General features: G+C 42.8%; 1 protein-coding gene across 1 annotated transcript; it reads right to left on the bottom strand.

Annotated features, from left to right (window-relative positions):
• Positions 1-35810: 35810 nt before the first annotated feature.
• Positions 35811-84672, bottom strand: LOC145343135 (membrane protein FAM174A-like). Its single transcript, XM_080189071.1, has 3 exons — positions 84311-84672; positions 69239-69373; positions 35811-36863 (listed from the first exon to the last, which is right to left on the bottom strand). Exons 1-3 carry the CDS (start codon positions 84610-84612, stop codon positions 36860-36862), a joined length of 441 nt encoding a protein of 146 aa, XP_080045197.1. The 5' UTR covers positions 84613-84672; the 3' UTR covers positions 35811-36859.
• Between the last annotated feature and the right edge of the window lie 59507 nt (positions 84673-144179).

Genomic DNA, 144179 nt, shown 5'->3' on the forward strand with positions numbered 1-144179 from the left:
ACTAAAGGGCACAGCCTCAAGATAAGTGGGGGCCAGTTTAGAACAGAGTTGAGGAGGAACTTCTTCACTCAAAGGGTGGTGAATCTCTGGAATTCTCTGCCCGTTGAAGTGGTGGAGGCTACTTCGCTAAATATATTTAAGACACGGGTAGACAGGTTTTTGACAGACAAGGGAATTAAGGGTTATGGGGAAAAAGCGGGAAAGTGGAACTGAGCCACTTCAGATCAGCCATGATCTTATTAAATGGCGGGGCAGGCTCGAGGGGCTAGATGGCCTACTCCTGCTCCTATTTCTTATGTTCTTATTGTTGCTCTACTTCAACTTTCCTCTTCTGACTGCTCTCCGTATCTCTTGAGACACTGAGAGACCACAAATTTGTCTATTTCAACCTTGTATATATTCAATTGTAGAGCTTCCTGAACCCTGTAAGTGGACAATTCCAAAGATGCATAATCTTCTGAGTGACAAAATTTCTCCTTGTTTGAGTCTTATAATGATTGATTACTTTTTCTGAGACTGTGCTGGATTAAGATTGGAGGGTAGCAAATGTAACCCCACTACTTAATAAAGGATGGAGGGAGGAAACAGAAGGAATTACAGAGCAGTTAGCCTGTTTGACAAAGTACCTCATAAGAGGTTATTGCAGAAGGTCAGGGGACTTGGAGTTGGGGGTAGGGTGTTAGCGTGGATAGAGGATTGGTTGTCAAATAGGAGGCAGAGAGTGGGGGTCAACGGGTGCTATTCGGATTGGCAGATGGTGACTAGTGGAGTGCCCCAGGGGTCGGTGCTGGGGCCTCAGCTATTTACCATTTATATAGATGATCTGGAGGAGGGAACCGAGTGTAGGGTGTCGAAATTTGCGGATGACACCAAGATTGGGGGAATGGCAAATTGTGCGGAGGGTGTGGAGAGTCTGCAGAAGGATCTAGATAGGCTGGGCGAATGGGCCAGGAAATGGCAAATGGAATTTAATGTTGGCAAATGTGAGGTGGTCCACTTTGGTAGGAAGAATGGTAGGAAGGACTATTACTTACGTGGCAAAAAACTGCAGCAGGCGACGGTGCAGAGGGACCTCGGGGTCCTTGTGCATGAGTCGCAAAAACCCAGCTTGCAGGTGCAGCAGGTGGTCAGGAAGGCAAATGGGATTCTGGCCTTCATAGCGAAGGGGATTGAATATAAAAGTAGGGAGGTCTTGCTGCAGCTGTATAGGGCATTGGTGAGGCCGCAGCTGGAGTACTGTGTGCAGTTTTGGGCGCCGCACCTGCGCAAAGATATTTTGGCCTTGGAGGGAGTGCAGAGGAGGTTTACTAGGCTGATACCGGAGTTGAGGGGGTTGAGCTATGAGGAGAGGCTGAATAAACTAGGCTTGTACTCGTTGGAGTTTAGAAGAATGAGGGGAGATCTCATTGAGACGTATAAGATGATGAATGGGATGGATAGGATAGAGGTGGAGAGACTCTTCCCGCTCAAAAAAGACATTAGGACTAGGGGGCACAGCCTCAAGATAAAGGGGGGCGTTTTAGAACGGAGTTGAGGAGGAACTTCTTCACTCAAAGGATGGTGAATCTCTGGAATTCTCTGCCCGTTGAAGTGGTGGAGGCTGCCTCGCTAAATATTTTTAAGAAGCGGGTTGATGGGTTTTTGATAAGAGAGGGGATTAAGGGTTATGGGGAGAGGGCGGGAAAGTGGAACTGAGCCACGACAGATCAGCCATGATCTTATTGAATGGCGGGGCAGGCTCGAAGGGCCAGATGGCCTACTTCTGCTCCTATTTCTTATGTTCTTATGTTCTTAATGTCTGTAGGACAATGCTGAAGTCTATTATAAAGCATGTGATAACAGGACATTTAGGAAATGTCAATGGGATTACACAAATTCAACATGGATTTATAAAAGGGAATCATATTTGACAAATTGGCTGGGGTTTTTTTCAGGACCTACCTAATAGAATAGATAAGGGAAAAAGAGTAGATGTGGTGCATTTAAATTTTTAGACACCTTTTAATAAAATGCCACATAAGAGGTTGGTGTGCAAAATTAAAGTGAATGGGATTGGAGGTAATATATAGGCATCAATTGAGAATTGGTTAGCAGACAGGAAACAGAGAGTAGGAATAAATAGATCTTTTTCAGAGTGGCGAGTATATATTAGACACTGAAAGAAAACATGCAGGTGTATTAAAAAGTTGGGAAGGCAAATTGTACATTGGCCTTCATTACAAGAGAATTTGAGTACAGGAGCAAAGGGTCCTTTTGCAGCTGCTCAGAGCCTTGGTGAGACCACACCTGGAGAATTGTGTGCAGTTTTGGTTTTACATAAGAACATAAGAAATAGGAGCAGGAGTAGGCCATCTAGCCCTTCGAGCCTGTCCCGCCATTCAATAAGATCATGGCTGATCTGTCGTGGCTCAGTTCCACATTCCCGCCCTCTCCCCATAACCCTTAATCCCCTCTCTTATCAAAAACCCATCAACCCGCGTCTTAAAAATGTTTAACGAGGTAGCCTCCACCACTTCAACGGGCAGAGAATTCCAGAGATTCACCACCCTTTGAGTGAAGAAGTTCTTCCTCAACTCTGTTCTAAACCGCCCTCCCTTTATCTTGAGGCTGTGCCCCCTAGTCCTACTATCCTTTCTGAGCGGGAAGAGCCTCTCCACCTCTACCCTATCCATCCCATTCATCATCTTATATGTCTCAATGAGATCTTCCCTCATTCTTCTAAACTCTAACGAGTACAAGCCTAGTTTATTCAGCCTCTCCTCATAGCTCAACCCCCTCAACTCCGGCATCAGCCTAGTAAACCTCCTCTGCACTCCCTCCAAGGCCAAAATATCCTTGCGTAAGTATGGCGCCCAAAACTGCACACAGTACTCCAGCTGCGGCCTCACCAATGCCCTATACAGCCGCAGCAAGACCTCCCTACTTTTATATTCAATCCCCCTCGCTATGAAGGCCAGCATTCCATTCTCTTACCTAAGAAAAGATGTCCTTGTCACAGGGGGAGTGCAGTGAAGGTACACCTGACTGATTGCTAGGGTAACAGGATTGTTGTATGAGGAGCGATTCAGTCGACGCAGTCTGTATTCACTGAAGTTTAGAAGAATGAAAAAGGAGTTGCATTAAAATATATAAAATTCTGATATGGCTGGACAGCCTGAGTGTAGGAATAATGGCCATGATTCTCCCACTGCTACCTGCAACTTTTCTGTCGAGTCGCGGTTTAAAGCCTCTGGCCTTAAACAGGGATTTACGCATGCACTGGGAATGCGTGCATATTTCCAGAGCCGGAGAACAGTCCCCGTCAGACCACGCTGAAAACCAGCAGGAAGGCAGGTAAGTAATCTAAATCTTTTCTGCGTGTATTTTAAATATGTTTATTAGTTAATTATTGGGGCCTTTTCAGGTCCCGATTGAATCTCCCACCCCACCAGGAATACTTCATTCTGGCGGGGTTCAGGCTAGCTCTCTATGTTTGGGAAACTAGAAGGAGACCCTGCTGGAATGAAGGGGGGCATTCAGGGCTTCCCAGAGGGTCAGACGGCGGAGGGGTGGTGGTCCCTGGGCATGTGCACCCTGGCAGTGCCAGACTGTTCCCCCAACACTGCCCAAGGGGCAAAGTGCCCATGTTGAGGGGGCACCTTGGCACTACCCATCGGGTATGGGGCAGTGCCAAGGGGACAGGACCTATTGTGGGTGGGGCCTGGCATGATCAGTGGAGGTGGGGGAGGTCCTGCTACCACTCTGCCTTGGGGTCAGTCTGGGATGAAGGGAGGGTGGCGATTGGGTTGGGCTGTTGCGTGGGGGGGGGGTTGGTCTGCCACAGGTAGGACCCCTCCTCGGGAGGGGTCTGACCCCAGGGGGTGGGTGTCAGTGGAAGGGGGTCTGCGGGGGTGGGGCCTGGACATCGGGGCCCTGAGGCGTTAATTGCCTAATAGGCAAAGCATTCTTTCCTCACATTTATGCCAAAATAGAAAAATTTTGGGGGTCTAATTTGGCTTTATAATGTACCTTGGGGTTCTGGTCTGGCACCCTCATACTTATTAAAGTTTCATTAATAGGTTCCAGCATTTTCCCAAAGGTCCTAGAAGTTTGTTAAATTTTAGTTTCTGTTAAGTTCTCCAACAGTTTTTCTCTCTGATATTAATTGCATAAGTTTCCTCACTATTAATAGCCCCATAGTTTCCATCTTGTGTCCTTTACAGTAAAAAACACACAAAGTGTATTTGTTCAATGTCTGTCATTTCCTAATTTCCTATGATAATTGCTGCTGTCTCTCCTCTAATAAACACATGTTTACCTTAGCTATCTGCAGCTTCATATATACTTGCATAAGTTTTCACAGACTATTTTTGTATTCCTTTCATATTTCACTTTGTCCCTATTTACTATATTTTTGGTTGCCCTTTGCTGGAACTGGATTTTCAAAGCAGTGTCAGGGACCTGACATTTAGATGAATTCCAAAACCTGAATCCATGCCTGAACTGCATCACTGTCCTAATGCTATTTTCCAATGTAAATAGGCTGAGTGGGCATGGGGTGCATTCAGCCCAGTAAGAGGCACTGAGCTCCTCCAGGAGGTGGGTGCTGTCTGTCTGGCACTATGTTGGGGTCTGCTGCTGCCTTGCCAAGGAGAGCAGGCAGCTCATCAAAGGGACAGGACAGTAAAGAGAGAACAGAATGGGCATGGACACAAAGTTGAGTGACAGTGTTCAATCCAGCACTGCATGATTCCTCAAATTTCACAAGAAAATTCAGATGGAAACATCTGGTTTCTTTTATACCACAGTGACCCCAAAAACTGTGCTCTGTCCAGAAAAAAAAATTCCATTTTGTTCTGGACAGACTCCTTAACAGGCTCTTTAAGGAGTTTAAAAGACTGTTAATTGGCAGAGAGTGAGTTTCTCATACCGTCCCCACTAGACCCATTGAGAATTATAACCTCTTCTGGAGGCAACAGGATCCAATGCCCCCTTCCAGCAACTTAATTTTCAAATTGTGCTCAGACCAATCATGGCCCCGCCAGCAATTGAAAATCTAACCCCTGATTTCTAAAACTTAGACACACTGATATTATTTGCCGCATATTAAGCATTAGTTTTTCATTGAATACTATACTTAACTTCCCTAGTAAGTCACAGGTGGCTGTTTCTTGCTGTGTTTTTGTTTTTAATGGAATGTATTTTTGTCATAGATTTTGAATAATTTGCTGTTAATCTTTTGCACTGTGCCACCATTCTTTTTAGTTTTTTTTCTCTTATCGGGCCTTCCCTTGGTTCAAGTGTGATGACACTTCTGCTTCAGGCAGAAGCCTACATGTTCTTTTGGGAATGTCCCTTAAATTCCAAAGTGAAACTGGGGAGCATTGTGAAAAGCATGTAATTGGTCTTCCAAACAAGCATTTCAGTGCTGACAAATGCCCATGTGCCCTGAGATTGCTGTAGGGATGAAAGTTAAAAAGCAATGACAACTGACTGGGAGATCGAATTACAGCAGGTCTCAGAACCTACCATTCAGAACAAATCCCTGTGAAGAAGGAGGGAAAAATGCTTAGAATAGAGCAGGGACTTGTATTACTGTATGTATTTGGGAAGATACAACAACAAAGAGAACAACAAAGAACAACCCAGCACGGGAAACAGGCCCTTCGGCCCAACGAGCCCGCGCCGCCGCATCCTCCTACACCTACCCTGCCCTGTGTGTATGTGAGTGGAACCCCTACTTAGCCAGATTCAGGGGAGAATAGTGTCAATTTGGTAAACCAATCAGCCTAAGAGCACATCTTTGGGGTGTGGGAGGAAACCGGAGCGCCCGGAGGAAACCCACGCAACCACAGGGAGAATGCGCAAACTCCCACAGACACAGGCCCAAATCCATGTATCTGCACAGCCTGCAGTGCTAGTCACCGAGCTGTTGCGGCGCCCGTCTACTGGTCCAGGATTAAGCACACACACCAACACGAAGTACTAGGCTACTCCCGGAACCTCCAAGAGCAGCCCATGCACGACCCACCGTGTGCATGCCCCTCGTTTGACAACAAAGTGGACCGGAATAAAAAGACAAAACGTTAGCATGTAATTCTACATTTCCGGTGTCGTCCCGAGGCTCTGACCCTATTTAATACCCCCTACTATAACCCTCCATCCTTGCTTCGCTCATGTGTCTATCTAAGTAAACCTTAAACAAGTCCAACGTTCCTGCCTCCACCACCCTACTCGGTAGCGTGTTCCATACCCCCATGACCCTCTGCGTGAAGAACCTTCCTCTCACATCGAAATTATACTTCTCCCCCCTCACCCTTAAATCATGACCTCTCGTAATTGTACCCAGTCTAGGGAGCAGTCTCTCACTATTGACTCTATCTATTCCCTTCAGTATTTTATATACCTCTATCATGTCTCCCCTTAATCTCCATCTTTCCAAGGAGAAGAGTCCCAGTTTCTCCAACCTTTCCTCGTAACTCAGTCCTTCCATGCCAGGCAACATCTTGGTAAACCTCGTCTGCACTCTCTCCAGAGTCTCCACGTCCTTCCGGTAGTAAGGTGACCAGAACTGGACGCAGTACTCCAAATGCGGTCTAACCAACGTTCTGTACAACTGAAGCATTAGACGGCAGCTCCTATACTCTATACCCCTTCCTATAAAGGCTAGCATTCCATAAGCTTTCCTCACAACCTTCTCTACTTGTGTTGCCACCTTCAGAGACTTGTGAACCTGCACTCCCAGGTCCCTCTGTATTTCTATACTCCTAATCGGTCCACCTTTTTCACGTAGCTCCTCTCTGCATTATTCCTTCCAAAATGCATCACCTCGCATTTGTCAGGATTAAATTCCATCTGCCATCTATCTGCCCAATATACCAACCTATCTATATCCTGCTGTGTCACCTGACGTTCCACCTCAGTATCCGCCAACCCTGCCATCTTGGTGTCATCCGCAAACTTGCTGATCACACCACGTACGCTCTCTTCCAAGTCGTTTATATATACTACAAAGAGGAGAGGTCCCAGTACTGAGCCCTGCGGCACACCACTGGTGACTGGCCTCTAGCCCAAAAAGGTCCCCTCGACAACTACTCTCTGTCTCCTATTGCCCAGCCAGTTTTCAATCCACCTAGCTACCTGTCCTTGTATCCCATGTGCCTTAACCTTTTCTACCAGCCTACCATGAGGGACTTTGTCAAACGCCTTACTAAAATCCATATAGATGACATCAACGGCTCTCCCATCGTCAACCGTTTTTGTCACTTCCTCAAAGAACTCTACCAGATTCGTAAGGCAAGACCTCCCCCTAACAAAGCCATGTTGCGTATCCCTAATCAGATCGCAACGCTCCAAATGCTCATACATCCTACCCCTAAGAATTTTTTCCAATAATTTTCCTACCACCGATGTCATACTCACTGGTCTATAATTACCAGGGTTATTCCTACTACCTTTTTTAAACAGCGGTACAACATTAGCTACCCTCCTGTCTTCTGGGACCTCACCTGTGTCCAAAGAAGAGACAAAGATTTGCGCCAGAGGCCCAGCAATTTCATCTTTCACCTCCCTAAGCAGCCTGGGATAAATACCATCAGGCCCAGGAGCTTTATCCGTTTTTATGCTACCTAAAAACCTTAGCACTTCCTCCCTCGTAATGGACATTTCCTGCCACTGATCTACAGCTCCCTCCAAGACACTACACGACACCGAACCCCTCTCCTTCGTGAATACCGACGCAAAGTATTCATTCAGGATCTCCCCCATTCCCTCAGACTCGATACATAGCTCCCCTCCTTTGTCCCTAAGAGGACCAATTTTCCCTCTAACCACTCTCTTGCTCCTAATATAAGAGTAAAATGCTTTTGGATTTTCCTTAATCCTATCAGCCAAAGCCATTTCATGCCCTCTTTTCGCCCTTCTAACTCCCCTTTTTAGCTCCCTCCTACTCTCTCTATATTCCTCCAGCGCACTCTCCACACCCAGTTGTTTTGACCTAACATACGCCTCCCTCTTCCTCCTGACCAAGTCTTTGATACCTCCTGTAATCCACGGCTCTCTAATCCTACCTTTCCCATCCTTCCGCTTAACCGGCACATGCCTTTCCTGCAACATTTTCAGTTTGCCCTTAAAAGCGTCCCATTTGCCAACCGTGGACTTGCCAGCTAACAGTCCCTCCCAATCAGTGTCCTTCAGCTCCCTCCTAATCCGGCTATAGCTCGCCTTCCCCCAGTTCAGCACCCTCCCCTTCGGACAGCACTCATCCCTTTCCATTTTTATCCTAAAGTAGACGGACTTGTGGTCACTGTTAGCCACATGTTCGCCTACCTCTACCTCAACCACCTGCCCCGGCTCATTTCCCAACACTAAATCCAGTATAGCCCCCTCCCTAGTCGGGCTAGTTACGTACTGCTCTAGGGACCCTGCCAACACACATTTTACAAACTCCTCTCCCTCCATACCCTCAGCTCTAGGCCCCTTCCAATCCACTCCAGGAAGATTAAAGTCACCCACTACAACCACCTTATTCTTTCTGCACCTATCCAAAATGCCTCTGCAAATACCTTCCTCCACTGACCTCGGGCTGTTGGGTGGCCTATAGTATACCCCTAGCATCGTAATCTCTCCCTTTCTATTCCTCAACTCCACCCACAGCGACTCAATCCCTATCTCTTCCATATCGCCCTCTCTCTGCACTGCTGTGATGTTTTCCTTTACTAACAGTGCCACCCCTCCACCTCTCTTCAACCGTCCTCTGTCACACCTAAAACACCTGTACCCAGGAACATTCAGCTGCCAGTCCTGCCCTTCACGTAACCACGTCTCCGTTACAGCCACCACATCTAACTTCCTCACAAACATCAAGGCCCTAAGCTCATCCGTTTTTCCTGTCACACTCCTCGCATTGAAACAGACACAGTTCAACCCACCAGTGTCCCTCGGAACCTCCTTCTCCCTGATAATTTTCCTTTCACCCAACTCACTCCCGGCCCCAGTGTCTACTGAGCTATCAGTCACATCCCCACCCCACCCCTCCCTATTAGTTTAAACCACTCCAAAACACACCAGCTAACCTCCCTGCTAAGACACTTGTCCCTCTCCCATTTAAATTTTCCCCACCTCTCCTATATAGGTGCCCTTCTCTCATAAATACCTCCCAGTGGTCTACAAAAGTAAAGCCCTCTACCTTGCACCAATCCCTCAGCCACGCATTCAGCTGCGTGATCTCGTCATTCCTAGCCCTGCTGGTACTAGGCAGCAACCCAGAGAATGCCACTCTGGAGGTCCTGCTCTTCAGTTTGGACCCCAACTCCCTAAATTGCCTACGTACATCTACCCTATTCCTCCTTCCTACGTCCCTCTCCCCTACGTGTATTATTACCTCTGCCTGGGTCCCCTCCCCTTTCAAAATTCCCTCTACCCTTTCTGTTACGTCCTGTACCCCTGCTCTAGGGAGGCAGACCACCATCCTGGAGTCACGCCTCTGCCCACAGAACCTCCTGTCAATGCCTTGGACCCTCCCATCCCCTACCACTATCACCTTGCCAGCCCCCTTCTGCCCCTCTAAGTCATTCTGGCCCTCCTGCCTATCCTTTTGTGCCCCTGTCGATGAATCTTGGGGGGCCACTGGGGAGGCCGGGGGACCATGACTACTCTTCTTCTTCCTCTTTTTCCGCCTAACAGTCGTCCACCCCTCCTGCTCTTCAGCCCCTGGGACCTCTTCTTGGTCATGGTTCCTAGCCATTATCTCCTCGTTTTCCCTGACCAGAAACGCATCATCTAAACGCCCCTCGAGTTGCCTGACCCGGGCCCTCAAGCGCTGCAACTCTAAACATTTAACACAGATGTGGACCTTCAGGAGACGTGATGCCTCCAAGAACTCCCACATGTGGCACCTAACACAGCTTATGTTCCTCCCCATAGCCCCTGCCATGTCCCAACCTCCCTTGGGTTTGTATGTGTCAAAAGTTGAAAACAGCAACTCACCTTCTCTAAACCTGCTCTCGCCTAAGCCCAGCGAGCCAAAGCCCTTATAACTCTCACTCAGCTCCCACTCACTCCGCTGCCCGCTCCCGACACTGCCCGCTGTATGCCGCTACCTTCTTTTTATACCCCCTGCTCCCCTTTCCCGACAATCCCTTCGCCTAACTTCTGGTACAGAAGTAAAATACACTCACACAAACCCCGCGAACTGGAAGTGCAGTCAGAAAGTGATTCAGAATAAATCCAGTACTCACCAAAGCCACAGCCACCAGGTACACTGCTCCGGAGAACAATGAAATATATGTTGAAATAAATGTTGGCGCATGGACAACGGATAGCCTTTAAATAGCTCCTACATACTTTACAGCAATTATACATTCCTGCGAGTCACACAAACCCAAAAGAAAAAGTCAATCAACTTTGGCTAACAAAGAAAGTTAAGGATTGTATAATCTTATAAGGAAAAATCTATAAATTTGCCAGACGTAGTTAGTAAAGTTGAGGATTGGACGCAAATAGAATAGCAAAGGTTGAGGGTCAAGAATAAAGAAAGGGAGAGTGGAATATAAATGTCAACTAGCAAAAAACACACAAATGGGCTATAAAAGCTCCTACAGTGTAATAAAACATTTGGCTAAGACAAATATGGGTCCATTACTGACAGAGTCAGGAGAGTTTATAATGGGGACTAGAGAAATGGAGGAAAAGCTAAATCATTACTTTTTATCTGTCTTCATTGAGGGAGATACAATAAATCTCCCAGAGTTAGAAATCTGAGGGATGATGGAGAATGAGGAATTGATGGAAATTAGTATAAGTGAGGAGGTTGTATTGGAGCAATTAATGGAACTGAAGGTTGAAAAGTATCCTGGGACCTGATATTCTACATCTGAGTGTTGAAAGTGATGATTATGGAGATAGTGGATGCTTTGATGATTCCAAAATTCCATACATTCTGGAATGGCTATTACAGATTGGAAGATAGCAAATGTCACCCCTTATTTATGAATGATGTTGCGATGCTGGCATTGGACTGGGGTCGGCACAGTAAGAAATCTCACAACACCAGATTATTTGGAATCACGAGATTTCGGAACGCTTCTCCTTCATCAGGTGAATGATACCAAAGCAATCCCTGCTCATATGCAGATAGACCATCGCTAAATGCCTACTAGCAAAATCCTGAGGTTGCCATTCACCAAAGATTGAACTCTGCCATATCAATACCATGGCTACAAAAGTTGGTCAGAGACTGGGAATTCTGCAGACAATAACTCACTTCTTAATTCCTCAAAGCCTATCCACCACCTATGAGGCACAACTCAAGAATGTGATGGAGTACTCACCACTGCCCCGGAGTGCAGCTTCAATAAAACTCAAGAAGCTTGATGCCATTCAGGACAAAGCAGCCCAATTGATTTGCATCATGCACCATCTTAAACATTCACTCCCTCCACCACCGATGCACAGTGGCAGCGTAGAATCATAGAACCTTGGAATCCCTACAGTACAGAAGGAGACCATTTGGTCCATTCAGTCTGCACTGACCACCATCCCACCTAGGTCCTAGTCCCATAATCCCACTTATTAACCCTCCTAGTCCCCCTGACACTAAGGGGCAATTTACTTTGGCCAATCAACCTAACCCACGCATCTTTGGACTGTGGGAGGAAACCGGGGCTCTCAGAGGAAACACAGGCAGACACAGAGGGCATGTGCAAACTCCACATAGACAGCCATCTGAGGCCGGAATTGAACCCAGGTCCCTGGTGCTGTGAGGCAGCAGTGCTAATCACTGTGTCACCATGCCTCCCTAGAGTGTGTACTATTTACAGGATGCACTACCGTAACTCGCCAAGGCTCCTTCGACAGTACGTTCTAAACCCACAATCTTTGCTACCCAGAAAGGCAAGAGCTGCAAATAACTGGAGACACCACCACCTTCAAATTCCCCTCCAAGTCACTCACCATCCTGACTTGGAAATATATCTTGAAATTATATCACCTTCCTTTCACTGTAGCTGGGTCAAAATCCTGAAAATCTCTTCCTAACGGCACTGGGGGTGTTCCTACAACTGATGGACTGCAGTATTTCAAGAAAGTGACTCACTATCTTCTCAAAGACAAGGGCAATAAATGCTAACATAGCCAGTAACGTCCACATCCAATGAACAAGTAAAAGAAATAACTCGAGGGTGGAATGGTGCAAACCAGCACGCTAATAAATGCTAACATAGCCAGTAACGTTCACATCCTATGAACAAGTAAAAGAAATAACTCGAGGGTGGAGTGGTGCTGACAAACCAGCATGCAGACAAATGGCCTGAAATTATCCACCCACCTCTGTTCTCATACCCATATTGAGGCCAAAATTCTGCCCCATGTCTCTGAAATAGTGATCAGGTCTCAACCAATTATCTCTATTTGTGCCACTCATTTATATATCATATGAATGCTTTGTGAATTCAAGATAACAAGGAAGGCTGGACACAAACAATAATAATTGTTACTTTTGAGAAACTGGGCACTTGTTTGCAGCACCACTAACATCATCGCTAAAAATGATTCCACAAAAGTAAGATTAACTTTGAACTAATTTCTCACTCCATCCTTTCCAACTTGCCTCTGCTTGATCCCTAATTATCTCCAGACATCTTCTTTTAAAGTCATTCACACCTGCACTGTTTCAGTTCACCTTATTTTCTTTTCACATTTGTTTTTCTGTTGGCCGTTCCAATATAAAATGATATTGGAGTAATATGCTGTGTTTAATGTATGTTAGCCATTTTGGAATTGGAATTAAGAGTTTTGCTGCTAGTTTTTTTTTACGTTGCCGTACAGTAACCCACAATAAATATCAGCCTGCTTAACTGGATCAGAATTTGCATGGGGACCTAAGGACGTTGCATATTGTTGCGACCTACCTATTGTCTTTTGCCCTTTTTAACTCATTTACGGGATGTGGGCATTGCTGGATAGGTCAGCATTTTATTGGCTATCCCTCACTGACATTGAGAAAGTGGTAGTGAGCTGCTTTCTTGAATTGCTGCAGTGCAAGTGGCTCATCTTCTCATAACTGGCTCCAGTTGTTTTATTTAAAGATAATTTGGTACAGGGTGAATTTTTGTTGCAGGCTTTTCAAAAACTCTGCTTGGAGGGCATGACGTTTATAGAATTCCTGCTGTGTTATTTGCAGATCAGTGTGAACTCTGTAGTGACATATTCCTACTCATTGTACAAAGTTGGACTGTGCATGGCAGACTATAAAATGGATTTAAATGCTGAATTTCAAACCTGAACTCAGGATAAATGATGACCGCGGCACAATTAATCACTGAATACGGGTAACATATTGGTGCAATATTATCAATTTACCAATGGACCAATGCTTTGGTAGTTGAATACTTTTAAAGATACAGATACCCAAAGCCCATTTCAAGTTCTATTGAAAATCCCACCCAGGCTCCATCCCCACATATTTTACCCGCTAATCCCTCTAAACCAAGCATTCCAGGACACTAAGGGACTATTTTAGCATGGCCAATCAACCTAACCCACACACCTTTGGACTGTGGGAGGAAACCGGAGCACCCGGAGGAAACCCACGCAGACACAAGGAGAATGTGCAAACTCCACACAGAGAGTGACCCGAGCTCAGAATCAAGCCCAGGTTCCTGGAGCTGTGAAGCAGCAGTGCTAACCACTGTGCTACTGTGCCACCCATTATTATAAATGATTATTATAAATGAATGAGTGGACAAACAACAAAGTAACAGAAATAATCAATAATTCAACAGAAAATGTTCACATTTGTAAATTCAGAAGGATGCTTTGCTTTCCTCTGAAAGTATACTCTGGATTGTTGTACTTTTTCTAATTTAAAAGGCTAAAGATATAAATGTGTCAATTGTTACCAAACCATACATTAAGATTTAAGATTGGAAGTTAATCCAAGTTCAATATCTGTATTGAAGAGCCAGAAATTTAGCAACATCTTAAATAATCATTTTCTGATCAATACCTATGCAAAATTATATTGTAAAAGTAGTTAAAAGTTACAGTGAAGGTTTCCAGTCCAACAGACAGCTTGATGCCTGGCAGCTATTAAGGAAATTGCAAAGAAAGATCACTGCATTCAGTTAACTATTTATAACAGAGAGCTCTTTATTTTTAAGTTACCTTCATGCTGGTGTACAAGCGTTGTGTAGATTAAGTTATCACAAATTCAAAGTAATGTGAGCTTCAAGGGCAAAAAGTAAAATGAATGTTGATGTTTGCAAAGACAAAATAAATTAGTACAGAAAAGGTTGCTTTTGTATATTGATGTGAGACAGAGCTCCCTATTTGCGTTTCAAAAGATATAGGAAATCTTCTATACTTACACAAAAGTGTTAAGTTAACAAAAAACAAACATTTCAAGACTTCAAAACTCATGTTGAATTCATCTCACGGGGATATATTTGGATCTTGAGTAACTGAGTAAGGAACCTGTGCGTGTAATTTTTTTATTCAATGTGACATATTGTGGAAATGAGTGAATATCACACAGCAAGCATAACAATGTTATGAGGTTAAATTTATTTAGTTCAATGCTGAGATTTTCATTTATGTATATATACTATTAATATCTTCCTTGGGCCCAAGTTGAAGTCTTGGTATTGTTGGCAGAGGAGCCCAAAGGGATTTCATATAAAGGTATAGGTTCTATTAAAGCAAGCAGTTAACAGGAGTTTTAATTACATGATGCAATTAACTCTCAATTGGTTTACTACCATATCTAGTACCTGCTTCACATCTTCAAACTATTTTTTAGCAAATTATTACGGAAACTACACAATCATTGTAACTACTGGTTATACATGAGAATAATGTCACTCTGGTTTCATATTGTTAATAATTTAGTTTTACTCATTAATGCTTAAATGTGTATTGAAACTGTAAACAATAGCCATCTGATAGTACAAAACTTTAGTATTGCTGAAAGAAGAGCCATGTTAGTTTTTTGTCTTGCACTGATCAGGACACTTCATAAGAATACCAGCATAAGGGGAAAGTAACAATTTATACTGTATAAGAAGAGGGTGCTGATTTTGGCAAGTGGATGCTGATTGGTAGAGACATTGCCATGAAAATACTATATCTAAAGCTGCATTTAAAAATGTCCTCATATGTTTTAATGAGTTCTGTCCTGCACTCAAATTCACCTTTGAAATGGAGCAGTCAAACTAACTCCCCTTCCTTAATGTACTAGTTGAGAAATCTGCCAGGGAGTTCTCCATTATAGTCTACCACAGGCCTACCTTCACTGGTCAACATACACAGTTCCACATGCTGTAAGATTGGTCTTACTGGCAATGTTGTAAATAAGGCCTTAGCCATTGCTGACCATGCAAGCTTGATGCTGAAACTGGGTGCATCAAAGGCATCCTGCAGGATACTGGCAAACTTATCAGGTTATTTAGCACTGTATATTGTGCAAATTCATGGATGGGCCTAACGCGATCACTTTTGGCTCTGAAAAGTGCCCAGTCTATCTCAGATATTTTATCCATGAAGGGCATGGTATCTCAAAAATTTGAACAAGAGGTGAAGCTAGCTATTTCATGCTGTTATAATGCAGTAGCAACATGATTGGTATTTGCCACTAACAGGATGCTGCCGTCAAACCAAAAAGTCGTTCTGCCTATCACACAAATGAGTAATGTGATACATGAATTTCAATGCCAGTACAGTGCTAGGTATGAAATTTAGGCTGCAAAATTCCAAGAAAAAGTCTAAAAGAATCCCATAAAGAATCAATAGTTTTCTCTCCTGATCACTGGGCCCCACCAACTCAGTTCCTTCACCAAAATATCACATGAACAACCAAAACAACAGCACATGAAGCACAAATTATTGGACCCAGTTGCTCAGCAAACTTGAGAGTTTCTGGGCAGCCATGGAAAGGCAAGAACTTTTTTCCCTACTCTTTACAAGGCAAGTGTCATGAAGAGAGCGATCCCTTGGCTGGAACTTGGAACAGAGACTCCCTATCCAGGGAATTTCCAATTCGATGCCTTGATGGGACACAACAAAAACAACATCAGCTTGCAGTTAACATGGCATGATGCCCTGAGGTGCTTAACAAGGGCACTATCAAGAAGAACACTTTTGACACTGAAACATGAATGGAGGTATCAAGACAAGTGACCAAAGGTTTAATCAGAAAGATAGATTTTAATAGAAACATTGAAACATAGAAAAATTACAGCACCAACAGACCCTTCAGCCCACAAGTTGTGCCGAACGTGTCCCTACCTACTAGGCTTATCTATATTCCTCTATCTTACTAAGTTCCATGTACTTATCCAAAAGTCTCTTAAAAAACCCTATCAAATCCGCCTCCACCACCACTGCTGACAGCTGATTCCACGCACCCACCATCCTCTGAGTGAAAAACTTACCCCTGACATCTCCTCTGTACCTACTCCCCAGCACCTTAAACCTGTGTCCCCTTGTAGCAACCATTTCAGCCCTGGGAAAAAGCCCCTGAGAATCTACTCGATCTATACCTCTCAACATCTTATACACCTCTATCAGCTCACCTCTCATCCTTCATCTCTCCAAGGAGAAAAGACTAAGCTCTGTCAGCCTATCCTCATAAGGCATACCACCCAATCCAGGCAACATCCTTGTAAATCTCCTCTGCACCCTTTCTATGGCTTCCACATCCTTTCTGTAAGGATCTCAGGTCCTTTCTGAGTACTCCAAGTGGAGTATACAGCTGCAGCATTATCTCCTGACTCCTAAACTCAATTCCTTGATTGATGAATGCCAGTACACCATACGTGCTATGTTAACTGCAAGCTGATGTTGGTTTTGTTGTGCCCCATCAAGGCATTGAAATGGATAGGGAGCCTCTGTTCCAAGCTCCAGCCAAGGGATTGCTCTCTTCATGTCATTTGCTTTGTAAAGACTAGGGAAAGATTTTGTCAACATTGTCCTCATAGTGGGAAGGAAATTCTTGGTGTCTATTTTTCCCAAAGGAATCAATATGACGACAATACAGGAAATCTCACACTCAGGTTAATTGTTTAGTAGACTTGAGTAATTCCAACCTAAATGTCACTGAACCGGGAACTCAGAAGCGCTCCCTTCTGTTTCTGTAAATTCTTATTATTCAAACTGTTCTATTAGTGAAATTACACTTGCAGCACTGGGCTGACACATCAGTCATTTAATTTAGGATTATTATAGCCATCAGACAAAGGAGATAGATCTTGATGGATACAAAATCAATTCTAAGAGATTAGATGGTCATAATATGATTTTACCCTGGCTCTGTGGTTTCCATAAAATCATCCAACTTCACCCCATCCCAGCCCATATGGTGTTGAAGTCCTCATTCATCACTGTGTTATTGTTACATTCACATAATTCAATAAAATTCTGCTGCTCTCCCTCACTCTTGTCTGACAGCAGATTTTCCCCTTGCATAGCCTGAAGGTAAAATGATGACAAACCCTTAGCCTGAAGGGTATAATATGCAACTGCTTACAAATTTGTCTTTCTCCTTGGTGTTTCTTTGCATCCAGAAACACCATCAATTGGATTCAAATATAGATCATTTTTTAACAGTATGTAGCACATACTGAAAGAAAAATGTTGGAATACATTATAAACAAAAGCCCATTCAGTGAAACAGAAGGTGTGACAAGAGGAACTACAACCAGAAAAAGAACCCCATCAGCCTGATGGTCTACTTCCTGGAATTTTGAAGGAGGCTGCTGCAGATATAATGGATACATTGGTTTTGACCATTCTTTAGATTTTCAAATGGTCCAAGTGAATTGGAAGGTAACACTTGTCATAATGTAACCAATGATAACATTGGATCTCTTATAATGTAACCAATGGGAACACGCTGTGAAGGTCAGCTGACCAGCTGACCCAGTAGACAATGTAACCAATGGCAAAATGATGTGGTGGTCAGCTGTATAAATAAAAAGCAAATGGGAATTATGGGAAACTTGTATGGACCAGGGTGTGGCTCCAAATGTTGGAGTAATAAAGTTTCTTTATTAAATCCTTTTCTTTGACTTACTTTCTGAAGTTAGTTCTTTTATTGCTTGCAACTGGAGTATCCTTCCTGTTGGATGAACAGCACTGCCCAATGGACACTGCCTGGCCATACCCCTGACTACCTGAAGGGCTTCATTAGCTTCCAATTCCCCCAACATGACCATAGTGCCAGGTCTGCACTAATGGAGTCCAGAAGTGATTGTTGCCATTGTGGCACCATGCCCAAAGGCTGGAAGGTTTTGTGCGCTGGATTTTGAATGGGCCTTTCTGGGAACAAAACGATTCACACCATTGGAGAGATGCCAGGAACATAACAAGCCATTTGGCACTGAGTGCCAATCGGATTTTTAGCATGCTAGTTTCCTGGTTTGCTGGGTGCAGAGAGATGGTAAAATCGTGCCCATACTTACTCTTTAACAACTATTTCATTACATTCTTCTGTTAATTCCATTAAAAACTATTTTCATATAACAATGTGGGTTTGAAGTATCTATAATAAGTTTCACCTGAAGTTAATTTGGATTTTGTTATGTATTTTAAGCAGTGTTGTTTATCCCAATTGTAAGTGCCCCCTGGTGCAAAGTGGATCCTTAGAAACCTCTTGTGTAGTGAGTTTGGTATAGGGTGAGATTAGTTCTGTACTTACAGAGGGTAATATGCAACTTGGCTGTTGCAAATGCTTTAGGAAAGTGTCATCCTTCAGGTGACATTTACAAGCTGATGTGAGCTATCTCTCTCATAGGTATTCCAGAACGCAGTACAGATTATAAACTTGAGATCACATGTCCGCTGTTGCTTATGGACATTGAAGGTTTAAAATGAAGAACACGACCTTCCCTCCATCTCTCCTTGCCTCCATCCCTCAATCATTTCCCTTCCTTCTGTCCCTTCCTCCCCTCCTTCCCCTCCATACCTCCCTGTTTGCAAAAAGAGAACAGAACCAGTATACTCTACCAGCAAAATGTTTTATTGACTATTGTGTTGATGTAAAAAAAATTCCAAAAAAGTTTGAAACAAAATGTCATACTGCAATTGTGAAAGTTAAGCATTAAGTTAAATGTCAGCATGGTATCAAAGTTTTGTATTTATAACACTATCTTGGTTAATAAATAGTTTACATAAAATGTTAGTGAAATTCTCCATGGGCGCAGTCAACGCCTTTCGCACTCATTGGGCACCGCAGGGAATGGGGTGCATTATTGACTTGAATAATCACATTTTAATTTGATGTGTCTTAAGATTCCTTTGTACTTTTGTTTTTGTTTGGGCTGTTCCCCTTCCTTTTGGGGAGCTGCCCCTTCTACTTTGTCCTAATTTAATTTGAGTTTGTTTATTTGGTTTGACCTTTAAAAGAGGATCAGCTCACCAGATTCTCTATCTCATTCCTGTATCCTATCTCATCATTGTTTGAAATCCGACCCACTATGGTGGTGTCATCAGCAAACTTGAAAATTGAATTGGAGGAAAATTTGGCCACACTGTTAAAAGTGTATAAGGAGTATAGTAGGGGGCTGAGAACATGGCCTTGTGGGGCACCATTATTGAGAATAGCCATGGAGGAGGTGTTGTCGCCTATCTATATTGATTGCGGTCTGTAAGTTAGGAATCCAGGTACAGAGAGAGGAGCCAAGCCCCAGGCCACGGAGTTTGGAGATAAGATTTGTGGGAATAATGGTGTTATAGTCAATATATAGGAGCCTGATATAGGTGTCTTAGTTATCTAGGTGTTCCAGGGAGATGGCGTCTGCTGTGGATCTGTTGCGGCAATAGGTGAATGGTATTGGATCTAGGCAATTTGGGAGGCCAGCATTGATTTGTGCCAAGACTAACCTTGGACAAGATAGGACAGATATTGTTTACAGGGTGGGAGGGAACTAGGAGAAGTGGATGGAAAGGGTGGATGCCAATGAAGTAGGAGGTAAAAGATAGGAATGGAAAGTAATTAACAGGGGGAGAGCCAGCAGAAACTGAGAGATTGGTGATCCTAGGTACCAATATGAACTGGGTGGTAGATAAAGACGGCCAGAGAAAGAAATGAAGAATACCATCTTAAATGAAAGAGAGTGGATGTAAATTAGGTTCAAGGGGGAAAAGAATGGCAGATTTAACTGTCAAGGGAGTAGGAAAAATGTGTCTCTCTGAAAGGGTGAAGAGCTGGATGAGGGATATCAGGAGATATCTAGCAGCACAGTGGGCCAGGAGACACCAATGAAGGCTCTGTAGTGGGCTTCCCCACTGAGTGGGCCACGGTCTCCATATATCTCTGGCCATTGGATTTCCAGCATCATCAGTTCCTCACCAGGAATCAGCACGGAGCTGTATAAATTATGTTAATGGGGATTTCTATGTCATGGGACTGACGTCTCTGGGCCCAGTAGCGTCTCTCACCTCCGTCAGGAGTATTTCACTCCAGCGGGTTTACTATAGCTCCCACAAGCAGGGAGCTTGCGGCCCGACCCCGTTGGAGTGAAGGGGAGTGGGCCATGGAGTTCTCCCAGGAGGTTTGGGGTAAGTGGGTTTGCTCCTTGGGCACTGTCAGCTTGATAGCGCCAGCCTGGCCCGTTAGCACTGCCCAAGGGACAAAGTGTCAATGCCCAGGGGACAACTTGGCACTGCCCACTGGGCACCGAGGAGCTGAGGCTAGTTATGACATGTCTGGGAGGCCAATGATCGGGTGGTGGTGGGGGTTGCATGGCCAGCGATGTGGGGTCGCAGGGCCGGCCAGTGACTGGAAGGCCACCAGTGCGGGCTACTGCACATGCGTCGATCCATCATAATGGAGATTGGCACACATACAGTAGCACTATGCTGCCGGCCTCTCCAGCGGGAATAGACCTCACCCATTGCATTTAAAGGGATTTACACTAGTACACTCTGCAGTACACAGTGCGTGGGAGATTAATTTTATATATCCCATTGAAAATACCAGTGGGCATTACTCCAGTTTTTTATGCGATTTTGCCCTTAGTTTTTTTTAGGAGAATCCCACCCATGGTATTTATGAACTGGATCTAGAGATTGTAGAGTGTTTTTGGAAACTTGTAGAGTTGTAGATGGTTGGACATCAGAGAATGATTATTGAGTGTGATATTCTAGTTGGTCTACTGGAAACACAAATGTCATCTTTTAAAAATCACTAATCTATCAATTTGTGATGTACCAATTGACCAAAAGTAAGTAGAATGCATCACCTTGCAAGGGAAGGTGGAAGATGGGCTTTGAAGGCCTGGCAAGGAAAAGTAAAGAGGAGGCATCATTGTGTGATGGGGGGAGAGGGGTTGCAGTTGCCCCAAAAGGTACACATGGCATCTTTCCAAAGGATGCCCTTGCTTTTTACCTTTTAAACATTTTGCTCAATAAAACAGGCCGCCCAGTCCCATGCACCTGTCATGCTATGGTGTGAACAGCATATTGTTCATTCGATTGACTTAGAAATAAGTTTAATTGCACTTTAAATATTTATTTCAAAATGTCAGGTAGGCTGCCGATTTTGGTACCTTCCCTTTTCTACTATGGAGGCAGCTTCAGGGTAGGTGGCAACAAGGGGTTTACCAATCTTGTATTTTACATACCCCTCACCTCCCAAAAAATACGCTAGCTTCTCTGTTTCCTGCTAGTTAGCCAATTCTCTATCGATGCAAATATATCACTCCACGAGCAATTAAGTTGTGCATGTGGCAACTTATCAAATGCCTCTTTGTAAATCTAAATGCACTACATCTTCTGGACTTCTCTGCCCTGCTTGTTATAGCCTTAAAGAACTCTAATAAATTTATCAAACGTGATTTTCCTCTCATAAAGCCATGTTGATTTTGATTGTACTGTGAGTTACTAAATATACATATGAACATAGGAGTCAAGAATAGCAGTAAGTCACTTACTTGGCTCCTTGAGTCTGCTTTGCTATTTGACAAGATCACAGCTGATCTGATTGTGGCCATTCCCTATATCCTTTGATTCTCTTGTTAATCAAGATTTTTTGCGAGAAACATCCGACTTCTTTTCATTCCAATCTGTAGGTCCATTGATATCCAGGATTCTCTGAACTTTTTGGTCCCAAGCTGTACCTTCATGAGAACATATTGGCCCTGTACTCTTGCTATTTCCTTTTTGAATGACTCCCACTGCTCAGATGTAGATTTGCCTATAAACAGTTGCTCCCTCTCCACTTTGGCCAGATCTTCTCTTATCCTATAAAAATCAGCCTTCTCCAAATTCAGGACTTTTATTTCCAGCCCATCTTTGTCCTTTTCCATAATTTCATTCAATTTCAGTTATGGTTACTGTCACCAAAATGCTCTCCCTGACACTTCTATCAGCTGGCTTCATTCCCTAAAATTAGGGCAAGTACTGCCCTCTCTTACGGAGGACTTTCCACTTGCTGGTATGATGACGCTGAATCTGGAAGCTCTGACTGTGGTTGCTCCCGCAACCACTACTGTGGAGTTCTGGGATCCAGGATTGCTTGCAGCTTCCATCCCAAATTCCAGAAGCAACCCTAGGCATTATTCAGGTGAGTCCAACTTCTGCATGTTGTTCCAGACTGGTGTATTTTCCCACTGGAGTGCAGAGGATCAGGCATGGGTGGAATATTCAGGTTGGGTATTCCATTAGCTGGATGCAAATAAGTTTAATGCCAACCTTCAGCAGCTTTCCTGATTGTCCATGGCGGGCATCAACGCTGGATCCCACATGAAATTCACACCGGCATCAAACCAATTTTTGGACTCCTATTGAATTCTTCTCCCTCCCCCCACAGCCACCGCCTAGGACCCGCCATGACGGCCCAAAATACTGGACTGAACAATGCCTTTCACCAGACCTCACTGGCTAGCCCATTGTTCAATATGGGGAGTTCAGCATATTAAATTCCTAGCGAAGTCTGTCACCAATAGAATATCATCTGTTGAAAGGAAGATGCAGAATACCTGCAGAATTTATTGGATCAGGTGCTGTCTCCTCCAAAGCAACTGATATCTATGTGACAACAGGCAGAGGAAACCTCACTGATAGTTGTAAGACTCCTCAACAATTTTCAAGTATGCTAGGTTCCTTTTCTTGTCTATGGAAATGCAGTCGCTTCTGGAGCGCGAAGCCTGTATCTGGCTTGAACAGAATTCTATTCATTGCTCTCAAAAGGGGCAACTCCATGTGAGTTAGTAATTCCTGGTTTTGTTCTCCTAGATGTTTGTCATTCTCCTCCAGCTCTCCTACAGCAGTTTTTAAGCATTCAGCATGAGTAGTGCCTATGCCTACCATCCTACCATTTGCTAGTAATTACTATGCCCTCCCACCTAACTTGTTCATTAAGACATTCCATCTGCTCAGCACAGACCACCAGCTTTCCAACCCTTCATGCGGATGGATGCTTCCAACAGCCTTTTGGAACACACACTAATTTGGTATAATGCCCTCTCCAGGCTGAGGCTGCTCTGATAAAGGGCACCTGGCTTGGCAGTCATTGCCACTAGCTCAGATGAACCATTTTGATAATGATAAACAGATGTTGGAATACAGAAAGATGATTTAGAGTTATTTTTGTGTTATTGAACATCCTTGTGGATGCTCACAATCTTTTGACCCTGCTTAGTTTCCTTAAGAGTTTTCTGGCTTCACAATGCACAGCACCACAATATACCTTTGCACCAGCCATTAATTGCATGGAAATGTTTGCAAATAGCAAATTAAAGTTATCCAGCTTTTGCATAACAGGTCTAACCTTCTCTTTAGAGTTGCTTTAGCTGGATGCTGTTTAATGGCTTAGCAGCTATCAGGGTTAAAAATAGTTTGACATTTCAGCCTTGGAGGCAAGGAAATTATTGACCATATCATTGCCAGTCAGTCCATCTTGCTAATAACTAACCCCAGGGTTTGTCATTGGCAATAGAAGGTGAAAATGCATAGTGTAATTACACTCATTAATACAGTGGAATCTCAAATGTGAGCATGTTTGTTCCATTGACTATGGCTACATGGATTGACAATCTAGTTATTCATTCAGCACAAATTGGTCTGATTTTTGTCATATTATGACCACAGTTGTCAACACTGGGCAAATCTCACATGTGAGATTGTTTGCTGTTAGTCACCTACATTCCCAAAATATCACCAAACAGTAAAAATGTAAGTGCAACTGAAGGTAGCGGCATCCATCATGCAGAACACAGAAGATGGATTTGAACTGATCCCATTGCTTTGTCTGGTCTGAGTCACTACTTTATTTCAATTATTGTTAGTGACCAGGCTCTCATGGAGATTATGGGAAGAATACCTGGGCAATAGTAGGCTAGGAGCAGCATTCTGTCAAGCACTTGATTACTCATAGACAGATTTCATCCTTACTGAATTTATAACAATGAAAGCAAGCATTTAAAATATGGCTCTCAGCTGCATCTTGGGAAAGGTTGAATAGGCGCTAAGCATAATGCAGCATAAACACAGGAGCTCATACACTATATATCTTTGCTTTTTTGTTCCTCTCCCCTTAGTCTTTCTGGTTGTGAAATTTGTGACTACTTTTCTTTCAGCTCTAATAAAAGTCATACCCAGTCATTTAATGAAATAGTTTCACTCGTGCTCTGGATGCTGGAATTGTCCATGATATTTTCTGTCTTTTTTTCATTTCAATTCCAATCATGCATACAGCAAATTGATAAATGATCACATTGTGATGAATGTGATATTAATTTGTTGAACACATTCAGTTTTCTGTTCGTCCATGATTAAAGGGTGTTCAATTCTTAACTTGCTCAAGCAGAAAATGGGTTCTGTCTTTTCTTACTTAATCTAATGCTAACACTGAAATGTACAGGAGTTCTAAATAGAGTGAACCGATCATACATCAAAGTATACACGACTCTTGGCTTTATAACAGAGGAATAGAGCACAAAAGCAAGGAAGTTATGATAATTGAACCTTTGTGAAACCTTGGTTAGATCTCAGCTGGAGTATTATGGCCAATTCTGGACACTACACTTTAGGAATGATATAAGGCCTTCAAAAGGGAGCAGAAGTAAGTCACCAGAAAGGTGCCAGGGATGAAAGATATATGAAAGAGATATTAGAGAAGCTGGGGTTGTGCTCCTGAGAGCAGAGGGTTAAGCAGAGATTGGATAGTAGAAAGGTTCAAAATCACAAAGGCCTTTGTTCGAGTACATAGGAAGGCAAACTGAGGCAAAATAAGGAAAAATAATGTTGTGCACTAAATTAATATGATCTAGAGTGCACTGCCTGAAAGCAGATTTAAAAATAATTTTCCAAAAATTGGATAAATACCTGAACTGGAAAAAATTGTGGGGCTATGGATGACAGAAACTCTCAGTGATGTAGTGGAAGCTGAGACAGATGTCATGATATCTGTGTTTGCTGCTATAAAACCCAGCTTGGTGCTATGCAAGCTCAGGCTGCTGCCATCAGGGATAGCAACACTCAAATGTACATACAAGCTCTTGCAATAGTCCAGCAATCTGTCATTCATCAGATGACTAAGGTTGCTAAGTTATCATCCTTGTCTCGGGATGATGGCATTTGTGCTTTCGCCACTGTCGCTCCACCCGAGCCCTTGTAGTTGCCTGTCAGCCTGCCAGCCCAGACTGCTACCCATGCCAAGGGACTGCAACCCAAAGCTGGGCCAAAGGGCTGTAGTCCAAATCTGGACCTAGGTGGTGCAGTCCAAAGTGAGGCACGGTGGTACAGTCCAAATCTGGGCCTAGATGGTGCAGTCCAAAGCTAGGCAAGGTTGTGCAGTCTAAAGCTGTGTCAAGGGACTGCAGTCCAAACCTGAGCCAAGGTGGGGCAGTCCAAAGCTGGGTCAAGGTTGCACTGTCTAAAGCTGGGCCAAAGGTAATCCTGCAATGCTACTTGTGTCTCCTTGATTGAATGCTTGTAACCAACCGTGCTGTAGCCAGAAGGTGAAGAACTCAGTTTTCTATTATTGGAATTTTATTGGTGTATTAGTTATGGAATTTGTTTTTAGTGGTATCTTTAACTTCAGGATTTTAACCAAGAAAATGTTGCAGTTGTATCAGATGGATTGAACAATGAGGAATTGTGGAGTTAAAAGTAATGCGGGGATGTGATTTCAGGGGAACTGGAAAATATGGGGTCTTCCACTTAAGACGGATGTGAGGAAGAATTTCTTCTGTGAGTCACTAATCTTTGGAATTCTCTTCCATAGAGAGCAATGGAGGCTGGATCATTTAATATATTCAAAGCTGAGCTAGAAAAATTTGAACCTATGAGAGAGTCAAGGATAATGGACAGCAGGCTGGAAAGCAAGTTAAGGTCACAATTAGATCAGCCATGATTTTATTGAATGGTAGCACAGATTTGATGGACTGAACAGCCTACTTCTATCTTTCATGATTATGAAAGCTGAAGGCATTTAAGAAGTTATTTTTGGCTGAGATCATCTATGTTAAGTCTCTGCTCCTCCTTTTCTGAAGAAACAGAGTAGTCAATTTTCCTCAGATGTTGGCTTGCCTGTTTCAGCAGTTATAGTTACAGAAGCACTTGGCTTCCACCTAGAGATAGACTCTCAATGAAAGGCACCATGAGCACCAGAAGGCTGCCCTGAAAGCATAATTACTTTAATTCCAGTGAAATCACTGAGGCCATTTAGGGACTGAAGCAGTGGTTGTGAGTGCTACTATTCCCCTCTTTCAGCAGAAATAGTAAGAGGCCTCTAACATCGGGTTAAAGTCGAAAAGATTTATGTGGTGGCATGAGCTTTCGGGGCACTGCTCCTTCATCAGGTGAGTGAAGGAGTGGTGCTCTGAAAGCTCATGCTACTGAATAACCCTGTTGGACTTTAACCAGCCTAGCCCAGTCCAATGCTGGCAACTCCACATCATGTTCAGCAGGCATCTCAGTGATAAGGAAAATCCAAGCTTGAGTGTCTCTACTAATAAATAAATCATTTGCATCAATTTTTAATACTTAGCACTAAGAAGAAATGCCTGAACAGCGACAAGATACTTTACCCAGAGAACTTATTGGGCAAATAATCTCAAGTGTTCAACTGATATTTTTACAGTCGTTTTAATTTCCAAGAAATTACAACAATTTGTTTTGTTGTTGGGATAATATTGAGATGCGAGTATCAGTATTACTTTGTTTGAGTTTTACTGCTGACAGATACTCAGTTTTATTAAGTTGGATACGATGTTTTGGTTGAATGATGAATGTGACAATTTAAGATTATTTAATTCCAGGAAAATGCACAGAAGCCCTGTAATGAATATGTTTTTGCAGTATTACTTTTCTTCAGGATGACATTTGCAATTGATAAACAACAATTGTTCAACTGTGAGACTTTTAAGTCCAACACTAACATTTCCCATGATGGAATGAAAGGTCATGGGGGTAGGCAGAAATGTGGAGTTGAGGTTACAATCAGATCGACCATAATCTTATTGAATGGCGGAGCAAGCTCGAGGGACCGAGTTGCTTACTCCTGCTCGTAGTTTGTACATATGAGGTGAGAATGCATGCCTATGACATCAAGATAGCATTTGACAGAGTAAGTCATCAAGGAGCCCTAGCAATAGTGGAGTTAATGGGATTGAAGGGGAAAACTCTCCACTGGTTGGAGTCATATTTAGCACAAAGGAAGATGGTTGTGACTGTTGGGGGTCAATGATTTCAGTTCCAGGGCATCACTGCAGGAGTTCTTCAGAGTGATGTCCTAGGCCCAACCATCTTCAGCTGCTGCATCAACAACCTTCTCCTCGTCACATGGTTGTGGGAATGTTTGCTGATTGCACCATTTTGGCACCATTCATGATTCCTCAGATACCGAATCAGTTCATATCCAAATGCAGCAAGACTTGGACAATATCCAGGCTTGGCCTGACAAGTGACATGTAACATTTGCGCTACACAGTGCCAGGCAATGACCATTTTCAACAAGAGAGAATCTAACCGTTTCCTTATGACATTTAATGGCACTATCAACATACTGGGAGTTACCATTGACCAGAAACTGAATTGGGCCAGCAATGTAAGTGGTTAACTAAGCAGGTCAAAGGTGAGTGATAAAGTGGCAGCGCTCCGAAAGCTTGTGGCTTGTGCTACCAAATAAACCTGTTGGACTTTAACCTGGTGTTGTGAGACTTCTTATTGTGTTTATTGCAGTCCAACGCTGGCATCTCCCCATCTGGGACTCAAGGCTCCATAGAGAGAACCTTCCAAATCCCCTGCCTCTTCCATGTAGGACAAGTGCAGTAGATACATGGGAACACCACAATGTGGAGGTTCTCCTCCAAGGCACTCAGCAGCCTGTCTTGGAAATATATTGCTGTTCCTTCACTGTTGCAGGGTCAAAAATCCTGGAACTCCCTCCCTAACAGCACTCTGGGTGTACCTACACCACAGAGACTGTAGCTGTTCAGGAAGGTAGCTCACCACCATTTTCTCAACGGCAATTAGGGATGGGTAGTAAGTGCTGGCCTAGCCAGCAACACCACATCCCTTGAATGATTTAAAATAAAACTCTGCATTGGAAGTTCACCATCTAGTGATTACAGATTGAGTACTAGCAGTACTTGTAAATGGTAGGGACCCATTGTCACAGACAGAATTTATTTGCTCCTTTACTGCTCATGTTTTGGTCTGGAAAGGTATGAAAAACCTTCTCTTATCTTTGGAATGTGTATTCCAATTGCATAATTCACCAGCAAGTTTTCATGCGTTTTAAAAAAGATAATTTATTCTCATGCGTTTACCTCAAATTCACAAAATGTCACACACAAACATTCCACTGGATATGAATAAAGATAGTGCACATTTTTACAGATGTCAGCTGATTCAACTGTGATTTAGGATTTCCAGTCTCCCACATGGCAAGCCTCTTTTCCCTGAATAGTTTGAATGTTGAAGTGAGGGTCTTGTAAAGTGAAGGGTTTTCAGAAGATAGTGGGGTTTCTTGTAGTTGAAACAAAAAGGGAAAATGCTGGAAAATCTCAGCATCTGTGAGAGAAAAGAGCTGATGTTTCGACTCCAGATGACCCTGAAATATCAGCTCTTTTCTCTCCCTACAGATGTGCCAGACCTGCTGAGATTTTCCAGCATTTTCCCTTTTGGTTTCAGATTCCAGCATTCGCAGTAATTTGCTTTTATTCTTGTAGTTCAATATCTAGGACGTTGGTTCTCAGGTGAACTTTAAAACTGGTATAGGTTATGTAGTTTGACTGCTGATGACAAGCTTCTGGTTTCAGAGTCTGGTTCTCAGACTGACTGATGATTGATGGTTTTTAAAAGGCAAAGATGACACTGTCTTTTCTGGCACTTTGGTGTTTTGCTGCAGACTACCATGGTCTATCCGCGTCTTTAGATAAAAAGATGGAAGTAGGCATGTTAGCAATATTCCAGGGATACCTTGATAGATGCATGAACGACAGGCTTAATGGACTGAAATGCCTGTTCCTGTGCTGTATTGTTCTTTTTTCATTATATCAAGGAAATTTCAATCACATGACCTATAATGCTAATTACCCAAAGTTATCATGCACAATAGGAAATAGCTGGTGGTCTTTCAAACTTTATTTGTGGATAACTGGTCTTGTCAGCTTTCTTTTACTACATTGAGAACCTGGAGACAGAGTCCTGGACCAGAACTTTACCACCTTGCCTGGCAGGGAATCGGAGTGTGTGAGGGTATAACAACGGAAATCTCCACTGGCCTCGGATGGGAATTTCCTGTCTCAACCGAGCGAGGCTGTAAAATCCTGCCCCTAGAGTCCAGTGGCTCTGCTTTGGGCAATATTCAAATACTGGCAGGTGGTGAATTCCATAGATAAAATTTGTCCTCTATCCATTCCAGGCAGAGCTCCCCCCTCCCCCCACCCCCATCCATGGTTATTCAATTTGGAACCTTCCAGAAGCTGGATGGTCATGCTGAATTATAAAAGATCATGTGACCCTTTGGCAGTCATCTTAATGGTTCAGCACTGCATATCTCAAATGAATAAAAGATAGTTCTGGAAGTTTCCACGAGTTTATAAGACCCTTGTCAGACCCCACTCGGAGTACTGTGTGCAGTTCTGGTCGCCTCTCTACAGGATGTGGAAGCTCTTGAGAGGGTGCAGAGGAGATTTACAAGGATGTTGCCTGGATTGGGAGGCTTGCCTTATGAAGATAGGTTGAGGGAGCAAGGTCTCTTCTCCCTGGAGAGACGAAGGTTGAGAGGCGACCTGATAGAGGTTTATAAAATGTTGAGAGGAATGGATAGGGTGGATTCTTGGAGGCTATTTTCCAGCGCTGAAATGGTCGCTACGAAAGGACACAGGTTTAAGGTGCTGGGGAGCAAATACAGAGGAGATGTTAGGGTTAAGTTTTTCACTCAGGGTGGTGAGTGAATGGAATTGGCTGCTGTCGGTGGTGGTAGTAGAGGCAAACTCGCTGGGGTCTTCTAAAAGACTTCTGGATGAGTACATGGGATTTAATGAGATTGGGAGTTACAGATAGTTCTATGGCCTGGTAGGTAGGGATATGATCGGTGCAACTTGTGGGCCGAAGGGCCTGTTTGTGCTGTAGTGTTCTATGTTCTATGAGTTCAGTTCTTCTGTAAAGTTATGAATTCAGTTGTAAAACACCCATGTTTAAATTATAGTTCATTTTGACTCAAGGTTAAGATATTGTCTGAAGTTATTTTTCTTTTCAAAAATATAGATCTCCTTCGAAGTATCATAAACTTTTGTATTTTTTGAATTACTGAAAAATTCCAATTGTAATTAGCCTGATAAAATCATTTAATTCACAACTTCATAATTAAGGACATCACAATGTTCAAGATGTAAACATCTCCAGCATTTACTGTTTTTATAAAAGTTCAAATACTAAAATCAGTGGTTGTTTTTCTTCCGTACCTATGGGAGTTTTGGCTTTAAGCTACAATTACTATAATTATTTTCCAATTATGATAATTGGTATAATTGTTGCTCATCAACACTTACAATTATGCAAACATTACATTCATGTTTCAATAAGCTTAAGCCACTTTTTCATCCATGTTGTACTTAAATGTTAAGTACTAAATTCTATCACAATTATAATTTAGTTTAACTTTAACCTTTACCGCATGAATAGGTTTAATGACATATTAAAGCTTGAATACGATGATTAATGCTGTGCAGTTGAAAATCTCGACACTTTAGACTTGGACGAGCTTGAACAATAAATTTCTGAAAGAAGTGGTTTACATTTTCAAATCATATTTACTTGAAATATTTATTCTTCCTACTTAAAAATGGTTATGATCTTTTTCATTCAAAAATCTAGTCACATTGGACTAGTTCTGAATCAAAGAATAATTTCTGGAAATACTGCATCCCAACAGGTGTAAGATGGTTAAACTAAGTTGGGTCAAGTTTCCATTTGTAATATTTGAACATGTTGGGCAGCGTCGGCCTAACTAGCGTATGGCATCTGGAAATTTAAAATATAGGTGAGTTAGGCTCAAAATGACTTGCACTCATATATTTTGCAATAGTTTACATAGGTTCAAGATTCAGTTTGCTCAAAATAGCTCCCCCTTGCTCTAGAAAAGTGTCCACACCACGGGCCAAAATTGAGAGATTTCATTGATTGCATAGTTTTGGGCAAAGCTTTTCAAATTGCACTAATTTTCTTAGGCATATAGGCACTATAGTAGGTAAGATTTTAATCTTAAAAATATTTATTTCATTAAAAAACTGACTGGCATACACACCAATGAAATTATTAAATGGTTTAGGATAGCTTTCATTTCACACCAGCTTACACTCAGAGAGAGGACTGACATGCTTAATAAAAATCTCTTTTGTGAATAACTCAGTGTTCGTGTGAATTAATAAAATGGCACCAGGTTACCACTCTTCATTATATCAATGAGTATTTTTTAAATTATAAGAATGCTTTTACATTCGATTACCCTGTGTTCTTGCACTAATTGATGGAAGTTTTTCCATTTGTGATACAGCAAATTAATGTTAGTAGAAACTTGAATTGTATCCTAACCAGTGCGATTTCAACCACATTTGAAGGCAAACTCTACCGCAATATTTTAGTTCCTATTATATATTTAGTTCCTATTATATAGTCTTTACAGTCTTTTTTCCCACCAAACTGTCTATATAAATTTAATTTACACACCAAAAAATTTGAGATGCAAAATTTTAGAACCTTGAATTGTGAAGTAAAGGCAAAAGTATGTATTAGTCCAAAAGTGTAGTAGTCTTGCTACATATTGGCATTTTCTCTTTTCACAACACAATGATAACCCATAATCATTGCAATTTAATTATTTCAATGACAGTTTTTTTTCCCCAGTAGTCAACTACAGATCATCATTTTATAAACAAGCAGTGAATGAAAAGTCACAATCATTCCTGCAATCGTTAACAGTTGATGCATCATCCTCTAAATCAGAGTACACTTGATTTTTAACAGAAATAAAAGGATATTAATTCAGCATTTGTACACAAGTCCACAAATGTTCATATATATTTGATTTATTAAAGTGTTCAATTTAGTACATTTCTCAAATGCTAGGTACAGCATTAAACATTTACAGAAACAATGTTTTGTAGATGGCACAGAGCAAAATTTAAAGATCCTTTTAATGCTGAGAAAGAAATTCTTTAACAAGACCAAATGTACAACACTCCATTGATATTAAAATTATTGTAAATGTTGCCCATCAGGTTAGTAAAACAGAATTGAAGCAACATTAACCTACTGCTAATATTTTCATTAATTTTTAATTATAGCTAGAAAAATATGTCCAGTTATGCTAATTAAGAAAATAAACCCTCTGACTTGAATAATAAGGAGACAAAGATGAACCTTCGGCTATTTTTAGCTGACACAAAAAAAGTATGAATCTAATAGATATGTTGTAATTTTTATCAAGTCCTGTCTTTATGTTCATTTAGAATAAGCTCATGTTATAAGTTGAATGAATTAGTGAAATCATATCATGGTGCTCATTTTGTGATTTAGCGTAGACCCTTTCTTGGTATATTTCCCAAATGTTCTGCTGCCAAGACAATATGTTGGGAAGAAGAGGTGCACTGACTTACATTTGTATAGCACCTTTTAGCACCTCAATCAATTACGTACATTTTGAAGTGTAGTTATTAATGTAATATAGGAAATGCAGCAGTCAATTTGCAAACAGCAAGCTCCAAACACGTTTTTAGTGAAGTTGATTGAGGAATAAATATTGGCCAGGACATGAAATATTTAGGACTTCAGCTAGCTGGGTATCTTCATGACACACTAATGAAGTCTTCCACACAGATGAAGATAAGGTTATCAGCCTTGTATAGATGGGCTTTATTTTTCAATGGGCTAGAATCAATTTCCTACCACTTAAGTTTATTAAATACGTGCATGGATCTTTCGGACAATTCTAATACCTATATAAATAAAGTATCTAGAAAAGAGAAGACATGCTAAGTAAGTGAAATCTGAGGATAGTTACTGATTAGGCTTGCTCCTTGTGATGCATGAAGCTTGTCTGAAATCCAAGATCAAAAAAGTTGCCTAAACAGACCAAGAAAAAGTAAAGATTACTTCATTATAGTGGTGCAATGGAATGGGATGAACAGAAGTTTAACCTCTCCACATCATTGTTGGTAGGAGGGAAAAGCCAGATGATGAGCCATCCCCAAGTCAGTCCTACCTCTTAGCTCAGAATGATTTTAGTGAAGCAATGGGATCAGAGCATGGTTCTTTTCATCTAAATTTATGCCCTTAGCCTGGGAGATGGATTCTTGGTTTTCACAAAAGAAGTCAATTAAGGTTACTCAGTTAGTCAAAAGAAAGCCTTGTGCTGACTTCTAATGAGGGTGCAGGGGTAAAGTGATTTGGAGGTACATAGGCATAGATATTTGAAAGTGTCAGTGTTGATTGAGGAACTGGTTAGTAAGATATGCAGGATCCTGTGCTTTATAAATGGGTGCATGAAGTGCAAAAGTAAATAAGTTACGGTGCTTTATAAAACACAGGATTGGGCTCAAGTGGGGCATTGTGTCCAATTCTGGGCACCATACGTTATGCGGGAGGAGAGGCAGTGCAGAAGGAATTTATGAGAATGTTGCCTGGAATGGGGGATTTTGATTACATGGATGGATTGGAGAAGGTGAGTCTGTTCTTCTCAGAGAGGAGAGAATTGAAAGGAGATATGACAGAGGTGTCCCAAGATCATGGCAGTCTGGATGGGGTGGATGGAGAGAAACTGTTCTGGCAATGCAGATGACGGTGCCTAGCTCAACTAAAAATGATGACTAGCACGTAGAAGTTTTGTATCACGATTGGCTAAAGCCATCAAAACAAAATTGATTTGTATCGGATTGCTGCATTAAATAGAAGTATAATTATTCTAAATGATTAAGAAATGTTCTCGGGTTGAGATGCAGCCAGCATAGTCTTTTAGAATGTATTTCTAATGAGAATCAGATCCCGTGAATGGTTCTCCTTTTGCTCGTTCTCATTTAGTTAGGAAATCCAAATTCCAGAAAGCTAATTTTTGAAAAATGGTCCAACTCAAGCACAGATAAATGTTGAGATTTTAATGAGGCTACGATGATGGAAGAGCAATTGGTAAGTATCCTGGCAGCCACAGCAATCCCAAGGTAAGTAGCAGTAATTGCTATTTTTAATTTTGGACTTGGAATCAGATTTTTTATGTAATTGGCACATTAGCAACATGAATAGGTAATAAAAAGTTATTATGTTGGGGATTAACACTGGAGTGTGGTTCTGCAGGTAAATTAGTTGGCTGAACACAATGTCCATTAAACAACCCGGAATTTTTCTAAATTCCTACTTAAAGTGCAGATCAGGTATGAGATGGTGAATTCCTAGTGAAACAAAGCTTTTAAAAATGGAAACCTGGTTATTTCCCATCTGGAGGAATTTGTTCTATTAAAAGTGATGATCACTTTATTCAATAGCAGTAACCTTGGATCAGGACTTCATGCTTAACTGGAAGAACTCCACTGAGCTCTTGGGAGGTTTGGATGGTACTTTAAATATATAGTTTAAATACCACAATTAAATACTGCCACAATCTAACGATTGAGGAAAATAACAATTGGTGGCTTTGAACTGGAACTTTAACCAGCAAGACTGAGGTTCAGGGTGAAGAAAAGAATAGTCTGCACTGGGAGGCCCTTTAATAGATCTACTGTTTGTACATGTTACTGTAGTAGTAAGTTGTTACAAACTCTAGACCTAGATTTAAACTACTGATTTGAAGATCTCAGCACCAGTGGAATGAGGGTGCTTTGGAAAATGCACTGAATCTGAACTTATACCAAGTGATTAGAGAGGTTTTTGTTTTTAACAAATTGCCTTTCCACGTTTATTGCACGTCGATGAAATAGACTTCACATGTAGCTATATTATTTTTCCAATAAGATAAGGAATTCAAATTGGTCTTGAAGCTAGAAATATGCTTTTTAATAGATTGAGCATTTAAACGGAGGTGAAGAGAAATTTCTTCATCCAGAGGGTGGTGAATGCATGGAATTCACTACGACAGAATGTATTTGAGGCCAAAACATTGTCTGATTTCAAGAAGAAATCAGACATAGCTCTTGGGACTAAAGGGATAAAGGGGTATTGGGGAGGGGAGGAGTGATCAGAACATTGAATTCAATGATCAGCCACGATCAAAATGAATGGTGGAGCAGGCTCAAAGATCAAATGGCCTACTCCTGCTTCTACGTAAAGTGAAGAATTGAACAAAGTCAAATAAAGTCTTAAACACAACTTAACATGGACGTAAGACATGGAATGTAGAGGATACAAAACAAAGGGTGTGGTTTTTATTTACAAAAGAGTTAAAGCCATTTATACATTAGCATTCTATTAAGAAACAATAGTCGTAACAGACGTTACTTTGAAACATACTTTGAAATAGTGCTACTACTCAAAAATTATTGTAATTTAACTTATAAAGACAACTATCATTTGCCCAAAAAAACTCCATAAAAGCAAAGTTTATTTTAATGGAAATTTAATTGAAAAGCATTGATCAACAATAAGCAAACATTCTTTCACAGTTCTGATCCCTATGCTCCTTTGCAAACAAAAGGAAACAAAAAAAAAATCAAACAAGTCATCACAGGAATCTCTTCAGGTAGTTAGTTTATAAACACTTACCTATTTGTGCACATCAGTGCATGTTCTGTACAAAATGACAGAATTTTGAAGTTTTATATAATGCACCGACATGCACACTGCAGTATTTTGATTAAACAGGCTGTAAAATCTAGTGTTAGTGCTACAAGCTACAGTAATTTTTTTTTTGTTCTGAGAACGTTGAAGTCTCACTACCCAAGGGTCCCACATTAATCGCTGGCTTTTTGGAAAAAAAATCCTGTGTACTGAACCATTTATATTCTAGGACTTTGATTCTAGTTTTAAAAAGGGGCCAACATTTGACTCAAAAAATACAGATCTCTGCTATTTTTTCAGCAGGAATTCTAGCTCCCATACTGTTTCAGTCCAAACTCAGATTAATGTTCAAATGTACAAAAAAACTGGGAAAATTCCATTTTGCTTTTTCAACCTTAAAAAGACTATATCATTATCAGTTTTGACAAAGAAATAAAAAATATACATTCTCCATTTTCATTTACACTTATTATAGAAACAAATAGTTACCTTATTAAAATAGTGCATTTTTCAATAAGATAGAGCAACAAAACAACTGTACAGTAACTTACAGTACAACTGTACACAACACATATATTTAGAGTTCATTCTGATACAACACGATGCAGGTAGTTTCTTAATATTGCTCTATAGTTTTCTTGCAGGATACGCTCTTCCAGATTGACTGCATTTACCTGTAAACAAAACAAAAATACAAAGTTTTTTTTAACCTTCTAACTGCAAATGTATAAAGCACTTTGTTACCTAAATAATATGTTTGTATAGGATAACACTAGTTGTTAATGAAGAAATACTTGACTCTTATACTGGGCACTAAAAGTAGAAAAGTGCTCCATTCTCTGGCTAACCTTCATTCCAATGAAAGCAGAAATTCAAAGTAATTTTAAGCAAGTCACAAGATGTAAATTGTATTTGTCAGTTGAAGATTTCAGTGCCACATCTGTATTACCATTATAAATCTAAAAGATGCCTGCTATGTTTTAGATTATTCTAAGAAAAACAGATGTGTTTCCTTTTCTAATTTTCAGGTATTATCCAATTAGAAAATGCTTTTGAGATACTGACAACATTTGCCCAAGAAGATCTACAACATTCACATGCATTTCTGGGAAAGATACTTAATTTTTAAATGTTAACTTTAGCTTTTAAGTGACTTCTTGTTAGCAAAGATCAGTTAGTAAAAAGGATTTGCATTAGGCATTGATAAAGTGAGACAACAAAACTGTCTACTTTAGCCTTGTAAAGGCACCTGTCACCATTCTGGATATGTTACAGTTGAGTATAGTTTTAGGGAATTATTCTAAAAAGCAAAACCCTGTAATTAGATAAGGTTCTATTTTGAGTGAAAGAAAGTTATAGATTGGCACTAGAACAGACACTAACTCAAACAAGGTTGGGTCAGTCGGCCCTGAGCTCAAAATCTACAATACAACTAATTAATTGACACGCAGTACTACGGCTATTATTGTGTGTAGTTGTTGGAAATGTTTGTTATCGCTGTACGCACCGTGGCCAAATGCACAAGGACTGAGGAAATAGGCTCAACATAAAACTGGACATTTTAAATTAATACAGCTAAAAACTATGAAGTTACTGCAGATCAAATGCACACAGGGACACATACCAGAACTGTCTTGCATATCAAACAGGAGTATTTCACCTTAACAATAGGGAAGTCATTATGACCTGAAACCAGAATTCAGACCTTTTACATATTGAATAGAGCACCTCAAACTTTATAATGTAATAGTCCTTATTGCTCAAAACATGACAAAAGGTACTCAGTCAGAAGGCATCATGATTGTGTATTCCCTAGTTTCAGCCAGACTCACAAGAGATATGTACAACTAAGATGACCTGGCCTAACCTCACTGGGTGTTGTGACCACCTCTGCCCTGTCACCTCATTGGCTGAAAACCAGGGAACGTTTGAAGGGAAGCAAAGGATAAAAAGCTATTTTCAAGACAAACTCCAGCAAATAATCTACCAAACATACTGTAACCTGGGATGATGCAAGAAGGCGTGTGAGATCCACCCTCGTACTAAGAGGACCCTGAGTTCATCTGTCATTGAGCCGAGTGAATTGAATCCAACAGCCTAATCGTGCTAACAGACCAGGTAACATCTATTTCTCAGACATTTAGCCCACTTTGGGGAAAGTTAACTTAATCTATTGCGAAAAAATTGTTTCTTTAATCGATGAGTGTTTTTAATAAAGCTAAGGTTGAACCACAGTGCTTTGTCTGTCTAATAAAGTAAAGGACTTGAGTAAGTGTAATAAACTGGTTGAAGACCTGTACAGAACATTTCAGACAGCAGCGTGTTTCCTATCTAAGTCAATAAATGCCTTTGAACCCAAATATGTTAGGGATTAACAGATTGTCTATCAGCAAACATTTCTATTAATGTAGGCATAGGCAGTAGCAGGTGCTTAGTAAAATGTGAATTAACACATTTTGAAAGTAGGAAAAAGTCAGACAAAAGGTTATTGGTGCCACAGATAAAGGTAATTAAAATGTATTAATTAAAAGCCACAAAAGAAGAAAACTGAATCCTTGGTGTTACCAAGAGTCAAAGAAAATGAAACTCAAGGGGGTAATATTGTACTTCTACAAAACATTATTCGGGCCATAAATGGAAAAAAGTACAAATTTAGGCACCCTGCTATATTGAAGACATACAGATAATGCAGAAACTACAGCTTAAATTCACTTTTTTTATATAGCAGGGATGAGGAGGTTACAGTAATGATGTGATACTTGACTTAGGATTTCTGTTCATTGGTGTTGAAGAGTAATTTGAAAAAAGCTAAAAATTATGAAAGATTAAGAAACTTAATAGGTACAAATTAAGAATTAAAAATAAACTATTAAAAAAATCATACACTGTAGCTGAAGCTTTTAAAAGAACTTAAGTGGAATTCAATATTTAATTTTCTTTCATGGGATGTAGGTGTTACTGGCCAGCCTAAGAACCAGGAAGCTCATGGAGAATAACAGTGTAGATGAATTAGATCAAATAGGCTGTTTCCTTGTTATAGTATTCAATGAACCTGTTAGATACAGACACCATGGACTAGGTTTAACAGAGTGCCTTGGTTCTAGCCCCCATAGCTAAAACGTCAGGAGATCCCACAAGGTGTTCCTGAGTAAATTATGCTGTCAGCAGCTTGAATTGCTTTAAGATGAGACTTTCGCCCCTCTCTCAGTAGCAAGTCCTGCCTTAGAGAACTATTGGTCAATTAGATGTCTGGAAGCTTGTTAGTTCCAATAGCACCATTTGGAATGGTGGCCACAGCTGGGACCATAGGCAGTCCCACCGCACCATGGAGTCCAGGAAAGTCTGGGACGGTGGGAGGGGTCTCACTGAGGCTTGCCTGTCTGTTCCAGCAAAGGGCATACCCTCTCTTCCCTGACACCAACCAGCATAGCTACAACTGCCAGGGTGCTCACATGGTATAAACACCTCCCAAACCCCTGCCTCGCAGGTAAAATACTAGCAATGGCAGGATGAGGTCCTCAAGTAGCCAGTGAATATGGTATGTTCAAAGTTATTAGATGTGAAAATGATTCATCTATAAAATGGTAACACACATCTTAAAAATATGCAATAATATATTTTACATGTTTGCGTCCTAAATGTAAAGAAAGTCAATGAATCAAGTTGGGGTACAGTTCCACCGGACAGGCATGTTAATCATCAGTGTTTTCAGAGGGCCTAAAGTTTACTTTGTCCATGTTCAACTTTAATAAGGAGTTGAATACCAGATATTCACTTCCAAACTTCTAGGTTGTTTTTTTAAAAGCTGTGTTTTGTATTTGTATTCATGTGCTGCCAAACCATATGAGGGCTGGATTTTATGCTTCCCCATTGGCAGGTCTGAAGGTGAGGTTGACAAGCATGCCATTGTGGAACTGTACTCCAGATTGACTCATTGACTTTCTTCAATTTAGGATGCAAACACGTAAAAAAAAAGCTGCAAATGTCAGTTTATATTTTTAAAACTTGCGTGGTTAGCATTTTATAGTCTAATAACTTCTACATCTAATGACTTTCTAAACTCATTCAACATTTGTCAATGTGAAATCATTTTTTTTCTACTTTTAAGAAACAGTACACAGGGTAGGAATTTACAGTGTAGTGGAAGCACAAATGCAAGTGCCAGTAGCAAGGCTCCCAGCTCCTCTTCAATCTTTTCCCACCTTTGGCAAAATTAGTTGTCACAGAGACATCTCTCACAACATTCTCAGTGATCACTACAGCAACCAATAGTTCCTACATAAATCATCCTTTGTGATTATAAACAAGGCACAAAAAGAGATGGAGAAAAAGTAAGTCCGACACACACAACATGACAGGTTATTCAGAAACATCAAATGTCAGGATCACAGACATTCTTGCTGTCACATTTATGACAATCACAGGAAAAAACATGATTGTATTAGTCATTAGATTTACACATCTCTGGTTCTGGTCTAGTGACATAACTGAATCATTCATCAAATCAATATCTAGCTAAATACATTAAGGTGAACTTCTACACAAGCTTTTCAATTTGACTGTTAAACTGATTAACATTCTGAAAATAGTACATTTGAGCAGTATTTAACAAATGATGACAACAACCCAAAATGGTACATAAAAAGAGTATTTTCTGAAGGTTATTACATGCAAGGCTGCATACAATTTATTACATAAAACATGATGCTACCTCCTCTTTGCTATTGGAATCACTGGAAATAGTTTAATACTTACAACTTCCTTAAAACCTCCAGGAAAGATGGTTCTGGTTAAGCTTCGATAATTTTACTTAAAAACTTATTGAATTTAATAAGATGTATTTAAAAGTGATGCATTTTATGAATTAACCAATAGCTTTCTACTGGCAGAATTTTACGTGTCCTGGGTGGATGATGCCTGATCTGAAAATAGCTCTTGATGGTGTCGGTTGTGAATCCAGACACAGGCAGGCAATCCGTTTTTCAACTTTTCTCAGTCACTGTCAGGAAGTTGGGGTGCCTCAATTTGAAGGCCCTTTCAGATTTGGGACATCCTCCCTCCAGGATCTGGCAGCTCCGACCTTCCTCGCCTCCCCTGGCCAATCTCCTGATGCCGAGGTCGCCCTGCTTCCTGCGACATCCCCGCCCACCAGGGCATCCCAAACCAGGACTTGGTTTGAGGCAGAGCACTCCTGCGCACCACCATCACCCCACCCACCCCCTCTCACCAGCACATCCCAAACCAGGACTTGGTTTGAGGCAGAACACTTTGCAGCGCTTTGCCTGGAGAGTTTGGAGAGCTGTTGACTAATCAGATACGGATGGAAGTCCTACCCAGTGCCATTTAATGCTCAATTCAGTGGGCTTTTAAGAGTCAGAGGGAGTGCGTAACGTGCCAATTCTTAGGATGACCTTGAAAGTTACAATCATAAAATCAAAGAGTATTTTTTCAGCCAAGATAAATTAACTGAACACCATTAAATAATGTGTTTCATTTACTAAAATACTCATAGATTTGAAATATCAATTTGAAACTAAGATAAAGGGATGATTCGCCCAAAAAAATTTGAAGCGCTAAATTGGCAGGAAAAATGGCGTAAATCACAATTGTTTCTCTCACCGGGAGTTCAGACTTGAATCTCTCACATTCTGTGCATTGCAGAGGTCACAATTCTGAACGTCATTAAAAGCTCAGGGGCTTTGGGCCTATTCATGCATGCACCGTGGCCCCGAACTGTCAGCTTGCAGTTTGCTGGCCAGCTCAGGACCCCCACATTGCTGCCCCTTGTGATACCCCCATGGCCCAATAGCAGCCCACACAAGCATTCCTGGGCCAGCCCCGATCACCCCCACCCCACATACCACCCCCTACCCGGAGCACTGCAATCTCCAGCCTTCCCCAACAGTGATGAGCCCCCCCACCCCAGTCCAACTGATCACTCCTTAAGCCCTGTCTACAATAGACCTGGTGGGAAGTGTCAAGGTGCCCCTTGGGCATGGGCCCTTTGCCCTTTGGGCAGTGTCAAGGGGCACAGACTGGCACAGCCAGGGTGCCCATGCCCTGGTGGCACCAACCACTGCCACCCAATCCCCAGGTGGCCCTGATTGCCCACCCTTCACTCCACTGGGGTTTCCCGCTAGTTCCCCGAAGTGGGGCACTACTCTAAACCATGCCTGAGTGAAATACTCATGGCAGGATGGGAGGTGCTATCGGGCCCAGAGAATTCAGTTCTAGGCCAAATAATCACATTTAAAATAGATTAAAAACAGATTAAAAGGACTTCCCCTGATCTTCCCATCCATTTCCAGTGTGGTTTTGACCGTGCTGCTCTCGGGCTGTGGGAGGCACGGATGCATTGAGAACACATGAGTGAGTCCCACGAATTGGCACATGCGCACATCTCCCATTCTGACCCACCAAAAAATTAGCAGGTTGGAATGGGACAATCGGCCCCAAAATTTCTCGATTACTGACTTGCAGTTCATATTCATTAAAACTACATGATTTAAATATTTTGTGGCACATTTGTTTTAAAGTTTATTTATTAGTGACACAAGTGGGCTAACATTAACACTGCAACGAAGTTACTGTGAACTTCCTATAGTCAGCACACACTGGTGTCTATTCGGGCACACTGAGGGAGAATTCAGTTTCACCAATGCACCTAACCAGCACGTCTTTCAGAATGTGGCAGGAATCTGGAGCACCAGGAGGAAATCCATGCACTTACAGAGAGAACGTACAGACTCTGCACAGACAGTGTGGAATTGAACCCGGGTCCCTGGCACAGTGAAGCAGCAGTGTTAAGCACAGTGTTTTACAGTTGGAAAAGTGACTGCATAATTTTCTGGGTGACAAGCTCCAGAAAGTAGTCTATGCTTGTATTTTCTTCTTTTCCAGCTGAAGTTGCTCAGCAAATAGCATGATTGAAGGGAAAGTCATTCTTAGGTCAATATTCTCCTTGGTGTGTTTTTCCAAATTATATTTAAATGATCAGATTTAAAATAGATCTTTAGGGGAAAAAAATCTATTTTTTCTCAGCAGTTGAGAGGTGCATGGTTTTGAGCCTCCACCCTCCTGCTAGATTGTTCAGTGACATTTGGTGCACCTCCAGAGAAAACCGTGGCCAGCTGGCTCCCGACTTCAGACAGATCAACTTGCTAGGTCAACAACGCGTACTTGTATTGTGCCTTGAATTAAAGAAAACAACCAAAAATACATTATAAAGCAAATTCTGACACTGAGCAACGTAAGATAATATTAGGGAAGATGGTCAAAGGCATGGCCAAAGATGTAAATTTTAAGGAGCATCTTGAAGGAAGAAAGAGAGGTAGTGAGACGGAGAGGTTTACAAAGAAAATTCCTGAGCTTAGGAACTAGGCAGCTGAAGAGAGCCACCAAAGATCTGATCAATTAAAGTCAGGGATGCTCAAGAGGCCTCAGTCTCAATTATATAGGATGATATTTGTGAATTTACTAAGTGCTATTTCTGTACTATAATCGGCAGAAACCCGATTAGAAGGATTCAGACACGGAATTCCAGGAAAATACTTTAAATATTTTATGGCATATTTGTTTTAAAGTTTATTTAATGGTGTCACAAGTAAGTTTACATTAACACTGCTATGAAGTTACTGTGAAAATCCCCTAGTCGCCACACTCCAGCACCTGTTCAGGTACACTGAAGGAGAATTTAGCATGGCCAATGTACCTAACCAGCATGTCTTTCGGACTGTAGGAAGAAACTGAAGCACCAAGATGAGAATGTCAGATTCCACACAGATAGTGACGTAAGTTGGGTCCCTGATGCTGTGACACAGCAGTGCTAACCACTGTGCTGCCCAGGGTTTAGGGAAACAATTAAATATTTTCAAAAATTGCTCTAAGTTACGTTAATTTCCTGAAGATGTAAACATTCTGAGTAAAGACCCAATATCACATAGGTTTAAGCATTTTAACACTGGAACCAGGCAATCTAGTGGTGTAGATTCACCATAGATTAATAAAGATATAAACAAGAAAAAAAAAACGAGGCATCATTTCTAGAGCAAAATAATGCAAAAAAAGAAGTTATGTTAACAGGCATAGAATCATTAGACTAGGCAGAATACTGATCACAGTACTGGTACCTATATTACAAAAAAGCACTGGAGAAAGAGGAAAAAAAGATTTACAAGTATAATACCAGAGCCAAGAAGATACAACTGTCAGGAACTACTGAAAGCCCAGGTCTTTTTTGTAGAAAGACAGATTTCAACCTCCACTGACTAGGTAAAATCCAATTACTGTAATAAATATGAAGACTATTAAGTCTAGTCATGCGCCTCCGTGTTGATTGCTCCCAGCAACAGAAGAGAGTTCTGCACATTCCTCTGAAAGAGGTTGTGGAAAATGCAAACCACACATCTATATGCTAATTAATGTTGTAGTAATAGTATTATCACCATCATGGTGCATACGCAGCACTCAACTTGCAAGCTTTTTTTTTGCAGAAACTATGTTATCTTTGTAGGAGTCTCAATTGCTTTAATGGGAAGTGTTATTAATTAGACAAAATTTTACATATTGATATTACTGTGTATGTTTATTTATTGGTTAGGTACTATCAAGGCCTGGCCTCCCAACTTCTTATCATAATTTTTCTCAAAATCTTTGGCCTTTTGACTTTTACAGATGCACCATAGAAAGCATCCTTTCTGGTTGTATCATAGCTTAGTATGGCTCCTGCTCTGCCCAAGAACACAAGGAACTACAAAAGATTGTGAATGTAGCCCAATCACCAGCCTCTCATTCATTGTCTCTCTCTGCACTTCCTGTTGCCTTGGCAAAGCAGCCAGCATTACTGTATGTTACAATAATAAATCAAATCAAATAAGATCAAGTGTTGGATCAAGCTCAATATGGGTGCAACGCCTGATCTTGTCAGGTTGGATCTTGTTTATCTCCTTTCTGGGGACCATGAATTCTTTATTGCAGAGCTGTAGAGGTTGGGTCATTAAATATGCCTGAGGCTGAGATGGACACATTTTTAATCAGTAAGGAAATCAAAGGTCCTGGGAATGAGATAGAAGAACGATCTCATTGAATGGCGGGTGAGTGAATGGTGGGTGAATGAATGTGGGACCGCGGGTAGGAGAGTGAAAGAGTGAGTGCAGAACAGAGAGTGAATGAGTATAGGGGGAGAGGGAGAGAGAGAGAGAAAGAGAGAGAGAGAGAGACAGAGAGAAAGTGTGTCTCTCTTGAATCTCCGCATTCCCAATCATCCTTACTCCCACACACCAACACATATCACGCCCACTCACCGTGAGTGAGGATGAGTGAATGAGCACCGAGACTGGGAATAAGCTAGACACACATACTGTGTCCTCCATACAGGCAAAAGGCGGGGAATTATAGGCCTGTTAGTTTAACGTCTGTTGTAGGTAAAATGTTAGAATCCGTCATCAAGGAGGAAATAGCGAGGCATCTTGAGGGGAACTGCTTGATAGAGCAGACGCAGCACGGTTTCGTTAAAGGGAAGTCGTGTCTGACAAATTTACTGGAGTTCTACGAGGATGTGTCTAGGGCGGTGGATAGAGGAGAGCCGGTGCATGTGGTCTTTCTTGATTTTCAGAAGGCGTTTGACAAGGTACCTCACAAGAGGTTACTGCAGAAGGTCAGGGGGCATGGAGTTGGGGGTAGGGTGTTAGCGTGGATAGAGGACTGGTTGTCAAATAGGAGGCAGAGAGTGGGGGTCAATGGGTGCTATTTGGATTGGCGGATGGTGACTAGTGGAGTGCCCCAGGGGTCGGTGCTGGGGCCTCAGCTATTTACCATTTATATAGATGATCTGGAGGAGGGAACCGAGTGTAGGGTGTCGAAATTTGCTGAGGACACCAAAATTGGTGGAAAGGCAAATTGTGCGGAGGGTGGGGAGAGTCTACAGAAGGATCTAGACAGGCTGGGTGAATGGGCCAGGAAATGGCAAATGGAATTTAATGTTGGCAAGTGCGAGGTGGTCCACTTTGGTAGGAAGAATGGTAGGAAGGATTATTACTTACGTGGAGAAAAACTGCAGCAGGCGACGGTGCAGAGGGACCTCGGGGTCCTTGTGCATGAGTCGCAAAAACCCAGCTTGCAGGTGCAGCAGGTGGTCAGGAAGGCGAATGGGATGCTGGCCGTCATCGCGAGGGGGATTGAATATATAAGTAGGGAGGTCTTGCTGCGGCTGTATAGGGCATTGGTGAGGCCGCAGCTGGAGTACTGTGTGCAGTTTTGGGCACCATACTTACGCAAGGATATTTTGGCCTTGGAGGGAGTGCAGAGGAGGTTTACTAGGCTCATGCCGGAGTTGAGGGGGTTGAGCTATGAGGAGAGGCTGAATAAATTAGGCTTGTACTCGTTAGAGTTTAGAAGAATGAGGGGAGATCTCATTGAGACGTATAAGATGATGAATGGGATGGATAGGATAGAGGTGGAGAGACTCTTCCCGCTCAGAAAGGATAGGACTAGGGGGCACAGCCTCAAGATAAAGGGAGGGCGGTTTAGAACAGAGTTGAGGAGGAACTTCTTCACTCAAAGGGTGGTGAATCTCTGGAATTCTCTGCCCGTTGAAGTGGTGGAGGCTACCTCGCTAAATATTTTTAAGACGCGGGTTGATGGGTTTTTGATAAGAGAGGGGATTAAGGGTTATGGGGAGAGGGCGGGAATGTGGAACTGAGCCACAACAGATCAGCCATGATCTTATTGAATGGCGGGGCAGGCTCGAAGGGCTAGTTGGCCTACTCCTGCTCCTATTTCTTATGTTCTTTTGTTCACAATGATCTTTATTAATTACTCTTTTAAATCATCAATTTATTGCTTTGACATTGCTTGAAATGGAGCAATTTATTTATATTCTTCACGTCTCACTTACATTTGAAATTCACGTTTGACATTGTGCCAAAAGTTATCTTTTGGAAACAAAAACAGAAAATGCTGGAAAATCTCAGTACTTATCTATTTTACTTTCACTTTTCTGAAATTTGCTCATCAGCCCCTTGAGTGAGAAAAGAAAAGTACCCCCTTCACATCCTACCCAAATGAAAAGGTTGTTCAAACCTGCTCTAGCCTCATGGAGAATAAATAAGATAAAGCAAGATGTTTGAAACATTAAAATTTTGTTTGGAAATAATTTAATTAATAAAATGCACTGTTGAAATAATGCTTAAGCCCATAAATTGATTAATAGTTATGTTATTGCTTTTCAGCATTACTGGCAACAACATTTGTCATCATCTGAACATCTCCCTCCTTTGGCTCAGTATCAATATTATGCACCTGTGAAACACCTTGAGATGTGTTTCATTGTTTAAACAGGTACTGTATAAATGTCTTCAAAAACAGGCAGATTGCACCATGACTGAACATGTCTCACCCTACAGTCAGAATTTAAAATGTATCCAATAAAGATTATACAGAAAAAACAAGAAACCTTGTACTTGCAGAGCCATTGCCAGTTGGATTAAGTTGCTAAACTCACATGTCCTCAATGCAACTAATAAATCCTGTTTAGGGCCTTCTCGCATTTGATAAATGATTGTACAATGATATACTGAAAATGGCGGAGCCAGCTGATTCAACCTTTGGAGCTAAAGCATCTACAGGTCAGACTGGATTTTTTTTTAAAGAGTTACATTAAGACAGGACACTGAAGATGCAGGAAATCTGAAATAAAAACAAACTGCTGGAAATATTCAGTAGATCTGGCAGTATCTGTGTTGTGAGAAGCAAATAACTGAGTCAAACATGACTCTTCTTCAGGTGTTTAGTTCTCTATTGATTTTTTTTTAAAAAAGCTTTGTGCTTGCCACAATACATTAAGCCTTTTGCTGCTGAATTGTGCTTCAGACCAATTTTCAATAAAGTACCTGGAAACCTACTGATGAAGAAATGGCTGGGTAGAGAAAAACTGAATATGAGCAATAAAAGAAAAATGAACATAAGCGATCTGTTATTTAACTTCTTAAATCAGCATTTCAGAATGAAATATAGCAGCTACCTTTTTACCTTATTGTGTACACTTGGAAATCTGCACTGAACATTAAATTGTGAATGCACTGGCCCCTTTAACACCTCTTGGATCAATGAAAGCCCAAATCACGGTTCACTTTCCAACTGTTTTTATCCCAGGTGCTGATAGGAGAGAAGAAATCTTAGATTTAAGGTGGAATAGTACTGGCAGCGAGTGTGTTCTGGAAAAAGAGATATTGGTGTGGGAGGGGGAGGAGTGGCATTAAAAATATAGTTCAATATAACAATGAAATTAAAGTGTTCAGTCTCTGCTCTGAAATCCTGCCCGCAAATACCATGGTAGCAAACGCCACTAGCTTTCAGAGTGCTGCTCCTTCATCAGATGAGTGGGAGTTCTGTTCACAAGCAGGGCACATAAAGGCGAAACCCAATTTACTGAATAATGGTTGGAATGCGAGTCATTACAGCTAATCAAGTTTTAAAGATACAGACAATGTGAGTGGAGAGAGCATTAAGCACAGGTTAAAGAGACAGGGCAGTTAGTGAGATTTTGCAAGTCCAGGGGGTTACAGATAATGTGACATGAACCCAAGATCCCTGTTGAAGCCACCCCCATGTGTGCAGAACTTGGCTTTCAGTCTCTGCTCAGCGATTCTACGTGTGTCGTGAAGGCCGCCCTGGAGAACGCTTACCTCAAGATCAGAGGCCAAATGCCTGTGACCACTGAAATGTTCCTCAACAGGAAGAGAACAGTCTTGCCTGTTGGTTGTCGAGCAGTGTTCATTCATCCGTTGTAGCGTCTGCATGGTCTCCCCAATGTACCATGCCTTGGGATATCCTTTCCTGCAGCGTATCAGGTAGACAATGTTGGCCGAGTTGCAAGAGTATGTACCGTGTACCTGGTGAATGGTGTTCTCACGTGAGATGATGGCATCCATGTCGATGATCCGGCACATCTTGCAGAGGTTGCTGTGGCAGGGTTGTGTGGTGTCGTGGTCATTGTTTTCCTGAAGACTGGGTAGTTTGCTGCGGACAATGGTCTGTTTGAGGGTGTGTGACTGTTTGAAGGCAAGAAGTGGGATGTGGGGATGACCTTGGTGAGATGTTCATCTTCATCAATGACATGTTGAAGGCTCCAGAGATGATGTTGTAGCTTCTCCGCTCCAGGGAAGTACTGGACGACGAAGGGTATTCTGTCCACCATGTCTGTCTCCTGAGGAAGTTGATGCGGTTTTTCGCTGTGGCACATTGGAACTATCGATCGATGAGTCGAGCGCCATTTCTTGTTCTTATGAAGGCATCTTTCAGCGTCTGTTCTGATCCTCCTCATCTGAGCAGATCCTGTGTGTACGGAGGGCTTGTCCATAGCGGGTGGCTTCTTTAGCGTGTTTAGAGTGGAAGCTGGAGAAGTGTAGCATCGTGAGGTTATCCGTGGGCTTGCGGTACAGTGAGGTGCTAAGGTGACCGCCCTTAATGGAGATGCGTGTCCAAGAATGCAACCAATTTCGGAGAATAGTCCATGGCAAGTCTGATGGTGGGATGGAACTTGTTGAGGTCATCATATAGTTGACACATATGCCCAAGCCATCAGGAGGTGCATCAACACCAAATTCATCAGCCGCATTCACAAGACAGCCCTGAACATCATCCAAGCACCACACCATCCTCGCTCTCAAGACCAAATACAACATTGTCATCAAACCAACTGACAGAAGAGGAGCCAGAACAGAATGGATTACTGCAAAGAAGTGTACCAACAACTGAACAAAAAGGAACACTACAGACAGTTACCCGCAGATCCAACCAAAGAACACACCCCTCAACTCAATACTCTGATCAAGACTTTTGGTCCGGACGTTCAGAGCACCCTCCGTGCTCTCATCCCATGTATTCCCTGTGTTGGAGATCTCTACTGCCTCCCGAAGATACACAAGGCAAACACACCCGGCCATATCTGGCAACGGGACCCTGTGCGAGAACCTCTTGGGTTACATCAAGGGCATCCCGAAACCCATTGTACAAAGAACCCCCAGCTTTTGTCGCGACATTACAGACTTGCTACAGAAACTCAGCACACATGGAGCAGTTGAACTAGGAGCACTCCTCGTCACAATGGATGTCTTGACATTCTACACCAGCACCCCCACGATGATGGCATTGCTGCAACTGCCTCAGTACTCAATGCCAACAACTGCCAGTTTCCAGATGCAATTTTACAACTCAACCGTTTCATCCTGGACTACAATGTCTTCACCTTCAACAACTATTCTTCACCCAGACACACGGAACAGCCACGGGAACCAAATTCACACCTCAATATGCCAACATTTTCATGCACAGGTTGGAACAAGACTTCTTCACCGCGCAGGAACGTCAACTGATGCTATACACTAGATACATCAATGACATTTTCTTCCTTTGGACCCATGGTGAACCATCACTGAAACAACTATATGATGACCTCAACAAATTCCATATCACCGTCAGACTCACCATGGACTACTCTCTGGAATTGTTTGCTTTCTTGGACATGCATCTCAGCACCTCATAAGAACAAGATATGGCACTCGACTCAGTCATCGACAGTTCTGACGCGCCACAGTGAAAAACCGCACCGACTTCCTCAGGAGATAAACATGGGACACGGTGGACAGAGTACCCTTTGTCGTCCAGTACTTTCCTGGAGCGCAGAAGCTATGACATCATCGACACGGATGCGACCATCTCACATGAGAACGCCATCCACCAGGTACACAGTACATACTCTTGCAACTCAGCCAACTTTGTCTGTCTGATATGCTGCAGGAAAGGATGTCCCAAGGCATGGTACACTGGGGAGACCATGCAGACTCTACGACAACAGATGAATGAACACCGCTTAACAATCACCAAGCAAGACTGTTCTCTTCCTGTTGGGGAACACTTCAGCGGTCACAGGCATTTGGCCTCTGATCTTTAGGTAAGCGTTTTCCAAGGCAGCCTTCACAACACACAATGCAGAGTCGCTGAACAGAAACTAATAGCCAAGTTCTGCACATGAGGACGGCCTCAACCGGGATCTTGGGTTCATGCCACACTATCTGTAACCCCCTGGATTTGCAAAATCTCATTAACCGTCCTGTCTGGAGACAATACACATCTCTTTAACCTGTGCTTAATTCTCTCTCCACTCACACTGTCTGTACCTTTAAGATTTGATTAGCTGTAAAGACTCGCATTCTAATCATTATTCAGTAAATTGGGTTTATATCTTTATGTGCCCTGTTTGTGAACAGATCTCCCACTCACCTGACAAAGGAGCAGTGCTCCAAAAGCTTGTGGCGTTTGCTACTAAATATACCTGTCGGACTTTAACCTGGTATCGTGAGACTTCTTACTGTGTTTACCCCAGTCCAACACCAACATCTCCACATCATGCAAATAACATGGGTCAAACTTAGGACAAAGCAGGGCAAACATAAAAATAATGACAATTCTGCAAAATATCCTTAAGTAACTCCTTTCCAAGTTGCTTTTCTGCCCCGAATCCATCAATAATATAGACTATTATACTCTACGGATGACACAACTATGGTTATTTCTCAGGATGGAACTGAATCAACTGCAGGAAATATTCACGACAGTCTTCTCCTGGCCACTAACTCTTTAATTCTTAATGGTCACTACTTTCTTCTCTGTGTTTAAGCTCTCTCTGCTACATTTTCCTGTTTTATGTCATAATCCTCACTATTCATGCTACCTGCCTAGTAACTGATCAGTAGTCCCATTCTCCTTTATACTTTCAGCTTTGTCTCAAGTTTTACACATATTATTTGCAGGCATGATTTCAGGGCAGGAACTGTACATTTTAATTTCATTGTTATATTGAACCATATTTTTAGTGCTATGCCACGCATCTTGGATAAGCAGTTGAGAGATGAACCATGATTTAGGTGTTCATGGATCCAAAAGGTTTAAAGGGGGCCAAATGGTCATAAGGCAGACTTCAGCAGAGATCTTGCAGAACTGAGAACAAACAACTTGCTATGTGTGAACAAGATGATAAACAGTTCCCAGAGATAAAGGGAAAGAACAGTGCTTTGAATCCTAGATTAGACAATTGGGCTACAAGGCTGCCATATGTTCACAATTTGGCATAGAAATACTGGCCGCGGACTCACCTGCACCAAAGATGGAGCATCAGAAGCCAATAGATTTGAGAGTTTGATGTGCCTTGGGTGGGTACATACGGTTGAATTACATATTTTGTAATTGGTCCATTCGAATGATAGATAGGCAATTATTAGTTTAAATTAGCCTCCACAGACGTTATAGGCAACACAGTGGCACAGTGGTTAGCACTGCTGCATCACAGTTCCAGGAACCCGGGTTCGATTCCAGCCTTGGGTGACTGCATGAAGTTCTCTCCGTGTCTGCATGGGTTTCCTCCGGGTGCTCCGGTTTCCTCCCACAGTCCAAAGACCATAGAATCTCTACAGTGCAGGAAGGGGCCATTTGGCCCATTATGCCTGTACCAACTCCCCAACAGAGCATCTTCCCCAAGCCCAACCTCCAGCCTATCCCCCATAACTCCACTCATTTGCCCCACTAATCCCCCAACCTATAAATCCTGGGACACTAAGGGGCAATTTAGCATGGCCACCTGGCCTGCACACAGTCTGAAGATAGGCAGGTTAGGTGGAGTTTCCATGCTAAATTGCCCTTAGTGTCCCATGATGTGTACATTAGATGGATTAGCTATGGTAAATTAATCAAGTACAGAGATTTGTAGCTTGACTCATTTGCAACGGCTGGTGCCATGATAATTCTGCTGCACTTTGATACTACTGCTTGTGTCAGATCTTATTTACATTGAATAAAATATAACCAATATCACTCGTAAAGGTTATCGTTTGTATCATCACAGGCTACAGATAAAGGGATAATGGGTTCACTGCCTCCCTGAACCCAGATATCTAACATGCTTCAGAATACAAATTACACAATGTCCATTTATATAGCGACTATAAATGTGGAAATAGGCTGAAGTGTAGACAAAAACTAATGCTGCAAATCTTTGTATGCTGCACTTCCTGTCAGAAATTAAATCTGAACAGCATGTGAAGGGTTTCTTGTACAGAGAAATTTAAATGTGGATGAACTTATTTGCTGAATCAAAAAAGTGTGTCAGGCTGCTTGGCACAGATAGTAATTAATGGAACGTCCGTCACTTGTCTGTTTCTAACCTGATAAAATTTCCTGAAGTCTTTATATTCCCAACCATTACCATGAGACATCAGTCCTCATAAAATTTGTCGCTAGCTTATCTTATTGCTATACAACATAATGCACTCATGAAATAAAATAAACTCTAAAGCACAATATCAATGAGATGCTCATTTGAAGATTGTTAAATTAAGCTCAATTTGAACCCATTTAAATTTTAATTGTGCACTTTATATTTTTTCTACCTTATATAAGGGATGCTCATCACTATATGTTTTGAATCTTCCAAGTTGTTTCTCCCCTAATAAAGGAACTGTACATGATTAATATTAATATTCAGCAAGCTAAAGAATGCTAATACTTGCACATTTTTTCCAAGTGAGGTGTGCAGTGTCAAATACCTCTGGATCAGATAGAGCACAGGCAAGGGTAATTTTGCTGTAACAAGAGTTTTATTCATATCCCTCGTGTGACAGTGTGACTTTTTTTTGCCTGTACCTTAATCTACGTGGTCTCCCAGAGCTTGTTAGGAACAATTGCATGCTTTGGGCCCACAAAACCAGTCAACAAATTGAGACTGATCAAAATCTACTGTATAAATAGGCTAATACAGCCTGAAAATATAAAACTTATCCTGCCACCCTGTACTGACTCCAATACACATTTCCAAGGTGAAAAGCCAGCATGCTGACAGTTCCAAGTAGTAGATTATTTTTGAAAAAGCACTTTTTTCACCAACTGAAATTGTAGAATGCAGGTACACACAAACATGTAAACTATCAATCTTTTAAAATGTTCTGCCATTTTGCCATTTTTCAGTTGCAATTAACTGATCTTTTCTACAATGTATAATTCTTGATGATTATCAGTTTAAAAAAAAGCCTGCATTTCAGCTAACCCCATCATCCTACTGAGCTTATCAACTGTTTTGTAACAGTAATATGCATCACAGGACTTGCAGCAGCTCATTAAAAGGAGATAAAAGTAATATGAACTCAAATATTTGAGTGTGAAATCTGAAGTAGATACATTTAAAGATCTTGTTATATGGGAGGGGTGGAATCAAACAAATCAGTTGTTATTTGCTCACCTTTCAGGCTAAATATAGCTCAATGTCACATGTTAGTTTGTCCTTCAGTGAGCTGGAATGTTCCCACTGGTGGGGATTCGAAAACTAGAGGTTATATAAAGAAATCACTAATAAATCCAGTGAAGAATTCCGCAGAAATTTTTTTTATTCAGAGTGGTAAAAATGTAGAACATGCTACCACAAGGGGCAATTGAGGCAAATAGCATTGATGCATTTAACAGGAATGTAGATAAGCACTTGAGGCAATAAGGAATGGGATATGCTGATGTCTCAGAAGGACATAAATATTGGTATAGACCAGCTGGAATGAATGGTATGTTTCTGTGCACCTAGTTCAACATGCAGGTTCAATTCTTTCAATGATTATTCAGTACAACATTTTAAAAGAAAATTACTGTATCCACACAAACTGACAAGTGGGTTGGTAACCTGCTGTTCCAGATGTTCTAATAACAACTAGACAAAAAGTCCTGTACATTTCAAGAAACAAAATACTATTATGATTTAGGTTTGTGATTCGTTTCCAAAATTATTACATTTAGAATTGTGGGGCCTGGAGCACAATTTTAACAAAGGGTTCTACAATAGTAATACTTCTGGGACATAAAGATAAACCGCATAGCTATCAACTACATAAATTGCCTGACCTGTACAATAGTAGAATATGAATGAATTAGATTATCTGCATTTTCTGCAGACAGATGCACTGCTGCCGGTGAAGATTTTTCTCTCCAGTGAAAACGTTGAGTTTTTACTGCAGCATATACATCACAGTTGGACATTTGGACCGGCTTTCTCAGCTGAGCTGCACTAGATAACCAGGTCTAATCCTGTTAATTCAAAGTCACTTAATTCAAACTGAGTCACTAAATTGTTTTAGCACTAAAGTTTTGCTCTGCTGCATTATTTCAATTACTTAATTAAAAGATTTTCTGATAATTTGGCCTTTCAGCATAAAAACATTCATTGCAATAATCTGTAGATACTAAATATATTTAATGGAGTTACACACATTCTCCAAAAGATATAATAAAGCTAATCCTGTAATTTAAAAAGTTATCTCAGTATCTAGAGCTAATGATGTCTTTGTTTTTCATGGTACAAACATCCTGTTAAATCTGACTTGTGTTTCTTTTCTGACCAATGAGCAAAAATTTTCATAAAGGAAACTTAAATCCAACTTTTCCCCTGATCAAGAGACATTAACAACACACAAACTTATTCATTGACAGGAAATCTAAAGTCCCTTTACATCACATATTTTTTTACTTCCTACAGCCCTGATCTACCAGTTGCACTAGCCATGGGTGCGAATCCCATAATGGCTACTAAATCTTGTTTCAAAAACGAAAACCAGTTGTGATGACCGCGTTAGGGCGCCATGGTTAAGTATACCCCAGGGTGACGAGGGACATGGCTTGGCAGTGCCAACCAAGCAATGCCAGGTCTTCTGGGAACTCCATCAGGGGTTTTTCCCCTTATGTGTGGTGAGGTTGGGGGTGCTGGGGGAGAGAGGAGAAGGGAAAGCCTTGATGCCTACGAGGAGTGGGGGGGGGGGTGGGATTAATGTTGATATTGTTGTGGTCGGGGGAGGGGGTAGTAGGGTCCAATTTCTTGGGGCAGGGGATTATTCAAATTGGAGATTAGCAAGATTTCTGGCCATGGAGTCTTCACACCGGTTTTCTCTCCTGAGCCAACCCACTGTACATTTTTTGGGAAGTTTCTACCCCATATCTTGAAAACAAAGTACTGCTGAATTTTCAATTAAAATGTATTTGTCTAAACATTAAATGATTTGCAATCTTAAAATCATTTCAGCATTACTAAATTGTTAATTATACTTATTTACAAGTGTCAGATAGTTTGTAATTTTTTTAATGAATCAAACCCAAGTAGTTTTTATTGAATGATGAGCTGTGTCAAATTCTGGCAGACGCATGAGAAGGAACCCTATGAAATTTATGAATGGTGCCGTAAACCTACAGTTTAGGAGACGTGCCAGACTTCAGTGACTCAGCTTGAAAGAGTCTGCATTCCCTTGTTTATAGTTTGCTCAAAAGACATTCCACAAAGAATATTTGCAAGTAACTTACTGTAATTAAGTTGACTATAATAGAGGTCTTACCCCAAAAAAGGGGCAAAGATTTTTCCTTCCCAAAACAGTTGGTTGGAAAGCAAGTTGTGAAGAGGGAACAAAGAGTCTGAAAAAGGATACAGATGGGTTAAGTGAGTGGACAAAAATTTGGCAGATGGGAGTATAATGTGGGAAAATGGAAGCATGGCCACTTTGCAGAAGAATGGGGAGAGAGTGCATAAATCTGTGGTACGGTGGGGGGAGTCTCTGTAACTGGTACATAAATCACAAAAAGCCTGCGTGCAATTGCAGCAAGTAACTGGGAAGGTAAATGGATGATGACCTTTATTGAAGGGTGAATCGTGAATAAAAGTTGCAAAGTGCTGCTACAGCTGCTGAATCTGGAGTTGTGGGTACAATTTTGGCCTCTTTACTTAAGGATGGATATAACTGCATTAGACATAGTTGAGAGATGTTCACTTGGCTAATTCCTGGGGTTCTGAGGAAAGGTTACGTAGATTTGAACTATACTCACTGGAGGTTGGAAGAATGAGAGGTTATCTTATTGAAACATATATGTCCCTGGGGGGCTTAGTAGCATGGATATTGGGAGGACGTTTCTTCTTGTGGGACAATCCAGAACTGGAGTCACAGTTTAAAAATAAAGCACATCTCATTTAAAATGGAGGTGAGGAGGAATTTCTTCTCTCAGAGAATTATGAAATGCTGGGATTATTTTCCCCAGAGGCTGTGCAGACTGGGTCATTGAATGTATTTGGGGCTAAATTAGACAGACTTATAATCATTGTGGGGGCAGGCACAAGAACATAAGAAATAGGAGCAGGAGTAGGCCATCTAGCCCTTTGAGCCTGCCCCACCATTCAACAAGATCATGGCTGATCTGAAGTGGATCAGTTCCACTTTCCTGTTTTCTCCCCATAACCCTTAATTCCCTTGTCTATCAGAAATCTATTTACCTGTGACTTAAATATATTCAGCGAGGTAGCCTCCACCATTTCATTGGGCAGAGAATTCCAGAGACTCACCACCCTTTGAGTGAAGAAGTCCCTCCTCAACTCTGATCTAAACTGCGCACCACCCCCCCCCCCTTATTTTGAGGCTGTGCCCTCTAGTTCTGTTATCCTTTCTAAGCAGGAAGAATCTCTCTAGCTCTACCCTATTTAGCCCCTTCATTACCTTATACATCTCTATAAGATCCCCCCTCAGCCTTCTAAACTCTAACAAGTACAGACCCAGTCTATTCAATCTCTCTTCATAGGCTAACCCCCTCATCTCCGGCATCAGCCTGGTGAACCTTCTCTGTATTCCCTACAAGGCCAATATATCCTTTTGCAAATGCAGTGACCAAAACTGCACACAGTACTCCAGTTGCAGCCTCATCAGTGCCCTGTACAGTTGCAGCAAGACCTCCCTGCTTTTATATTCTATCCCCCTCGCGATAAAGGCCAACATTCCATTCACCTTCTTGATCACCTGCTGTACCTGCAGACTGGGTTTTTGCAATTTGTGCACAAGGACCCCCAGGTCCCTCTGCACCGTAGCATGCTGCAGCTTTTCGCCCTTTAAATTATAATCCCTCCTGCTATTATTTCTACCAAAGTGGATAACCCCATATTTGCTAACGTTATACTCCATCTGCCAGGTCCTCGCCCACTCATTCAGCCTATACAGATCTCTCTGCAGACTTTCCTTGCCTTCCATGCAATTCACTCTTCCATTCCTCTTCATGTCATCATCAAATTTTGTTACCCTACATTCAGCCCCCTCCTCCAGATCATCTATGTAAATAGTAAACAGTTGAGGCCCCAGCACCGATCCCTGCGGCACTCCACTAGTCACCAACTGCCAACCGGATCTTACAAGCTCTGGGTGGGTGAGACAAAAGGAGGTAAGGGGTAGAATTCTCCCATTTTCAGGCGAAATGCTTACACCAGCAGGAAAACGTGAGTTTTCTCTGCTCTCAAAAACAGGTCCACCCCTCCTCCCAAAAAATTAAATGGTGCCCCCGCATTGACCAAGGGAGAACCACAGTATTTATATAGCTGGCCAGTTCAGTTTCTAGTCAACGGCAATCCCCAGGATGTTGACCTTAGGAAATTTAGCGACAGCAAGGGGAGATGGTTACATTCACTCTTCTTAGAGATGACATGAATGTTCCTTGCTATCTCTCAGCTCAAACAGGAATTTCCAGATCTTGTTGCACATGGACACAGACTGCTTCAATGTCTGAGGACTTGCAGATGGTGCTGAACATTGTGTGCAGTGATCAGTGAACATTCCCACTCCTGACCTTATGATGGAAGGAAGAATAATAGAACACCAGCATCTCCCAAGTTGTCTTCCAAGTTACAAGTCTTCCTTGCCTAGGTATAAATCTCTATTCCTTCACAGTCATTGGGAATGTAATGCACAGCAACCTAGCACTATTATAACTTGACTAATACTACAAAGTAAAATTATTCATTAAAAAAAACTCCCACAAATTTACATCATGCCTTTCATGACCGATGGATATTTCAAAGCACTTTACAGCCAATGAAGATTTTTTTGAAGTGTAACTGCTGTTTTAATTAGGGATCATGGCAGCCAATTTGCACACAGCAAATTCCTGGAGAGCAATGTGATTGTGACCAATTAATCTGTTTACAGACAACAGCGCAGGACGGATGCTGTTGTCAATGCTGACCTTTACAAGATTGTTACGTTTTAAAATGCCCTTTTTAATTTATGCCAGAAGTACTCTAGTTTGGATTCTTGTCTATATTCTACAGGACAGGCACAGCTTGCAGAATATCATTCTCCGTTGGCCTCGGGCAGGATCTTACAAGCTCCAGGTGGGTGAGAACATAAAATTTTGGCGTTAGTCTTCACAGCCTTCTGTGGTAGAGAATTCCACAGGTTCATTTCGCTTTGAAGACATTTTTCCTCATCTCAGTCACAGAAATCATAGAAACCCCACAGAAAAGAAAGAGGCCATTCAGTCCACTGAGTCTGTACCGACCACAATCCCTCCCAGGCCCCACCCCCATATCCCCACACATTTAACCCACTTATCCCTCTAACCTACGCATCACAGGACACTAAGGGGCAATTTTACCAATCAACCTAACCTGCACATCTTTGGATTGTGGGAGGAAACCGAAGCACCTGGAGGAAACTCACACAGACACGAGGAGAATGTGCAAACTCCACACAGACAGTGACCCAAGCCGGGAATCAAATCCAGGTCCCTGGAGCTATGGAGCAGCAGTGCTACTGGCACAGTGCTACTGTGCCGCCCAAAAAGTTGATCCTGTATCTTGAGACTGTGTACCCTGGTTCCAAATTCCCCAAGCTGGTAAAACACCCTGTACCTAGTCTGTAAAGATTTTTGTACATTTTAATCATATCTCCTCTCATCCTTTTAAATTCCAGTGAATCCAGGTCCAGTCAAACCAATCTCTTTTCACAGGACAGTCCTGCCAACCCCATTATCAACTGAGTGAATCTCTGACGCACTCCCTCCATGGCAATTATATTCTTTCTTAGGTAGGGTCACCAAAACTGCATGCACTACTCCAGGTATGGTCTCACCAAGGCCCTTTACAGCTGCAGTAAGACATCCCTATTTATGAACGCAAATCCTTTTGTAATGAAGGCCAACATACCATTTGTCTTCCTAATTGCTTGCTGCATCTGCCTCTCCACTTCAATCAACTGGTGTACAAGGGCGCCCACATTCCTTTGTACATCCATACTTCCTAATATATCACCACTTTAATAATCCTCTTCCTTTCTGTTTTTCACACCGAAATGTATAATTCCACATTTTGCCACTTTGTACTGCATCTGCCATGTATCTGCCCACTCAACCAACTGGTCTAACTAAATCATTTTGAAGCCTCCTTGCATCCTCCCCACAACCACGATTCCACCTAGTCTTGTGTCATCAGCAAACTTGTACATTTGGTTTCCTCACCTAGGTCATTTATATATATCATAAACAGCTGGGTGCCAAGCACTGATCCCTGCAGTACCCCATTAGTCACTGTCTGCCACTCAGAAAAGACCCATTTATTTCTACTATGTTTCCTGTCTGTCAACCAATTCCTGATCCATGCCAATGCATTTCCCATTACCCATGTATATTAATTTTGCCCACTAACCTCTTAAGGGGCCTTATTAAAAGCCTTCTGAAAGTCCAAATATACCACATTCACTGATTCTTCTTATGAGTTCTACTAATTGCATACTCACAAAATTCCAGTAAATTTGTTAAGCATGGTTTGCTTTGCATAAACCCATCAATCCTGATACTTGAAGACTGGTTGCCTACCAACATATTTTATTCACACTGAGAATAAATGCCTAAATTATTCCTTAACCTAATTTTTTAATGGTTTTCTAGCGATATTATGGCAAATATTTTGGTCCGAACATTAAATGAACTAGGTTTAGTTTGACTTACTATATAGTTTATAGGTTAGCATCAGGCTTGAAGAGATTGGTATGATTTTTTAAAAATGTTCATTACTTGCAGAAGGTTTACTGCATTCATAGGTTAATGGTAATCAAATTGGGTTACAAGAGAGGCCACTTACATCTGAGGTGAACAGAAATAATATTTCATGAAAGCTACCAAAAAGATAAACAAGGATTACGATATACTTCAGGAGCTGCAGCATATCTTGTACAGAAGTGTTCTTTTGTAAACTACAAACAGTAGTTTACACACTTATGTGAATGGATTGTACAGGTTGTGGGAATAACCTTAACAGTAAAAATAAATACCATTTCTGAAGAAGTTCTGGTATTTGCCCAAGTACATTCAGCAGACTGACTGCTAAACTGGGGAGGAAATTTCTTTAAACACAAGTACCAACTCATGCAGGTAGCCCAAAGAAATAATTTTTAAAATCTGCCCTTGAAATATGTTGTTTTAAGTTAGTCTTACAGCCTGTGCAACATGTTCATTTAAAATTTCCCATCACTGGGGAGGCCCTCTCTTCAGTTATTGTAATATAAACAGGAGTCCTCAAGAGGTACATCATTACATCCCCTGACTTGTTTTCAAAAGAGCAGTAATGACACTACCAAATATCATTCAAGTAGAGGAACAGGGATGTCTTGATACAATTATGATGTGGAGATGCTGGCATTGGACTGGGGTAAACACAGTAAGAAGTCTCACAACACCAGGTTAAAGTCCAATAGGTCTATTTGGTAGCAAAAGCCACTAACTTTCCAAGCTCTGCTCCTTCGTCAGGTAAGTCACCTGACGATAAACCTGTTGGACTTTAACCTGGTGTTGTGAGACTTCTTGATGCAATTATGTGAGGCCTTGTTGAGGTCGCACCAAGAATACTGTGTGCAGTTTTCGTCTCCTTATCTGAGGGAGGGTGTTCTTGCTCTAGGGAAGGTTTACCAGACTGATTCCTGGGAAGGCGGGACAGACGAATGAGGAGAGGTCGAGTAGTTTAGGATTATATTCGCTGGAGTTCAGAAAAATGAGGAGGGATTGCATAGAAAACTATAAAATTCTAACAGGACCAGATTTGGTAAATGCAAGAAGGATGTTCCCGATGGTTGGGGAGTCCAGAACCAGGTTCACAGTCTGAGGATACACGGTAGACAGTTTAGGACTGAGATGAGGAGAAGTATCTTCACCCAGAGAGTGCTCAGCTTATGGAATTCACTACCACAGAAAGTGATTGAGGCCAAAACATTATATTTTTTCAAGAGGCAGTTAGATACAGCACATGAAGCAATGGGGATTACAGGGTATGGTAGGGGAAACCGGGATCAAGCTACTGAGTTGGATGATCAGCCACAATCATGATAAATAGTGGAGCAGGCTCGAAGGGCCAAATGACCTCTTCTTGTTCTTATTTCCTATATGTCTATTATCAATATTTATCCCTCAATCACCAAAACTAAAAGAGGTTATCTGGTCAATGACCTCACTGCTGTTTGTGGGATCTTGATGGGTGCAGACTATCTGCCTCATTGTCCTACAACAGTAGTTACACTTCAAAAATATTACATTGGTTGTGAAGCATTTTGGAATGCCCCAAGTTTGTGACAAGCTATTATATACATGCAACAAAAGCATAAAATGCTGGTAAATCTCAGCAGGCCTGATAGCACCTATGGAGAGCTGATCTAATGTTTTGAATCTGGGTGACCGTCTGTCCATTTGCTTCAGATTCCAGTCCAGCATCCACAGTAATTTGTTTTCATAATATAAACGCAGGTTCTTTCCTTCTAACAAAACAAGTAGTTCTTTAGTACTTTGTTCAAGTGTCCATCTTTTTCTAGGGTACTGCTCATAGAATCCCTACAGTACAGAAGAAGGCCATTCGGCCCATTGAGTCTGTACCGACCACAATCCCAGCCAGGCCCTATTCCCGTAACCCCACATATTTACCCTGTTAATCCCTCTGAAACTAGGGTCAATTTAATACGGCCAATTAACCTAATCAGCACATTTCTGGACTGTGGGAGGAAACTGGAGCACTTGGAGGAAACCCACACAGACATGGGAAGAACTTGCAAACTCCACACAGTCACCCAAGGCCAGAATTGAACCTGGGACCCTGGTGCTGTGAGGCAGCAGTGCTAACCACTGTGTCACCGTGCCACCTCAAACTGATGTTGAACTTTAAAAAAAATTCCCTTGTTCAGTGTTCCAAAAACCAATTGTAGCACAACATGACTATGACTAGCTAACTCAGCAGATTAATGATCTAACTACAGGCTTTCCAGGTCTGCTCAACATAATGTTACACAAAACAGTGTTTTCATCTACTGAGTCATTTGGGAGAAGGAAAAGGGAGTAGGGGTTGGGTTGGTGGGATCTGAAAACTTTAAGGAGTGGTCAAAAGAATTCATATGAGCAGTATCCCTGAAAATATGACTATAATAAGATTGATTTTGAGAGTCCTAGCAAACATCAGGAAATTTTGGTTTAACTGTTTGATACCTCACTCGAGGCAACTGTGGGGACAAGGGTTGTGGGTGAAAAAGCAAACCTAATGTTTGACAATTAGGTAATTCAACTATTAATCTTTTGAGCCCTGAATTTACCCATCCAGAAGTTGAGGAATACTGAAAGAATGCACACATTTGGTAAACCTCTTCTTCATGGTTTTGATGCATTAACTGTCAAGTTGGTTGACCAAATAAAGATTAGCAATTTGGGTTTGGACTAGCTGGAAAGAATGCTTTGAAACAGGTTTAAACAAAGTCAAAATTACTGACAACAGGTCAAGCGAGAACCGAGGTTATGAAATCCACACAATAAAAAACCAACAAAAACCAAAAATATGAACTCCGTACTGTTGCAATGTTAACCATGCTAGCAAGTCAGAGATAGAATTTAAAAATCATTTTTTCTGCAGAAAACTATTAACCGCAAATACAAGGGCTGTCACTGTCAACATTCCAATGACGGTGTCATAAAGGCTATTTGAAAAACAATCAATAAAATCTCTGAGATATGTCCAAACTGTTTGTGTAAAATCAGATGAGTTACATGGAAAGTAGTTGCAGGTTATAAAAGTGAAGGATCGCAATTGATTAGAAATTCATCTTATTTTAAAATTTTCAAACCAAGCTATTGAGAATTTTTTTTGCCCAACATGAAATACATATTTTCATCCCAGAGATAAAGCCCATTTAGATAGTTCCAAAGAGCTCACGTATAAGTTAGCAAGCAGCAAGATTTCAGTGCATGCCATAGTACTGCTGCAGTTTTAACCAGCGAAAACCACACGTTTACTAACAGAAATTACCAATATAACGTTTTGAAATTAACAATGGAAGGAATGCCAGCCTACAGTAGACCTATTTCATCAAGCCCCAATAGTGAACCAGGTAGGCTGCTCAATTATCTATACTGTGGAGATCTTGGCCTGCCTTATTCAGATACAGGGCTACCAAGTCTTTCAAACTCAGTTTCAATATTCCATGGCCTTAGCTTTGTAGTCATAAATAAGAACATAAGAAATAGGAGCAGGAGTAGGCCATCTAGCCCTTCGAGCCTGCCCCGCCATTCAATAAGATCATGGCTGATCTGTCGTGGCTCAGTTCCACTTTCCCGCCCTCTCCCCATAACCCTTAATCCCCTCTCTTATCAAAAACCCATCAACCCGCGTCTTAAAAATACTTAGCGAGGCAGCCTCCACCACTTCAACGGGCAGAGAATTCCAGAGATTCACCACCCTTTGAGTGAAGAAGTTCCTCCTCAACTCCGTTCTAAACCGCGCCCCCCCCCCCCCCCCTTTATCTTGAGGCTGTGCCCCCTAGTCTTACTGTCTTTTTTGAGCCGGAAGAGTCTCTCCACCTCTATCCTATCCATCCCATTCATCATCTTATACGTCTCAATGAGATCTCCCCTCATTCTTCTAAACTCTAACGAGTACAAGCCTAGTTTATTCAGCCTCTCCTCATAGCTCAACCCCCTCAACTCCGTTATCAGCCTAGTAAACCTCCTCTGCACTCCCTCCAAGGCCAAAATATCCTTGCGCAGGTGTGGCGCCCAAAACTGCACACAGTACTCCAGCTGCGGCCTCACCAATGCCCTATACAGCTGCAGCAAGACCTCCCTACTTTTATATTCAATCCCCCTCGCTATGAAGGCCAGCATCCCATTCGCCTTCCTGACCACCTGCTGCACCTGCAAGCTGGGTTTTTGCGACTCATGCACAAGGACCCCGAGGTCCCTTAAGTGAACTGGTTTGAAAGCAGGGGGTAATAATATATCAAAGGCTGCAGATACCAGAAAGGGCAGTGAAGAAAACGAAAGTTAGAATCATAGAATCCCTACGGTGCAGAAGGATGCCATTCAGTGCATCAAGTCTGCACTGACAACAATGCCACCAAGGCCCTATCCCCATACAATTATCCCGCTAATCTCCCTAAATCTAAGGGTCAATTTATCATGGCCAAACCACTTAACTCACTCATCTTTAGAGTGTGGGAGGAAACCAGAGCACCTGGTGAAAACCCATGCAGACATGGTGAGAACCTGCAAACTCCACACATCACACAAGGGCAGAATCGAACCTGGGTCCCTGGCGCTATGGGGTAGCAACGCTAACCATTGTGCCACTGTCCCACCTCTAAAAGGACAGACAGATTGAGTGGAATGACACCAAATACAGTCATGGAATGAAATAATTTATTTTGGACATCAAAAAGTAGATGCTGAGACAGTGGTGAGCAACCTGTGGCCTGTAGGTCACACGTAGTCCATCAGGGTTCAGCCCATGAGATATTTCAATCACTGTTGCTGATGCGCAGGGTTGCCAGATCCTGCTGGTTTCTACCTACGTAGTCATTTTTCTACTGGTATGACGAAAGTGATATGCACGTAAAGCAAAGTGAAGTGAGGTGAGTGTTGATTACATACACCATTGACTGAGAGAGCCGTACTCCCTCTGCACCCAATCAAAGCATAAATATTTCATTTGTTTTTACCATTTGAAGATGATGACAGTTCCATTAATATATGAATGATTACACATTTTCTATAGCTCAATATGAAATATTCGACATGTTTGAAAGTATTCATTCTTATTCATGGGGTCTTGGTTAGTGAACATTTCAATCATACAGCCCCCTGAGATGAGGGAGATCCAATCATGCGGTCTACTCACCAGCTTAAGTTGCCTATAGCTACACTAAGGTGTACGTGAACAGGGGGATTTAGCAATCTCAGTACCCAAGTCAGTAAAATCTAGTTCTCCCCTCAAATTAAGAGCATTAATTTAGTTGCACAGACTACAAATCAGAAATCATTTGTTGTATTTTACTTAGTGTTTGGACACCCCTTCCCTTATATAATAAATGCATTATTCTCAGTTTATTCCTGAATATCCAATTTATATATACAAATATATTAAATTTTACTGGAAAAATGTTTGATCACCTATTGTGTCGCTCATAGACAAAATGAGAAAGCATTTTCAAAAGTGAATTGGTACTTCTTTTGGCGCAGACATTTCTAGCCAATTGTTTAATAAGGAACATTTAACAGTGGATGTTAATTACTATAAACAGACAACTCTGAACAGGCAAATAGCCTCATTTTTAATTCAAGTCTGATTTTAAAAGGTATGTTTCACACCCAGCATGGTAGAGGGAAAGTGATTAATCCCACTGAATCATAAAACAGGAAGGGGACTTTAAGTGGGTGGAATTTTCCCATAGTTTGTTAGAGTGATAGGCTTCAACTGAAAACTGGTGTGTACCTCTCCAGATGCACTGCTGAGCTGGCAGACCAGGTCTTGAGCCACTCTGACAAAAAGAAAACTAGGATTTGTGGCTTGTGCCATAAGTCTGGCAAGACAGGGCCTGATAGAGCCAGCAAGGCTGATTCCATTGAGATTGGGGTGCCAACTTTAAATGACGAGAATGACACTGAACTCCCCCCATCAGCCCGCGCACCCCCCCCCACCAAACCATGAAGGTATCAGAGGCTTGCTCTTTCTCCACCCCCCCACTTACCCTCCAAGCAACTATTACAGCAGTATTGCAACCGCTCCCACTCCCCCCGTACTGCAAAGTGCAAAATACGCCCCCCCCCCCCCCCAACTATTCCTCAATGCATGTTCCCCACCCCCCTCAACGGTTGCTCCCCTGTCACTGCAAGATCCCACCATCCCCCCCATCCATGGCCTCTCTCTCGTCATGGCCTCCCCTACAAAAGATTTGCTGTTCCCCCCTCCTCTCACTACAACTGTGCTCCCAAGGAGCCACCCTCAAGGCACTTCTCTGATGCAGGTTGGTACATGTTGGTACTGCCAGGTTAGCATTGCCCAGGCATGCCGTTTCCCCCTAGGGGCTATAGTGGCCTCGGCGATCCTGATGGGAACCCCTAGACTGTTTCCTGTTGTTGTGAAGCTGTTGCGAACCTCATCAAGGTTTGAATATTCAGTAAGAGGGGAGGGCTGGTGTGTGGGCCCTTTATTTAGATATCATTACATTAAAATATATTCAAATTGGGTTCCCATCTTTTGTGGGTGGGAACTTCTCTACGTCACCGAGAAGGGGTGGGGAAAAAAACAAAATCGGGAAATCTCATTTCCTGACTCTTGCAAGATTTTGCACCCGCGTCGCTGTTCTTGCTAACAGCAAATGTGGATGCAAAGTCACCCCCGGTGTGTCACACTGTGTAACAAAATACATAGCTCATTCATAAAGCTTCATTAAAACGGTACTGTCTACTAATCCTGGACTAGCAAAATTAATGAATGTTAGTGGGAAACAAGTAGGAGAATAGGATTGGATGAGGAAGCTTATGTGGAAAAAGATACAGATGCAAATGCAATAGGATGGCTTATTTTTATTCTAATACATTCTATGATACTACAATTTGGAGAATGAAACAAAAATATTCTTCACTTTCCAGCTGTGCTAGTGTTGAGGCAATAGATTAACAGCATGTTTTGTGCAGTAAATGGCTTCCCAACTTGTTTCACAGGCATATGACTGTTCAAAATCAGACACTAAACCAAAGAAATAAAAGGGAAAATAACCAAAAGCCTGTTCAAGGAAGTAGGTTTTAAGAATGTCTTAAAAGAAGGAAGACCAAGTGTGGAGGGGAGAAGTTTAGAGAGGAAATTTCACAGCTTAAGGCCTTGATAGCTGTGATGGTGCAACAATTAAAACAGAATATTCAAGAGGCCAGATTTGGCTCAAAGGGCAGAAGGAGAAATTTGAAAATATGACTGAGAATTTTAAAAATAGAGGTGTTGCTTAACTGGGAGTAAGCAAGTTACTCCCAGTTAAGTAGACACAAAGTGAATGTGACCTGATGTGAGTTAGGACATAGGCAGCAGAATTTTGGACGGTTTCATGGTAAGGAGGGTAGCAGTGTGTTAGGATAGTCAAGTCTACAGGTAATAATGACATTGGCATGGGCTTCAGTACCAGATAAACTGAGGCATGGGCAGAGATGGGCAATGCTCTGGGGGTGGAAATAGACAGCTTTACAGAAGGCAAGGATGTGGCCCATCTTGAAGATCAAATACTGCACCAAGGTTGTGAATAATCTAATTCAGCCCCAGACAATGCCACACATCAGGATTACCAAACCTGGAATCCTACATTTATCTGGAGTTTCAGACAGTGTTCTAAATGTGGATTTGCCATATGCTTTTTTACATTCCACATAAAGAAGTACTTTGAAATTCTGTTCCATTTCCTAGAATGAATGTAGTAAGTGTTCACAAGAAATAGTTTGGGATTTTCAATTTCTGATCGCTCAACTGGAGTACACACTTAGTAATTCAACCAACTGAAGTGACCTATCCTACTTGACTACTTAGCGTTTCATAATATTCGTAAATTATTGCACAATTTCATTAGTGTACTTCACCATTTCATAATACTGGAATATCAGAATAGAATTTTCAATTGAATAAATCTATTAAAGCATTGCTGCTGATTACCCCATGTATTACAGGAATATGCTGAAGCATTTTTTAATTTGTACAATGTTATTTACACTTGTTTGATGAGGCAAACAATGGTAAGTGATCAGTTTATTTCTTTTTCCATTAATTGGCATCTTCCATATGTTTGCGTTACGACCCTGGAGACTAAACGAAGAGAACGAACTAATTACTAACTTCATTGTTTGTTTTTGTTATTAAAAAAGAGCATATATTTGATTAATCACTCACCTTCTCGGATGATGTACATCAAATAACGTATCATCTTCATCATCATCTTCCTGATCTAAAGGCCTCATTTCCATGTTTTCTAGATTTGTATTCAGTATACCATACTTCCGGTTTTTTCTATTAATTCTCCTCATCCTAGATTGAAATAAGAATTTATAGTAAACATCTCATATTGACATTAAAATAGCAGCAGTTAATTTTGGCTATCCTGCTGATTTCAAGTGGATGCCATAATACAGGACATTCACTGGTAAAAAAAAATGAGGAAAACTACCTTATAGCTCTACAAAACATTTCAGATATCTTACAGCAACATTTTCTCCCAACACACCCTGGGCACTGCTATGCCTTCTTCAACAGACTGCAGCAATGTCATAGAATGTACTCCAGGGCCAATTTAGATACGTGACTCAGCTCAGTTTAAGCTTAATCTCAATGTCTGCTATTTTATACTTTTGTTAGCACTATTGTACCAAGCATTATACTGAGGTACTATTTCTAACAGGTTTTTGTCAGAAAGATCGAAAAAGATTGAAAAGCAGTCACAAATCAACAAAGACATATCACGAAACTTCTATAAATATACATTTGCCAGAACCTTTGTAACATCCATTGAGGTCCAGAAGAACTGTGTAAGTAATTTGGGACTGCCATTTAGCTACACTGTGTCCTTCTCTGACCCTTGCTTTGAGCTTTAGTAATGTTCAAAATAAAAACTATCTTTATATATTTTCACTCAATTTGGACGGGGGGAGGGAAGGGGAGAGAACATAAGAACATAAGAAACAGGAGCAGGAGTAGGCCATCTAGCCCTTCGAGCCTGCCCCGCCATTCAATAAGATCATGGCTGATCTGTCGTGGCTCAGTTCCACTTTCCCGCCCTCTCCCCATAACCCTTAATCCCCTCTCTTATCAAAAACCCATCAACCCGCGTCTTAAAAATACTTAGCGAGGCAGCCTCCACCACTTCAACGGGCAGAGAATTCCAGAGATTCACCACCCTTTGAGTGAAGAAGTTTCTCCTCAACTCCGTTCTAAACCGCGCCCCCCCCCCTTTATCTTGAGGCTGTGCCCCCTAGTCCTACTGTCTTTTTTGAGCCGGAAGAGTCTCTCCACCTCTATCCTATCCATCCCATTCATCATCTTATACATCTCAATGAGATCTCCCCTCATTCTTCTAAACTCTAACGAGTACAAGCCTAGTTTATTCAGCCTCTCCTCATAGCTCAACCCCCTCAACTCCGGTATCAGCCTAGTAAACCTCCTCTGCACTCCCTCCAAGGCCAAAAAATCTTTGCGCAGGTGCGGCACCCAAAACTGCACACAGTACTCCAGCTGCGGCCTCACCAATGCCCTATACAGCTGCAGCAAGACCTCCCTACTTTTATATTCAATCCCCCTCGCTATGAAGGCCAGCATCCCATTCCTGACCACCTGCTAGCTGGGTTTTTGCGACTCATGCACAAGGACCCCGAGGTCCCTCTGCACCGTCGCCTGCTGCAGTTTTTCGCTAGAGAGAGAAAAAGAGAGAAGGGCTGTTGGGCTTAAATTCTCAATTCTGTTTCCTTCACAATTTTATCTTAATTCATTGCCAAACATAGAAATGTAAAGCAGAATATAGTGCTCATTTTTAAATTAGTGGGACACACGATTAATGTATTTTCTGGGCTACCATTTCCAATTCCTCAGCAACTGAAGCAATCCATGATCAAATGCAGCAAGACCTGGACAATATCTAGGCTTGTGCTAAGTGTCAAATAACAAACACGCCAATGACCAGGCAATGGCCATCTCCAATAAAAAAGAATGCAAACATTGCCCCTTGACATTAATTGGCATTACTAACCATCACCGCATCCCCCTCGATCAACATCCTGGAGATTACCATTGATCAGAAACTGAACAAAACTAGCCATATAAAAACTGTGACTACAAGAGGAATATGAAGTCTCACAACACCAAGTTGAAGTCCAACAGGTTTATCTGGTAGTAAAATCCACTAGCTTTTGGAGCGCTGCTCCTTCGTCAGGTAAGTGGGAGTTCTGTTCACAAACACAAACTCCAGTTACAAAATAATGGTTGGAATGCGAATCTTTACAGGTAATCAAGTCTTAAAGATACATACAATGTGAGTGGAGAGAGCATTAAGCACAGGTTAAAGAGATGTGTATTGTCTCCAGACAAGACAGTTCGTGAGATTTTGCAAGCCCAGGCAAGTCGTGGGGGTTAAAATCTCAAAATCTTGCAAAATCTCGTTAACTGTCCTGTCTGGAGACAATACGCATCTCCTTAACCTGTGCTTAACGCTCTCTCCACTCACAGTGTCTGTACCTTTAAGACTTGATTACCTGTAAAGACTTGCATTCCAATCATTATTTTGTAAATTGAGTTTGTGTATATGTCCTGTTTGTGAACAGAACTCCCACTTACCTGACGAAGGAGCAGCACTCCGAAAGCTAGTGGATTTTGCTACCAAATAAACCTGTTGGACTTTAACCTGGTGTTGAGAGACTTTTTACTGTGTTTACCCCAGTCCGACACTGGCATCTCCGCATCATGGCCAAAACAGCAAGTCAAATGCTAGGAATACTTTGGCGAATAACTCATCTCCTGATTTCCCAAAGCCTGCCCACAACCTACAAAGCACAAGTCAGGTGTGATGACACTAAGATGAGTGGTAGAGCTAAATGTGCAGAGAACACAAAGTCTGCTAAGGGATATAGATAGTCTGAGTGAGCAAGGGTATGGCAGATGGAGTACAATGTTGGTAAATGTGAGGTCATCCATTTTGGTCAAAATAACAGCAAAATCGGCTATTATTTAAATTGTAAAAAATTGCAGCATGCTGCTGAGCAGGAGGGCCTGGGTGTCCTTGTGCATGAATCACAAAAAGTTGGTTTGCAAGGGCAGCAGGTAGCTGAGAAGGCAAATGGAATTTTGTCCTTCATTGCTAGACAGTTGGAGTTTAAAACATGGAGGTTATGTCGCAGATGTATGAGGTGCTGGTGAGGCCATACCTAGAGTACTGTGTGCAGTTTTGGTTTCCTTACTTGAGAAAGGATATACGGGCAGTGGAGGGGGGCAGAGGAGAGTCACTAGATTGATTCTGGAGTTGAGAGGGTTGGCTTATCAGGAGAGACTGAGTAGACTGGGACTAAACTCATTGGAATTCGGAAGAATGTGAAAACTTAAAGAAACATATAAACTTATGAAGGGAATAGATAAGGTAGAAGCAGGGAGGTTGTTTCCACCGACAGTTGAAACTAGAACTAGGCCTCAAAATAAGTGGGAACAGATTTTGGACTGAGTTAAGGAGGAACTTCTTCACCCAAAGGGTTGTGAATCTGTGGAATTCCCTGCCCAGTGAAGCAGTTGAGGCTACCTCATTGAATGTTTTTAAGGCAAGGATAGATATATTTTTGAACAGTAAAGGGATTAAAGATTATGGTGAGTGGGCGGCAAGTGGAGCTGAGTCCTCAAAAAGATCAGCCGTGATCTTATTGATTGGCGGAGAAGGCTTGAGGGGCCTACTTTTGCTCCGAGTTTTTTTGTTCTTATGTGATGGAATACTCTCCATTTGCCTGGATAAATACAGCTCTGACACAACTCAAGAGGCCCAACGCAATCCAGGACAAAGCAGCCTGTTTGATTGGCACTCATCTACAAACATTGACTCCCTTCACCTATGACAAACAGTGGCAGCAGTGTGTACCATCTACAATATACACTGCAGAAATTCATCATTTTTCACCGGCTGGGAGATGCGTATGGCTCAAAAAAACTGTCGGGGAACCCGCACAATGGGAGAATCGTGGCCCTGGAGTGGGAATTGAACCCAGAATCTTCCATTTGAGAGGTGAGCATACTTCTAGCTGAACCATTGTTGCCACACTTTCAAGTCTGGAATCCTGGCAAATTTTAAAAGTTTACACTGTATTCCAAAATCCAAATCATTTACAGCTATCAAAAGATCTCCACAAATCACGATCTCAATATCCCTTGATCTCTTCATTATCCAAACAAGCTATCAAACTTTTTCCTGAGTGCACTCAATGACTACACACCACAGCTGTCTGGGTAGTGAAGTCCAAAGATTCACAATCCTTTGAGTGAAAAAATGTTTCCTTGATTAACTCTGAGTGGCCATTCTCAAACTGTGACCCTATGTTTTAGATTCCCAATAGCCAGGTGAAATATTTCCTAAGGCTCCTTGGGCAGCACTTTCCAAACCCAGAACCATTATCAGCTAGAAGGACAAAAACAGCAGGCACAAGGAAAGCCTCCACTTAAAAGTTCTCCTCCAAATCACTAACACACTAACTTAGAATTCTATTGCCATTCCTTCAAAATCTGGAACTCTGTCCCTAACAGTACTATGAGTGCACCTACACCACATGCATTGCAGCGGATCGAAGGAAGCTCATCACCACTTTCTCAAGGGGCAGTTAGGGATGGGGAATAAATGCTGGCCTAGTCTGTGACGGTTACAACCTGCAAATAAAATAAATTTAAAAAACTAAAGTGCAGAAAAATGTCAGAGGAAATGTGCGATTCTGGCACTCATCATGATTGAATTGCTGAACTCTACATGACTGGAAACAGGCATAGGACAGCAGAGATTCACAATTACAAAAATGGCTAACAACAAACCGTTGGATTTAACAATCCTAGTGGCAAGATTTAATTTACCAATAGAAATCAGTCTTCAAGTATCCACTGGACTGACTCAGATACAATAATGAGATACACATCATGTATAATAGAAAGATAACTTAAAGGAGCACAAATCCCATATGACATATCCAGTCTTTGGCTTCAAGGGCAGCCTGTCATCTGCACACAAACCGAATGAGATTGAGGATGTTTGGAGGAAAATGACAGCAAGAAATGAGTGCAGTGTTAGCTGGCCTAAAACACTGTCTTAAAATTAAAATGCCATTTGCACTATTAGCTTCAAGGCCGTTTGCACCTTAGATACATTTTCAAGGCTCTTGCATGACCGAAGATTCCTCACTCCTATGCTACCACCTTTAACATGTCATTTTAGCTAACCCACCCCCACTGCAAATGATAAAACCCCCTTTGCTTGTTCCCCAAGCTAGGACTTTCCTCCATTTACCAAGTGAATTTGTCCAGAAGGGGCTATCCCTCTCAATCTCTAGGAGTCATTTTCCTAATAAGGCCACATAACGATTCCACATTCTGGTTTGGAATTTCCTGACATGATGACATTAGATAATTTAACCAATATATGGGTATTACAGAAGTAAAGAAGCAACTCCAATATTAAATGGGATTCCCCGTATGAGCAAAAGTGAGGTACGGTATACAGTTGACTCATGGAACAAACCACCCTTAGGTCATGAGATGCATTACATGGTCACTGGACAATCATCCTACCAAGATGGGAAAAGAAATAAAAGTACACACAAAAAAAATCAATATGCAAAAAATGTTGCACAAGGAAATAGTTTAATTTTGCCAAAATAAAATATAGCTATTCACTCACTATAGTCACCTCACTGTAAGAAGAATGTGGAAGCATTGGAGAGAGTGCAGAGGAGATTTACCAGGATGCTGCCTGGTTTGGAGGATAGGTCTTATGAGGAAAGGTTAAGGGAGCTGGGGCTTTTCTCTTTAGAGCGGAGGAGGATGAGAGGTGACTTAATAGAGGTTTATAAGATGAGAGGGATTGATAGAGTGGACGTGCAGAGACTATTTCCTCAGGTGGATGTAGCTGTTACTAGGGGGCACAACTATAAGGTCCATGGTGGGAGATTTAGGAGGGATGTCGGAGGTAGATTCTTCACTCAGAGAGTGGTTGGAGTGTGGAATAGACTGCCTGCTGTGGTAGTGGAGTCGGACACTTTAGGAACTTTCAAGCGGCTATTGGATAGGCACATGGAGCACACCAGAATTCTAAGGAGTGGGATAGCTTGATTTTGCGATTGGACATAGCTCAGCACAATATTGAGGGCCGAAGGGCCAGTACTGTGCTGTAATGTTCTACTCTATCCTCAATGACTACATTGGGGATCCATATATAACATTGTTCAAAATCCTTTTCCCCCAAAAGTAATCATGATTCAAAATTAGAGCTGCGTCATTCATGTGTAAAAGGAACACATTGAAGTTTAAGCTTTGTAGTCATGTTTATACGGCATAATTTCATACTTTGACAAGATTCCGGCCTTTATTTTCTCCTATGCTATAACAACATTATCAGGTGCTTCAGCAAATCAAATGTGGCAATTTAACCTTTAAACTGCCAGCAGATTCAGGAAATTACAAATCATTGAGGTTGAGTGATTTTGTAAGACGTAATTTGCACACTAACACATTGGGAGAAACAGTATAAAGATCAATAAAGCTAATTAAAGATCAAGGATAATATATATCTTTTTGGTACATTGTTGCAAATAGTATAAACAGTGTCTTTAATTTGTCAGGAGCATGGAATCTCAGTTACACTTGTTTAGTTTTGAATTTTTTAACCTATAATTGATGGAAGCGCAAATTTTTAACTGCGGAGCAAGGATAACAGTGCATCTAGGATCTTGATGAATACAGGACAAAACATGTATGTCCTTAACCTATGAGATTAGAAATAAACAGGGAAAAGACCAAGAAGGAGGATGAATTAGAGTGGGCGAATTCAACGTCAAGTCAGATGGAAAAATAAACAGATGGAAAGAAAGACAGGATTAGGAGAGAATGAAAAAAGAGACAATGAAAAAAGATACAAAGAAAAAGTAAAAATGTAGATTTATTTCTTATATGTCCAAAAAATTATGACCTTAGGGAATAAGACTGCACACTTTTAACTGTACATCTTCTGGCCAAGAAAAGTTGAAAGTAGGCATTAATAATTGTCACTGAAAGGGTACTAATAATAAGGTATGCTATTAATTATTCAAACTAACTATGTGGCATTTTTAATGGGTAATTAGTGTGCAAATACAGCAACTTGATCAAAATCATGGGGAAGAGCAAGATGACATTCTCAAGAAGCTAACAGTGAAGCAGTGCACACAGGATAAGGAGGGATAATTTACCATAATCAGTCACAAAGGATATTAATTGTGATACTGATAAAGACTTTTTCAGTATTGTGTCAGGGCCTGCAACTTGATCAGTGGAGTTTGAAAACAGAATTGAGGAAAGATACCATCAATTTGAGTGGTGATGGTAGTTTCAACTGTGAGCAAAGGAAATTTAGTGATGGGAGAGTATATGCAAGGACAGAGGGGTCAAGGATAGGGTTTTTTAAGATGAGTGAAGCTGACATTTCAACACAATGTGGACAGTTTCTAAGGCTAGAGGACCATGGACATTGTCAGTGAACTTGGGGTCAAGGAGGCAATTTGCTTTGCCAACAGTTTGATGGGAATAGTGCCAAGGGAACGAAAGGTCAGTCTAAAGGACAAGATGAACTGAGAGAGGAGATAGAAAATAGAAAAAATTGTGGGTTCAGGTAGGATTGGGGACAACCTTAGGGGAAATGTGAACTGATGAAATAGGGGACGGGAAGAAAGTGACTGACAAAGTAGTTTGTGCACTTATTGTTGGAGACCACTAGCCACATCCTGTCAATTGGAATACATATCCATTATCCCTACTTCGTTTTCTATCTCCCCAATAAATTCCCTACCCATGTCAAAAGGTTGTCTCCAATTTCATACAAAGAACAAAGAACAACCCAGCACGGGAAACAGGCCCTTCGGCCCAACGAGCCCGCGCCGCCGCATCGCCCTACACCTATTCTACCCTGCATGTCTACGAATGGGACCCTACTCAGTCAGATTCAGGGAAGAAATAGTGTCAATTTGGTGGAAACCAATTAGCCTAAGAGCACATCTTTGGGGTGTGGGAGGAAACCGGAGCGCCCGGAGGAAACCCACGCAGCCACAGGGAGAATGCGCAAACTCCCACAGACACAGGCCCAAATCCATGTATCTGCACAGCTAGCAGTGCTAGTCACTGAGCTGTTGTGGAGCCCGTCTATCGGTCCAGGATCAAGCACACACACCGACATGAAGTACTAGGCCACTCCTGGACTTCCAAGAGCAGCCCACGCACAACCTGCCGTGTGCATGCCCCTCGCTTGACACGAGGTGGACCTCCACCTGTGGAATAAAGACAAAACATATTAGTTATACAGCCTGCCCTTCCGGTGTCTCCCGAGGTTTACCCTATTTAATAGCCCCTACCATATCCCGCCATTCCCGTTTCACTCATATGCCTATCTAACTGCATCTTAAACGAGTCCAACGTGCCTGCCTCCACCACCCTACTCGGTAGCGCATTCCAGACCCCCACAACTCTCTGTGTAAAGAACCTTCCTCTTACCTCCAAATTATACCTCCCCCCCCTCACCCTTAATTGATGACCTCTTGTGTTCGTACCCAGTCTAGGGAGCAGTCTCTCACTATTAACTCTATCTATTCCCTTCAGTATCTTATATACCTCTATCATGTCCCCTCTCAATCTCCTTCTTTCCAAGGAGAATAGCCCCAGTCTCTTCAGTCTCTCCTCGTAACCCAGTCCCCCCATGCCAGGCAACATCCTGGTAAACCTCCTCTGCACCCTTTCCAGAGACTCCACGTCCTTCCGGTAATAAGGTGACCAGAACTGGACGCAGTACTCCAAATGCGGTCTAACCAACGTTCTGTATAACTGAAGCATTAGACGGCAGCTTTTATACTCTAAGCCCCTTCCTATAAAGGCTAACATCCCATAAGCCTTCCTAACAACGTTCTCCACTTGTGACACAACCTTCATGGATTTGTGGACCTGCACTCCCAGGTCTCTCTGTACATCTATACTCCTAATCGGCCTACCTTTTATCACATAACTCCTCTCTGCATTATTCCTTCCAAAATGCATCACCTCGCATTTGTCAGGATTAAATGCCATCTGCCACCTATCTGCCCACTGCACCAACCTATCTATATCCTGTTGTATCACCTGACAATCCAGTTCTGTACCCGCCAACCCTGCCATCTTGGTGTCATCAGCAAACTTGCTGATCACACCACCTACTCCCTCTTCTAAGTCATTTATGTAGACTACAAAGAGGAGAGGTCCCAGTACCGAGCCCTGCGGCACACCACTGGTCACTGGCCTCCAGCCCGACAAGGTACCCTCCACAACTACCCTCTGTCTCCTATTTCCCAACCAGTTCTCAATCCACCTAACTACCTGGCCTCGTATCCCATGCGCCTTAACCTTTTCTACCAGCCTACCGTGAGGGACTTTGTCAAACGCCTTACTGAAATCCATGTAGATGACATCAACGGCTCTCCCATCGTCAACCGTTTTTGTCACCTCCTCAAAGAATTCCACCAGATTCGTAAGGCAAGACCTCCCTCTAACAAAGCCATGTTGCGTATCCCTAATCAGATCGCAACGCTCCAAATGCTCATACATCCTACCCCTAAGTATTTTTTCCATTAACTTCCCTACCACCGACGTCAAACTCACTGGCCTATAATTCCCAGGGTTATCCCTACTACCTTTTTTGAACAACGGGACCACATTTGCTACCCTCCAGTCTTCTGGGACCTCACCTGTGTCCAAAGAAGAGACAAAGATGTGCGCCAGAGGCCCAGCAATTTCATCTTTCGCCTCCCTAAGCAGCCTGGGATAAATACCATCAGGCCCCGGAGCTTTATCCGTCCTTACGCTACCTAAAAGCCCTAGCACTTCCTCTCTCGTAATAACTATATCCTGCAACTGAACCTCCGCTCCCTCCAAGAGACCGCACGATTCCGAACCCCTCTCCTTCGTGAATACCGACGCAAAGTATTCATTCAGGAGCTCCCCCATTCCCTCCGACTCAATACACAACTCTCCACTCTTGTCCCTAAGAGGACCAATTTTCCCTCTAACTACTCTCTTGCCTCTAATATAGGAATAAAATGCCTTAGGATTATCCTTAATCCTACCGGCCAAAGCCATCTCATGCCCTCTCTTCGCCCTTCTAATTCCCCTTTTTAGCTCCCTCCTACTCTCTCTATATTCCTCCAGCGCACACTCCGTACCCATTTGTTTTGACCTATCATACGCCTCCCTCTTCTTCCTAACCAAGTCTTCAATATCCCCCGTAATCCACGGCTCTCTAATCCTACCTTTCCCATCCTTTCGCTTAACCGGAACAAACCTCCCCTGCAACCATTTCATTTTGTCCCTAAAAGCCTCCCACTTGCCAACCGTGGACTTGCCAGCTAACAGTCCCTCCCAGTCAGTTTGCTGCAGCTCCCTCCTAATCCTGCCATAGCTCGCCTTTCCCCAGTTCAGCACACTCCCGCTTGGACGGCACTCGTCCCTTTCCATTTTTATCCTAAAGTAGACGGACTTGTGGTCACTGTTCGCCACATGTTCGCCTACCTCTACCTCACCCACCTGCCCTGGCTCGTTTCCCAACACTAAATCCAGTATAGCCCCTCCCCTAGTCGGGCAAGTTACATACTGTTCTAGCGACCCTTCCATAACACATTTCACAAACTCCTCTCCCTCCATACCCCCAGCTCTAGGCCCCCTCCAATTCACTCCGGGAAAATTAAAATCACCCACTACAACCACTCTATTCTTTCTGCACCTGTCCAAAATACCCCTGCAAATTCCCTCCTCCACTGACTTTGGGCTGTTGGGTGGCCTATAGTACACCCCTAGCAGTGTGATCTCTCCCTTTTTATTCCTCAACTCCACCCACAGCGACTCAATCCCTATCTCTTCCATATCGCCCTCCCTCTGCACTACTGTGATGTTTTCCTTGACTAACAGTGCCACCCCTCCACCTCTCTTCAACCCTCCTCTGTCACACCTAAAACACCTGTACCCAGGAACATTCAGCTGCCAGTCCTGCCCTTCCCGTAACCACGTCTCCGTTACAGCCACCACATCCAACTGCCTCACAAACATCAAGGCCCTAAGCTCATCCGTTTTCCCTGCCACACTCCTAGCATTGAAACAGACACAGTTCAACCCACAAATGTCCCTCGGAACCACCTTCTCCCTTATAATTTTCCTTTCACCCGTCTCTCTCCCAGCCACCTCCCCACCCCCCTTCCCTATTAGTTTAAATCATTCCTGAACACCCCAGCTAACCTCCCTGCTAAGACACTAGTCCCCCTCCCGTTCAAATCCTCCCCACCCCTCCTGTACAGTTGCCTTTCTCTCCTAAACACCTCCCAATGATCTACATAAGTAAACCCCTCTACCCTACACCAGTCCCTCAACCATGCATTCAACTGCATGATCTCGTCATTCTTAGCCCTGCTCATACTGGGCAGCAACCCAGACAGTGCCACCCTAGAGGTCCTGCCCTTTAGTTTGGCCCCCAACTCCCTAAATTGCCTACGGACCTCTCCCCTACTCCTCCTTCCTATATCCCCCTCCCCTACGTGTACTATGACCTCTGCCTGGGTCCCCTCCCCTTTCAAAATTCCCTCTACCCTTTCCATTATATCTTTTACCCCTGCTCCAGGGAGGCAGACCACCATCTTGGAGTCGCGCCCTTGCCCACAGAACCTCCTATCAATCCCTCGGACCCTCCCATCCCCTACCACTATCACCTTACCAGACCCTTTCCGTCCCTCTAAATCAGTCTCCCCTTCCTTCCTATTTTTCTGTGCCCCTGCCGACGAACCTTGGGGGGCCTCCGGGGAGGCCGGGGGACCCTGACTACTCTTCTTCTTCCTCTTTCCCCTCCTAACAGTCGTCCATCCTCCCTTCTCTTCCGCCCTTGAGACCTCCTCCTGCTCATGTTTCCCAGCCATTATCTCCTCATTCTCCCTAACTAGAAACGCATCTTCCAGTCGCCCCTCGAGTTGCCTGATCCGGGCCCTCAATCGCTGCAGTTCTAAACATTTACATGGGTTTTCATTTTTGCTAACATTCTCATGTCAGACTTTCGTGAGTGTCTCTGGAGATCAACATAAATCATACCCACAAACATTTGATATTAAGATGTTTCAAATGTTAAAAGGATTTGTTCAGGTGAATATGAAGGACCCTCTCAAAGGAAAAGAAAGAATACGGGGACATGATCATAAAAATGAAGCTGTTATTCACGGAGGAGGACGTGAATAATTTGCCGGGTGTTAGCGATGGAAAGGTGGTAGGAATGGAGGGTCTTAATGACATTACTGTTACTAGAGAGGTGGTGCTCGACAGACTGGAGGGGCTGATTGTGGACAAGTCCCCAGGACCGGATGGAATGCATCCGAGGGTTCTGAAAGAAATGGCGGAGGTTATAGTGGATGCCTTGGTGGTTATTTTCCAGACGTCGCTGGATTCCGGGGAAGTGCCGGAAGATTGGAAAACGGCTAATGTTACGCCATTGTTTAAGAAGGGTGCCAGGCAAAAGGCGGGGAATTATAGGCCGGTTAGTTTAACGTCTGTGGTAGGTAAAATGTTAGAATCCGTCATTAAGGAGGAAATTGCGAGGCATCTTGAAGGGAATTGCTTGATAGGGCGGACGCAACACGGTTTCATTAAAGGGAAGTCGTGTCTGACAAATTTACTGGAGTTCTATGAGGATGTGTCTAGGGCAGTGGATAGAGGAGAGCCGGTGGATGTGGTCTTTCTGGATTTTCAGAAGGCGTTTGACAAGGTACCTCACAAGAGGTTATTGCAGAAGGTCAGGGGACATGGAGTTGGGGGTAGGGTGTTAGCGTGGATAGAGGATTGGTTGTCAAATAGGAGGCAGAGAGTGGGGGTCAATGGGTGCTATTCGGATTGGCGGTTGGTGACTAGTGGGGTGCCCCAGGGGTCGGTGCTGGGGCCTCAGCTATTTACCATTTATATAGATGATCTGGAGGAGGGAACCGAGTGCAGGGTGTCGAAATTTGCTGATGACACCAAGATTGGGGGAAAGGCAAATTGTGCGGAGGGTGTGGAGAGTCTGCAGAAGGATCTAGATAGGCTGGGCGAATGGGCCAGGAAATGGCAAATGGAATTTAATGTTGGCAAGTGTGAGGTGGTCCACTTTGGTAGGAAGAATGGTAGGAAGGACTATTACTTACGTGGCGAAAAACTGCAGCAGGCGACGGTGCAGAGGGACCTCGGGGTCCTTGTGCATGAGTCGCAAAAACCCAGCTTGCAGGTGCAGCAGGTGGTCAGGAAGGCGAATGGGATGCTGGCCTTCATAGCGAGGGGGATTGAATATAAAGGTAGGGAGGTCTTGCTGCAGCTGTATAGGGCATTGGTGAGGCCGCAGCTGGAGTACTGTGTGCAGTTTTGGGCGCCGCACCTGCGCAAGGATATTTTGGCCCTGGAGGGAGTGCAGAGGAGGTTTACTGGGCTGATGCCGGAGTTGAGGGGATTGAGCTATGAGGAGAGGCTGAATAAACTAGGCTTGTACTCGTTAGAGTTTAGAAGAATGAGGGGAGATCTCATTGAGACGTATAAGATGATGAATGGGATGGATAGGATAGAGGTGGAGAGACTCTTCCCGCTCAAAAAAGACAGTAGGACTAGGGGGCACAGCCTCAAGATAAAGGGGAGGCGGTTTAGAACGGAGTTGAGGAGGAACTTCTTCACTCAAAGGGTGGTGAATCTCTGGAATTCTCTGCCCGTTGAAGTGGTGGAGGCTGCCTCGCTAAATATTTTTAAGAAGTGGGTTGATGGGTTCTTGATAAGAGAGGGGATTAAGGGTTATGGGGAGAGGGCGGGAAAGTGGAACTGAGCCACGACAGATCAGCCATGATCTTATTGAATGGCGGGGCAGGCTCGAAGGGCTAGATGGCCTACTCCTGCTCCTATTTCTTATGTTCTTATGTTCTTATTCAGGAACAAAATCAGGAACAAGTATATAGAAATATAAAACTCTCACCATCAAAAAACTGCAAATGCTAGGGCAATGAGCGCTTTCAAGAGAGATAAATTGTTAGGTAAGGATGTGGATTAAAACAGGTAAATGGAGTTGAGGTGCAAATCAGCTATGAACTCAGTGATCAGCTCAAGACGCAGAATACCCCACTCTTTCATATTCCTTACAAAAAGAATAAGAAGTAGCTTACATTTATATAGCATTGTTTACAACACTGGATGTCCCATAGTCCTTACAGCTGGTGAAATATAGTCACTGCTACAACATAAGAATGCTGCAACCAATAAGCATGTAGGAAATTCTCAAAAACAACAATTTAATAATGATAGATTATCTGATCTTGCAATGTCAATTGAGAGATAAATATTGGCTGGATAACAAAGATATGTCCCCTGCTCATCTTCAAAATAGTGTCCTGGAATATTCTGCACCCACCTGAGAGGGTTTCATCTGAAAGTGGCATTTCTGACAGTACAGCACTCCCTCAGTACACTGCACTGAACTGTCAGCTTAGATTGTGCTCAAGTAACAAATGGGATTTGAGAATGCAAAACTTTCTAACGGAACAAGCAAGAGTGCCACCAGCTGAGCAATGGCTGACCTGAACAATCCATCACCAGGACAGCACATTCTGTTTTGAACCGACTGTCGACAACACAGCTGACCTGCTTCATTGTTGAGGGCATGATGACAATGTCAATGTCTACTGAAATTGCAGCCAACCCTAATAATACCATACACTTCAGGGATGGTGAGTCTCAAAGTTAGTGGTCAGTGTTTAGTATTATTTCTCCAATTATTATCATCAGCAGATACTGCCATGTACAGGTCAGCTTTATGGTCTGTATATTCTTAATTTTGTTCAAGAAAGATCTTGAGTTTGCAATACCTGATGTTGGCAGCGCTCAATAGAACTAAAGATGTATTCTTCCTCCTGGTTAGGATGTGGAATGTGCTACCTTGGGGACGGTGGTGGAAGCAGGTTCAACTGAGGCATTCAAAAACAGGCTGGAAGAAAGAATGTGGTGCGTTATGGGGGGAAGTTGAGAGAATGGCACTAGGTGGATTGCTCACCTGGAGAGCTGACACAGATATGATGGACTGAATGGCTTATCTCTGTGCTGTCCACATTTCTGTGCTTTCCTCTTATTACTGCAGCCTTCTGGTTCTCCAGCCTGGGCTGTCAGTGTTAACATGAACCAGGGGCACTGCCCTACCTGGGAATCCCTCCCCCTCACCTGATGGTCCTCACTACGAAGTAGATGACGACCAGGGCAGTGACCACCACCAGCACATAGAGAGCTCTCTGGATCATCATGGTCTGTTCCACAGGGGACTCAGTCCTGTGCTGTCCGCCCTCCTGGTGCTTGCCTGCCGTCGCCGCCGTCAGCCCGGTGCTGTCGCTGCTGCTGTTGACTGGGTGCCCCGGTGCCTGGCCCGCCTCCGTCCGGTTTCCCAGCGACTTCATCAACAGCGACGCCACCATGGAAGCGTCTTCGGCCCACATCAGCAGCCACGGCACGCACAGACCCCGCCACATCTCAGAGCCGCAGGCCGCTGCTGGCTGTCAGGCCGCTCGGCCCGGCACCCCCCTCCACACCACTCGACTCGACTCGCTACGGCTGCGCAGTGCAGCCTCCGCCTCGCGCCGGGAACACAGGTTCGCGCAGGCTGACGTCACCAACCCGGAAACGCTCAATTGTTTCCACAGAAGATCCGGCATCCTGCTGCAGCACACAGCATTACTGCCTGCTGCGTTACTGCCTGCTGCAGCACACTGCATTACTGCCTGCTGCGTTACTGACTGCTGCACCACACAGCATTACTGCCTACATAAGAAGTAGGAGCAGGAGTAGGCCATGTAGCCCTTTGAGCCTGTCCCACCATTCAATAAGATCATGGCTGATCTGAAGTGGCTCAGTTCCACTTTCCTGCTTTCTCCCCATAACCCTTAGTTCCCTTGCCTACCAAAAAACTATCTATCCATGACTTAAATACATTTAGCGAGGTAGCCTCCACCACATCAACGGGCAGAGAATTCCAGAAATTCACCACCCTTTGAGTGAAGAAGTTCCTCCTCAACTCAGTTGCTGTACGACACTGTATAACTGCCTGCTGCATCGCACCCTGCTGTATCACACCGCGTTACTGCCTGCTGCATCACAGCATTACTGTCTGCTGCACCACTGTGTTACTGCCTGTTGTACCACACCATGCTGCATTACAGCACATTACTGTCTGCTGTACCACACCCTGCAGCATCACACTGCATTACTGTCTGCTGCACTGCACTGCATTACTGCCTGCAGCACCACACCCTGCTGCATCACACCGCATTACTGCCTGCTGCATCACACCACATTACTGACTGCTCTACCACACCCTCCTGCATCAAACTGCATTACTACTTGCTATACCACACAACATTACTGCCTGTTGTATCATACTGCATTACTGCCTGCTGGATCACACTGCATTACTGCCTGTCGGATCATACTGTGTTACTGTCTGTTGGATCACACTGCATCACTGTCTGCTGCATCACACTGCATCACTGCCTGCTGCACCACACTATGTTGCATCACACTGCATTCCTGCCTGCTTTGTTGCACTGCATTACTATCTGCTACATCACATTACATTATTGTCAACTATATCATACTGCATTCCTGTCTGCTGTATCACACTGCATCAATACCTGCTATGATGTGGACTTGCTGGCATTGGACCGAGATAGGCACAGTAAGTAGTCTCACAACACCAGGATAAAGTCCAACAAGTTTATTTAGTAGCAGGAGCTTTCAGAGTGCTGCTCCTTCATCAGGACATTCACCTGATGCTGGGAGCAGTGTTCTGAAAGCTCGTGCTACCAAACATATCTGTTGGACTTTAACCTGGTATTGTGAGGGTACTTTGTAACTGCCTGTGGTACTACGTTGCATTCCTGTCTGCTGTATTGCACTGTATTACTGTCTTCTGTACCACACTGAATTACTGCCTGCTGTAGTACTCTGCATCACGTTGCATTACAGTCTGCTGTATTCTGCTGCATTACACTGTATTACAGTCTGCTGTATTGCAGTGCATTACAGTCTGCTGTATTACACTACATTACTAACTGCTGTATTACAATGCATCACACTGCATTACAGTCTGTTGTATTATGCTACAATACTGCCTGCTGTACCACACTGCATTACTGCCTGTTGCATCATAAGACATAGGAACAGAATTAAGCCACTCGGCCCATCGAGTCTGCTCCGCCTTTCAATCATGGCTGATATTTTTCTCAATCCCATTCTTCTGCCTTTTCCCCATAACCCCAATCCCCGTATTAATCAGGAACCTATCCAGCTCTATCTTAAAGACATTCAATGACTTGGTCTCCACAGCCTTCTGCAGCAACAGTTTCACAGATTCACCAATGTCTTGCTGAAGGAATTACTCCTCCGGATTCCCAGCTTGGTTCACTGTCTGTGTGGAATTTGCACATTCTCCTCGTGTCTGCATGGGTTTCCTCCGGGTGCTCCGGTTTCCTCCCACAGTCCAAAGATGTGCAAGTTAGGTTGAATGGTCATGCTAAAAACATTTGCCTGTTTATGTCCTGAGATGCGTAGGTTAGAGGGATTAGTGGGTAAATATGTAGCGATATTGGGGTAGGGCATGGGTGGGATTGTGGTCAGTGCAGACTCGATGGGTCAAATGGCCTATTTCTGTACTGTAGGGCTTCTATTCTGTCTCTGTTTTAAGGGATTGTCCCTTTAGCCTGAGGTTGTGCCGCCTGCTTCTAGTTTTTCCTACGAGTGGAAACATCCTCTCCACATCCACTCTATCCAGGCCTTGCAGTATCCTGTAAGTTTCAATAAAATCCCCCCCTTATCCTTCTAAACTCCAACGAGTATGAGTCCTCAACCGTTCCTCATACAACAAGCTCTTCATTCGAAGAATCATTCTCGTGGACCTCCTCTGGACCCTTTCCAAGGCCAGCACATTCTTCCTAAGAAACGGGGCTCAAAACTGTTCACAATACTCCAAACAGATGTCTGCATCAGAACCTTATACAGCCTCAGAAGTACACTCCCGCTTTTGTATTCTAGTCCTCTCAACATGAATGCTAACATTGCACTTGCCTTCCTAACTGCCAACTGAACCTGCATGTTAACCTTAAGAGAAGCTTGAACAATGGCTCCCAAGTCCCTTTGTGTTTCTGATCTCCTAAGCATTTCCCTATTTAGAAAATAGTCTATGCCTTCATTCCTCCTTCCAAAGTGCATAATCTCACACTTTTCCACATTGTATTCTATCTGCCACTTCTTTGCCCACTCTCCTAACATATCCAAGTCTTTCTGCATACCCTGCTTCCTCAATACTAGCTGTCCGTCTACATATCTTTATATCATCTGCAAACTTAGCAACAGTGCCTTCAGTTACTTCTTCCAAATCATTAATGTATATAGTGAAATGTTGTGGTCCCAACTCCACTAGTCACAGGCTGCCATTTTGAAAATAAAAGATCCCTTTATCCCCACTCTCTGCCTTCTGCCAATCAGCCAATCCTTTATCTGTGCCTGGATCTTACCCTTAACTCCATGGGATCTTAACTTATTTAACACTCTCCTGTGCGGCACCGTGTCAAAAGCCTTCTGGAAATTTAAATAAATCACATCCACTGGTTTTCCTTTATCTAACTTCCTTGTTACCTCCTCAAAGAACTCCAACAGATTTGTCAGACATGACCTCCCCTTGACAAAGCTGCGCTGATTCAGTCCAACTTTATCTTCACTTCCAAGAACTCTGCAATCTCATCTTTAATAATGGACTCTAAAATCTTGCCAGTAACTGAAGTCAGGCTTTCCAGCCTATAATTTCCCATCTGCTGCCTCCCTCCCTTCTTAAACAGTGCCATTACATTAGTTACTTTCTACTCCTCTGCTAACCTCCCTGCCTCCAGTGATTCCTGAAAGATCACCACCAATGCTGCCACAATTTCCTCAGCTATATCTTTTAGAACTTTGGGGTGCAGTCCCTAGAGTCCAGATGACCTATCCACCTTCAGACCTTTCAGTTTCCCCACAACCTTCTCCTTAGTGATAACCACTACACTCACCTATGCCCCCTGACTTTTCTAGAGCTCTGGCATCAATTTTGATAGGAATAACAGCAAAATAGAACATAGAACATTACAGCGCGGAACAGGCCCTTCGGCCCACAATGTTGCGCCGACCAGTCTTATTTCTAAAAAAAAAACATTGACCCACTAATCTAAACCAATCCCTTTTCGTCCATAAACCTATCCACCAATCTCTTAAACGCCCCCAAACTAGGCGCATTTACAACTGCAGCAGGCAGGGCATTCCAGTCCCTCACCACCCTCTGGGTAAAGAACCTGCCCCTGACATCCGTCCTATAACTACCCCCCCTTAATTTAAAGCCATGCCCCCTCGTGCTAGATTTCTCCATCTGAGGAAACAGGCTATCACCATCCACCCTATCTAAACCTCTAATCATCTTATATGTTTCTATAAGATCCCCTCTTAGCCGCCTTCTTTCCAGTGAAAACAACCCCAAATCCCTCAGTCTCTCCTCATAGGACCTCCCCTGCATACCAGGCAACATCCTGGTAAACCTCCTCTGCACCCTCTCCAAAGCCTCCACATCCTTCCTGTAATGTGGGGACCAGAACTGCACACAGTACTCCAAGTGCGGCCGCACCAGAGTTGTGTACAGTTGCAACATGACGCTGCGACTCCTAAATTCAATCCCCCTACCAATAAACGCCAAGACACCGTACGCCTTCTTAACAACCTTATCTACTTGATTCCCAACTTTCAGGGATCTATGTACACATACACCTAGATCCCTCTGCTCCTCCACTCTATTCAAAGTCCTCCCGTTAGCCCTATACTCAACACATCTGTTATTCCTACCGAAATGGATTACCTCACACTTCTCCGCATTAAACTCCATCCGCCACCTCGCGGCCCAGCTCTGCAACCTGCCCAAGTCACCCTGCAAACTTCGACACCCTTCCTCACAATCTACCACACCTCCGACTTTGGTGTCATCAGCAAACTTACTAATCCACCCAACTATACCCTCATCCAGATCATTAATAAAGATTACAAACAGCAGTGGCCCCAAAACAGATCCCTGAGGCACACCACTCGTAACCGAACTCCATGATGAATAATTACCATCAACCACCACCCTCTGTCTCCTATCAGCTAACCAATTCCTGATCCAAGTACCTAAATTACCACCAATCCCATACATCTGCATTTTGTGCAGAAGCCTACCATGGTGAACCTTATCAAACGCCTTACTAAAATCCATATATACCACATCTACTGCCTTACCCCTATCCACCTCTTTGGTCACCTTCTCAAAGAACTCAATAAGGTTAGTAAGGCACGACCTTCCCGCTACAAAACCATGCTGACTATCTCTAATCAATTCATTACTCTCCAAATAACTATAAATCCTATCCCTAATAATTCTTTCTAAAACCTTGCCCACTACAGAAGTAAGACTCACTGGTCTGTAATTCCCAGGGAAGTCTCTGCTCCCCTTCTTAAACAATGGGACAAATGGACGTTATTTAAATGGTAAAAAATTTCAGCATACTGTTGTGCAGAGAGACCTGGGTGTCCTTGTGCAGGAATCGCAAAGGGTTGGTTTGCAGATGCAACAGGTAATTCAGAAGGCAAATGGAATTTTGTCCTTTATTGCTAGAGGGATGGAGTTTAAAAACAGTGAGATTATGTTGCAGCTGTATAAGGTGCTGGTGAAGCCACACCTGGAGTACTGTGTACAGTTTTGGTCTCCTTACTTGAGAAAGGATATACTGACACTGGAGGGGGTGCAGAGGAAATTCACTAGGTTGATTCCGGAGTTGAGAGGGTTGGCTCATGAGGAGAGACTGAGTAGACTGGGGTATACTCCTTGAGATTCAGAAGAATGAGGGGAGATCTTATGGAAACATATAAGATTATGAAGAGCATAGATAAGATAGAAACAGGGAAGTTGTTTCCACTGGCCGGTGAAACTAGAACTAGGGGGCATAGCCTCAAAATAAGAGGAAGTAGATTTAGGTTTGAGTTGAGGAGGAACTTCTTCACACAGGGTGTTGTGAATCTGTGGAATTCCCTGCCCAGTGATTAGTTGAGGCTACCTCATTGAATGTTTTTAAGGCAAGAATAGATACATTTTTGAACAGTAAAGGAATTAAGGGTTATGACGAGCGGGCAGGTAAGTGGAGCTGAGTCTACAAAAAGATCAGCCATGATTTTACTGAATGGTGGAGCAGGCTCGAGGGGCCAGATGGTCTACTCCTGTTCCTAGTTCTTATGTTTTTATCCCACTGGTGTCTTCCACCGTGAAGACTGATGCAAAGTAACTACTCAGTTCCTCTGCCATTGCTTTGTTTCCTATTATTACTTCTCCAGCCTAATTTTCCAGTGCTCCAATGGCTATTTTTACCTCTTTCTTACCTTTCATATATTGAAAAAACTCTTCCTATCTTCTTTGATATTACTAGCTAGCTCACACTCCCATTTCATTTTCTCCCCCCACTATTGCTTTTTTAGTTGTCCTCTGCTCGCTTTTAAAGGCTTCTCAATCCCTTGGCTTCCACTAATCTTTGCCACTTTGTATGCTCTTTCTGTGGCGTTTATGCTGTCCCTAACTTACGTTGTCAGCCATGGATGCCTCGTCCTCCCCTTAGCAGATCTCCTCCTCCTAGGGATGAATTTCTGTTTTGTCTCCTGATTAATCCTCAAAAACTCCTGCCATATCTATTCCACTGTCTTCTCTGCTAGGCTCCCTTTCCAATCAACTCTGGCCAGCTCCTTCATGTATTTGTAGTTACCTTTATTTAATCATTAGATCTGCCTTATTGCCTGCTGTATCACACTGCCTTATTGCCCATTGTATCACTGCATTAGTGCCTGCTGTATCACATTGCATTATTGTCTGCTGTATTTCACTGCATTACTGTCTGCTGCATCAAACTTGCATTACTGCCTGCTATATCACATTGCATTACTGCCTGCTCTATTACACTGCATTACTGTCTGCGGTATCTCACTGCATTAGTGCCTGCTGTATCACACTGCATTACTGCCTGCTCTATTACACTGCATTACTGCCTGCTGTATTACATTGCATTATAGCTTGCTCTATCACACTGCATTACTGTCTGGTGTATCTCACTGCATTAGTGCCTGCTGTATCACACTGCATTACATGTTTGTTGCATTACACTGCATTATTGTCTGCTGTATCACACTGCATTACTGCCTGCCATATCGCACTGCATTATTAAACAAAAAAAAGTGTGCAAGTGGCTCCTTACGAGAGCACACGCACAGAGTGAAGTTCTGACTGCCGAGTTAACAACCTGATGAAGGAGCAGCACTCCAAAAGCTCGTAATTCCAAATAAGCCTGCTGTACTGCACTGCATTACCATCTGCTGTATTACCCCCTGCGTAGTGACTTAGGATTCCTAACAAAGCACGGAAATTCCAGCTTCAGGTCCACGGACCTTTAAATGGTCCACCAAATTTTCTGTCCTGCCCACTGTGATTCTCCTGGCGGGTGGGAAAGGGATAAATCCAGTCTGTGTGTCTTGGGATGTGATCTGAAAAACAGTGATATATGTAGTTACAGCCTTCTAGTGTACTGTCAAAGCCTCTTTAACCATGGTTTTGCAGCTTATACCTTACAACTCCAGCAATTTCCCAGCTTTGCCGCATTTAATGATTCTTAACCCTTTCAGGTGCCATGAAACTTAATGGACGGGATTCTTCTAAAAAAATTCTAAGAGCCGAATTTGCATAAAAACTGGAGTAAATCCCACTTTTTTTTTAGTGGGATTTTCAAAATGAATCTCCCACACCGAGCACTTGTGAGATTCATGATGAAAGTACAGGGGTGGGGCCTCCTGCTGCTGGAGAGACCGGCAGCATGGCATTGAGCAGGCGGTGCACGTACTGCTGGCCTTCCGATCACTAGCCTGCCAGATCACTGGCCAGTCCATTCGCTAACCAACACAGCAACCCCCCATCTCTAGCCATGAGACCCCTCACCCTCCCTCCCCCACCATCGCTATCCTCCCAGACATCTGCCAATATCCCACCCCTGATGTCCCTGAACACCCTCCCCCTCCACAGTTCCAACTACACCCCTCTGCCCTCCACCCCCCCCCCCCCACCGACCCCGCGTCCCCGATACTCCTGGCAGGCCACCCCCTGTCCCAGTGGCCAGTCCTGATCAGCCCCTTCCCTCTCTCTGCCACTGATCCCCAGTGAAGAGTGGCAGCAGGACCCTCCACCTCCACCGATCTATCCCGCATAGGCCCTGCCCCTATATACCCCATACGCTCCACACCCTCTGACCCCATCCTCCTGGCACTACTCAATGCCTGGTAGGCAATGCCAAGGCACCCCTTGGGCAGTGCTGGGGGCCAGGCTGGCATTGCCCAGGAGGCACCCTCCCCTTACAGTCCTCCTGGGGACTCTCCATGCTCCCCCCCTCACTCCAGTTGTGTTGGGCTGACTGTTAGCTAAGAGGAAGTGCAAAGGAAATTCATTAGTTTGGTTTCTGAGATGAAGGAATTGATCTACGAGCAGAGGTTGAATAGATAAGCTGACATATTTCCTGAAGTTTAGAAGGATGAGAGATGATCCAGCTGTGCATCTAACATTTTTCAGAGGCTTTCCAGAATAGATGCTTAGGAAATATTTCACCTGGCTATTGGGAATCTAAAACATAGGGTCACAGTTTGAGAATGGCCACTCAGAGTTGATCAAGGAAACATTTTTTCACTCAAAGGATTGTGAATCTTTGGACTTCACTACCCAGACAGCTGTGGTGTGTAGTCATTGAGTGCACTCAGGAAAAAGTTTGATAGCTTGTTTGGATAATAAAGAGATCAAGGGATATTGAGATCGTGATTTATGGAGATCTTTTGATAGCTGTAAATGATTTGGATTTTGGAATACATTGTAAACTTTTAAAATTTGCCAGGATTCCAGACTTGAAAGTGTGGCAACAATGGTTCAGCTAGAAGTATGCTCACCTCTCAAATGGAAGATTCTGGGTTCAATTCCCACTCCAGGGCCACGATTCTCCCATTGTGCGGGTTCCCCAACAGTTCTTTTGAGCCATGCGCATCTCCCAGCCGGTGAAAAATGACACTGCTGAGATCCCACTGAAACTCGGTGGGCCGCTGTTTGGCATGAGTTTACATACCTTTGCATGCAATTATCAGAATCCATACAGCAACCTGCGCCCACGTAAGTGTCTCTCATCTCTTTGGCGTGATGTAATTTTGGCGTAAATTAGAACAGGTATTTAAAAGATGCAACCTGGTATTGCAGCCTTGAACTGGCATAAGGAGATAAGTGCTGCGAGCAGAGCACAGGAGATGTTGCAGGCAGGCCCTGGAGAAGCCTGGTGGCTTTCCTCCTGCCACCTTCAAGTGTTGGCCCATTAATGAGTAACATCTAATGGGGGGGCTTCCATTTCCTCACAGTTCCCTGGGTGAGTTTCCATCAGGGAGTCCCACTCCCCCCTCCTATCCTCCAAGCAGCGCTGAAGCTGACTCTGAGAGGAAGTGTTAAGGGCTCCTGCTTCCCCTTCCCCTCCACAGCACTTTGCAGTGGCATTGTCTTGCTGCAGGGTGTGATCACGGACTTGACTGAGTGCTGGTGTTCCGGGATGGGGGAAGAGTGCACCATATGCTGACTGAGGCCTAACCAGAAGAAGCAGCTGCTGTTCCAGGCCGGAGTGCAGAGGTTCAGACATGGACTGTGTGGAATCTGCTGTCACTGGGCACACAGCAGGTGCTGATTTGCAGTCTGTCCCTGCCCTGTGACACGGACCAGCAGCACATGCCTGTAACAGATGCTGCAATTGCACACGTCTGCACACTGACCTGCATAATCTGTGCCAACATTTGTCATGATGGGACTCTCACAAAACCCAAATTGGGCCTCACATGGCACCATGGATTGTGTGGGGTTGCCAACTCCCACAAGTCGGGGTACTGGCCCAAGTGACGGATTGAGGTGGTGCTGGGTCTATGGGTCTAGATAGGCTGGGCGAATGGGCCAGGAAATGGCAAATGGAATTTAATGTTGGCAAGTGTGAGGTGGTCCACTTTGGTAGGAATAATGGTAGGAAGGACTATTACTTACGTGGCGAAAAACTGCAGCAGGCGACGGTGCAGAGGGACCTCGGGGTCCTTGTGCATGAGTCGCAAAAACCCAGCTTGCAGGTGCAGCAGGTGGTCAGGAAGGCGAATGGGATGCTGGCCTTCATAGCGAGGGGGATTGAATATAAAAGTAGGGAGGTCTTGCTGCAGCTGTATAGGGCATTGGTGAGGCCGCAGCTGGAGTACTGTGTGCAGTTTTGGGCGCCGCACCTGCGCAAGGATATTTTGGCCTTGGAGGGAGTGCAGAGGAGGTTTACTAGGCTGATACCGGAGTTGAGGGGGTTGAGCTATGAGGAGAGGCTGAATAAACTAGGCTTGTACTCGTTAGAGTTTAGAAGAATGAGGGGAGATCTCATTGAGACGTATAAGATGATGAATGGGATGGATAGGATAGAGGTGGAGAGACTCTTCCCGCTCAAAAAAGACAGTAGGACTAGGGGGCACAGCCTCAAGATAAAGGGGAGGCGGTTTAGAACGGAGTTGAGGAGGAACTTCTTCACTCAAAGGGTGGTGAATCTCTGGAATTCTCTGCCCGTTGAAGTGGTGGAGGCTGCCTCGCTAAATATTTTTAAGACGCGGGTTGATGGGTTTTTGATAAGAGAGGGGATTAAGGGTTATGGGGAGAGGGCGGGAAAGTGGAACTGAGCCACGACAGATCAGCCATGATCTTATTGAATGGCGTGGCAGGCTCGAAGGGCTAGATGGCCTACTCCTGCTCCTATTTCTTATGTTCTTATGTTCTTATGTAGCCAATGAGAACAATCTGTCATTCTATGCTCTTTCCAAACCCTACTATGCAGATGGACCTTGGTTTGTTTGATCTGGAACTGGCCATGTTGGTGGCAGCAAGGACAGAAGCGGAGGAGGACGAGGCAGCTCAGGAGGTGGTGGACATGGAGAGACCACCACAAAAGCAGCCGCCACCAGACCGTCAGGAAGGAGGGCAGAGGGCTGCTACTGAGGGCCAGGAGGTGGATGAGCAGGCTCCCGAGAGGATGCACAGAAGGCAGGGTTTGCTAAGGTCAAGGAGGTGCAGGCCCCACAATTCATTCGAAACCATCTCGGAGACGATGTGCCACCACTGGCTGCTGTTGTCCAAGACCACGGTGAGACACCTTTGTGAGGTGCTCTCACACCTGGCACCTCAGGGGAGCAGCGAGTGTGCACTCTCTGTGGATGTGAAGGTGACGGCACTCCTTAATTTCTATTCCTCCAGGTCATTCCAGGCTCCCAGTGGCGACCTAGCTTGGATCTCCCAAGTGTCCATGCACAGATGTGTGCAGCAGGTCTCAGGTGCCCTGTGTGTCCGGGCAGGGCAGTGCATTAATTTCAATGTGGGCCATGCATAGCAGGAGGTCCAAGCTCTTGGCTTCGCATCCATCACCGGGATCCTGGATCTGCAGCTCACAGTGGATGGGACGCACATTGCCTTGTGGGCTCCCCATGCAGGGCCACAGCAATTTGTGAACCGGAAGGGATTCCACTCCCTGAACGCTCAAATCATCTGCGACCATTGGCTCAAGATCATGCAGGACGATGCACGTCACCCTGGGAGTGTTCATGACAGCTTTGTGACCCGACAGTCGGACATCCCTGGGCTCTCTGAAGAGCAGCCCAGGCTCCCGGGATGGCTACTGGGTGACAAAGGATACCTGCTAAGGTCACGGCTGATGACACCTGTGTGGATCCCCGAGACCGAGGCGGAGACAAAAAGGCCCATGCAGCCACCCATCCGTCGTTGAGCGGTGCATCGGCCTGTTGGAGAAGTGGTGCCGTTGCTTGGACCACTCTGGGGGGGGGCCTCCAGTATGACCCGGTGCATGCATTACATGCCGTTATCATTTGCTGCGCTCTGCACAACATCACCCAGCAGCGGGGAAACCAGCTGGAGCAGGAGGAGGAGGAGTGGCGAGGTGGGCACCCATATGAAGATCCAGAGGAAATTGGGCGGGCGGTGATGGCAGGTGTCTGGCAGGGAAGGGCAGCGAGAGATGCGTCGATTGCAAACTGCTTCACCTAGCTGGTGCCGTGCAGTGAGGGGGCTGCAACCATCACACATCCACCACACCCCAGGAGCAAGTGCAGCCACTATTCTCCCTCCAAACCAACCTAGGCCCTTAAACCACCACATCACCCTTCCCCTGCCCCTCTCATCCCACCACCCTATCCCTCAAAAACATCTGAAGCTGTTAATGTGCCTGGGCTGGCAATGGTTGAAGGCTGGAGGATGATAACAACTCACTGTTGTGCACACTGGGATCCTGGCCCTAGTGCAATTCAATCTGACTCCTCCCTGTACTCCGAATGCATGCTGCCACCCTGGCCCATGTAAGCGTTGGGGACACATGATTTTTGGCCAAGGAGGAGGGGGGAGGGGGTGTTACTTGCAGCAAGGATGTTCTGGTGGACATTGAGGAAGGTAGGGCAGGCACTCTGAAACATGAGTCTGCAAGTCTCAACAGACAGCACCTCTGTGTTTGGGAGTCAGGAACACTGAGCTGTCGGGGTGGGGGGAGGAGAATCAGATTAATCAGAGCATGATGTGCAATTAACAGTTTAATGTGTACTTAATGTAAATGATCACCAAACCCTGACTAATGCTGACCTTCACCCATGCTCTCTGGTGAACTACAACTTTCTAACTTAATGCTATCTACTGCTTCTTCTAGGTGCTACCCCAGGAGGTGGAGATGTCCGGCTGGGATGCATGCCCCGTTGCCTGTGATGTCCCCTGGGTGGCTGGGACCTGGAGGGCCATGGCTGACTTGCGGATGGTACTGTTTTGGTGCCACATTGTCATCTTGCTGGTTCTGAGATGTCCCGGTGTGAGGATGGGGGGAACTGGAAGGCCTCTGGACATCTGGGATCTCCTGGGTGGAAGACCCCAGCATAGGCCCAAACCTTTCCTCCTCCGTTGGGGTGCCCAGAGGCCCTGGGGGCATTCCATCAGACACCAGGGCACCTGGACTGAACTCCAGAAGCTCCAGTGTCACCTGGCTCTGCCGGCCCTGGAGACCTAGATCCATCTGCCCATGATGAGTGACCCCTCAGCCCTGGCTCTCTGAGACTCGGCCAAGCTCTGGAGCCCCTCCATTGTTGCATTCTGTGAGCAAGCCAGGCTCTGGAGCCCCTCGGCAGTAGCCCTCTAAGCCTGGGCTAAGTTGGTAAGGCTCACAGCCACAGCCTGCTGTGTCTCCAGAATGCCAGCAAGAGTCCCAGCCATGGCCAGCAGTGTCTCCCACGTGCCCCCAACACCCATGACCATCGAATCATGTATATCAGAAACACATTTGCCCGTGGCCTGTGTCTCCAGGATACCCTGGACCCTGTCACCCATGAGGACAGGCCCCTGAGCCAGATTTTACGCTGTGGTCACCACCCTTGCATTATTGACCTGGTTCGCATCCTGCAACAGCACTCTGTTTGACTCCCCTAGACGGCCTTGCAGTCACAGCGTGGTCGCTGACAGCCCTTCCACAACTCCCTGGGTTTCCTGATGTATCTCCATCAGCCTTGGGAGGAACAAACCCAGAGGAACAAACCCAGAGGCCCAGCAGCTGGCTTGGGGACAGCTAACTTCTGGTCTCCAGCAGACCTACGTGTGCCCGGGCCCTCAGATGTGTCCGCCTCCACCCGATGTGCATCAGCGGCTGTGACGTGCTCATCAGGTTGTGATCCAGAAGCCTCAACACTAAAGATACCCACCGTAGTGATCGTCTCTGTGTTAGTGGGTTGTGTGGTACATGCCGGTGATACTTTAGTGGTGCTGCCCTCGGGGAATTCCTCAGTGCCTCCCTCCGAGGTATCATCCTGGGATCCGTGGGCATTAGGCTCCAGAACAGCAAGGCCGGCGGCAACACCCGAAGGGCCGGGTTCCTCTGGGTCCAGAGCTGCAATAAAGAACACACATTAGGGGATCGGGGACAAGGCATTCCATACAGCATTGCATTTACTTTGAGGAGGACCTAGGTTGACGGTGCACTTCTGCTCGCTTGCATGCTATATGCCGACCTGGTTGTTGGTGACAATTTGGGATGGCCCATCACCCCCTGCCAGCTCCATGGCACGCTCCTCTATGCTACTCAGCTGCCTCAGGTCAGGCACACCACCACCAATCTGTGTCGTCTCCCATGCATTGTGGATTTTCTTTTCCTGTGGGAACATAACATGGATAGCAAGCATTAACATATTGCAGTGCATGGTGCGCTTTGCGTGCCTGTGCCTTGGGCGTTGTGCTGGCAATTCTGGGGAAAGCGGTCACCACTGAAGAGTGCTCATTGAAGAGTGAGGGTTAGTTTCTATTCCTGGGGGAAAGGTCACTTGTTGCATGGCCTTCAGGTTGCAGGGTTGGAGATCCGTGCCAAACATGTGCAAGCTTTCAAGAGGGATGTTCACTCACCCTTACCGCTTTCAGAAGATCGTACAGTTTCTTCCGATACTGCCAGCCAGAGCACTGTGTCAGGCGCCTGGTATTCACCACTTCAGTCACTTCCTCCCACAATGCAATGGCAAATGTGCCCTTTGGGTTGGGGCCCTGGCCAGGGAGCAGACGATGATGCCTCTCCTCCATGGCATCTAGTAGGTGCTCCTGGTCTGCCTCCAAAAACCTGGGAGCTAGTTTACGAGCAGCCATCTTTATGGTGTGACTGGCTGTGTGTCCATTTCTGTAGCTTATATACAGCTCTGGCTTATCAGGGGAGTTGTGAGTGCAGTGAGTGTGGCCAGTCAAGGGCCCGTTGCCAACAAATACTTGTGAGAAATTTTGAGGGCTGCTTTCAGTTGAGTGTCATGCAAGTCTTGGGGTGCTGATAGGCTGCCATTCGATAGACTGCTTGTGTCTGGAGGGGATGAGGGGGGTGCAATACTCAGGGCTCCTATTCGATAAGCTGCTGTGTCCAGTGGGGTGCAATACTCAAGGCTCCCATTCAAGAGGAGGAATGATCACAAGCTGGGATTGTGCATGTCAGCACAACGCTAGTTCTCTGCAGGGCAGCAGTGAGGACAGTTTGTTCAAGGGATGGAGGGATGGAGACTTGCATTATCCAGATCCATGGGGGCATGTGGTGAGTGGGCAGCCATGTCTGTGTGTGGGGGGAGTGATCAGGCCAGTGATGTATGTAAGGGGGTTTGTGGAAGTCAGCAGTGAGGCCAGTAATGTGTGTAGGGAGTGTTGTGGGGGCCAGGGGTGAGGCCAGTGATGTTGGGGGGGGGGGGAGTTATCGGGGCCAGCGATGAGGCAAGCGATGTCTCTGTGGGAGGGTTGTGGGGGCCAGCAATGAGGCCAGCGATGTGTGTGGGGTTTGGATGGCAGTGATCTGGATGCTGGGAAGTCTTTTCCATGATCACCCAGCAATGTACGCATGAGCAGGTTCTTGCTCAATTCGCTGATTTCAGGCTCCTTGGCCCCGCTCCCTGAGCCTTTAATGATATTCACAACTGGGCCCTCTGCATTGCACATTGAGATTTGGGTGAGAAGCTGATCCATCATAATAATCATGATCTAAAACAGTTTTTTCGCCAATTCAGCATTTTTGGGAGAATCCCCCCCACCAAGGCTTGTGCCTTAAAATCACAACTGACACTCCAGTGGGAGAACTGTGCTGTTGGAGTTGCCTCTCTTTCCAGATGGACGTTAAACTGTGGTGCCAACTGCAGGCTCATTTGGATGTAAGAGATCCCATGGCACTATTTCAAAGAATGGCAATGGAGCTGTTGTTGGTGTCCTGGAAAATAGTTATCCCTCAGTCAATGCCACAAAAACTAGGGATTATAACATTGATGTTTGTGGGCGTTTGAATGGTGCAAATGGGCTGCTACATTTTCTACATTACAACAGTGGTTATACTCTTCAAAAAGTACTTCTTGGCTGAAATGTGCTTCGAGATTACTATTGGTCATGAAGACTATATAAATGAGACTGTTTCCTTTTCACAGGAAGTAGACAGACTAACAGAATGGGCAGACTGATGGCTGACAAAATTCAATATCGAGAAGTGTGAAGTGCTGACTTTCTCTTCCACCTGGTGCAGACTTAACAGTGGCCACCGACTGTTGAGCCAGCAGTCCTTAGTTTGGCTGGAAGCTCATGGAGGAGGGCAGTTGGCAGATGGGAGCCTGATGGCAGCTAATTAGTTGCCTGACACAGGTAAAATGCACCTGGGGGTCTCACAAATGGTGGAGGTGGGATTCCCCCCGGCTTTCCAGCTCATTGGTAGAAACGCCGTCTCAATAACAAGATTCAACAATGTAATTTTGTGATCTATGAATGCTATGGATTTGAGGTGAAAGAGTAGCTATCACCTTGTTGAATGATAGAACCAAATAGTCTACTCCAGCTGCTATTTCCTATTTATTTGTGTTCCTATCAGTTGGGTTGAATTGTCTTTTTCTGTAGCCTAAATTCTATATAATAGTAAAAAAATTGTTACATACACAACAAAAGTGTATGCAGCCAAAGCTTTTCTTAAAGCTGGTTATGGAAGACTGTATTTTGATATGTTATTCTATTGTCTTTTACTAGAAATAGATGGACAGATTGATATTGTGGCCTTGCGCCTGAAAAAGCGGTTAAGGCATAATGACATATCTTCAGAAGTTTTGCCAACCGCCAGAACAATTATACTCCCTGCCACACTCCCTGGAGGATGTAGGTATCAAAGTTGGAGAGGACATATAGGTGAGTCGCATTATACAGGCAAGGCACAGCAATTACCAGCAAGGAGCGATTAGGCTGTTTCGACTATAATGGCCAAACGAGACTGGCTTACAACCTATAGATTGCTGACTGACAGAACTGTGTCTGTACAAAATACAACAGAGGAGCACAGGAGATGGCATCACCTAAATCTGCAAAATCTTGGATGAACATTTGTCCATGTATCGCCAGTGGCAATTCCTGTGAACTCTGTGTGTACAGGTGATGAAAGCTGTCGAAGCAGCTCCTGTAACTCCTCAGTCTTCTCTCGTACAACACCGCGTGGTCAAATTTTAACAATATTCTTTGGATTTGTTTCAACACACTGAAAGATTAGCGAAGACAACTTTGAGGAAAGGATCCGCTCATCTTATAACTGCCTAAGTTCTGCGGTCAGATAAATCAGTGGTTGGGTGAATGCCCAGCCACATTGGCATGAATTGATAAGTCATAAATGAGGGTGTCTGTTCAACTATTGCCAAAGCTACAGCAGCAGGTGTTACTGTGGATGGCCCAGGAACTTAAGCAGGGAGCCACCACCAGGATGTGGTGGACAGAAATGCAGGGCCTTTGTAATACACAGCAGAAAATAGTCGACAGTTACTTAGAATTTCTTCTATCAGTAAAATCTAGCCACAGGCCAATACACTTCTAATGGCTGAAATGTTAGGTCTGTAACAAATGAGGAGCCCTGAGCTCCATGCCCAGTTCCCTAATCTGCACTCCCATCAGAAAGACGCAAGGTATGATTTGAGAAGCTGTACACAATAATGTATGCGAATGCGACTGGGGACAATTACTTTGCAGTTGCGGTTTTCAGTTTTAAGAAGTGGTGTCACTGGCGCAGTCATTGGAAGAGATTCTCAATTAATGTCTGAGCTGTAAGTCTTCCTTGCTGCATTGTCAATTGTAATTTTCATCCTCTTGCTCTGCTATGTTTTCATCATCCTATTTTTCCAGTCACGGTGAGATTTCTTTGTAGGACAAATTCATTCAGCATGTACCAGAGACCCAATTATTTGTGAGCCCCACGGGACAGATAGTGCTCTGAGGCATTCCCAGTCAAGGCGTCTGAAGTGCTGTTTTAAGATCCTGGTGGTATGCTCAATAATCTTGCTAGCTCTGGCTGGAGTTTTATTGTATTCTACTTTCACCTTTTGCTGGTGGCAAAAGTGTATGAGTCCTGTCTGCAAGGTTAGTACTGGCTGTTGTAGAAGTTTAAATTACAGAATAAGGGAAATCAGCCCATTGTGTTTATGTTGGTTCTTTGCCAAACCAGTCCAAATTCTTCATCCTGGTGATTCAAATTGAATGCCTAAAGCTACACAAGTTACTCTAACTGTATTCTAATCAATATTTTGCATGACTTTATCATTGCTTATTTACTTTTGTTTTCTATGTTCCAATTTAGAATTCAAAATAGTGTTGTCTTTTTCTGCTGTTTTATCCACTATATTCACACTTGAAGAGAATTATGTAATTGAACCCCTAGCTCTCTCTATTCATCTACACCATTCAGCACCTTTCCTTCAAATATGTACTCAAGTTCCTTGTGATATTTTTCCAGCAACAGGCAGCCGCCAATCTTTCAGCTCTTTCAAAAAAAATGTGACAGATAAAATTAAGGCACCATGAAAGATCCCAAGGCAATAACCATTTATCTGTATGATTTCATGCTGGAGGGTTCATACCAGCTGAAACAAAATCCATTGTACATTGGGTTTAGTATCGTAACATCAACGTAACCCCTGGTTCCTTGGACCCCAGGAAAGCTACCAAATCAATAGAATTGTGTTGTTGCTGTTAATCAGTGGCAAAAGTGACATGTGTACTGTGTCAGCCAACTTGCTGGAGTTCAGAAGAATGAGGGGGGAATCTGATTGAGGTATATAAAATGCTAAAGGGGATTGATAAGGTGGACTTTGAACAGATGCCCCCCCCTCCCCCTCGTGGGATAAAAAGTTGTAGATACAGTGTGAGAGGAGGTAGATTCAAAACTGAGGTGAGGAGAAACTACTGCTGGGACATACCCCCAAAAAACTAAGTGGGAAAATGGGAGAATTCCCCACCTGTTTTTGGGGTGTACTTAGTGGAACAAATCTCCAGCACTCTGTGCTCCAGCCCATCCTTATCACATGCCAGTGCAATGCAGCCCACATTCATCCTATTGTTTCTTCTGGGCGAAAATTTGCAAACATTTGTCTCCTAAGCTGCATTTTAATAAACTTCACCTCATTCAAAATTCCCCAATCCGATTGCTTTCTGCATAAAGCTGTACAAAAACTCTAATTCCAAAATCTTGGTCAGCTGCCCATCCTTTAGCACAATTTTCAAATCCTCATCCTGATCATCCCCTGTGGCCTCAAACCACCCCAACTCTGCAGTTTCCCCTACTTTGCCTCTTGGTCTCAGCTCTGCAGCTTCCTCCACTACGCTTCTTGCAGCATTCATTCCTCTAACCTTATCTGCAGCACATTTCCTTGACATTCTGCACCAGAGCCTTTAACAAACTTGTTCAGAAAGTTTGGAATGTCTTCTCTAACTAAGTGTTGTCCAATATTATTTTAATGCTTGCTAAACTGGTGGCATTTTGGTGACAATATTTGTCACAAGATACAAAATATATGCAATATAAATAAAACATTAAAAATAGGGTTGTGGTTTTAAAATACCAATAGTCACAATCAAGATCAATACACTCACCATCAGAAAAGGGTTTAATTCAAATATTCTGTAAAACAAACCTATGTATACACTGTAAAAGGGTGTTGACAATCTATTAACCAGAGTGCTCTGTTTCTGGCAGTGTGAGCAAAGAACAATATAGCTCAGGAATAGGCCTTTTATTCCACCAAAATCTGAACCAATACATGGTTTCTATTCCTCTGTTCTCTTTCCATTCATGTGCCTATCAAGATACACCTTCAACATTGTTAATATGCCTGCTTCCACCATCTCCACTGGCAGTGCATTTCAGACAACCAACACCCTCTGTGTGAAAAACTTTCCCTGAACATCTCTGCTAAATATACCCCCTCTCACCTTAAACCTGTGCCCTCTTGTAGTTGACCTTTCCACCTTAGGGCTATCCACCTTATCCATGCCTCTAATAATTTTGTAAACTTCTATCAGGTCGCCCCTCAGACTATGTCTTTTTAGTGAAAATAATCTGTATTTATCCAACCTCTCTTCATACCTAAAACTCCCAGACCATGCAACATCCTGGTAAACTTTCTTTGCACCCTTGCCAAAGCATCCATGTTCTTCTGGTAGTATGGCAACCAAAACTGCATGTGGCCTAACCAAAGTTTTATCCAGCTGTAACATAACTTGCCAATTCTTATACTTGATGCCCTGGGTGAATGAAAGCAAGCATGCTGTATGTCATAGAAATCATAGAAACTTTACAGTACAGAAAGAGGCCATTTGGCCCATCGAGTCTGCACTGACCATAATCCCACCCAGGCCCTATCCCCATATCCCTACATATTTTACCCACTAATCCCTCTAACCTATGCATTTCAGGACACTAACGGGCAATTTTAGCATGGCCAATCAATCTAACCCACACATCTTTGGACTGTGGGAGGAAACTGGAGCACCCAGACAAAACCCACATAGACACAAGGAGAATGTGAAAACTCCACACAGGCAGTGACCCAGAGCCAGGAATCAAACCCAGGTCCCTGGAGCTGTGAAGCAGCAGTGCTAACCACTATGCTATCATGCCACCCGTATGTCTTCTTGATCACCTTATCCACCTGTGTTGCCACTTTCAGAGATCTGTGGACCTGTACACCCAGATCCCTCTATATGTCAATGCTCTTAAGGGTTCTGCCATTTACTGTATAATTCGCACCTAAATCTGATCTTCCAAAATGCATCACCGTGCACTTGTCTGGATTAAACTCCATCTGCCATTTCTGCGCCAAAGTCTGCAAACAATCTATATACTGCTGTATTCTTTGTGCTTCAGTTTATTTATTTTTAATCTTTAAGAGTAAACTGTCTCTATTTTATCAGTGTTAATATATTAGGACAATGCTTCCTGAACTATTTTCCAGAGTGATTCCATTTTACAACTTTAAAATGAACATGAGTCCTGATGTCAGCAGAAACAGAAAGCAATGTATTATTATTAAATTATTATTAAAGTTTGCATATTATGGATATGCTAATACATCAGCTGGGATTCTGCCAAAAATCAAACTAAATGCCCAACAGGTGGGAAAACAGGAGAATCACCTGCCTGTTTTTTGGGCATACTTACCTGAATGAATCTCCGATATTCTGTACAATAAAACTCCCCCTCATCTTCCCAGCTCAGTTGCATGACCTCCCAGTTTTGCCCACACATGATCAGTCATTAAGCTACATTTGCCTGTTAGGGTACTCATCACTACTTTTTGAAGCCAACAAGCACCTTGGGGTCACCATCCATCCCTCGTATTTGATGGCAAAAAGTCTGTGTTTTCTGGACTGTTCCACCAGATTTTCCTCCCTAAAGTTGTCATTATTGCTTTGGAGGAGGGGGATGTTTGCAATCTCAAAAGCAATCTTTGTGACCCCAGGGGTTGTGACCAACAGTTTAGAAGCCCCTTGAGTAAGGAAAGTTATGAGAAAAAAGAATCAATGAATGTCGACATATTTATCTGACTCTTGCTTTGTTTTTGCTGTCATCTATCATGTCTTAACATAAACCTTTGACTCATGGCCAACCTGCTGTTATCTTATCTTCTGTGCCAGCAGCATCTGACTCTTTTCAATTGCTCATTTCAACAGATCTACTAAGAAGGAGGCAGCACACATTTTGATGTTGCTGCACTGCCCCAGCTTGCCAACATTCATATGGATGGATAATCCATCTTGGACTTCTTTTAAGGTCCCCAGCAGCAAAGATGCTGGTTTTCAACCAATTGGATTTGGTCCACCTGATACCAAGAAACAGCTGAAGGCAAAGTCTATGGGTCCCCACAATATTCCGGCAATAGTACTGAAGGCATGTGCTCCAGAACTTTCTACATCCCAACCAAGCTGCTCCAGTATGTCACAACACTAGCATTTCCCAGAAATATGGAAAATTGCCCAGGTATGTCCTGTACACAAAAAAACGGGATAAATCCAACCTGGCCAATTACGATCCCATTAGTCTACATTCGATCATAGGCAAAGTAATGGAAATCCAACAGCACTTACTCAGCAATAATCTGCTTTCTGACACTCAGTTTGCACCACTCAGCCCTGACCTCATTACAGCTTTCGTCTAAAAGTGAATAAATGAGCAGAACTCGGGAAGGTAACAGTGACGGCCCTTGACATCGAGGCAGCATTTGACTGAGTGTGGCATCAAGGAGGCCGAGGAAAACTGGAGTCAATGGGAATCAGGGGAAAACTCTCTACTAATTAGTGTCCACTAATTAGTCTCCACTACCTAGCACAAAGAAAGATATATTGCTGTGGTGTTTTGGCGGTCAATCATCTTAGTCCAAGACACCAATGCAGGAGTTCCTTAGGGTAGTGTCCTAGGCCCAATCATCTTCAGCTGCTTCATCACAAGATCAGAATTTGGGATGTTCCCAAATGATTGCAAAATGTTCAGTCACATTTGCAACTCCTCAGAAACTGAAGTAGTCCATTTCTAAAGGAAGCAAGACCTGAACAATATTCAGACTTAGGCTGATAATTGGCAAAAGTCATTTGTATCATACTAAAGCCTTGCACTGGCCATTGTTATGTGTAAGAGGGGGTTTAATTTAAAACAGCCTTGATTTCTTCTCTCACCATCTATCCATAAACAGATTTTTTTTAATTTTGCCCTTTATAGGCGGTTTTGGATTTTCCCCCACCTTTCATTTTTCTAGTGATCCAATCTGCTATTAATAACCCATTGGCACATTCAAGGTAGGGTTAAATCAAAGGATTAGTTTATTTTACACACACTCAAAACAAGGAAAGGGGCATTCACAGCATACTCCTGGTATCTTCACACGATAAAAGAGTGGTAGGAGGAAGGAAGAGGTTCAGGGCAAAGTCCACAGAGAAAATGAGAATTATTGGCTGGGATTTTCTGGCCTCCTCCACCAGTGGGATCTCCCAGGCTCGCTGAAGGCAATGCCTAGCCCTGGGTTCCCCAATGGCAGGATCGGTGAGCAACTTGAATGAATCATTGATTTTGGAGGGATCAAAAGATCTCACCAGCGGCTAATGGCAAGTTGCCTCCACCACCAGAAAACCCGCTGCTGGTGGGCTGGAAAATCTTGACCACTGTTTCAATGAGTCCAGAGTGTCAAATCAAAAGTCCAATGGTGTATTCCTTCAGAGAATTTAGCAGGTTGAAGCTGATGAGAGATAATCCACTTTTCCAGTCATGTTGATTTCATGGTGGGACAAGTGCATAGAAGTGAATTAATCTTGTAGTAGACACTGGTACAGAAATGTAGACATCCTGGTGGAAAATAATGTAGATGAGACAATTTAAACCTGGGCAGATGCCTGTTTCTGCTGCTGCTTTATTGGTAGAAGATGTCAGACTGCCTTTGTTCAGTTCCACAAGGCAATATTATAGATTCTAGCAGCTTGGAGACGGGGGTCATGTAATATAACTCCCACTTCTTCTCCTTGGTTCAAACAAAGGATATATATTATAAATCTGGATTCTTGAGATGGTCAATGTTGCATCCATCAATACATTTCAGAGTGTTCAGGATCCCTTTATCTTCACAGATGTACTGTCTCCATTGGCCAGAGCTGTGCCATAGAAATATGCAGGATCTTTGTGCATTTCCTTGAAATTTAACTTGTGCAGTCATAGTTGCACCAGTATCTCTTTAGATGTTTTCTGAAGGCTAGAAATTCTTTTTGCGTGAATCATAACTTGTCAGATTTCTGTCTGTGTAAAACCTTTGTCCATTATAAAAACATAATTCTATAAAGTAGCCTGGATGATATGTTTTCTCTTTCATCTTGTTTTCTGGGCATGACACCATCTCCAACAAAAGAGAATCTAACTATCTCCCCTTGACAATCCATAGCAATACCATTGCAGAATCCCAAATATAAATATCAGGTCATAGGCTGGGAATTCTGGGGAGAGTAACTCACCTCCTGACTCTCCAGAGCCTGTCCAACATTCATATTATCTGTCAATTTCATTCGCCACTTCTCACATTCACTCATGATTCTAATGTCCAATTGAGAAACTTTGAGAAATTTAGCTACATTTTAAGGACTATATAAATACAAGGTCTTGATACACCTTTGGACAGCAAATGGGCTTATCCATTTAGCCTGAATTCAGCTCAATAAAAATGAGTGTCAAGGACTGGAATATAGAGCAGGTATTGGTCTTCTTCATGCGTATTCTTGGAAGAGAAGCCACCATTTTTTCATAATTTCCTTCCTGAACTTCTGCTTCTTTAGGCAAATCTCTTTTCTAGTTGTCAAGCATCTACGTCTGGTTTAATTTGTGGTAATCTGATAAACTCAATGTGTTCCATACTAACAAAAGCTGGGAGTATGGCATGAGTGTGACCTGACGCGGCACTTTCCCACTATTGTTAGTGATTCTCTGTCAATTGAAATGCTGGTGATTTTATTTTTCATAGTCTCCAACAATGAGCAGAACTCAGCAAACAGCCAAATAAATAAAATGCAACCATACCAGTTGCTGATGTTGGGGCATTATAATTGAAAAATAATGCAGCTTGCACTTTTTTATCTATTATGTCAAAAACTTCCTTACTATAATGCACAAGCACTATTTTCCTGCACAACAATTTGGCAGCATTTGAAAAACAGATGGAAAGTGTGCATATATAGCAATCTCAAATTTACTGTACAGTGACCTTCAGAAGTGAGTCTGGCTCCACAGTAATTTATAGGTTCATTTGGTTAACTAGATTTGTGATCTATGTCATTTTTTAAATCACAAATTTCTATTCTCTGACCTTGAGAGTTCCAAGGTCACCTTTGCATTGGCAACTTTACAAGTCATTTCCAAGCTGCCAGCTTTTTGGCAAGAGATTTCAGAGATATGTTGCTGTTTGTTTGAAAAATGGTCCTTCGGAAAATAGGGATGACTGTATTGAATATTTTTAAGACAACTCAGATTAGCTCCTAACAGAATGTTTGAAGGCAGTCTAATCAGTGATCAGCTTAAAATATGTGAGGAATTGAATCATTTGTCAAATAGAAATTTTCAAAGGAAAAGTTGTCCCACAATGAGTCATCTGCAATATCTTGTCAATACTATTGCATTATAGATGGCCGAATGATTAAGGGCAAAGATAGCCATCTGATTAATGTCATATATAGAGGTTTTTCTTAAATGTCTTACTAAATAAATAGATTTTAAAACAGTTTATTCTCATTTTACTTCCCCACTCATATCCATCATTCTTCTAACTCTTGTCAACTGCACATTCTGTTGTTTGTTTGCATGACCATCAGTGACAGAACTTTCCAATATTTTACCCTGGGCCTATCTCTTTTCCTTTTGCCAGAGTTTTTCTCACCTCCAAAAGCCACGTTAAAACATATCACATTGAATGCATCTTTTGTTAAAAAGTTGACCTATATAATATAGATATTCTCCTGGTGTCCTGAAAAAAACAAGGTGCATAAAAATTGCTGGTTAAGCTGACTGGTGGTATTGTTCAGATATTAGCCATTTTCATGTGTATTCTTGAATTAGATGGAACAATTCTGTTGCAGTGACATTCTCAATCTCCTTAGGCACCCTCTTCTATTATTTTCAGCTCATTATATTGTAGAAAAAAAAGAGTTCTGGATGTCTTCTATGGGGTAAGGCCTCCTCAAGATTCAGGAGGATTGCATTCCTCAGGATTTCCCTCGAGGAAGGTGGACAATTACTTGCATATTAAGTATCTACTAGCAAGGGCAAATGCTGGAAAATCTCTTCAGGTCTGGCAGCATCTGTAAGGAGAGAAAAGAGCTGATGGTTCAAGTCTGAATGACCCTTTGTCAAAGCTTTTTCATGTCTTTTATCTTTGACAAAGTGTCGCCTGGACTTGAACCATCAGCTGTTTTCTCTCCTTACAGATGCTGCCAGACCTGATGAGATTTTGCAGCATTTTCTCTTTTGCTTTCAGATTCCAGCATCCACAGTAATTTGCTTTTATCTAGTTGCAAACACTTGATATGCCAATGAGATAAGAAGAACTTAATAGATTGATATTAAAACATTGCATTGCTGGGTTTAGTTTGTTTTCCAATAGGAAGATTATGTTATATAAACAGGAAATGCTGGAAAGACTCAGCAGGTCTGGCAGCATCTGGGGAGAGAGAAACAGTTAACATTCCAAGCCTGTATGGCTTTTCTTCAGAGCTCTGTGTGCCTTAACTTTCCTCTCACCACTCTTGTCAATGTAGCTGTGCCAACCTAATTCTGTTGCTGCTAATTTTGTATGTGTAAGTTTTAAAATTCAAATTGTTATCCGCATCAGCAGTGTTGCCTACATCAAGCACTGTCAACAAGTTAAATGGTGTTATTTTCTTATGTAAGCTGTAGAAACCATGGCAGCTGATGACTAAATGTCTATCTGTTCCTATTTGCAAAATTATTTCAAACCAAAATGTAATCTATAGGAACAACAGTGGGAACTACATGAAGGGTTTAATAAGCTGTGGAGAACAGGCTACAAAGTTTATTGAAGCCTGGCCATTAACTGTTCATATATCTAATTTCTACAATTAGTCCTTTAACATAACCAGCAATTATTCAAAATGTAATCAGTCTAATTTCAAGTTTTTGCAATCATCATGTTCGGATATAGAGGCTGACATCACATTGACGCTCCTGTTCGCTGCCTTGAGCAGTTGCCTCTGGCAGATAATTAAAAATGGCTTGTCATTGCCAAATATTAGAACAATAAATGGGAGGGTTATGACTTAATTGTTTTCGGCATATCTTTCCATTCTTAAAATGTTTGTAACCTATTAACATGAGCATGTTTTTTTGTGATAATGCAATATTATGAAACAGGCAACTTTAAACACTCTGTTTTGTAAGACTGATAGTGAGGTTCTGCTGAGGGACTTTAAAAAGCTCGGGGCAAATTGAAAAGCAGAGCCACAAAGGGACTAACCACTGGTGTGGGGAAGGAAGGTGAGTCAGATGGCCCTTTGGTGGTGGTGGTGGGGGAAGGCGGGTCAGATGGCCCTCTGGTAGAGGGGAGGGAAATGGGTCAGATGGCTCTCTGATGGGGGGAAGGGAGGTGGGTCACATAGCTCTCTGGTAGAGCAGAGGGAGGTGGTTCAGATGGCTCTCAGGTAGAGAGGAGGGGGATGGGACAGATGGCTCGCTGGTGGGGGGAAGGAGGTGAGTCAGATGGAGGAGCAAAGGGGACAAGGTGGGGGGGGGGGGGTCCGCTGCCACTCTGCATGTGATCAATGGGGGAGGTGAGGGGGATCTGTGGCCACTCTGCATGTGACCAGTAGGGGGAAAGGGGGAGTCTGCTGCCACTCTGCGTGTGATCGGTGGGGAGGGAGGGAAAGGGGGAAATGGGCCGTGATCGGTCTTGGTGGAAGGGGTGAGGGGATAAGGGGGATAGTAATGTTGTGGGGGTGGTGCATACACAATTGAAGGCTCCTATCAGAGCTGCAATGTTTTTGGCATGTAAGGTCCTCCACAGGCTTCTACAATGTGATTCAGAATTGCTACTATTTTTTCAGGCAAAGTGCGTATGGGGGCACCTGAGAACGGGTCTCAAAGTCGGATCCGAAACACTCCCTGTTTCAAGTCTGCCCAGAACTTCGAATCAAAATGATAAAATAGAACCTACAGTTTGAAGCTGAGGAATTTGTGTCTGAAACTAACATCATAACCTTAAGAACGACAAGAGTAAGAAAGCAGAACTGGCTAAGATAGACTGGGAAAATAGGTTAAAAGGTTAAGATGGTGGATAAGTAGTGACAGACATTTAAGAAGATATTTAGTGACTCACAAGAAAGATATATTCTGTTGAGAAAGAAAAAGTCCATGAGAAAGGTGGATTATCTTTGGATAACTAAGGAGGTTAAAGATGGTATCAAATTGAAAGAAAAGATGTACAATGCTGCAAAGATTAGTGATAAACCTGAAATTTGGGAACATTTTAGAAACCAGCAAGGAGTGACTAAAATAACAGCAATAAAAGAGAACTAATGAGAGTAAAATAGCAAAATAAATGTAAAAACAGACATTAAAAGCTGTATATAAAGGTTAAGTGGTGCATAAAAAGGAAGAGATCAGCTAAAATGAGCATTGGTCCATTGAACATAAGAACATAAGAACATAAGAAATAGGAGCAGGAGTAGGCCATCTGGCCCTTCGAGCCTGCCCCACCATTCAATAAGATCATGGCTGATCTGTCGTGGCTCAGTTCCACTTTCCCGCCCTCTCCCCATAACCCTTAATCCCCTCTCTTATCAAAAACCCATCAACCCGCTTCTTAAAAATATTTAGCGAGGCAGCCTCCACCACTTCAACGGGCAGAGAATTCCAGATATTCACCACCCTTTGAGTGAAGAAGTTCCTCCTCAACTCCGTTCTAAACCGCCCCCCCTTTATCTTGAGGCTGTGCCCCCTAGTCCTACTGTCTTTTTTGAGCGGGAAGAGTCTCTCCACCTCTATCCTATCCATCCCATTCATCATCTTATACGTCTCAATGAGATCTCCCCTCATTCTTCTAAACTCTAACGAGTACAAGCCTAGTTTATTCAGCCTCTCCTCATAGCTCAACCCCCTCAACTCCGGTATCAGCCTAGTAAACCTCCTCTGCACTCCCTCCAAGGCCAAAATATCCTTGTGCAGGTGCGGCGCCCAAAACTGCACACAGTACTCCAGCTGCGGCCTCACCAATGCCCTATACAGCCTCAGCAAGACCTCCCTACTTTTATATTCAATCCCCCTCGCTATGAAGGCCAGCATCCCATTCGCCTTCCTGACCACCTGCTGCACCTGCAGGCTGGGTTTTTGCGACTCATGCACAAGGACCCCGAGGTCCCTCTGCACCGTCGCCTGCTGCAGTTTTTGAAGTGAGGCTAGGGAATTAACATTGGAAAACAAGGAAATTAGAGACTTTGAATAAATATATTGTATCCTCGTGGTAAAAAATGCAAGAAGTATCTCAATGGTCATAGAAGATCAAGGGGCAAAAGGGAATGAGAAACTTAAAGCAGCCACTTCCAATAGCAAAAAGGAACTCAGGAAACTAATAAAGGCTAACATGTCTGTTGGACCTTGTGCATACATTCTGGATATTAAAAGAAGTGACTGGAGATAGTAGGTACATCCTTGTAATCTTTTAAAATCCCCTCAATCTAGAAAAGTCCCAGTTGATAGGATGATCAAAAATATAACGGCCCAATCAAAAATAAGTAGACACAGAACAAGAAACAATAGATTGTTTGGCCTAACATTTGGCATTGGGAAAATGATGGAACTCACCATGAAGGATAGCAGCAGGAAATCTAGAAAAACCATGATACGGTCAAGCAGAGTTAACATGGTTATTTGAAAGAGAAATCATATGACAATTTTATTAGTGTTGTTGGAGGATGTAACAAGCAAGGTGGATAAATGGAAGTCCACATAATATATTTAGATTTGCTAAAGGCATTCGAAGAAGGTACTACATAAAAGGTTACCACAAAAGATAAAAACTCATAGTTTTGGAGGTAATGTGGAGGTAATAGGGCCTGGGATAATGAACAGGAAATAATGTGATCATTTTCAGGTTGGCAAGTTTTAACTAGTGGGGTGCCAGAGGGATCACCGCTGAGGCTTCAAACTATTTATGATCTATGCTAATTAGTTCAATGAACAGACCAACTGTGTTGTAAACAAATTTGCTGATGATGCATAGAGGTAGAAAAGGATATAACAGAATGGGAAAAATAGCAGATGGAATATGTGAGGTTATATGAAAAATGTGAGGTTATCCACTTTGGTAGGAAGAATTGAAAAATGAAGTATTACTTAAATATTATTTAAACAGTACAGAGGGATCTGAGTGTCCTTATACAAAAATCACAAAATGTTAGCATACAGGTACAGCAAGGGGGATGGAGAATAAAAGTCAGGGAGTCGTACTGTAACTGTACAAGCCAAGGTGAGATTACAGTTAGAATACTGTGTGCAGTTTTGGTCTCCTTACTTGAGGAGGGATGTACTTATATTCAGTTGAAGAAGTTCCAAGATGGTTCGTTTGGCTGATTCCTGGGATGCCAGAATTGCCTTATAACAAAAGATTGAGCAGGTGGTGCCTATACTCAATGGCGTTTTGAAGAATGAGGTGATCTTATTGAAATATATAAGATTCTGAGGAGGCGTGACAGGATCCTGAGAGGATGTTTCCCCTCATGAGGAATTATATCAAAGGCTGATTTAGATAGATTTTTGATCTACTTGGGAGTCAAGGAGTATAGAGCGCAAACAGAAAGTGGAGTTCAGACCACCATCAGATCCATGACCTATTTGAACGAACCAAATGTAATGTTAATGTCTGACTATTCCCCAAAATACTCTTGAACAACAACAAAATGATAATTCTGCAAAATGCTGTCATACACCTCCCCAAAATTGCTGGATCTAAAGAAATCCATCTTCTGTCTGCCAGCACCTGCTAACCTGGTCTCCCCTGTAAGCATGAATCGATCAAGACTATCATTTCCATATCCCTGATGGCTTCTGTTGTGTTGCACCATTTGGATTAACCATCTGGGAAGGAAACGTCATATAGGACAGCATGATGGCACAATGGTTAGCATTGCTGCCTCACAGTGCCAGGGACCTGGGTTCAATTCCCAGCTTGGGTCGCTGTCTGTGCGAAGTTTGCACATTCTCCCTGTGTCTGTGTGGCTTTCTTCCGAGTGCTCCTGTTTCCTCCCTTACTCCAAAGGTGTGTGAGTTAGGTTGATTGGCTAGGCTAATTTGATCCTAGTGTCAGGGCATTATCAGGGTAAATATGTGGGGGTGATGGTAATAGAATGGGATTGTGCTTGAAGCAGACTCAATGGGCTGAATGGCCTCCCTCTGCACTGTTGAGATTCTATGATTCTATGGAGTGTAAGCCCTGCCATGATAAGTGCATGGATCAATACATTTGCAATGAATAAATCAAAAATAAATTGTCACAATCAAAATAATATTCCAACTTTATTTGAACATTGACTTAAGTTACTTAAAAGCTGAACTTTTTCCTTACAAAAAATAATTGTCAGAATAAATTGTGTGATAACTCAGCCTGAGAAAACTTTTTCCTGACTAATGAGAGGTCATAGAAATCATAGAAACCCTACAGTGCAGAAAGAGGCCATTTGGCCCATTGTGGCCCCGACCACAAACCCAGCCATTCCCTACCCCCATATCCCTACATATTTACCCACTAATCCCTCTAATCTACACATCTCAGGACACTGTGGAGCAATTTTAGCATGACCAATCAACCTAACGCACACATCTTTGGACTGTGGGAAGAAACCAGAGCACCTGGAGAAAAGCCACACAGACATGAGGAAAATGTGAAGCTCCACACAGACAGTGACCCGAGCTGGGAATCAAACCCAGGTCCCTGGAGCTGTGAAGCAGCAGTGCTAACCACTGTGCCACCATGCCACCCACAAACTTAAAGAGCCTCCAATCTAACCTCATGTGTGTAAGTTCACAATTTAACTACGAGATGGCATTTCCTCCTTTAGCGTTTGGTGTTGCTGACAATTAATGGGAGCATTTTGTACTAATTTGCCTATGTTATCTTTACTGGAAAACATAATGAGGTACTTGACTGCTGATTTCTCTGATCACTGCTTTGGGCTAACATTGGCTCATTAGCTGCTCAGCTGGATGAAAAGAAGTCCCTGCAATTGCAGACACTACTTTTGCTACTCACCTCACTGGACTCAATCTCTCTCTGGCCCTTCCAACAGCTTTCGTTCATAGGTGTATCCTGCATAGCTCCTGACCAAGAAATCATCACTGAGGGTAAACTCAAGCTAGCTAACTGGCCTACTTGCAAGTGTCCTACTTTTATGGAAAAATATTGAAAAAAAGCATCATTTGGGATCTGACAATCACGCCGAAATGCTACTACCCCCCACCACCCCCTGCCGCCGCCGCCACAGAATCGGAGCAGGCGAGGAGCGGACAATGAAAATGTCTGTTGACCTCAGACAGGAATTTTTGCTCTTGCTTGAGCGAGGCTGTAAAATCCCGCTCTTATTCTCTGAAATACATTTCAGTACAGCCCACGTGCAATGCTATAAGTGCAGTTATATTGCTATTTGTAGAATATGTGCATAATGGAAAACTAATTCCTTGAGGAAGAGGTGAAGGAATGAGATGCTAAGCTGCAGAAATAGGTTTGCTAGCTGCATGGTGACCACTGAAGTGCAGTGTACCAGTCTACTTTAAGCTCGAGCTGATGCTGATTCTCCTTTGGTTTTGAGCATATGCATTCTATTGCAGATTTCATGGGCATGATTTTATGTTTTGAGTCAGGAATTCAATGTTAGTGCCAAATGGGGTCCTAAACCCACATCATGTTGGGAGCAATCACATGACCTTGATTTTACCTGCATTGTCCAATTATTTGCCCTAGGACACATTTGTTGCGCAATAGGCATGTAACAGATATCGCTCATGGAGTCGAGGGATGGAAAACAGTAGTGGGAGAAAAAAGATGGGAAGTGAGACTAAAGATGAGAGGAATAGAGAATTGGGGAGGCGGGCTGGGGGGTTAGAGTGGGTGGAATGTTGACCTGGATGTAGAGGTCGCATATGCAAGGGCATGGTGAGATTATTAATGAGAATAGGAATTTTAAATTTAAGATACTCAGGGATGAGAAGCCGATGGAGTGGGGAGAGGGTGGTGGGTGAGTAGGACTTTGCGTGGGATAGGATATGAATGGCAGAATTTCAGGCAAGTCTGATTTTAAGGAAGGTGGATGATGGAAGGCTAGCAAGATGGATTTTGGAATAGTTCGAGTGCAAAATGATGAAGGCATGCAAGAAGTTTCAGGAGTAGGTGGGCTGAGCAAGGGAAAGAGTTGATAGGATTGAGAAAGCAGTCTCAGCGAGGGAAGGGAATGGCATCTAATAATTAGCTCAAGACTTAACTGGATGGCAGGACTGGAAGTGGTGTGGTTTGGACTGAGTAGTGAGAAAGGGATAGAGCTGAGAAAGGGATAGAGCAACAGAGGATTTGAGTTTATGCTGGGACTGAATATGGTGACTTTTGTCAGTAATGAGATCTGTGGCCTTGTGAAACAAAGGGAAGAATTTAATTCCTTATCCATGGTGATTTGGGTATTGTTGGTGGGGGATGAGTGTACAATACCTTCTCACTTCTGCCCTGATTAAATCCATGGCAGAAAGGCTCATGGATTGTAGGTTCCTGCTTAATTATTCCGAAGCCATTCTTTGCTTCTACTGAAATGTATTTCTTTTTTAAGTAGCTGTTCACAGTTCAGGTTAGCCTTATGATGTGCGAGGACGTTTTTAACCTATGGGTACAGCCAAGGATGAGAGCTTTGCACTGATGCCTGCAGCAATTATTCTAATGAACAGACAGCACAAAATTGATGTGCTGCCCACATTTCAATCCCCATGCCTGTTGTCAGGGGTTATCCAATTTAGTGAGTTCTTTGTAATCACATTCATATGCCTTTTCACTTTTGCCAGTGGGTTCCAGTCTTTGTTGTACAGGCATTCAACACTCTGGGACAACTCATTTATGCACAAAGCACTATATAAATGCAGGTTTCACATTCTGCTTGCATTGATTCACATAAAAAATCCAATTTGTTCAGATCTCTTTGAATGCTATGATCTTCATTTACACGAGTCACTGACCTTATGTTAGTATTATCAGCTAATTCATTTTTAAAATATATTATATGTTCTTTTTGCTGTATTTGGAAATAAAATTCATATTTTCACCATAGCCAATTTAGTCAATTTACAGGCGCTATTTCCTACTGAAACAATTGAATAATTGAATTTTCAACATGATGTCTTGTACAGCTCTCATACAGTTGGAAGCTATGAGAACACAAGGCAAAGGGATAGCTTTTCTAATCACGCTCACTGTGGGAATCATCATGGGAGGGACAGAAAATTTCTTGGTGGATCATTTAAAGATCTGTTGACTTCAGGTGGGAATTTCCTGTCTCAAGGCTTGCATGATGGACAAACACCACCAAAAACCTTAGATTTTAGCCAGATTGTTATCGAGTTCCAAAATCTTTTGCAGGGTGAATGCGTGAATCATTACATTTATCTCATTTCAAAGAAGCAAGGTAACCCATTCTCATCCATGCTTTTTCAATATCTTCATCAATGAATCACATTACAAATAATGAACTTAGACTGGATACTCTTCCACCACCGATGATGGGAGCGAAAGGTGGAAATTTGTTATTAATGCCAACTTCATAAAGCCTCTGACTGCCTACCCCTGTCAATATCTCTCATAATTTTGTAGACCTCTACCAGGTATCCCCTCAGTCTCTGTCTTTCCAATGAAAACAATCCTGGTTTATTCAACCTCTCCTCATAGTCAACACCCGCAAGACCAGGCAACATCCTGGTGAACCTTCTTTGTACTCTCTCCAAAGCCTCCAAGTCCTTCTGGTAGTATGGTGACCAGAACTGCATGCAATACTCCAAATGTGGCCTAACCAAAGTTTATATAGCTGCAACATGATTTCCCAACTCCGGACTCAATGCCCTGACCGATGAAGGCAAACATGCCGTTTGCCTTCTAAGTCACCTTGACCACCTGTGTTGTCGCATTTAGGGAACTGTGAATCTGCACACCTAGCTCCCTCTGGAAGTTAATGTTCCTAAGTGTTTTACCATTTACAGTATAATTCACACCTAAATTTGATCCTTCAAATTTGTCCTGATTAAACTCCATCTGCCGTTTCCGTGGCCAAGTCTCCAATCTATCTATATCCTATTGTATCCTCTGACAATCCCTGACACTAGCAGCAACTTCATCAATCTTCATGTCATTCGCAAACTTACTAATCAGACTACCCACATTTTCCTCCAGATCATTTAAATATAGTGTAAAGAACAGAAGTCCCATCACTGATCCCTGTGGAACACAACTAGCTACAGATCTCCATTCTGAAAAATACTCTTGCACCACTACTCACTGACTTCCATGACCAAGCCAATTCTATACCCCTTTGTCCAGACCACCCTGAATCCCATGTGATTTTAGTTTTTGTACAGTCTGCCATGTGGGGCCTTGTTAAACACCTTACTAAAGTCCATATAAACTACATCCGTGGCCCATCCCTCATCAATTATCTTTGTCACCTCTTCAAAAAACTCAATCAAGTCGGTGGGACTGAATTCATTCCTTTATTCCCGTCCTGCCAAGGGAGACTGTGTAGACTGGGACTATACTCATTGAAATTTAGAAGAATGAGTGGGATCTTACAGAAAAATATACCATTATGAAGGGAACAGGCAAGATAGAAACAGGGAGATTGTTTCCACTGGTGGGGGAAACTAGAACTAGGAGGCACAGCCTCAAAATAAGAGGGAGCAGATTTAGGACTTGAGGAGGAACTTCTTCACCCAAAAGGTTGTGAATCTGTAGAATTCCCTGCCCAGTGAAGCAATTGGCCTACCTCATTAAATGTTTTTAAGGAAAAGATAAACAGATTTTTGAACAGCAAAGGAATTAAGATGAATGGGCAAGTAAATGGAGCTGAGTCCATAAAATGATCAGCCTTGATCTTATTGAATGGCCAAATAGCCTACTCTAATTCTTATGTGCTTAAGTTTTTATGATTGTGCAGAGAATTATCAGAGCAATGCATTTACACTGAATATAGTCAGTTAGAGAAAAGAAACTAACCTGCTGCAATAAAGGGCTTACAAGAGCAACTGCCACATTTCTCACTTAGTTACAGAATCTTTAAGCTGCTGCTTTTAAATGTCAGAGCAGCAAAACAACTTATTCCTTAACAATGAGAGTGTGTCTAATGACAGCATGCTAGGCTTTCTCACAGATCACTCGCTATATATAACCCTTCAAATAGTGGTAAATTTCAGGTAATGTTTCAGGCACTTCTGGTACGCTCCACGTCAATTGCAGAGGAGCAAGAGAAACATTAACTTCCAAATACCAACACTAAGCACAACAAGGGAAGCAGGCACTTGTGCATAATATTCACTCACTACAGAAATTTGGCAGAGTGGTGGTGCCAGTAACGTGGTCCCCAGTTGAATAGACTGCTGAGTCCTTAAAGCTGCTCTCTGCATCAGGTCGCTGCTGCAGCTGTCAACTCCTGCTCCCCCATCACAATGGCATATTTCTAAGGCTTTATATGGGAATGCAGCCAGCAACCATTAGAAATATCTCATTTGAAACTGAATTTAAGAAAATTTACATTAGGCCAATGCTGACCAAACAGAAATCTGCCCTCACATAATAAAGTCACGTTAATGACGCAATCCTCTAGTTTGAATGTATAGTTGATTTGTTTTTGAAAGAGATACCAAGGAGGGTTCAAATATATTAGAAACTTGTAGCACTTGGTATGCAATTTATTTTGCTGGCTCAAGATTTGTATCTAGCCAGCCATCTATGAGACAGACCACTCTCGCGCAAGGAAGGAACAACTGCTGCATTTATTTAATGTCTTTAATGTAATAATCTGGTCCAAAAAGGTGTTTTATCAAACAAAATTTGATACTGAGCCACATGAGATATGAGATGAGAAGACCAAAAGTTTTTCAAGGAAGTAGGTTTGAAAGGGCATTTAAAAGAAAAGGGAGAGAAGGAGAGGTATCGGGAAGTTAATTTCGGAACTTAGGGATGTACGTTTGAATGAATAGCTATCAATAGTGGAGAGGTTAAAATCAGGGGTATGCACAAATCCACAGTTGGCAGACTGGGGGACTCTCGGAGAGTTGTACAATTGGAGGAGGTTACAGAGACAGGGAGGGTGAACCTATTGTGGAATTTCAAAAGGGACAATACAAATTTTAAAATTGAGGTGTTGCCAAACAAGGAGCTAAAATAGGTCAGAGAGCACAGAAAATGCATGAAAGGGACATGGTGCAAGTTAAAAAAAGATCAGCATTAACATTTGTGCTGCACAAGTACCAGACAATGATACTCTCCAACAAGTACAATAGGAATTCAAGAAAGAGAGAATCTGACCATCTCCCAGTGACATTCAAAGGCATTACCATCGTCATTTCCCCCACCAGCAACATCCTGGAGATTATCATTAGAAACTTAACTGGGCCAAATACTGTGGCTACAAGAGCAGGTCTGAGGCTGAGAATTCTGCAGCAAATAACCCATTTCCCGACTGCCCAAAGCCTGTCTGCCATCTCTAAGCCACAAGCCAGGAATCTGATGGAATACTTTTGATTTGATTTGATTTGATTTATTATTGTCACATGTATTAACATACAGTGAAAAGTATTGTTTCTTGTGCGCTATATAGACAAAGCATACCATTCATAGAGAAGGAAAGGAGAGAGTGCAGAATGTAGAGTTACAGTCATAGCTAAATTGAAAGATCAATTTAGTGTGAGGTAGGTCCATCCAAAAGTCTGATAGCAGCAGGGAAGAAGCTGATATCTTCAGCTGTCAGTTGATGCATGACCTCAGACTTTTATACCGTTTTCCTAACGGAAGAAGGTAAAAGAGAGAACGTCCAGGGTGTGTGGGGTCCTTAATTATGCTGGTTGCTTTTCCGTAGCAGCGTGAAGTGTAGACAAGCTCAGTGGATGGGAGGTTGCTTTGCGTGATGGACTGGGCTACATTCACGACCCTTTGTAGTTTCTTGTGGTCTTGGGCAGAGCAGGAGCCATACCAAGCTATGATACAACCAGAAAGCTCTCCATTTTCCTGGATGAGTGCAGCTCCAACAACACCCAAGAATCTCAACACCATCCAGGATAAAGCAGTCTTCTCGTTGGCACCCCATTCACATCACTTTAAACATGCACTCCCATTCATCACCAATGCACAGCGGCAGCAGTGTGTACCATATATAAGATGCACTGCAGCAATACACCAAGCCTCCTTTGACAGCACCTTCCAAACACATGATGTCTACCAGGTAGAAGGATATGGTCAGTAGGCACACAAGAACACCACCAACTGCAAGTTCTTCTCCAAGCCACACACCATAATGGCTTTGAACTGTGCAGAGGTTCAAGAATCGGCTCACCTATCACCTTGTTCAGGACAGTTAAAAATGGTCAACAAACACTGGACTAGCCAGTGATGCTCACATCCCATGAAAGAAAAATCAGAAGGTTTTGGATGAATTCAAGTTTAGGCAGTATGGAAGATGAAATATTGAATAAATAATACTTGCTATTTTAATAAATGACATTATATATTAAGATAAACATTTTGGTGTGTCCCATAAGAAATTCAGTTATTGTGTTATTCAATAGATGATTTATAAGCATCCAGAATTAACTCACTGTTATCAAGTGATAAACATTTATTTTGTAACCATTTATTAACTACCACTGATTAAATGTGGTGAAACGTAAAGTCAATCTATATGAGAAATTGCTGGAAAAAAGGCATACCAAAACTTTCGCCTTACAATCATCGGGACTCTTGTAAACGTACCAATATAAAGGGAAAACAACAACTTATCCTGTATGAAAAGTAAGCGCTGATTTGTTGACAAGTAGTCTATGATTATAGAGGCGTTGCAAATAGACAATGTGCCAAGTGACTGACAGTTACCTGACAGCGTTGTTTGAAATTTAAGCCAGTCAGTTTGATCTTGGACTTTCTTCTCAAACACAAAAGGCAGGATTTTCCACCCATTCTCACCCCAATGCTGGAAAATCCTGCCCGAGGTCGATGGACTTTTGCATAGTCTGTGTCCCACCTGCTACAATTTCTGTGGCAAGTGGGATGGGAAAATTCTACCCAAATTGTTGTTTTCTCCTTGTATCAATACTCTTGCGAAATGTCCTGATGAGTGCAAGGCAAGAAACTTTAACATGTCTCTTTCTATAGCAATACTCAAGTTCTATACTACCAAATGACTACTATTATGATATATATGGATATTCATAAGATATATATAGGAGCAGAGTTAAATCATTTAGCCCATCGAGTCTGCCCGGCCATTCGATCATGGCTAATGTGCTCCTCATCCCCATTTTCCTGCCTTCTCCCCATAAATTTTCAACCCATTTCCAATTAAAAATCTATCTAACTCCTCCTTAAATGTACTCACTGTTCCAGCATCCACCACACTTTGGAGGAGTGAATTCCAGAGATTCACAACCCCTTGAGAAAAGTAGTTTCTCCTCAACTCTGTTTTAAATTTGCTACCCCTTATCTAAAGACTATGACATTTCATCCTAGAATGCCCTACCTTTATTGACTTTATCCATACCTTTCATCATCCTGAATACCTCAATTTGATCTCCTCTCATTCTTCTAAATTCCCGAGAGTATCGGCCTAAACTGTTCAAACTCTCTTCATACAACAAACCCCTCATCTCCGGAATCAATCTAGTTAACCATGGTTGCCTCCTATGCCATTACATCTTTCCTCAAATATGAGGACCAAAACTGTGCATTATACGCTAGGTCTGGTCTCACCAATGTCTTGTATAGTTGCAACAATACTTCCTTACCTTTATATGGCAATATTGACTATTACAATATATCATTAAGCACATTTAAGGTTTTGGGGTATGCCATGATATATGTCCAAAATATTTCATTAGCTCTATCAATCGCTCTATGAACAAGTGAACAAATGGGATAGTTTTCCACTAAAGTCTATTTCTAGATCTAGAGAAGCTGAAAAGCATTCTTTGTTCCTTCTACTCTAGGCCTGAGAAACAGAGTACGTAAAATGAGTACGTGTTCATAAACATCATCCTTAAATTTAAAAAACTAGAGAAACACCTCAATATAAATTTGTGATATATTCTAAACTGATAAAATAGGAATTGGAAAATACTGTAAGACATCTCTTGTAACATGCTGCATAGCATGGCTTTTGTCAAACTCCCAAAGAAAGCCATCTAAAAGGTTTAATGTATTTATTTGAACTTGAAACTGTTTTTTCCCTGGGCTATTTTTTTCCATTTAACTCCACATGCAACCACTGAAGGGAAAAATACAAAGTTGAATCAATCTTTTATCCTTTCATTATTTCAACTAGACACAATTTGTGATTTCTATCTATTTTTTGTTATATTTAGGTCGGTGTTTGAAATTGTTTTGTCGGCTCTCAAGAGCTCAGAAAGGAAGCATACTCAACACCAATTTAAAGGTTGAAAGGCATTTGTCACCATTTTGAGAATGTGTTCAATTGGTTCATTTTATCTCCAAGCACTGTTGTGCTAGCTGTGGAAGCAAGTTTATGCTACAGTATGTTGGTCGCAATGTAACCCTTCGTAATGAAGTGGTTTGGAGCTTTACATTTTCTACACACCGTATTTCAGATGTAACATCAAAGATAGATTTTCATCCCATTGGTCAACATTGTTCATGGACTTTTTGTTGCCAATAGGATCAGCGCCCAGTTACATTTGTAATTATTTGGGGTAGTTGTAGATGGCATTTGGAACAAGTTTTCCTGTTTAGAACAGCCAGTCCTTTGCCGTTCTTTCCAGTCACAGAAAACCCTCATACTCAGCAGTTTGCCAATCCCATGCTACTACCCCTTGGTGACTTTGCAGCAATCTCCATAAAACGTAGAACAGTACAGCAGAGTACAGGCCCTTCGGCCCTCGATGTTGTGCTGAGCTTTTTCTGAAAGCAAGATCAAGCTATCCCACTCCCTACCATTCTGGTGCACTCCATGTGCCTATCCAATAACTGCTTGAAAGTTCTTAAAGTGTCCGACTCCACTATCACAGCAGGCAGTGCATTCCACACCCAACCACACTCTGAGTAAAGAACCTACCTCGGACATCCCTTCTATATCTCCCACCATGAACCTTATAGTTATGTCCCCTAGTAACAGCCCCCAAATGTAGATTTATCAGTTAACTTAGTGAGAATAAATAGAGATTAGCATTTGGTCTTGTTTAAAATATACTTATTTATTTATAATGTCTTATTTTCTTGAATTTTCATTTACTTTCCCCCAAAATATAGACTGTTGCACAAATTTTGAATGGTGTCCATTGTACTTCATCTGTTTGCTGATCCAATTGATCTTGTGACACAATTCTGCCAATGTGGATAGCTTCCTATTCTTTTAGTCATCAAAATGGCCTATGCCTTCCAGCCATACTGCTTTATCAATAAGCTCCCTGACCAAAATGAAACTCCTACTATAAAAGTCCTGGGCCAAAATTCTTTGGCCATTCACGGCAGCGGGATTCTCCAAACCCGCCGGCATCCTCGTCTGTGGGTTTCCCGCTGGTGTGGGATGACAATTGACAGCAGTGGGACCAGAGGATCCAGCCACTAACAATGTGCCACCTCCTGCTGGTGGGAAATACATGGCTAATAGGATGGAGAATCTCACCCCTTGGTTCTGAAATAAAACAGAAAATGCTGGGTTAACTTAGCAGGTCTGGCAACATCTGTGGAAAGAGACACACAGTCAACATTTCGAGTCCATTGACCCTTCTGTTGAAAAGGGATAGAATTGTGATGAATTATCTATACCAGGAGAGGGGAGTGAGGCAGAATGGAAAGTCAGTGATAGATCAGAGCCAAGGAGAGATAGGCAAAGATGCCGTGTACATGAGACAAAGAGGCTGTTAATAGTGCCATTAGAAACTGAAGAGTGGTAACAGTAGCAAAAGTTGGATAGCAGGATGTGTTAACAGGAGAACAGAGATCTGTGCTCAGTGGGGGAAAAACTGAACAATCAGGGCAGTGGCCACATGGAAGGGTAAGTTGTGTTGGGTCAAGACAGGGGAACCGAATAATAGAAAACTAAGAATAAAGATCAAAACATCGCAGGAACTGGCTCTTTGGCCCTCAAGGCCTGCACCGACCTCGTTGCCCTATCTGGACCAACCGCTTGTATCCATCTATTCCCCGTTTGTTCATGTGTCTATCCCAATGTCTTAATTGTTACTAATGTATCTGCTTCAACCACCTCACTTGGCAGTGCATTCCAGGATCCCACCCCCCTCTGTGTAAAAAACCTTCCCCTGCACATCTCCACTAAACGTTTCCCCTCTTACCTTGAACTTGTGCCCCCTTGTAATTGTCATTTCTGCTTTGGGAAAAAGCTTCCAATTATTCACCCTATCTATACTCCTCATAATTTTATAAACTTCTATCAGGTCAGGCCTCAGCCTTCATCTTTCCAGGGAGAACAATCCCAGTTTATTTAATCTCTTCTAATAGCAAATACCCTCCATACCAGGCAACATCCTGGTAAACCTTTTCTGTACTCTCTCCAAAGCCTCCGCGTCCTTCTAGTAGTGTGGTGACCAGAATTAGACACAGTATTTCAAATGTGGCTAACCAGCATTTTATATAACTGTAACATAATTTGCCAATTTTTATGCTTTCTTCACCATCTTTTCCACCTGCATTTCCAGTTCTAAGGGTCTGTGGATCTGCATGCCTAGATCTTTCTGTGTGTCTGTGCTCCTGATGGTTCTGCCATTTATTTTTTTGCCCCCACCTGAATTGGATCTACCACAATGTATCGCCTGACATTTGTCTGGATTAAATTCAATCTGTCACTTCTCTACCCAATTTTCTAGCCTATCTATATCCTGCTGTATTTTCTGACAATCTTCATCACTATCCGCAACCCCACCAATATTAGTATCATTCCAAAACTTGCTAGTCAGACCATCTAATTTTTTCTTCGAAGTCATTTATATATATTTCAAACAGCAGAGGTCCTAGCACTGACCTCTGCAGAATACCACTAATTCTGGATCTCCATTCAGAAAAATATTCTTCCATCACTATCCTCTGTCTTCTATGGGCAAGCCAATTCTGAATTCATCTAGCTAGTTCACCCCGATCCCGTGTGATTTAGTCTTTTGCACCAGCCTGCCATGTCAAATGCTTTACTAAAGTCCATATACACAACATCCACAGCCCTTCTCACATCAATCATTTTTCTCACCTCCTCAAAAACTCAATTAAGTTATTGAGATGAGACCTCCCTCAAACAAAACCATGCTGTCTATCGCCAACATGACCATTCATTTCTAATGTGTGTAGATCATATCTCTAAGAATCTTCTCCAACAATTTCACTATCACTGACGTCAAGCTCGCTGCCCTATAATTACCTGGGTTATCCTGACTATCCATCTTAAATAAAGGGACAACGTAATTTAGTGTTGTCCCATTATTTATCCTTCAATCCTCTGGGACCTCACCAGTGGCCAATGAGGAAGCAAAAGCGGTGAGTCAAGGTGGAGGGGAAAGTGAGGGTGGTATGTGTTCAAATTCCACAACGGCTGAGATTGAAAAATAGGCCCTGTATAATGTATAGTGAAAGCAAGTCTGTATTGTGACCTGGATGAAATGATGTTGGGTCATGTTCCCGATGTCGTTGTGTCCAAATATGATAAACGGATGGGCTTGTTGGCAGCCTGTCTAGTTTATTTAAATTTAAATGCTTAACTTGCAGATGTGGCAATTGACTGGAATAATACATGCTGGGAGCAATAAAAGCTGAGAGGATGTGAATCATGCCAGGTGGGGATCTCATTTTTTTCACTGAAAGATTCTGAAGGCTGTTTAAAAGTCACCAGCTGAGACAATAGTTTGACCTCAGCAGTTTAGGCTGCTGTGTGTACTGTTACTGGAAACAGTTTTTCCCAGGCGTACCTTTATTGCTTTGAGATGGCATTTGGCCTGCAGAAAGATGCATTTTCAACCCTCAACTATACCTCAGCCTGTTTGGGTGTAAAACCCAGGGATAGTGACCTCTGTGGGAGACACAACATCCAGTGAGCAGCTGAGGAGGAGAAGGAGGAGGAGATTGAGAATGGAGTAGGCCTGATTGGTCAGGAGCAGGATGTGTTGGTGGTGCGTGAAGGTGGCACACCAACACAAGAGCAAGTAGCTGATGGAGACATAATGCTGCAACCACAGAGCAAGGACTTATCCTGCCAATCATGTATATAGGCAGAGAATCAGTTATCTTCAAATGTCAAAGAAGACTCAGACTGTCTACAATTACAGTAACCTCTCTCTGTGACATGCTTTTTTTCATTTGTTCAGGGGATGTGGGCATTGCTGGCTGAGCATTTATTGCTCATCCCAAAATGCCTTTGAACTGAGTGGCTTGTGAGGCAATTTTCAGAAGGCATTTAAAAGTCAACCACATTTCTGTGGGTCGGGAGTCAGATGTAGGCCAGACCAGTTAAGGGTGGCAGATTTCCTTCTCTAAAGGACATTGGCTCAGGGGATGATTTTTATGACAATTGTTTGATGGTGATCCTTAGACTTTTCATTTCAGATTTTTATTGAACTTAAATTTCTTCATCTGCCGTGGCGAATTTGAACCCATGTCCCCAGGATAATACCCTGGGTCACTGAATTATTAGTCCAGTGACCTTACCACTATGTGACAGCCTCCCCTGGCCAGGGTAATAGTTTCTAACTGTATGGATAGTTACCCAATGCCAGCAGCCATTAAGTTCACTGTGATGCTGAATTTCATTGCCACAAGATCCTTTTGGACAGCCTATGGAGATCCTCAGTAGAGTTATGCAGCCATTGCATTCAGGTCTTAACAGATGCAATGTTCCAAAGGGCAAAGGAAAATGTTACCTTTTCAATGGGTCACTACAGTCAACTGGAATGAGCCAGGGACTTTGTGGCAGTTGCAGCTTCTCCAGGGTTCAGGAAGAAAAAGATTGCAGTCACATCACTGTAAAGGCTCTAGCAGACCAGTCCTGTACATTCATTAACACGAAGGGTTACCATTGCTCAAATGTTCAGTTGGTCTGTGATCAGAATCAAATAATCAAGCAGGTATTTACAAGGCACCAGGGTGGCAAGCACAATGCCCACTTTCCCCAGAGTTCCCAGGTGCTGGACATGTTCATTGGGTCTGATGCACTGGGAGGTTGGTTTCTGGGTGACAAGGGCTACCCTTTGAAGAGATGATAATCCTCAACTTCACTTTCTCACTTTATTCCCCATTGCACTTGATTCCCTTACTGATTAAAAATCTGTCTATCTCTGCCTCAAACATAGTTTAGAGCCCTCTGCGGTAAAGAATTCCAGATTCACTACCCTCTGAGAGAAGAAATTCCTTCTCATCTCTATCTGAAATGAGTGATCCCTTACTCTGAGATTATGCCCTCTGGCCTTAGATTCTACCACAAATGAAACAACCCCTCAGTATCTACGCTGTCAAGCCTCTTATACGTGTAAATAGAGTCACCTCTCATTCTTCTAAACTCCAATGAGTAAGACCCAACTTACTCAACCCCTAGAGAATTCTTCCATTCCCAGGATCAACCTGATGAACCTTCTCTGGACTGCCTCCAAAACCAGTATACCTTCCCTCAGATAACTGGAACAAAACTGTTTACAGTATTCCAGATGTGGTCTAATTTGTGCTTTGTATAGTTTTAGCAAAACTTTCCTATTTTTACACACCATTCCCTTTGAAGTAAAGGCTGACATTTCATTTGGCTTCTCTATTACTGGCTGAACTTGCATGCTGGTGAATTTTTGTGAATTATGCACAAGGACGCTAGATCCCTCCATGCTGCGGTTTTTCTCATCCATTCCATTGAGAGCAGCAGCAGAAACTAATCCATGAGGGTTGCCCAAACCATTGGCTTGGTCTCTGCCAAAATGTTTTTCCTTAGCACCGACTATCCCTTTCCCAAGCAACAGTCTGGGGTTGAACTGAAGTTATTCATAATAATGGGGCCATATGTGGCTCCACAATGAACTTCTTGACAACATTTCTGTGCCAAAACTAACATCATCTATTTATACCTCCCACTGCTTGTTCCGCTGTTAAATCAGATCATCTATTAATGTTTATATTTTTATTGTCACAAGTGGGCTTACATTAATACTGCAATGAGTCGCCACACTCCGGCACCTGTTTGGATGCATGGAGGGAGAATTTAGCATGGTAAATGCACCTAACCAGCACATCTTTCAGACTGTGGGAGGAGACCGGAGCACCCGGAAGAAACCCACACAGACATGGGGAGAATGTGCAGACTCTGCAAAGTTTCCCAAGCCAGAATTGAACTCGGGCCCTTGGCACGATGAGATAGCAGTGCTAACCGTTGTGCCATCATGCTGCCTGTCTGCTGCTGAAATACACATCCATGGCTTTGTTATCTCCAGACTGTCCATTCCTATGCACTCAAACCTCTGCTGCCCTTGTTCTAATTCACACCAAACATCATTCACCCATTATGTCTGTACTTGCTGACCAACATTGGCTGCCTCTAAAGGAAGACTTGCTCTTAAAATTCTCTTCCTTGTTTTCTAATCCCTCTATGACCTCACGATTTGGATGTTGTTAGTCTTCTCCAACCGTATAACTCTCCGAGATATAGGCACTCATCTAATTCTGTTATCTTGAACATTCTCAATTTTAATCTCTCAACCATTGCGGATATGCCTTCAGGTGCTAGGATGCTAAGCTTTGGAATTCCTTCCCTAACTTCCTCTGTCTCTCAACCTTTTCTTTCAGACACTCTTCAAAACCTACCTTTTTGACCAAAGCGTTGGTCACCTTCCTTAACATCTTCTTATATGGCTTAGCATTAACTTTTGCTTGATAATGCTCCTGTGAAGCATCTTGGTGTGTTTTAGTACAGAACTATATAAATGTAAGCTGTTGTTGTTCTTCTTCAAAGCCCTTCAGTTTGACAATCTACATTGTTTTTTCTCTTTTATTTTGTTGTTTGAATTCTTCTCTGGATTCGGAGCATTGTGCACCTGAAGAATGCAATTGAAATCCATGTTTTTGTTCCCAGTTGACATTGTAAGAGACAAAGCTGATATTGCATTGGGAATGTTAACTTGGAGCAATGTTCACAAGAACAATTTGTCCTTCTCATTTCATTCTGGCTCATTTTCAATAACATTTAACAGGCCTTGGTGTACTTTCTGTGTTTTCTCACATCTGTAATTTCTCGCTTAAATAAAGAAGCAAAGCTTTGGACCTGAAAACTGAAAAATCTAATTTGGCATTAGCCAATAATCATTAGAGAAATGTGTCCTCAATACCGACATCTTGTTTGTCAGCAGTTTTCCTTTCACAACTGGAAGTGAATACTAACAAAAACAATTCGGGAGTACAAAGTGGAACTATTTGTTGATTGCTATGCCTCTTGTACATGTGATTTACAGCTGTTCACCATTTTAATTTTTTCACCTCAGTTACAAATGTTATTTATGATATGCACATACTCAACTAACATAAGGGAAAATTTGTAAATTAACATTTTTATAATTATTAATAGAATAATGCAATAAATATTATTATTATGACAGCTTTACTGAAATATTGACATCTCCAAGTATCATAGATATCATAGAATCCTACAGTGCAAAAGGAGGCCATATGGCCCATCGAGTCTGCGCCTACTACAGTCCCACTCTGGCCCTATCCCTATAACCCCATGCATTTATCCTAGCTAATCGTCCTGACACTAGGGGCAATTTAGCATGGCTAATTCATCTAACCTGCATATCTAAAAAGATTAGGCAGCTACTGATCATTACAAATTTAACAGCATGTTGATGCTCTTTTTCAGAAATCCATAATAACTCTAAAGTTTGAACTAAATAGATGGGTCTTCAGACAAACAGACAGACAGATGGATAGTCAGATAGACAGATGGGATACATAGTTAGATAGTTAGAGAGATAGACAGATAAATAGACGGACAGAAAGACCAAAAGAGAGATGGATGGACTGATGAGCGGGTCGATGTTGGACAAACAATAAGCATGTGAGGATGCATCCATTCAAGATCTCGACCACTAAGAATGCCAAAGTTTATTGACAAACCTGATCTGGGCTCCCCATTACATGGATCAGGAACTTTTCACATAAGGCCAGGAAGCAATATGTCTTGGTCCTGCACTAATTTGTAGCCCGTCCAGCACTTTACTGTTGAAGGGACAGTGGGATGATGATAGAAGAACTATAGATTTTCATGCATTTTCTATCAAGAGAATCTATTTTCACATAAATCCTTTTTTGAAACAGGAATTTCAAAATCATTTGACAATCAATGATTATATTGTAAAAATGTAAGTGGAATAGTACCTTAAATGTGTCTTCACTGTCAACTTTAAATACATGCTCTTAAATGTCAGTTTGGCTGAATTATAGCACTTTTCCAGTGGATCAGATGGCTGCAGTCAGCGACTATTAAAAATTTGAGTACATAACCTAGAAATACAAAACTGCTATTTTGTTGGTGATGCCACCTCAGTTGACATATGAAACTGCAGCTTCCACTGGTTTAGTTGAGCAGAAGTGTTTTTGTAGAATAATAGTTCAAAGATCAACAGTTTGTCTTGCTATCCATCCCTCCATCAGCCACTATCTTCAAAACAAATTACTTGTTAATTCACCCATCTTTCTGTTTGTGTGACTTTGTTTATGCAGATTAGCCACTGTTGGCGGTGTTGGGAGGGAGGCAGAGGTTGGAATCTTACGAGTACTTGGCAGCATGTTGGTTCCAGTGATTAAAATGGCATCCAGAGAAATATGCTGCTTTTCTCTCCAGATCTTGTCACACTCCATGAAAGGCAAACAGATAGATGAGTTTCAGGCCACCATGCAGCGGAATGGGACCTAAATATACCAGCAAAGCCCGGCTGCACTGAGATTGGGGCACCATTTTCAAGGGGTGCCCTGATCTGAATTTGGACGATCCTCCCCCCAAGCCTATCACAAAGGTCTCAGGGCCTCCCCACAATCTGATCAGAGGTGGTACTTCTCTCCCATCCCCCTCACCACCACTTATCAGATTCAAAACTTCTTTCCCTCCCCCCAACAGTCAGTGAAGGCACACACTGCCCCTTCCTCTGAACATTGGACCCCTATCCCCCCATCCACACAGTCATTACCGGTATAGTTTGGCACTACCAGGATGGATGCCAAGGGGGCATTGACAGGCCACAGCCTGGCCATGCCCCTCACCCCTGGAGGCTATGCTTATCTTTACACCTCTGGGGGGGGTGTGGGTAGGGAGGAGGAATTCCCAGGCAGGGTCACACCTGGGTGAATCAGCTGTAAATTGCACTGATTCATGTTGGTGTGGTGTGAATATATGGCCGAGCGGCATGTCAATCATAATAAAATTGATTAAAATGTGTGTAAACCAAATTCACACCCATTGTAAGTGTGAATCTGATTACACTGCTGGCATGGGGCAACAAAAATCAGAAGGCGTGATCTCTCCAGCAAAATCTGCGACTTTCGGATTTCACCAGATCTTGAGCCAATTTTGGCAATCTCACAGATGGCAAGAATGGGCTCAAGTTCCTGCCCGAGCTTTTAAAGTTTTTAAAGATTTCTTTCACAGGATATGAGCATTGCTGGCTAAGACAAAACTGTCCATCCCTAATTACCTTTGAGAAGGTGGTTATGAACCACCTTCTTAAACTGTTGCAGTCAATGTATTGGACCCACAGTGCTGTTAGGAAGAAAATTCAGGACTTTGACACAATGACAGTGAAGGAACGATGATATAGTTCCAAATCATGATGGTGTATGACTTGGAGGGGAACTTGCACGTTTGGTGTTCCCATGCATTTGCTGTCCTTAACCTTCAAGATGGTAGTGGTCAAAGGTTTGAAAGGTACTGTCTAAGGACCCTTGCAGAGTTACTGAAGTGCATCTTGTAGATGGTATACAGTGCTGCCGCTATATGTCAATGATGGAGAGAATGAATTTTCAAGATGGTTGTTGGGGTGTCAGATAAGCCAACTGTTTTGTCCTGGATGGTATCAAGCTATTTGAGTGTTATTGGAGCTGCACTCAAAGAACAAACAACAAAGAAAATTACAGCACAGGAACAAGCTCTCCGGTCCTCCAAGACGACCATGCTGCTCATTTGAACTAAAACCCTCTACCCTTCTGGGGAGCATATCCCTCTGTTCCTATCCTATTCATGTGTTTGTTAAGATGCCCCACAAAAGTCACTATTGTATCTGCTTTCACTACCTCCCCTGGCAGCAAGTTCAAGGCACTCACCACTCTCTATGTTAGAAAAACTTGTACATCTCCTTTAAACATTGCCATTCACTCCTTAAACCCATGTCCCATAGTAATTGACTTTTCTATCCTGGGAAAAAGCTTCTGACCATCCACGCTGTCCATGCCCCTCATAATCTTGCAGACTTCTATCAGGTCGCCCCTCAATCTTTGTTGTTCCACTGAGAACAAACCATGTTTCTCCAACCTTCCCTTATAGCTAATGCCCTCCATACCAGCCAACGTCCTGGTGGATCTTTTCTGCACTCTCTCCAGAGCCTCTGGTGATGTGGCGACCAGGCAAGTGGAGAGTATTCCATCACCGTCCAGACTTGTGCCTTGTAATTGACTGCAGGCTACAAGAAGTCAGAAAGTGAGTTACTTAAGGTGAATTCCCAGCCTCTGAGCTGTTCTTATCATTCCAATATTTATATGTCTGATTCAGTCCAGTTTCTGGTCAATGGCAACCCTCAGGATGTTGATGGTGGGTGACAGTAATTCCATTGAATGTCAGTGACAGATGGTTAGATTCGCTCTTCTTGGAGACAATCATTGTCTGGCACTTGTGTGGAGTGAATATTAATTCCACTTATCAGCTCAAGCCTCATTGTTTTCCTGGTCATGCTGTAAATGGGCATGGACTGTTCCAGTATCAGAGGAATTGCAAATGTTGCTAAACATTGTGCAATATTTAACATTCCCATTTCTGACCTTAGATGAAAGATCATTGATGAAGCAGTCGGTTGGGCCTAGGACACTACTCTGATGTATGCCTGCAGTGATGTCCTTGGACTGAGGTAATTGGCATCCAACAACCACAACCATCTTCCTTTGTGCCAGGTATGACTCCAACCAGCGGACAGTTGTCTCCCTGATTCCCATTGACTCCAGTTTTGCTAGGGCTTCCTGATGACACACTCTGTCCAACACTGCCTTGACGTCAAGCACAGTTACGCTCACTCACCTCGAAAGTTCAGCTCTTTTGTACATGTTTGAGTATGTGCTGCTTTATAGCATGGTCAATGGCGCCTTATATCAATTTGCCGAGTTAATTACATAATATCAGTGACTACTCTTCAAAGGTAATTAATGGATTGCAGCTTTTAATGATGGAATGAGAATGTGATAAGAATCTATATAAATGCAAATTTTTCCCTTACTAAATAATGAATTAATTTAAGCTGTAGTATATTTCTACTTACCAAATTAAAAGGGTGTCAAGTATCTCCCCAGTTTGTATCTTGTGTTTGGATATGCCTGCTGGCAATATCCACATGGGTCACACTAGGAATTCCAGTCAGGGAGATATTTTCTTACCTGCCTTTCACTGTTAGGCATCCATGTCACTGTAGCTTCAATTCTGGTGCCCATATTGAAAAGTCAACCTGGTGCCAGGGTGTATCAGGGTCAGGGTGAGAGGCTGGCTGGTAACGCATGCTCCAATGAAAAAGAAGATTAAAATTTGTAGTCATTTGACTACCTTTGTAAAGGGGATGGAGAAAATCAGGTAAAGAATTGCCTTTGCCGGTGTTAAGATGGAATAGGTTTGTGGCTAACCTTGAACTTTGAGGTGATCTTCACATCTCGCAGTCAGTAGTATATCTTGCTTGTCTTGTTTGATGAACACCTGGGGAGTTCAGGCTAAAGCCAAGGGAACACTTGACCCAGCAGGCCCTTCCTCCAGACTGTGCCCCTCTGACATTTGGAGTAAAACATGTTTCCAGGCTGATTCACTGGACTTTGGATGTACTTCCGCTCAATGTATGGAAGGAACCTGTCAGAATACCTGAGCATTTCACATTTTCCCACTTAGGTTTCCTGTACATCTTCTTCTCCCCCAGGACAATCTTTCAAATCCAGCTCACATGTAGGAAGAAAACTTTCAGACTTTGTGGCAGCTCATCCCCCCAGGATAGTTCAGTAATTGCTTGTCGAGTGGTTAGTCTGATTTGAAATTCTGAAAATCCTAGCACCATCACTATACATGTGTGGATGGTTTCTTATCTGATGCCACTGGCAAAAACTGGATTATGCTCTTTAAGCTACGTATGTGTCTCCTAAACTTCAATAACATGAAATATTTGTAACTGACATCGGCGGGAAATGTCTGCAGGATGTAAAGGCTGTTGTTTGGCTCAATATGTTTCATTCATGAATAAAGATCAATCAACGATTCATTCAAATGTCACATTACAATCAGCAAATTTTGTCAACAAAATTAAAATCCATGGAATAAAAGGGATAGTGGCAGCACAGGTACAATGCTGATGGAGTGCCTGGAAACAAAGAGAAATTCCTTCTCGGATTGCAAGAAGATATAGAGCAGTGTTTCCCAAGGGTCAGTACTAAGGCTACTACTTTTCTTGATCTATGTTACTGAAATCAACTAGGGTTTTCAAGGCAAAATTTCAAAATTCAGAGATGCCACAAAAGTATTCTGGATTATGAGGAGGCTCCCAAAGGGCTCATGGAAGCTCAGCCATTGAGTATGTTCAAAGCAGATGTCTATAGATTCCCCAGTACCAGTTACATCAAGGGAATGCAGGGATAATATGGAAAGAAGGGGTAAAAGATCAGCCATGATCTAATTAAGTGGTGGAGGAGGCTTCAGGAGCTGAATAGCCTATACCTGCCCCAGTATTCCTCTGCTAATGATAGGCTTAAAGGTCAGTTCTTTCTGTAGTCATGGAGACCCTGTGGACCTATAAAAATGGCAGGTGGGATGCAGATGTCCCATCCCCATTTCTGACATATCCCATTTTACACTTGTAAGACAGAGGGGGAGCTGGGCTTGACTCACACAAGAGGGAAACCCAAACACACAGGGTAATTTTAACTTAGTGCTGAGTTCAGACAGACTCCATTAGAACATAGTAAGAACATAAGAAATAGAAGCAGGAGTAGGCCATCTAGCCCTTCGAGCCTGCCCCGCCATTCAATAAGATCATGACTGATCTGAAGTGGCTCAGTTCCACTTTCCCGCTTTCTCCCCATAACCCTTAATTCCCTTACCTACCAAAAACCTATCTACTCGTGATTTAAATATACTTAGCGAGGTAGCCTCCACCACATCAACGGGCAGAGAATTCCAGAGATTCCCCACCCTTTGAGTGAAGAAGTTCCTCCTCAACTCCATTCTAAACTGCCCTCCCCCTTATCTTGAGGCTGCGCCCTCTAGTCCTACTGTCCTTTCTGAGCGGGAAGAATCTCTCTACCTCAAACACACAGGATAATTTTAACTTAGTGCTGAGTTCAGACAGACTCCATTTTCACTGCAGCAAGGGCCTTAATCTACAATGTCTGAGCACAAACTTTTAAGGTAAGTGATCTTGAAGGATGGACAAAGTCTGTAAAACTGTGATGATGTGAAATGATTTCAATCCCCAATCTTTTAAACAATAAAAAAGGCCATATGCTCTGTAGGAAAACTTCTAATGCAGTGAATGGCTAGGATGTGGAATGCATTGCCTGAGATGCTGGAGGTGGATTCAGTTGTGGCTTTCAAAAGGGAACTGAACAATTATCTGAAGAGGAAAAATTGCTTGACTGTAAGGAAAGGGCAGTGGAAAGGGACTAGCTGAGTTGCTGTTACAGGGAACCAGAATGGGCTGAATGCTTCTTTTGTACTGCAATCATCCTATGATTCCATGACTCTACAAAATCACTAATAAACACAAAGATCACATTGAAGGACTACTGATTGGTATTGCTGAGAAAAGAGTCAAAATTGTACATCACTGTTGCCATTTCTCAGGTATACAACAGGTCGTCTAATTCGTTATCTCACTGTTGTATGTGAAAGACTTTCTGTGTGTAAAGAATGGCTGCTACAATTCCTTGCATTACTGCAGTCATGCACATGCTTCAATAGTGTCCTGAGATCATGAGAACCTGTATATAAGTGCATATATTAATGCAACTTTCTTTTCCTCTCCTTCCTTCTTTCTTTCCTTTCCTCCTTCCAACAATGCAAACTTCTTTCTTTCTTCCATGTTGGCCTGTTTTATTCCTTCTTGCAGTGAGATCGCAGTTGTTCAGCTGCTAATGGGCAAACAAAAGCTTTAATGGCCCTTCAGGTTGGGGCACTGCATATTAACAGATGGTCCAATTGTGGCTCGGAGTTTGTGTGCTCTTCCCATTCACCATTCTGGAGGCTAATGGGGCCTCCTACCCCACACAAAATGGGGTTCTGCAGCAAGATTTCTAGGTCAATACATCATTACACAGAGTGAAGCTGCATTTTTAAAAGGTAAATATAAATGAAAGCATGTTTGCAGCTGAAAAATTGGAATTTTGCTGTGGAGAGCACAAAGACTGTTTCACAGAAGTATATCAAAGAACAGTACAGAACAGCAACAGGCCCTTCGGTCCCAAGCTTGCATCGATCACGTTGTCCTATCTAGACCAACCGTCTGTATCCTTCTATACTCCGCCTGTTCATGTTCCTATCCAGATAAGCCTTAATTATGGCTAACATATTTGCTTCAACCACCTCACTTGGCAATGGCTTCCAGGCCCCCCACCACCCTCTGTGTGAAAAAAGCTTCCCCTGTAAATCTCCACTGAACCTTGAACTTGTGCCTCCTCATGATTGTCATTTCTGCCCTAGAAAAAGCTTCCAACTGTTCACCTTATCTACGCTCCTCATAATTTTATAAACTTCCACCAGGTCGTCCCTCAGCCTTTGTCTTTCCTGGGAGAACAATCCCAGTTTATTCAATCTCTCCTCATAGCTAATACCCTCCATACCAGGTAACATCCTAAGAAATCTTTTCTTTACTCCCTCCAAACCTTTTCTGTACTCCACCATATCCTTCTGGTAGTGTGGTGACTAGAATTGGTCACAGTATTCCAAATGTGGCCTAACCATTGTTTTATATAACTGTAACATAATTTTCCAAATTTTGTACTCGCGCCCTTGCCGGTGGAGACAAGCATGCCATATACTTTCTTCACTGCCTTTTCGATCTGTGCTTCCATGTTTAAAGATCTATGGACCTGCATGCCCAAACCTATCTGCATGCCTATGCGCCTGATGGTTCTGCCATTCATTCACACCTGAATTGGATCTACTAAAATGCATCACCTTGCATTTGGCCAGATTAAATTCCATCTGCCATTTCTCCGCCTATCTATTTTCCAGCCTATCTATATCCTGAAATCATTTGAATCTGTGTTGAAAGTAAGGAATTAAGTTTCTCGTAGTAAGATGAAAATTGTTTTTAAACATTCTTCTGCACCAAATGTTCTCCTCTTTTTCATGAAAAGTGTTAGATGTTTTACAATGCAGTTTTCATTCCATTGTCTCAGTTCTGCAAAGCTAACTCTGTTCCTTTCCATAGATACTGGCAGACCTTCTGAGTATTTACAGCATTTCCTTTTTTTAATTTAAAATTCCTTTGATTACTCTGAAGAAGTTGCATTAATATTGTCTACATCCCTCCTGCCTTGAAGATGTGTGAAGTGTCCAAATATCCCTTTAGGAAAGATAAAGCAAACATCAGCAAATGCTGAAATCCCGAATGCTGAAATTATGCAAATGTCTGACTGCATTTGCAAAGAGAAAGTGTTTCACATTCTGTGCATAAGACCTTTCTTCAGGTCCACTTTTAAAATGTATGTTGTTATGTACTTTAGTATAACATCATGAAAGAACTCCTCTGACATGGAGAAGGTGGTGGCCTAGTGGTATTATCACTAGACCATTAATCTAGACACTGTTATGGAGGACCCAGGTTTGAATCGCACCATGGCAGATGGTGGAATTTGAATTCAACACAAAATATCTGGGAATTAAGAACCTGTTGATAACCATGAAGCCATTTTTGATTGTCGGAAAAACCCATCTGGTTCACTCTTGTCCTTTGGGGAAGGAAATCTGCCATCCTCACCTGATCTGGCCTACATGTGACTCCAGAGCCACAGCAATGTGGTTGACTCTCAACTGCCCTCCAAGGGCAACGAAGGATAGGCAATAAGTGCTGGCCAGCCAGCCAACCAGTGATTTCTATGTCCCCTGAATGAATAAAAAAGCATCAAAACATGCTTGCATCATGAAGTGAACTTTGCAAAGAGATTGTTGTGTTGCGTGTTTGGCACTGAGGTGGAGTTCTTTGGGCTTTGTCTGTTTTCTTTCTTTTTGTTTGTGCAAGGGCTGTGGCCATTGCTGGGTAAGCCAGCATTTATTGCCCATCTCAAACTGGCCTTGAGAAGATGGTGAGCTGCAGTCCATATGGCACAAGTACACCCACACTGCAGTTTGGGAGGGAGTTCCAGGACTTTGGCCCAGCGACAATGAAGGAATGGCAACATATATCCAAGTAAGAGTGGTGAGGTCTTGCAACTCCTTTAGAAGTTTCTCCCTCTTTTTGTAGAGTCTTTTTATATTCTTCCTGCTAAATAAATCAGATCATATTTCATCTGTCACTTCTCTGTCCAATTCATCAATATTTCTGTCCTTTTGAAATTAAAAACTATCTTCATCACAGTTGACAACATTTTCAATCTTTGTAACATCTACAAATTTTGAAATTGGACCCTGAACATCCCAGTCTGGATTATTAATATATATCAGGATGAGTAAGGGTCCCAACACTGACCCCTGGGGAACTCCACTACAAATATTCCTTCAATCTGGAAAACAACCATTTATCACTCTGCTTCCCTGTCACTCTGCCAATTTCTTATCCAAGTGCCTGTTTTCCTTTTTATTCCATAAACTAGAATGTTTTCGGTGGATTGGGTTAAAGTAATAGAAAAAGTAATAAAGCTTAAGTCAGCCATGTATTTCAATGCATGGAATGTGGTAACTAAGATTGGTGAATTACAGGCACAGATTGCTGTGTGGAAATATGATGCTGTGGCTAAAACAGATACTCTTTTCAAAGAAGAGCAGAAGTAGGTGTTAATTCATCCTGGGTGCAAGGTGCACAGGTAAGCTAGGAACTGAAGAAAAGGTATGGTGATGGGATGGTGACAGTTGATGAAGGAGAGCATTGATGTGCTAAGGTGTCGTCTATAAGCCATCAACTAATGGAATGCTTGCAGAGGAACAAACTTGTAGTAGCAAGCTTACTTCAGACATTACGAAGATTAGCAATGAGCTATTCAGTTTGTAGATGCTCTTGATCACGTTGTTCCAGTTTTTGATTCCACAGCTTTCATGCATAATTGTAATGCCTCATCTTATTTTGTTGTTGCTTTGGTGCCAGCTAGTTTTAGTGGCCACATCTGTCAACAAGAAATGTCATGAAAGATAATCTGCTGGGTTGAACCTACCTGACTGATGATCAACATGGAACTTGTTGTAGTTTTGAGTATCCATTGCTCTGTTTGAGTTGATGGTTTGCTCTATGGATTGTTGAACAAGCTTTTTTAGTTGTGAGTGGTTTTTTTTTCAAACTCAGAGACTGGTTCTCTTCCACATTTGCTGCTGATTGGCTCACTAATGATCCCAGCAACAGCCAATGTGGGAAAGAAATGACCTGTGATTGCAGGAGCATTTGTTGTAGAATCTTCAAACTCACTTGCTGACTTTTTGAACTGGTTGAATAGAGAAGCAAGTGAGCCAGATGGTGGCCATGTATTGGACATGCCTGCTATAGGAAGTATGTAGAAGAGTTATGGGGACAGAGAGAAATTAGCTGCTGATATGGGAGAAGAGGCTGTTTGCTGGTGGGTGGGATGTGTGTGTGCTTGTCTATGTGAATGAGGGAGTGTGTGTGTGAGCAAAAGAGTGATCATACGCATGTATGGGCACGTGTGTAAGTTTGTGTGAGTGAAACAGTGTGTGTGTATGTTTGTGAGTGAGAGAGTAGGGGAGTGGGTAAGAGAGAAAGTTTTCGGGCTGAGTTTTATCATCCCGCCTGCCATGGGAATCAGAGTGGGTGAGGGGTGGACTACGGAAAGGTCTGTTGATTTCAGGCAGAATTTTCCAGTTTTGCGGCAAGCGAGGCCAGAAAATTGCACCCTTCATCCTTTCAGTGTGTGTGTGTGTGTGTGTGTGTGTGTATTCTGTGAGACACGGTCTGTGTGTGTAGGAGAGGCTCTAGCTCGCTCCTAGTCTCAAGATTTCCATTTTGAGGCCCTGCCCAAACCAATCACAACAAAGTCGAGGGAGGCAGAAATGAGAAGGGAATCCTGTTCATACAATCTCACACTGCCAACTGCCTCAGAATCTGCCAGGAGAGCAGAAATTTCAACAGCATGTGCAGTTCTGACTCTGAATGCTTCTCACTGTTTCTTCCCAAGAACTTCACTCATATTTTTTGCTGGGAATCAGAGGAAATCATTCAGAAGCAGGAATGCTGATGGAACTTTCTCCTTCTAAAATGGCTATAATACTGCAGGCTGCAGTGACTCCTATTGCTGCTGACATTTAGGTCAGCTAACTCAGCATAGAACAGGATCAAATCTGGAACATACTATAACAGCCTACTGGAGCCTCCCAACAAATCATTGTCAGAGGACATTGGACCAATGCAGATATTGCATCAACCGAATAACATAAGGAGAAAAGGCTTGATATTTTTGTAATCAGGCCAAAGATTCTCTCTCCTCTCTTCAGCCCTGAAGAGAGTTCTGGATTTGTCAAAGGGGAACCAGAAAATGAAGAATAACCCAGTTGGATTGAGATTCTGGGCTCCCCAACTCCTCCTTCCTCCCCACCACAGCAGTGGAAAGGAGGCTTAGAAGCTCCATTTGTGGCACAGGGATTGGCAGATCTTCTGCCATCTCTTCACCCACATCAAGGTGGTGCAACTCAGGGAAGTCCTGGCATTCCAAAGGAAAATCTGCTCACAATTCACAGGCCCAATAGGCAAAGTTGACTCCACAGTCTTGCTGATTAAATGTTCACTTTAGGGAAATATTTAGTTGCTTCTCAGCTTCACTTCCTGCAGTGTTTCAAAAAGGCAGCTCAGTACTACCTTCTCAAGGGCAACTAGGGGTGGGCAATAAATACTGGCCAGCTAGTGATGCCCAGATTCCACAACTGAATTAAAAAAAACCCTCCTCATCAAAGTATCATAAACCACTGCCATTCAATATTGTCAAAAACATGAAAAAATATTGTGCTGTTAAATTGCTGCTTCTTTTCTTTTTTGGGTTTGTGACCTTTCCGAGCTCTGGATAGCTTAAGATCTGTTCAATTCAACTTCATTTGGCCAATGCTGCATCTGAATTTCTCTTGATATTTTTTATTTCCTCATGATCTGTGGGCATCACTAGCACAGTGAGCATTTATTGCCCATCCCTAATTTCCCTTGAGCCATTGTGTTGCACAAAGATAGAAGCGTTGGAAACAAAAACAACCCAATTATTAGTTTGTTTGTTCATGGCACATAGCATCGTATTGAGGGCTAAGTAACATATTCAATCACGCGTTAAAATCAATAAAAATAAGCTTTTTTGCAGAGACCATGATAAATCTGCAGAAGACTTTAAGACTTCCCGGGGCCCTATGGGATAGCTTTAGCCATATTTTAAAGGAAGCTCGGTCACCATATCGAAATCCCTTCAGCTGGGATTTAGTATGCCGGTATTAGGGAAGAGAAAATCAATCATTGTTCCAGTCCCAGATTGCTATACAGCAGCAAGTTGTTGAAGAATATTGTGCGAATGGATGGCAGGCAATGATACAATTGGGCAGAAAAGCAACCATGGTTAGTCAATCAAAGCTAATTGTCTAGGTTTATGCATGAACCTTGGGAAAAGTAGTGGGTGGTTGTCAACATCCATGCAGTTATCCACAAGTATTAATCAACACCTTCAGGACAGGAATTTGAGATAATAGTAGAACAAAAAAGATGTTAATCTATAGTTGTACAGTTTTTTATAGGGTTATTTAACACTTGTATCTGTGCATAGGTATAAAGGTGCCTTTTGAAATTCATATCCACATTTGAGAGTGAAACGCAACCTCTGTTAACAGCCGTGTAATAGCAATGCTGTGTTCGTGACTTTCCTATTACACCTTGTAATGTGGAACGTTTTTTCAAAAAACGTTGTGTTTGTGATGTTCCATTACATC

Source organism: Carcharhinus amblyrhynchos, chromosome 5 (assembly GCF_965287045.1).
Source record: "Carcharhinus amblyrhynchos chromosome 5, sCarAmb.v2.hapA, whole genome shotgun sequence".
In the NCBI taxonomy this organism is placed as follows: Eukaryota; Metazoa; Chordata; class Chondrichthyes; order Carcharhiniformes; family Carcharhinidae; genus Carcharhinus; species Carcharhinus amblyrhynchos.

What these genes read in the sequence shown, in the direction of transcription:
- LOC145343135 (XM_080189071.1), bottom strand. Translation starts at nt 84,612, where the DNA reads ATGTGGCGGGGTCTGTGCGTGCCGTGGCTGCTGATGTGGGCCGAAGAC. An exon ending in TTCGTAGTGAGGACCATCAG is followed by an intron (nt 69,374 to 84,310) that starts GTGAGGGGGAGG and finishes ATTTCAATCTAG; the next exon opens with GATGAGGAGAATTAATAGAA.